This window comes from Neoarius graeffei, chromosome 26 (genome assembly GCF_027579695.1).
Source record: "Neoarius graeffei isolate fNeoGra1 chromosome 26, fNeoGra1.pri, whole genome shotgun sequence".
Lineage (NCBI taxonomy): Eukaryota > Metazoa > Chordata > Actinopteri > Siluriformes > Ariidae > Neoarius > Neoarius graeffei.
Window position 1 is genome coordinate 20,538,388 of NC_083594.1, and position 144,179 is coordinate 20,682,566.

General features: G+C 43.1%; 2 protein-coding genes across 3 annotated transcripts in view; one reads left to right on the plus strand and one right to left on the minus strand.

The window, feature by feature from the left end:
* Nucleotides 1-23,979: 23,979 nt before the first annotated feature.
* si:ch1073-456m8.1 (uncharacterized) lies at nucleotides 23,980-73,422 on the minus strand. Its single transcript, XM_060909900.1, has 6 exons — nucleotides 73,226-73,422; nucleotides 64,657-64,737; nucleotides 51,707-51,742; nucleotides 42,435-42,596; nucleotides 32,359-32,442; nucleotides 23,980-27,794 (listed from the first exon to the last, which is right to left on the minus strand). The coding sequence occupies exons 1-6, from the start codon at nucleotides 73,319-73,321 to the stop codon at nucleotides 27,288-27,290; spliced, it is 966 nt and encodes a 321-aa protein (XP_060765883.1). The 5' UTR covers nucleotides 73,322-73,422; the 3' UTR covers nucleotides 23,980-27,287.
* Nucleotides 73,423-115,499: 42,077 nt separating this feature from the next.
* Nucleotides 115,500-144,179, plus strand: part of iars1 (isoleucyl-tRNA synthetase 1) — a 307,104-nt gene continuing 278,424 nt past the window's right edge. The window contains exons 1-7 of one of the 2 annotated variants that reach the window (XM_060910911.1): nucleotides 115,500-115,560; nucleotides 118,390-118,513; nucleotides 120,260-120,416; nucleotides 131,046-131,165; nucleotides 135,129-135,211; nucleotides 136,642-136,759; nucleotides 139,133-139,280. In XM_060910911.1, coding sequence (XP_060766894.1) covers nucleotides 118,395-118,513; nucleotides 120,260-120,416; nucleotides 131,046-131,165; nucleotides 135,129-135,211; nucleotides 136,642-136,759; nucleotides 139,133-139,280 — 745 coding nt within the window. In that variant the 5' untranslated portion in view covers nucleotides 115,500-115,560; nucleotides 118,390-118,394. Of the gene's footprint in view, nucleotides 115,561-115,619; nucleotides 115,751-118,389; nucleotides 118,514-120,259; nucleotides 120,417-131,045; nucleotides 131,166-135,128; nucleotides 135,212-136,641; nucleotides 136,760-139,132; nucleotides 139,281-144,179 lie in introns of those variants that run through there. The other variant, XM_060910910.1, reaches the window with a different exon arrangement.

Here is a 144,179-nt window from a genome sequence, read left to right on the forward strand (position 1 = left end):
TGTTGTACTGGATCAGTTGTAGTGTTGTAGATCAGTTGTTGTTGTACTGGATCAGTTGTAGTGTTGTAGATCAGTTGTTGTTGTTGTACTGGATCAGTTGTAGTGTTGTAGATCAGTTGTTGTTGTTGTACTGGATCAGTTGTAGTGTACTGGATCAGTTGTAGTGTTGTAGATCAGTTGTTGTTGTACTGGATCAGTTGCAGTGTTGTAGATCAGTTGTTGTTGTACTGGATCAGTTGTTGTTGTACTGGATCAGTTGTAGTGTACTGGATCAGTTGTAGTGTTGTAGATCAGTTGTTGTTGTGCTGGATCAGTTGTAGTGTTGTGGGTCAGTTGTAGTGTTGTGGATCAGTTGTTGTACTGGATGATTTATAGTGTCGTGGATCAGTTGTTGTTGTACTGGATCAGTTGTAGTGTTGTGGATCAGTTATTGTTGTACTGGATCAGTTGTAATGTTGTGGATCAGTTGTTGTACTGGATCAGTTGTTGTTGTACTGGATCAGTTGTTGTTGTGCTGGATCAGTTGTAGTGTACTGGATCAGTTGTAGTGTTGTGGGTCAGTTGTTGTACTGGATGATTTATAGTGTCGTTGATCAGTTGTTGTTGTACTGGATCAGTTGTAGTGTTGTGGATCAGTTATTGTTGTACTGGATCAGTTGTAATGTTGTGGATCAGTTGTTGTACTGGATCAGTTGTTGTTGTACTGGATCAGTTGTTGTTGTGCTGGATCAGTTGTAGTGTACTGGATCAGTTGTAGTGTTGTGGATCAGTTGTTGTTGTGCTGGATCAGTTGTAGTGTTGTGGATCTGTTGTTGTTGTACTGGATCAGTTGTAGTGTTGTGGATCTGTTGTTGTTGTTGTTGTTGTTGTACTGGATCAGTTGTAGTGTTGTAGATCAGTTGTTGTTGTACTGGATCAGTTGTAGTGTTGTAGATCAGTTGTTGTTGTTGTACTGGATCAGTTGTAGTGTTGTAGATCAGTTGTTGTTGTTGTACTGGATCAGTTGTAGTGTTGTAGATCAGTTGTTGTTGTTGTTGTTGTACTGGATCAGTTGTAGTGTACTGGATCAGTTGTAGTGTTGTAGATCAGTTGTTGTTGTACTGGATCAGTTGCAGTGTTGTAGATCAGTTGTTGTTGTTGTACTGGATCAGTTGTAGTGTTGTAGATCAGTTGTTGTTGTTGTTGTACTGGATCAGTTGCAGTGTTGTAGATCAGTTGTTGTTGTTGTACTGGATCAGTTGTAGTGTTGTAGATCAGTTGTTGTTGTTGTACTGCATCAGTTGTAGTGTTGTAGATCAGTTGTTGTTGTACTGGATCAGTTGCAGTGTTGTAGATCAGTTGTTGTTGTTGTACTGGATCAGTTGTAGTGTTGTAGATCAGTTGTTGTTGTTGTTGTACTGGATCAGTTGTAGTGTACTGGATCAGTTGTAGTGTTGTGGATCAGTTATTGTTGTTGTACTGGATCAGTTGTAGTGTTGTGGATCAGTTGTAGTGATGTGGATCAGTTGTAGTGTTGTGGATCAGTTGTAGTGATGTGAATTAGTTGTGTTGTGTACTGGATCAGTTGTAGTGTTGTGGATCTGTTGTTGTTGTTGTTGTTGTTGTACTGGATCAGTTGTTGTACTGGATCAGTTGTAGTGTTGTGGATCAGTTGTGTAGTGTACTGGATCAGTTGTAGTGTTGTGTATCAGTTGTTGTACTGGATCAGTTGTAGTGTTGTGGATCAATTGTTGTACTGGATCAGTTGTGTAGTGTACTGGATTAGTTGTGTTGTGGGTCAGTTGTTGTTATTGTACTGGATCAGTTGTAGTGCACTTCATTAGCTATAGTTGTACTGGGTTATTTTTAGTAATCCTGGATCAGTTGTACTGGATAATTCTAATTCTGTATTCTCTCTCTCTCTCTCTCTCTCTCTCTCTCTCTCTCTCACACACACACACACACACACACACACACACACACACACACACACACACATACACACACACTAATTGATCTGGTCCACTACAATTGTTTCACTACAACTACAACTCAGGAAAACTACAACTAATGCAGTACAATAGAATACTGATCCAGTCCATTGCAGCTAATCCAAACAACTATAACTGATTCAGTGAACTACAGGTAACGTAGTACAATCTCAAATGACAAACAAGAAGTTAATCAGTTAATAAATTGATATTACATTTATATTACTGGATTCTAAATATAGATCAATAAGTAATAATTCTCTCTACAGGATCAGCTGTAGTGTGCTGGATTAGTTGAAGTTGGACTGGATTATTTGTCGCTGTACTAGAGCAGTTGTAGTTATGTTAGATCAGTTGTTATTGTACTGGACCAGTTGTAGTGTAGTGGATCAGTTGTAGTGTAGTGGATCAGTTGTAGTGTACTGGATCAGTTGTAGTGTACTGGATCAGTTGTAGTGTAGTGGATCAGTTCTAGTGTACTGGATCAGTTGTAGTGTTGTGGATCAGTTGTAGTGTACTGGATCAGTTCTAGTGTACTGGATCAGTTGTCGTGTTGTGGATCAGTTGTAGTGTTGTGGATCAGTTGTAGTGTACTGGATCAGTTGTAGTGTAGTGGATCAGTTCTAGTGTACTGGATCATTTGTAGTGTTGTGGATCAGTTGTAGTGTACTGGATCAGTTCTAGTGTACTGGATCAGTTCTAGTGTACTGGATCATTTGTAGTGTTGTGGATCAGTTGTAGTGTAGTGGATCAGTTGTAGTGTACTGGATCAGTTCTAGTGTACTGGGTCATTTGTAGTGTTGTGGATCAGTTGTAGTTGTACTGGATCACTTGTAGTTGTGCCGAGTCGGTTAAAGTTGTACTAGATCAGTGTTTTAATTTATCAGGCTAGTTATAGTTTACTGAATGAGTAATGTAGTGTAGTAGAGTATTACGGATCAATTGTATTTGTACAGGATAAGTTGGTTCAGCTGTAGTTATACTTCATCAGTTGTAGTTTTACTGGATGTGTTGGAGTTATCCTGGATCAGTTGCAGTTGTACTGGATCAGATGTATTGTTGTGGATCAATTCTATTTGTAATGGACCAGTTGGATCAGCTGTAGTTATACTGGACAAATTGGAGTCGCATTGGCTCACTAGTAGTTTTATTGGATTGGTTATAGTTGTGCTAGTTCAGTTGTACTGTACTACATTAGGGGTGTGTATGTGTACTTGCTATAGATCAAGGATTGGAATTTTATTTTATTTTATTTTTTACCAACAGTATTAGGACATTTTGAGAAGCGAGGTCCTCAGTTCTTTAAAGGGTTGTTTGAGGGTTAAGACATAATTTTAGGGTTTAGATGAGAATTACATTTAGATGAGGGTTAGGGTAAGGGTTGGGGTTAGGCATTTAGTTGTGATGGTTAAGGTTAGGATAAGGGGCTAGGGAATGTATTATATCAGTGACTGTCCCCACAAAGATAGAAGTATGAGAGAGGGAGAGAGTAATACAACTTATTGATCTCATAGATACCTCTGGAGTCACAGGAGTGCCGTAAAAAAATCTGCAAAATAAAATTAATGCTGAAAATAATAAGATAATGAATAAAAATAAAAGAATAAGAAAATGTTTTTCTTGATTACCTCACCACCAGGAGTCCACCAGGGGGCGAGATATTGTTTTCGGTCGGGTTTCTTTGTTTGTTTGTTTGTTTGTTTCTTTTTTTTGTTGTTAACGATATTACGGGAAAACAGCTGGATCAATCTTCATGATACTTTCAGGATAGATGGGCATTGGTCTCAAATAGAACCTCCAACATTTTGAGGGTCATCCAGTCAAGGTCACCAAAAAGGTCAAAATCGTTTTTGTTGTGGCCACTACGTCATCGTTCTGTAAGAATGTAAGAGTGTAACAATCACACATTGCGCATGCGCATACACGTGTTCCGATTAAAATGGCCGGTGAGTGTATACAATTTGGTTCAACATTTGAGATAAATGGACTAGACTAAAGAAATCGCTTTCAGACATGTATATGCTTATTACAGAGGGAAAGTGCGTTCCACTGAGCTCTAGCGCCGGGCCATTTCCGGGAAATAAGAGTTTGGGTCATGGGGACAGCGTGTGTGTGTCAGCCTCGGTTCGGAGGTTTCAGTTTCGAAAACTGTAAGGGTAGAATAATATAAAGTACAGATACTTGGTATATTTTACTTCTGTGATTTTTAAATTGTTAATTTTTGGATTACGCTTCATTTTTGTGGCTACTGCCTCATAGAGGAAATATATATGCTGTATTTACTGTAAGCAAATAGAAAACTATTTTATTTATAAGCAGTAGCCACATGGACCCATAGGGTACCTTTTTTTTTTTTGCAATATCTTCCTTCATATTCATCATAAGTGCTACTGGGCGAGGTTTGTTTTGCCTGGAAACACTTGTTGCTTTTGCTATTGCCTATTGCTTTTTTGTTTGCTTGAGTGGCCAAGCTTTCAGTCAGCTGGCTGTGGGCGGGCCTTCCTGCCCAGGTTGAACAGTCAATTCCTGCACACGTGTCCTGCTTTGCGCAGTGTGAATATGGTAGCAGTTTGAATCGGGGAGCGAAGAAGAGGATCTGCTTCCTCTGTGTGTTCGCTGGCTGTTACTTGGGCTTATTCTTTTACAGTTTTAGTTTTTTATGGCATTCCTATAACAGTGTTCCCCATGTTATTTTTTTTAATGACTTGAAAATTACTCATTATTTACTTCCAAGTAAATGCCTGGGAGTGTGGTGGTTCATGACACTATCGTGTCATTTATCCTGTTCTACAGGGTCGCAGGCAAGCTGGAGCCTATCCCAGCTGACTATGGGCGAGAGGCGGGGTACACCCTGGACAAGTCACCAGGTCATCGCAGGGCTGACACAGAGACAAACAACCATTCACACTCACATTCACACCTACGGTCAATTTAGAGTCACCAGTTAACCTAACCTGCATGTCTTTGAACTGTGGGGGAAACCGGAGCACCCGGAGGAAACCCATACACACACGGGGAGAACATGCAAACTCCGCACAGAAAGGCCCTTGTCGGCTGCTGGGCTTGAACCCAGAACCTTCTTGCTGTGATCTGTATAAATAATGATCTGTGGGTGGCACAATGGTGCAGTGGTTAGCAGTTCACAGCAAGCAGGTTCTGGGTTCGACTATGGGCCTTTCTATGTGGAGATTGGGTCAACTAGCTACTCTAAATTGCCATAGGTATGAGTGGCTGTCTGTCTCTCTGTTTTAGTCCCATAGATTGGTGACCTGTCCAGGGTGTACCCTGCCTCTTCCCCAATGTCCGCTAGGATTGGTTCCAGGTCACCTGTGGATCACTGCAGTGGATAAGCGACATAGAAAGTGAATGACTGAATTATGATCTGTTGTAGCTGTATTCAGTCAGCTGTAATGCACTGTATTAGAACAATTATAGATGGATTGAATTAAGTGTACTTGTACTGGATTGGTTGTCGTGGAGAGGATCAAGTGTAGGTTGTGTAGTGTACTGGATCAGTTGTAATTCTACTAGGTCTATTATGGTTATACTGGATCATTTGTAATGTATTGGATCAGTTGTATTTTATTGGATCAGGTGTGTAGTGTCCTCGATCAGTTGTAGCTCTAACAGTTGTAAGTTCTGTAGTTTACTAGATCAGTTGTCCTTGTACTTGATCAGATGTAGTTGTAGTCGATCAGCTGTGGTTGTACTGGATCAGGCATAATTGTACAACCCCAAATCAGAAAAAGCTGGGACGGTCTGCTGAAATTTAAATTAAAACTGAAAACATTGATTTGTAAATAATCTTTGACCTATATTGCACTCAAAACAATACAACAGCGCATTATTTGATGTTTTACCTCGTGAAATTTATTGTTTTTCAGAACAAATACATTTCAATTTTGATTCTTGCAACACATTTAAAAAAGAATTTGGGACGCTAAAATAGCTACCACTTTATAATGTTGCCATTCCTTCTCACAACACTTAAAAGATGTTTCGGGACTGGAGACACCAAGTGATGAAGTGTTTCAGATGTTTTTTTTTTCATTCTTCCTGCAAATGGGTCTTAAGGTGTGCAACACGTTCTCTTTTGGTGACAGAGGGGACAGGCACACCCTCTTCTTCCACAGCCATGCCTTTGTAATGTTTGCAGAATGTGGTTTTGCATTGTCTTGTTGAAATATCCCTGGAAAAGATTTCATCTTGAAGGCAGCATATGTTGCTTCAAAATCTCAATGTACTTTTCTGCATTAGTGCTTCCATCACAGAAGTGTAAGTTACTTTTGCCAAGGGCACTGACACAACCCCATACCATGACAGACCCTGGCTTTTGGGCTTACTGCTGGTGACTGTCTGGATGGTCCTTTTTGGCTTTCATCTGGAGCACACGGTATCCATTCCTTACAAAAAAGACCTGGAATACTGATTCATCTGACCACAATGCATGTTTCCATTGTGTGATGGTCCATCCCAGATGCCTCCAAGCCCAGAGAAGTCGACGGCACTTCTAGACACAGTTAACATAAGGCTTCCTTTTTACACAGTAAAGTTTTAACTGGCATTTGTGAATGTAACTCTGTATCATAGTGCTTGACAAAGGTTTGCCAAAGTAATCCCGAGCCCATGTGGTTATATCAGCTATAAATGAATGACGGTTCTTGATGTAGTGCCATCTGAGGGATCAGAGATCATGGGTGTTCAGCTTTGGCTTGCGCCCTTGCCCTTTACACTCTGAAATTCCTCCAGATTCCTTGACTCGTTTAATGATATTATACACTGTAGAGAGTCAAATATCCAAACCACTTTGTATATTTCTTTGAGCAACGTTGTTTTTAAACATTTCAATAATGTTCTCATGCATTTGTTGACAAAATGGTGATCCTCTGCCCATCTTTAGTCCTCAAAAGCTTACATTCTGGCTCTCCCCTTTTAGTTATGCTGTCATAGTTAGTTTTGCCGGAGTCCCTGCTTGCACTCAGTGCAAAATGTATACTGTTTTTACTCATTAGGTGACATTAGGCATACCTAACACCCCCCCACCCCACCCCACCCCCCCTTCCTTCTGTCTGTCCTCTGTTGAGTTACAGTACATGTCGATCCTGAGACACCAGTGGTGCTGACCTCTTCTGCTCCTCAGATCTGCCTGATCCATCCTGATGCCCTGCACCTGGCTAGAGTCTCATCACATTGCTCCTGTGGAGGACGGCTCCATATAGACCAGGGGCGATTTCTCAGAGGCAACAAGGGAAGCCGAGCTTCCCCTAAAATTCTCTCCCCAAACTGCGGCGTCTACGACGTTGAATTCTCATTAAAACAATAACTTGCATAACATAATATATGCCCAAGATTGTATTTATGTTCATAACTATCCTGTAACTTATTTGAGTGATGTCTGACGAACTTGCAGTTCGCTACGAGAATCACCTTTACTGCCAGGCTGTAACCTTTCTTATTTCAATGGGCTCTATGGACTGGCAGCAGTGTTGCCAGATTGGGCGGTTTTAAGTGCATTTTGGCGGGTTTTGAACATATTTTGGAATGGAAAACGTCAGCAGTATCTGGCAACACTGACTGGCAGCCGGGTATCCATTGCAGTCTACGAGACGGCTCTGAACAGCCAATTTCGGCTAGTTGTTATTGGTTAAAATCAACAAAATCATCACTTCCAGGGAAGCCGGGCTTCTCTGGGACTAAACGAGACAGTGGGCAGGCCAAGAAGCTGGGCTGATAAAGGATTATTGGAGGTAGTGTTTGAAAGACATGAGGAGGGCGGTACTTCGGCGAGGAACACGGAAGCATGATCAGTCAGTCCCTAGCGGATGTCGAGAAAGTGTAGTCGTGTGCCAAAGTGCTGTCCGAATTTCTTTTCATATAAACGTTTCTTCTCATTGATGTCTCTGTACATTACTCTGTAAATAAATGTAAATATTACTCGTTGTGCTCCGTTAACTTTCATCCATTCTATCAGTTTGATCATTCGTGAATTCACTCATTTATTTCATTTGTAGTTCAATCTGGTTGTAGGCTAGCTTGAGCCTTATTGGGATCTGCAGTGCTAGCTGCTAACAGAAATTGGTGAGGTCTTTGGAAAGCACAACCAGCTGGTATGACAGGGTCACAGACCATTTTCTGGAAAAGGAGCGGAGGGCAGAATTTGTGTATAAATAGTGTTCATGTTCATGAATCTGAAGTATATACACACTTCAGTGATGTTAAGAGAATGGTGGGCTCTGTGTTATAGGTTATACCTGGGTATAATATTCAAGGTTCTGTGTGTTGCATAGCCTACCTGGTTATGAATTTCCAGACTGTGTTGCAGAAGATGTTCAAGGATGTGTTGCACAGCTGGGTGTTGTGTTAAAGACTCTGTGTTGCATATCAGGGTATGATCTTCAAGGCTCTTCGTTGAATAGCCAGTGATTTTTGGATGTTTGATATTTTTGATTAAGGATATGAGGCACTAGCCTGGCAAGCCAGACTATAACATGAAATGTACAAGCAAAAATACTTTCTGCCACTAGGTAGGGTTGTCTAGTTCACTATGCTAATGGGGCACACCTTTCTATGCTTTGATATCCGGCCTACAGGTTTTACGATGAATGCGTAAAATGGGCTTCCCCTGTTTTAAAAACCAGCAGCCGCCACTGATATAGACAGTCAAAAGTCGCACTTGGAGGATGGCTCTGGACACTTATAGTAATGTGTCTATGTCTGAGGACTACAGGTGGCTTGTTAACTTTAGGACTGCAGTAGTCATGAACAGTTTTGCACTCAAGTTTCCATCAATGAACAGTTCATAACTTCAACCAAACAGACTTCATGTTAAAACTAGAATAAATTTCCTGGTTACACAGTTGCGCTTTGTGACTCTATAGAACACTGTTATAGAAGCAAATGATTTATAATCACACTATCTGTTATCACCCAAATGAGGATGGGTTCCCTTTTGAGTCTGGTTCCTTTCAAGGTTTTTTCCTCGGGTCATCTGAGGGAGTTTTTCCTTGCCACTGTTGCCACAGGCTTGCTCATTGGAGATAAATTAGGGATAAAGTTAGCTCATGTTTAAAGTCTTTAATTTTCTGTAAAGTTGCTTTACGACAATGTCTATTGTTAAAAGTACTAAACAAATAAACTTGACTTGAGCTGTGTCATTGCACCTTGACAGAATTTCTACAAGTCTCTGGAACAGTAATGGAGAGATGAACACAATTCTTCCAAAGGATATCCCTCAATTGGTGTTTTGATGATGGTGAGCCCTTTTTTTTTTTAATTAAATAAGCTGTCCAAAACCTCCCCAAGTGTTCGCTTGGGTTGAAATATGGTGACTGTGAAAGCCATAGCATAGCATAGACATTATATTTTCATACATCAAACCATTAAGTGAGCCCTCATGTCCTGTAGATGGGGTAGAGTTATTCTCAAAGAGACTATTCCCATCAGGACAGAAATGTTTCATCATAGGATAAAAGTGTGCAGTTAGAAGAACATTTGATATGCAGTGACTCTTCCCTCTAAGTAGACCCAAACCATGCAATAATACCCTCCACAGTATAACAGAGCCAGTAAACTTCCTCACTCTCGGGGTCAGTCATTCAAGCCCATACGGTTCTCTTGGTGCACTCGGTCACTTGTTGAAAAATATGAATGCATTTAAATTTTTGCAGCCATGGGCTCTGCGTCATTAGTCTGAAGGGCTTGCAACTGGATACTACTGGATACTACTCCATGGCATAGTAGGGAATTCCCACATGCTTTAAACAGTCCATTATCCTTCCTGTCCCAAAAAAAAACCCCAGCCCACCTGCCACAATGACTATCTCCCAGTATCCCTGACCTCACTTGTGATGAAGTGCTTTGAAAGGCTGGTCAGAGATTTCAACACCTTTTCATTACCTGATACCCTGAACCCATTTCAGTTCACATACCATCACAATCGATCTACTGATGATGCCATTACACACTTCCTACAGACAGCGCAAAGCCATCTGAACACCAGGAAGGGAAATTATGCTAAAATGTTGTTTGTTGACTACAACTCAGCATTTAATACAGTTGTGTTCAGACGTTTACATACAGTGCCATGAATGTCATCTTGGATATGAATGTCGGCAATATTCAGGCTTTCAGTAATTTCTTTGAATTGTTCTTTTTCTGTGGCAGAATGATTGTACAGAATACATCTTTAATTTAAAAAAAACACTAGAATTTGGTGCACAAGTTTTAATTTTCTTTGAGCTTTCTGAAATCAACATAGGGTCAAAATTATACATACAGGGTCAAAAATTTGCATACTCTCACTTAGATTATTAATTCAGAGGTGCTGAGACTTCCAGAATGTCTCTTACCTTGCCACTGCCTCTTAACTTTCTGTTAGTGATCATGATTGACTACAGCTGGTAGCTTCTCTGTGCCTTCATAAAAAGGGTTTGTTTACAGCACTCATGGGATTGACCAACACACAATACAATGGGAAAGTCCGAGGAGCTCAGTGCAGATCTGAGAAAGAGGATCACAGATGTACACAAAACCGGAATGTCTCTTGGAGCCATTTCTAAACAACTGCAAATTCCAAGATCAATTCAAACAACTGTATCCAAGTTACTGTGAGATGTAGTCACTTTGCCAAGCCACTTTGCTTCAAGAAAACCCAAACTGTCACCCTCAGCTGAAAGGGAATTGTTTTGGATGGTCAGGAACAACCTGGGAACCTCCATGGCACAGCCAAGCCATGAACTGGAAGCTGATGGATCACTGTCTACAGTTCAGTGATTTTTACATCACCATGGACTAAGAGGCTGCTATCCAAGAAATAACCCCCTGCTCCAAAATTGACACCTTCAGGATTAACTAAAGTTTGAAGCTGACCACATGGATGAAGAAAAAAGCCTTCTGGAGAATAGCTGTATGGTCAGATGAGACAAATTAGTAAGTACAAATTGTACAAATTAGTGTGTAATTAGTATTAATTATGCTAATTAGGTAAAAACATTAAATTGGTACACTCTTCTTCAAAGTTTCACCAAATGGCTTTATTTGTGCAATATAAAGCTGATCTTAACTCTCATTTATACATCACAAAGAAGGAGAAATCAATGTTCATTATAAAATATGCATAAATAAGCACTGAATGTCATTCACATCTACCGTTTATCAAAATAAAGTAATAAAAGATCATTTCTAATACCCTCTTTGTGCTCTGTAGGCCTTTGTATTTCTAAGTAGGGCCTACTAGTGTTTATATGAAAGAATATAAATGATTTCAATTAATATTCACAGCTTTCAAGACTAACCAAGTGGGCAAGCTGGAGCCTATCCCAGCTGACTATGGGTGAGAGGCGGGGTACACCCTGGACAAGTCACCAGGTCATCGCAGGGCTGACACACAGAGACATACAACCATTCACATTCACACCTACGGTCAATTTAGAGCCACCAATTAGCCTAGCCTGCATGTCTTTGGACTGTGGGGGAAACCAGAGCACCCAGAGGAAACCCACGCAGACACGGGGACAACATGCAAACTCCACACAGAAAGGCCCCCAGAACCTTCTTGCTGTGAGGTGACCGTGCTAACCACTACACCACCGTGCCACCCTGACCAATAATATTTGAATTTGAAATACTGAGTTCTATAGCAAATAAGCTGCAGCGAATAACTACACAAAGTTAAATATTATTGCTTCTGAAACCATGGCCTAAATGGTTAGAGGAGCAGATTTAGAACCAAAAAGTCACCGGTTTGATTCTTTGGATCAGCAGGAATGGCTGAAGTGCCCTTGAGCAAGATACCTAACCCCCAGCTACTCCCCAGGTTGCTCTGGGTATGTTGAATGTTGTTCTGGATAAGAGCATCTGCTAAATCCCTGCAATGTAATTGACTTGGGTTTTTTTTGTTTTTGTTCTTGAATTTAGTTTTTGTAGCTGTGGCCAAACAAACTTTACATACTAAACACTGAATAAAATAAAAATATAAAAATCATGTTTAAATAATCGTGTAGTATGGTTGGTGGTACAGTGGTTGGCACTGTCTCCTCATGGGAAGCAGGTTCTGAGTTCAAACCTATCAGTCAACTAGGGCCTTTGTGTCTGGAGCTTGCATGTTCTCCTTATGCCTGTATGGGTTTCCTCCAGGTGCTCCAGTTTCCTCCGCCAGTCCAAAGACATATGGATTAGGTCAACTGGCGACTCTAAATTGCCAATAAGTGTGAATACCAATGTAAATGACTGACTGTCTCTCTAAGTTAGCCTTGCAATAGATGGGCAACCTGTCCAGGGTGTACCTGGCTTCTCACCCAGTGTCAAGTGGGACTGGATCCATCTCACCTGAGACCCACAATTGATGATCCATTCCATTATCTGTAACCACTTATCCTGTGCAGGGTTGCAGGCAAGCTGGAGCCTGTCCTAGCTGACTATGGGTGAGAGGTGGGGTACACCCGGGACAAGTCACCAGATCATCACAGGGCTGACACATAGAGACAAACAACCATTCACACTCACATTCATACCTACGGTCAATTTAGAGCCACCAATTAGCCTAACCTGCATGTCTTGGACTGTGGGGGAAACCGGAGCACCCGGAGGAAACCCACGCAGACATGGGGAGAGCATGCAAACTCCACACAGGAAGGCCCCCGTCGGCCGCTGGGCTCAAACCCCAGGACCTTCTTGCTGTGAGGCAACAGTGCTAACCATTACACCACCATGCTGCCCCCACAATGGATAAGTGGTATAGACAAAGAATGAAAGAATAAATGTTTTAATAATACTGATATCCAGAATTTATACCTGTATACTGCAGATATAAAGTTGAAGGCAGAAGTTTACATACACAGACATGAATGTCATGGCAATAATTGGGCTTTCAATGATTTCTTTGAAATGTCCTTCACTGTGGCAGAATGATTATATAATGCATATTTAATAGGAAAAAACAAGAATTTGGGGCACAAAATTTAATTTATTTTGGGTTTTCTGAAGTCAACACATTGTTAATTATATTATACATACAGGCTCAAAAATTTACATATGCCCAATTTGATTATTAATTCAGTAATACTGAAAGTTCCAAAAGGTCTGAACTTGCCAAGGCCTCTTAACTTCCTGTTAGTGCTCGATTACCCACAGCTGGTAGCTTCTCTGTGCCAACATAAAAAGGGTTCATTTTACAGCACTGATTGGATTGATCAACACACAGTACAATGCGAAAGTCCAAGTAACTCAGTGCAGATCTCAGAAAGAGGATCATAGATTTACCCAACTCAGGAATATCTTATGAAAGAGTAGGTATGTTCAAACTTTTGAGTCAAAGCCAATCAAAAGTTTGGATGCTTGTGCAAGCTACAGCTACAAGTTCACGGTGTGTACACAGGTGGAGGGCAGAGTGAAATCCATGATCATTAGAAACAGTTATTTTTATACATTCTCTGACCTTCCACTGCCTTGGAGGGATACCTGATTCTCCCTATTAGTCAGACAGAACTGAAGAAGCCTTTCGGATGAGAGGTGAAACGTCTTCAAGAATCTTCAAGCAAGTCCAGTTGCTCTCTTTTACCACCCACAGTTTACTATGACCTGGATGACTGAGAATCTTCACAGACATGCCTTGGAGATGTCGTGGAACATGACACTTCCTGGTCAGCTCACAATCTGCTCAATATTCCATCACTGTTCCTTTCACAGTACACAATTTCTAGTCATATATGTTAAACTTTTGATATTTCTGGTTCTAAATTGGGGAGGCTCTGATCCCGTCAGTGACCTTAAGATAATTCCTGTAAACCCCTCATACTACAGGATTATTTGGGCAAATAATCTCTTCAATCCAGCCTCGAATTGGGAAAATCCCCCATGATTATTGGACCCAAAATGAGCCTGATTAACCTGTAGTGCAGGGCCAGCCTGATCCTTCATTATGATTCTCTGCAAACAAAATAAATGAAAGCTTCTAATATGTTCATTCATTTTCTCAGCGCTACATAATTTCATCTCCTCTTTCTTACAGCCAGACTGGAAATATTTAGACATCAAGTTTCAACTGCAAAATTACAGTCACAAACTCCTGAAGGATTTTGATAAGACCTGAGATCAGTAATGATCCAGCAGTGTGATGAACCATGTGCTAAACCCTGATATAGTGTGTTGTGGCTCCATCTAGTGTTAACAGTTTCTGCTAGTTTGACCAATGATCAGCACTAAATCTGCATGTCATGTTAAAAGGGATTAATAAAGTTGTAGTATTTTAAGCTGTTCAACACATCTAGATGTAAATATCAGGAAATGAAAGCTGAAATTGTGATCTATTGTCTCATCTTCATCTTTTGGTCTCAAACCCTTCCCAAAATCTTCATAGTGTATTATAGCAAAACCAAAATAATTGGCCTTGCCTGTACTTTTGGAGGGGGCTATACACTCATCCCCAAATCAGAAAAAGTTGGGATGGTATGGAAGATGCACATTTAAAAAAAAAAGAAGTGATATCTAAATGAACTTTGACTTGTATTTCATTGCAGACAGTATGAACCCAAAATATTTCATGTTTTGTCTGGTCAACTTCATTTCATTTGTTAATCTACATCCATTCCTGCATTTCAGACCTGCAACACATTCAAAGAAAGTTGGGACGAGGGCAATTTAAGGCTAGTAATGAGGTAAAACAATTGAATGATGATGTGATTTGAAACCAGTGATGTCAACACGGGATTATAATCATGATTTGATACAAAATCAGTATCCTAGATTTTGAGAAGCAAAGATGCCAGTTAAAAATTTAGTGTGCATAAAGGAAGCCTTATGTTAACTGTGTCTTGAAGTGCTGTTGACTTCTCTGGGCTCGGAGGTATCTGGAATGGACCATCACACAGTGGAAACATGTATTGTGTTCAGACAAATCAGTATTCCAGGTCTTTTTGGTAAGAAATAGACGCCGTGTGCTCCAGACCAAAGACAAAAAGGACCAACCAGACTCACCAAGAACAAGTCCAAAACCCAGGGTCCGTCGTGGTATGGAGTTGTGTCGGTGCCCTTGACAAAGGTAACTTACTAGTACATGGCATGTTACAAAAAAATAAAGAAAAAAAATCAGAGTCCTCTTCTCTGATTTACAAGTCCGAATGCAGTTAATGCACGAGTCTCACTTTCGACATTTGATATGTTGTCTATGTTCTATTGTGAATATCAGTTTTTGAGATTTGTAAATTATTGCATTCCGTTTTTATTTACAATTTGTACTTTGTCCCAACTTTTTTGGAATCGGGGTTGTATATAAATTGGTCTTGTGAAGTGTTCCTTGTATGCAGTCCTTAGTACTAACCACAATTGGTCCAAGGAAGGATGATGAAATCAGCGGACAGGGTCATGGGTGCTCAAGGTGCATTGATGCACATGGGGAATGAAGGCTACCCCTTGTATTCTGATCCCACAGAAGAGCTACTATAGTGCAAATTACTGAAAAATTTAATGTTGGCTATGAAATGTGTCAGAACACACAGTGCATTGCAGCTTGCTCTATATGGGGCTGTGCAGCTGAAGAGTGGTCAGAGTGCCCATGCTGGCCCCTGTCCACCACCAAAAGCTCCTACAGGGGCACATGAGCATCAGAACTGGACCATGGAACAATGGAAGAAGGTGGCCTGGTCTGAGGAATCACATTTTATTTTACATCATGCAGATGGCTTGGTGTGTGTGCATTGCTTATCTGGGGAAGACAGTGCACCAAGATGCATTACAGGAAAAACGCAAGCCAGCAGAGGCACTGTGATGCTCTGGGCAATGTTCTGTTGGGAAACCTTGGCTAACACCTACCTAGATATTATTGCAGGCCAAAATAACCTGGTAAGACAAGGTCCCAGACACAGAGGTCCTCTCTAGAGCCAAGCATCCAGACCCTCCTGAAGACAGCCCAACTCAGGTGGGCAGGCCATCTTGTCTAAATGCCTGACACATACCTCCCCAAGAGACTGCTGTATGGCGAACTGGCGGACGGCAAGCGTTTACAAGGTGGGCAGAACAAGCGCTTCAAGGACATGCTCAAAGCCTCCCTGAAGAGCTTTGGCATCAACCCGAACACCTGGGAAACACAGGCGCAAGATCGCCCAGCCTGGCGTACTTGCATCACCAAAGGAGCCACCTCTTACGAGCAAAACAGGATCGCAGAGGTGCAAAGGACTCATGAGCTGCACAAGTCCAGAGCCAATTCTCTGCCTTCAATCCCTGCAGACTACCTGTGCCTGACCTGTGGCAGAGCCTTCCGAGCTTGCATCGGACTGATCAGCCACAGTCGGACACACCGCATCCCGTCTTCTACCATGTGATGTCCTTGGTCATCGTTGACAACGACAGACAAACAACAACAAGATATTATTGCAGGCCAAGTACACCTCTTCATGGCAATGGTATTCCCTAATGGCAGTGGCCTTTGTCAGTAGGATAACGCACCCTGCCACACTGCAAAAATTGTTCAGGAATGGTTTGAGGAACATGACTGATTTCAAGGTGTTGACTTGACCTCCAAATTCCCCAGATCTCAACCCAATCAAACATCTGTGGGATGTGCTAGGCAAGCTGCTAACATCAATTACCACAGATACCACAGCACACCTTTAAAGGTCTTGTGGAGTCCTTTTTTTTTTCAGGTCAGAGCAGCTTTGGTGGCACAAGGGGGGGACCTACACAGTAATAGACAGGTGTTTTTTTTAATGGCTAAAATTTCTGCCCCTTACCCAGATTATAGCTATACCACACCTCCACTCAGAGCTGCAAAAATAATTTTGTGAACTTGAAATAATACATAAAAAAACAGTATAAAAAAGACATTGAAGGTGTCTATTGCACTTCAGTTTGGATCAAGAGAAACTAATTCTGATTTTACAGACATTCCTTTACTGATTCAAATGCAGTATTACTGTTCATATCACGTAAAATTCACATTATATAAAATGTCTCACTGTTTTTTGTTTAAATCTCTCACACCCTTCAGAAATTATCACAGGAAAAACTATAAAATTGAGAACACAGATTAGTTACTATTTCAAACTAGCTGGCTGCTATCGTCGGCCCGTCCCTTAATAATAAAGCTGCTGGAATTTAACAAACATTACACACGTCAGAGTGACTCAACTGTGAAAGTACACAAACACACATTGCTAAGCAGTGTGAAAACAGCTCAAGAACTCCAAATCCACAGAGGAAATAGATCACATGTTGACACAGAGAGAGCGCACACACACACACACACACACACACTTGTTTCACGATCCCTGTGAGGACCTTCCATTGACAATTATTTTTGCAGTTAATTAAGTCTGCACCTCAACCTAACCCTAACCTCAGTAATGAAAAGCAAACTTTTTGGCTTTTTTTTTTGTTTAAAACACACACACACACACACACACACACACACACACACAAAATTTCCTTATGGGGACCATCCAAAATGTCCCCACAAGGTTGAAATAGTCAGATTTTACTATCCTTCAGAGCATTTTTTGACATAGTTACTGGGAGACCAAATGGTCTCCCAGTGGCCAGATTTGGTCTCCTAGTCAATGCCAAACCAGCTTCACTGGGAGACCAAATTTTAAACCAAGTTATGTCTTATCATTTGGTTCAATCAGTTGCAATTAATTAACCAAGTACCATGTAAGTATACATTTAACAAGGAAAACTTGGCACTGCATTAACTATGTTGATATTATGCTGGCTGAAACGAGGATTCGTAATGCGGCAATTTACATCACAGAATATGCTGCAGCGGTGCAGCCGCATGGACCCTGGGGCCTGTGATTGCATTGCCCAGACCAGTTGGTCTCCTAGTGGAAAATCCTTAAAAAATGCTCTGTTGTGGGGACATCTGGTCCCCAGTAGTATATAAAAACACATATGCGTGCACACACACACACACACACACACACACACACACACACACTCACTCTCCCTCTCTCTCTAAAGTAACCCTTAATTTTAAAGGGAACATTTCTTAGATTCTCCGGCACAACTTACTATACTGGACGATATCATGTTGTAAAAACAAACTCATGAAATATTCTCCAGCCCAAAAAAGCCCTGATATGTAATTCCCAGTAATTTGTCAAATCATGCTCAGGAATAGTTGCACATTTTTGTCTGGATAGATCACCAGAACTTAAAATGTAGCCAATAGGACCTTCCAGGCCATATATCTAACTTGTCAGCTGCTCGCTGGACTAACTGCTCGCTGAGAACCTACTGAGCCATTGTTATGCTTATCATGCAAGTTTGCCAAATGTTATTTTCAAAATAATATTGCAAGATCATCGCTGTAGCCTCACACCCACCCTTAGCAAAAAGAAGTTTATTCAAGTGTACTATGAGTATACTTATTTTTTTTTTTTTTACTAAAACTGAGGAAGTATACTTGAAGTTGACTTTTTATAAACTATATTTTATATACTTAAGAATAGTACAGTGAAGTATACTTAGCTTATACTGAAAAGTATAAACAAAAGTCAAAGACTAAGTACATTAATACTAAGACTTACACTTATACTTTAATACTAAAACTTATACTTTAGTATACTTTTTACGTTTTTCTGCCACAAAGTACTAATACTTAGTATATCCTGCTCCAAGTGCATGATAAGGTCAAGTCATTGACTCATGCTTAACATTTAATTTATATATTAATATAATATAATGCTGGAGTTTAAAACTTTACAGTATATAGTATGTGCGCTCAATTGCATTATCTTTATGTACCTTAAAATCATACACAAAAACTTTTGACTTGACTTTATTGATCAAGAGACCATTATGTTGACATTTTTACATGCAAATGTGCACTTTTTCCTTTCATTTTCTCCAGTCAGGAAGGACTTGATTTCATAGGTCTTTGTTTTTAAAATGTTTGAAAATATATCAGACTTGTTTTCAACATTGTCTTGTGATTTTGTAAATGCATCACACTCATGTGTACATACAGTATGAGTAAACTTTAAGAATACTTTAAGGAGTATATTTCCAGTATATAAATAGTAAGCTACAAGTAATATGCCAAGCAAACTTAAAGTATAACAAGTAAACTAGTGAAATAACCAATGTTTATAACAGTGTACTTAAAGTATCCAATAATAAACTAAAAATAGGGACTCGAAGTATATAACTAGTACAATGGCAGTATATCGATAAGTGTACTTGTGGTATACTTTAAGCATACACTACCATTCAAAAGTTTGGGGTCACTTTGAAATTTCCTTATTTTTGAAAGAAAAGCACTGTTCTTTTCAATGAAGATCACTTTAAACTAATCAGAAATCCACTCTATACATTGCTAATGTGGTAAATGACTATTCTAGCTGCAAATGTCTGGTTTTTGGTGCAACATCTCCATAGGTGTATAGAGGCCCATTTCCAGCAACTATCACTCCAGTGTTCTAATGGTACAATGTGTTTGCTCATTGCTTCAGAAGGCTAATGGATGATTAGAAAACCCTTGTACAATCATGTTAGCACAGCTGAAAACAGTTGAGCTCTTTAGAGAAGCTATAAAACTGACCTTCCTTTGAGCAGATTGAGTTTCTGGAGCATCACATTTGTGGGGTCGATTAAATGCTCAAAATGGCCAGAAAAATGTCTTGACTATATTTTCTATTCATTTTACAACTTATGGTGGTAAATAAAAGTGTGACTTTTCATGGAAAACACAAAATTGTCTGGGTGACTCCAAACTTTTGAACGGTAGTGTACGAGAGGGATATACCAAGTACATTGATAGTATATAGATGAGTGTACTTGTTGTATACTTTAAAGTGTACTTTTGCAAACTTAAAATGAACTTTAAAGTATACTTTTATAAACTTGAAATGTTCCAATTTAGTCTGAAAAAGTATTAAATTTGTACACTTTCTAGTACACTAAAAGTACATGGTCTGTAGTATACTTGCTATACTTATACTGAAGCATACTACTTTTTGCTAAAGTGATCAATCATAACTGAATATTGCCCCCAGGTGTGAATGTTAATGGTGCCCTACGCTGGACTAACTCACACCCAGTGTTCCTTGCTTAGGCTCCAGATTTGGTGCAGCCCTGATCAAGATAATAGTCACTGAATATGTCCAGCATGTAATACATCCTAGATCTGACAAGCAATGTGTGCAATGTTCTTATAAGCATTAGTTAGGTTGCTCTTCAGTATCCTGTTTGGATCCAAGCTGAGAAGCTTATAAGCAATTGCAAGTACACTGTCAGAAAATAAAGTTCATTATTGCAGTGTTTCTCAACCACTGGGCCATAAATTTTTTTCAAGCTTGAAGCCAAATACTAAATAGTTCAGGATGTTGTAGTGTCCCAAATCCGGTAGCTGGTTTGCTGTACACTTTAAGTGAAGAAGAAGAAACCTTTGTCACATGCACACTTCAAGCACAGTGAGATTCATCCTTTGCATTTAACCCATCTGAAGCAGTGAACACATGTGTACACACACAGCAGTGGGCAGCCATACTACAGCGCCCAGGGAGCAGTCAAGGGCACTTCAGCCCAAGGCTGCCCCATGTTAACCTAACTGCATGTCTTTGGACTGTGGGGGGAAACCGGAGCACCCGGAGTAAACCCACGCAGACATGGGGAGAACATGCAAACTCCACACAGAAAGGCCCTCGCTGGCCGCTGGGCTCGAACCCAGAACCTTCTTGCTGTGAGGTGACAGTGCTAACCATTACACCACCGTGCCGGCAAATAAACACATTTGTGAGTAAATTAAGAACAAGCCTTTATTTTGTCACATTCCTCCTCTACATTTAACCTGCGTGCGTGCACACAGAGAGGGAGCTATAAACAAATATGTTTGTGGGTAAATTATATGGATCTATCATGCCTGCTGGAAGAGCAGGGAGAATTGAGAATCGAGCGACTGTGGTTTGTTTACATCCGATACGAGAACTTGTAGCATCCTAGCAACCATTGCAAAGACACGGACAAAAAACCCAGAAATTCCTCCTTACCTGGGCAGAAATGATACAGGATTTATCTTGTAGTGTCCTGGGGCCTCATGTACAAAGCTTGCATACGCACAAAAAAAGCTACGTACGTCACTTTCTGCGCAAACATTCGTATGTACAAAGATTGACTTGGCATGGAAAAGTGCGGTACTCTACGCAAACCTCATGGCTGGCGTACGCACATTTCTGGTGCATCTTGGTACTTGGTGACACTTAGAGGCAGAGCAACGCAACTACATTTAGGCCTACTCGGTCAAGAGTCATGACATGGCGATAAGAGGCATCCAAAAATGCATCAGAACATCAGGATGCGTGAATTGAAATGTATGTCAGTCATACAACATTGTCGAGACACATAATGCGAGACTGTTGGGTAAATGCCAACAGATCCATCAACCATCCCTTCCATATTGTAATTACGGGAAATGAGAAACCCCAGCAATATCATTTCGATATTATTCCCATTGACTATTGGTTAATTAATTAAATTAAAGAATGCACATGCAGGACCATGCATTGCAGCTAGCTTAATAGATCTTCCTCACGCATTTGCCGCGAGGTGTCAGACTGAAATATTATTAGTTGATGTTGCGTGGGGTAGCCTTATCACATAATTACCAAGATCAATATATGAAACGATTTCCAAGTGCGTACAAATCAGACACAACCGCGGTGTGTGGCATGTTACACAATGTGGCACAGCTGCACGGTGTGCCAATAATGGAGCGAGACCTGCCGGAGGACCCAGACCCTGGGCCTCACAACAAGGTGCCACAGCGACATGGCATACAAACCCGGCAGCGCTTAATAGCCACAATGTGAAAAGGTAAGGACAGACGGGACACCATTCATTTTTTAAGATATTCTTTTAATGTGTTACTCAGTTCCTTCAATTCCTCGCGGATTCCCTCGAGGTTGTTGTTAATCGCCTCTATCCCCTTTAAAATTTCCCCCTGCGACTCAAGGACCACGCGCGTCAGCACCCGGCCTGTGGACCCGGCGACAGGGGCAGGCGGTGGAGAAGGGGGGCAGGTGACAGTGACGCTGGATCCGCTCGGGTGGGATGGACTGGGGGCCTCCTGTTGTTCCCTGGCACCCTGCTAGAATACATTTGTCATTAAAATCCTATTGTGGAAAATACGTGCACGTTTTATTTCTGGTTACATGTGGCTAGGAATATTGGGCCTACTAAGAGAGGAAGACATTTCCTCAGATACAGGGTGTCCCCGAAAAAATGTACACATTAGAGCACTAAAGGTGTTTTTTGTTTTCAAAACCCATGTAACTCAAATAGACACTTATTGTGGCACAGGCACTGCGGACGATGCGAATCATACCATTATCTTGGTATAGGCTACATTCACATTCAGTGGCATACAATCAGTGACCGTTGCATGTCTCATAGCATACACTTTGAACATCACTTTAATTGGAGGTGACAGAACAACTAAGTGATGTGAATTCTATTACACTGTGCTAAAGGCAAGGATTAACGCGAATAAATGTTAATGTTAAAAATAAATGTTAAATGTTAATTTGATTAACACAAGATTTCTAACATTTAATTAACATTAACGCGTTAGTAAAAGTTGCCATATCTTTTACCTAACGCGGGCCTTACTGCAGGTCTATTTATACTAATTAACATATTCAGTGTGGAATAATTGAGGGAGGAGACGGGGCGGGGAACAGGGCTCGTGCATGTGCACCGAATTCCACGTTGATTGGGATGTACAACAGGAGAGTGCGTGGAAACCTTCGTATGCACTGATACATCCGGATTTTTTTGGTCGTACGCAAATTTCCCGATTTTGACATGCGCACATATTTAGTGGGAAATCCACGCAGGTCTTTGTACATGAGGCCCCTGATCCCCAGATCTTTAACCCAGCTACATATAAAAAAAAAAGCTGTATACCTCCATGCTCTTCCAGGTTTTCATCTGTTTGTCCATGTAGAACAATGTCTGCAGCACCAGGTAGTTTGAGATGTCAGGGAACTCAACAGATGGATAAATTTTCCAGCTCATTATGAATGAATGAATGAATGAATGAATAAATAACTTAAATATGATAAGCTAATCAGCAGAGCTGGTGGGGTCGTGCATGTATGCATACAAATAATTAAATATACAAAACATTAAAAACATACACAATCTTTATATTAAAAAAAAAAGTGCTTAAATCTGTTATCTCCAGATTATAGTATGCATGACTATTGTCTTTGTATTTAGTTATAGCGACAATAGGATAAAAATTTATTCGACCAATGTCAAATTTTGCGAGTAAATTTCTCTTTCATAGGAAAAAAAAAAAAAAAAACTTTTGTTAACGTGTAAGGATCTAATCCAATTGAGTGGTTTCTATGTCCACTTCTTTCGAGTGTACTTCTTGGTTTTAATAACTTGCTTGTATTCTGTACACAAACATAAGTTCTTGTGTTAATGGACCAGACTCCACTTTTGGATCATTAAACCCTTTTGACTGAGAATGACCTACATGCATGGTTTTATGTTGGCTTCTGGCACATCCAGACAGTTAAATACAAACACCTACAATTAAAAATGGTATGTTATTATTGCATTTATTTAATTGTAACAGGGAGTGATGTTACATTCCATTAATACATTTTACAGTAGATTATTAGATTCTAATAGAATAGAGGAGCTAAAATAATGGGGATTTTTTTTTTTTAATGGGTCCCAACTCGTTACAAGTATGAGCAGGTAGGCCACAAAGTAGAAAAGGCTGAGAACCCCTGCATTATTGTACCTTTAGGGGTACAGCGGCTCGTCACTGAGGCAGTACCCTCTAAGGTATGCATTTGTACTCTATGCACTGCTTGGGAACATACATGTACCTTTTTGGCATATATATATATATAAAAAAGTTACCTTGAGGTCCAATAATGAGCCCTTTAGGGTACATTAGTGTAGATTGTACCTTGGGGGGACAGAAATAGACTCCTTCTGTACCCCCATTTCTGACAGTGTAAAACAGGTTTATGCTTAAAATGCTTACCAATAAGAAAGGTTTCATGCTGGTTGTAGCATTTTTATTTAAAGGTGATATGATAAAAGGATAAACAATTGATTGCATTTGTACAATTTAATATCAGAACAGCCGCCTTCTTGATGAATAATGACCAGCATAGAACAATACAAGCATGTAAAAGACAGTAGGCGCAGGATACAAAATTCATAATATAACAAAATCACTCATTTAACAATATAATATTATTGGAAGGCCAGTGGCAAATATGCTTACGAGTTCATTCACAAGTTTAATTCCGTATATGGTTCCGACTAACATGTTTGTACATGAGAAATAAGTGCTGTGGAAGCTCAGCGGTTGTAGCTTTATGCTAATGTCCACAAGGTCGCAAGTTTAAGTACACTTCCATTCCATCCAAACAGGATTCTCATGCCTTCCGAGCATAATTTTAGAAACGTTGCTTTTATATTCTGTGCCGAGTTTCCCAGAAGCATCGTAGCACAAAGATCATCATTTAATGGTAGAGCGAGCAGCCCAATGAACACTTTCTCTCCTAGTTAAGATGCTCTTAGTGTCAAGAGGCTTTTGGGAAACCCACCACTGGTTAGTGTTCTGATGGCACGTCTCGTACACCCGCTTTTCAAAACACACTTATCAAAAGAAAATGTTGGTCATGGCTAATTGTGCACACTCACATAAAATACTATGGTTGAATTCCCCCCCCCCATGACAAAAATCTGCTAAAGGAATAAATGGAAAATTAACAATTCAAAAGTAGTAGTTAAGACCTTGACACGGGAATAAATTCCACATAGCATTTACAGCGCGATATGATTTTATTTTTTTTTTGGGGGGGGGGGGGGGGGGGGTATTTGCAGCTTTCTGACAACATACAGAAAACTTTACATCATGATGTAGGCCTGTGTGTTTACTGGATGGATCTTCCTGATTCTGACACAGGAAAAATGTGAACATATGAAATTTTTTCTCCCGTTTTATTCTCACCATTCATTTAATTGTGATGTCCGTAGCGATTTGCAGAATCACTGCATTTCTTTTTCCTTCCTCATGAGATCTTTCCTACACCATGCATCCATCTTTCTTCATTAACAAGCTCGGACGTAAAGTAGGAAATAACAGGCTGCATGTCGTGAAGCAAATTGAAAGCAGTGGTCACTAGTGATTCAGTGGGCTTACAAAAATACCTAAACTAAAAAGACGCTATAATCCAAGATGATCGTTTAAGATAATGATTGATTCAAATTCCACTGAGATAAATTGATGCAAGCCAATGAAAGCATGCAAGCTATGTATTTCACATGACCCATCAGGGAATCGATTTGGTCTGGCTACATTACGATAACAGCTTTCTGGACATCCATCCTGAGAAAATACAAAACGCTTCTGGAATTGCATTAAGTATAGTAAGACAGTCGTGAAGGGCAGCATCAAGGAAGGAAAGTAAACCAAGTAGATCACTCAAGTTCATACTCTTACTTTCTATAATATAAAATTAAATGAAGTCATTGTACAGTTTAGCCAGCAGTTAATAACTGACGTGTGAAAAATCAGTTATATTGTAATATTCAATATTAGATTAGATAGAACTTTATTGATTCCTTTGGGAGGGTTCCCTCAGGGAAATTAAAAATTACTACCATGAACTCAAAATATAGTCATATATAATTCAAAAAAAAAAAAAAATGGAGCAGGCTCTCGGTTTAGGCAGGATTTGCAGGTAGAATGTTTCAGTAGTATCTAGCTCCAGCCACTTCAGTGATAATTATGAAATCCCTGCTTGGGCAGATGTTGAGTCTTTCAAAAATAAATGTACGGCCATAAAACGTGAGCAGAGTCCCAGAGAGAGAGTTACCCAACATTAAGTAATTTGAAATATTATTCTAACTTTGCATGGGGGAAGCCATGGCCTAATGGTTAGAGAAGCAGCTTTGGGCCTAAAAGGTCACAGGTTTGATTCCCTGGACCAGCAGGAATGGCTGAAGTGCCTTTGAGTAAGGTACCCAACCCCTAACTGCTCCCCAGGCTGCTCTGGGTACGTTGTACATCACTCTGGATAAGAGTGTCTGCTAAACGCCTGTAATGTAATGCACTCCACTCCATGCATGTGTGATTTTCTTCTGGGTTCTCAGGTTTATTTCCCACTTCCCATAAACATGATGCTAAGTGGATTGGCTAGACCAAATTGAATGATCGTGTGCCCTGAAATAGACTGGTGCCCCATCTAGAACACATTCTTACTTCACGCCCAGTGCTCCTGGAATAAGCTCTGGATCCACGACAACCCTGACCAGGATAAACTTTTTACTGAAGATGAAGGACGTAAAACAAAGCCATTAGATTAGGTTCAGCGTTCCTGCTTTTTCATTCAAGTAATTTGTCATGACAGACCATTGTGACTTAGCATGCAAAATATATATATTTAATCCATCAGATTATGTATATCACTCACCACAAGTTGGTGCTAGCTTGCTAGTCAAGTCATCATCCTTGTCCTTTCCCTTTGTTTATTCAAAACAGTTTTCCTGCGATTGCTCACGCCAGTCTGTACGGCTTTATCTCAAGGTCGCTCACATTTCAATGCAGCATTTACACTCCTTAGACAAAGTTCGTCCGATTAAGAAGGCAGTGTAAAGACAGCTGTCTTGAGGTTCTTAAATCTTGGACAAATTTGAAGGCATCAGATTCTTCCTTCTTGTAGAAGACTATATGATAAGTGTTCACCAAATGAGAGCGTTCCATGAACAATTAAAAAAGACAAAAATGCTGCCCTCATATTATATGGTGATAATATTGAAAACCGTGATAACATCTTAAGTCATGACTGTGATGTGCCAATATGAAATCTTCGTATCTAATTCATAACGATGAACATAACCTTAAAAAGGTGCAAATCTTTAAGAATTTGTACAACTTGTATAAACAGGTACAAAAGGTGAAGGTTGAATTGGGGGGTGGGGGGTGGGGTGGCAGTTGTAGCTTTTGTGACATTTCTCCTAACTTCAGTAATATAAAATACAGCCAAGTCACTCTTCGTTCGAATTCTTGAGAATTTCTGGTATCCAGCCCAAAAAGCTCTGATCCCCACCCCACCCCATACACTCCAGTGATGTGTCAAGTTGTGATAAAAAGCAGCCAGCCTTAAATAGCAACATATGCCAGTAAAAAAAAAAAAAAAAAAAGATAGGCACAGAGTAAATGAATATTAATGAGGGGGCTTCACTAAAGGATAGTTTCAGAAGTCATGGCTAACTACAAAATGCCCTTTCTGAAAAACGGCAGGAATTCAGACTAAAGTCAGTCTCCGACAGATTCCACACTTCTGCACTTTAAGACAGAAGACAGGCATCTGGATCTTTTCCATTTCTGGCCTCGTCGATGGTCTTCGGTTCGCTCTCCCCACCTTCCTGCAATACTGCATCTGAAGGCTCATCAGGAGTTGAAGAACCAGGTGAAAAATCTGATTGTGCGTCTTCATAGCCACTGTTCTCATCATTATCTTCAGCATCATGAGCTTTCTGGCTGCTTCCCTCCGGTACAGCCTGTTCAGAATCAACCATGTGTGCTTTAGCTTCTTGGTCCACCGGAGTTCCTTCCAAAGAAGACTGTTTGGATAAATCTGGTACAAGTTTTCTGTTCTTGAAAAGCAGATACGTTGCAGCAGCAAAAGTAGCAAAACTGCTTGGAGAGCCTGCAGGCGGTGATACTGTGTCTACTGATTTATCAAGTGTCTCTTCAGGTCCACATTCATCCACTTCAACAGCAGCATGAGCGGTCATGTCAACAGCTTCTTTCTGGTCTTGTATTATACTTTCAGCTGGAACTGAAATTTTCTCCTGGTGACAGTAAAGAAAAGAAGTTATTATTAAAAAGAAATCTAACATACAGTGACTGATGATACACGGGGCAACTTTTCGGACAATGCTGCCAGGCAATGTTGACGGCAACAGACAATTGGTAACAACCAATCAGATAAGAGCAAATCTGTTGCCAGGGAGACAGACGCTGCAAAGACGGAGACAAACATTTGCAGCCGTGACTTTTAGTTCAGAAGTTAGACAGACAGACAGACAGACAGACAGAGTCTCTATTACAACTCTCAAAAGTCATCCATGAGCTGCCCGTGATTTAACTTGACATGAGAGCTAATGTCACCTCTACATACCTAGCGAGAATTTTCAACTAACTATGTTAGCAAAAAACCACCACTAGTTAGCTAAATCCCATTCAATCTCTATGGACTGGTGGTTTGCTAATGGCAGCTTATACTTAGCTTGGGGTGGGGTGGGGGTGTCTTAATTACAACCTGAGCACATAAAAATAGATGTCTGTTGGTTGTCTAAGCATTTGATGAGGTTTATAAAAAGTCGTCAACACTGGGTTTACACATAACTTTCCAGCATAAAAAGACACAAGTTGTCTCTTCACTCCACTGCTGGAAACGTCACCATCCTTGTTGAAAATTTCAGAAGCCCTCAGGTGGTCATGTGATTCGCTGCTAGTACTCTAATTGGATGATCTTAAGCTGCCCAAAACAATCAAAATCCTTCAGATTGGGCAACAATTTCTATCTCAATGGGAAAGTGTCGAAGCGCAACTGCCCAGCAACACTGCCCAAAAAGTTGCCCCGTGTATCATCACCTTAATTGTACAATTAATCTTATGCTAATATTCTAGGCAGACTGAAAATCTTAATGTGTTCCAGGATTTAAACATTTTAGATAAAGTAGTATTTCTATACTGGACATGATTTAAAAAAAAAAAAAAAAAAAATCAAACCAGCATGTTCGATTAAACGTTCAAAGATTAAAAAACAAAAAAACCTCCCCCAAGAACTGACATACTGAGAACCTCAAACACTTCTCCAATTCTGAAAATGCAAATTCTTCATATGCAAAAGATTGCAGTAAAACCAGCCAATTCCAAAATCCTTGAGAGTTTCATAACAGTTGAGACTCATTAAAATGCTCACTCTGGACAACAGGACAAATTCCTACTCCGGCACCACAACCTTTTGAAAAATACTAGAAATACAAACCCCATTTCCAGAAAAGTTGGGATATTTTCCTAAATACAAAAAAAACGCACTTTGTAAATTCATGTGAACCTTTATTTAACTGAAAAGCACAAAGAAAAAAAATTCAATAGTTTTACTGACCAGTTTAATTATATTTTGTAAATGTAAGTGAAGTTAGAATTTGATGCCTGCAACGCACAAAAGTGGGGACAGAAGCATTCTTACCATTGTATTACACCATCTTTCCTTTTAATAAAGACTTTTTAATAATATGGGAACTGAGGAAACTAATTGTTGCAGTTTTGCAATTTGTCCCCATTCTTGCTTGATACAAGACTTCAACTGCTCAACAGTCCGTGGTTGCCGTTGTCAGAGTCGCCTCTTCATGATGAGCCATAGGAGACAGATCTGGACTAGCAGCAGGCCAGTCAAGTACACACCGTCTACAAAGCCACGTTGTTGTAGCCTGTGCAGAATGAGGCCTGGCATTGTCCTGCTGAAATCAGCATGGACTTCCTGGGAAGAGAAGTCACCTTGATGGCAACATGAGTCTCTCTAAAATCCCAATATATGCTTCCGTATCAATGGTACCTTCACACACCTGCAACTCAACCCATGTCGTGAGCACTGATGCACCCCCATACCATCACAGAAGTTAGCTTTTGTACCTTTCTCTGATAAACTGGATGGTCGTGTTCACCTACAGCAGAGAAACTCAACGTCCAGTTTTGAGTCACCCAACCACCATGTTCAGTGCCAGTGTGGTTCCACTTCCACAGACAGCCCAACTGCTGAGGGAATAAATTTTGTATCCCATGAATACAATAATATGAAAGTCTTTATCAAGCAAAATACCACTAAACTCCCACAGTATCAACCCTACGATTCTACCATGGACCTTCTACCAGGAGTCACTGTTCCACATTCCTTCTTTGTTCTTAGACTGTTGTCAACTGCTGCTATGGAGGGTCCAGGAGGCCCTTTGGCAGATGTTCATTCAGCTTTCCATGTCACCAACATCCATTGGCTTCTTCATCGTAGTGGTGGGGTGATGATGAAGGATTGTGGCTGTATATTGATATTTAGAAGACCTTTCATTACCACCTGACTTGCATGGGGCCAGAGTTTTCAATAAACTCACACTGATGTGTGCTTACAACCGTGTGCATATTTGGGAAGGGGACAATTGGAAGACTGCCTTCTCCCTGTCCTTTGGGCACAACGAGTACCTGGTAATGCCCTATGGCCTGGCCAACACCCCAGCTGTGTTCCACAGGCATGTAGTGGTTTTTGCTGAAGACATCCTGGGTATATTCCTGCAGCATGGAATAATATGTACGTCATGTGAAATTTGTGTTGGCATGATTGGAGCATGGCCAAGAAGTGCCAGTTTAACCATCAAAAGTACGTGTTGTCAGCCAAAGGAGCATGTACATGTATAAGAAAAGAAGGTACATGCAATGGTCATGATTCAAGACCACCTGTGAACTACAGAGGTTTGTTGGCTTTGTGAACTACACATGCTTCATCTGAAAGCACCATGGAGTCAACTCTTTCCTCAAAGGAGTTTCAGGCTGACTCACCCGTAACCTGCTGCAAAAGAGGCATTCAACCCACTCAACCACCGTTTCACCACAGTACCTGCTCACCAACAACCAGATCCTATATGGTGGAAGTAAAAACATCAGTTTGGGAAAATTGACATGCTGTCACAGAGGCAAGGAGCCCCCAAACTTCAACCCATTGCTCTTTTACAAGAAGCAGTCATTGACAGAGAAATTATGGTGTGTGTAACCAGGAGATTCTATCAACTGAACCAGCCCTTGAGGAGTGACCTCAATGTTTGGAAGAGGCCCTGCCATCAATTTGTCATCGACATCAGGAAGGTTTAACGCCTCAAATTTTCCACATTCTCCTACTTTATTAACTTCTAATAAAAGACCCAGATCCAAGAATGGTTAAGCGGAGGCTGCGTCCCAAGGTAACAACCCAGCACCAGTAGACCGTATGATATGAAAAACCCATCATCGAACCCACCTACTTGGCTGCTCCCATCATGAACTTGGGAGATCAACCAGATCTCTGAAAAAGCAGCAAGTAACCCTGGACTGAGGGACAAACTAGCCAACAAAGTATACAGTCAAAGTGGACAGGGATAAGGTCATCCAGAGGTAATCAGAACACACTAACAACTGTAAAATTGTTTTTGGTAGCCTGGCTTCCATTTAGATCTCCAGAAATGTATATCTTCTTGTTCAGTGTTTGTGCAATCCAAGAGCCCTTGACAGTTGGCAGAAGGAAAACTGGAACCACCTATTCCTGAATTGTATCACAGAGGTCTCAGAGTCAAGAGGCAACACTACCGTACTAGTAGTGATAGGATTACTCTCAAGGATGTTGTTTGATCCCTGTGGTTCCATCCATGAAATGAGTATTTAAAAAAAAAAAAAAAAAAAAAGGTTTACTGCAAAATACCTGGACCCATTAAAAGTTTTAACAAACTTTACTGTTTGTTCTTTATATGCATTTTCTCTTTGTTTTTGACTGTTACAAGGCATTGTTTTAACACTGAAAGTGCTACATTAAAAGTACTAATGATTGTTATTAGGGATTTGAAAGTCTCTTGAAATTTAAAAAAAAATAAAAAATGCTTCGAGTCATAGTGAAATTGTGCTTTTTCAGATCTATATTTAACATAACAGGAACTTGTACAATACTGTACATGATCATTTGATCATAACTCCCAGAGTGGGCTGTAGAGCCTGAATACAGCCCTGACTGCTTTTTTTTTTTTTTAACACTTTCATTTCAGCTTGCTTTCCAACTAAGGGCATCTGAATGTTGGCTAAATTCCACCACGCGTCATGAAAATGACGTCACAGAAAATTTATTTAATCTAGTGTTCTGGTGGTCCGACAGAACGTGAGATTAATTTAAACTCGCAGCTTATTTCAGGTCATTCATCTTAAAGCATATTATTCTGTAAATTAAAATTTAACAAAAAACAGGTAATTATAGTGAAACTAAAAAGGTAAGGTGAGAAAAGAATGCAAGTCTGGACCAACTGATGGATCAATAAAAGTTTGATTGTGCTAGTTATTTCTTTTCTTAATTTATTTCTTTCCATAAGAAAATTCATTATATATTATTTGTATATACTATAATATGAAACATACAAGGACGCTTCCAAAAAAAACCCTGATTGTATTCAGTGTCGGTCATTACAATAACTTCTTCAAAAAGCCACTAGATAAATATTAGATCAATTGTACTGTACATCAGTGCAGATCTTCTTTTGCTAAACGTAAATGCTAATTTCGTTTGCCTGAAGTGTTAAGCAAGCAGACTGAGGTTTCTCATTTTAAATTATAGCCTTCTCTCACCTCCTTTAACCGCTCCAACTCCTGTGTCAGCAATGCAACAGTGTCCTCCAATTTCCTTCTCTGTGCCCTTTCTCGCTCCAGCTCCTGCAATCAAGAGGGAAAACAAAGGATGAGAAAAAACTAGAGACAGACAGTGATGGAGGGAGGGAGAGAGTATAGAGATAGGGAATGACCTACAATAAACAGAATCTGCTGTACTACTTTTTACATTCTACTGGAAAATTAATTAAAATTTAGTTTCACATTTTAAGGGTAATATTAGCAAGCTAAAACTTTTTTTGTTTGCTAAATACAGTTCATAAATCTCATAAGCTCTTTTTACGCCATTATATTAGCTCATATTTCCCACCGTGACTGTATACTGAAAAAATCAGCTACAATAATACAGAGGTCAAAACGGATTCACGTTTTCAAGAATTTATGACATTACCTCCTAATTGATACAGACCATCAGCGCAGGGTCACCTCACTAGCACGGTCACCTCAGAGCAAGAAGGTTCCAAGACTACCTGACGGGGCCTTTGTGTGGAGTCTCTGCACGTTCTCCTCGAGTCTGCACGTTCTCCTCGAGTCTGCACGAGTTTCCTCCAGTTTTCCCCACCATCCAAAGACACACTGTTAGGTTAACTGGCTACTCTAAATTGCCCATCGGTGTGAACATGTGAGAATGGTTGAGAAAAGAAAATCTATATAATCCAGTAGAAGGCAACAGGAAACCACTACTATAATTCTTTCCTCGAAACCGATGGCTGGAGCTGCCAGAGCAGCTATGGTCACTGCAGTGATATGCCAAATTGATAGGTCACAAGACCCCTCATTTTCTCTCCTTCCTGCTACTTTGTTTCCACAAGTACCATAGTCTAGTCCCCCACTGGCCAAGGTAATGTCCATCACCAAGTAAGCCTGCCTCCATTTAGGCAAGGAACCCTTTCTCTTCTTGACTGTCCACAGTCAGGTCAGAGTAGTACTGGACATCTACCAGACCCAACAAGGAAAACTCTTCAGGCTTGCTACAGCAGGCAACAAGGGGCTGAATTATTTTGATGAGTCATTTAGATGGTTGCGTTTGTTTTTTAAGAAAATCAGCCTAAACCTGTTTCTATTGGCCAGGTATTTGCAGTAATTCATGTTGGTGGTGTGCAACATGTTGCGAATGCCAGCTGGTGAATCTACTGGCCACCTGATAAAGATATCCATTTGGTGCTATGACGAGCTGCAACTGCTTCCATACATACACCTTTAGTGTAGATAAGAACTTGTTGCTGTCTGGCAGACCCTGAAGAAGTTAAGACTTTAAGATTCAGGTAATGCACTTGATCCAGGGTCACTGAAGACGACTGCTTCCACCTAATGTCCATGTACTAGGGTCTCTTGCATTCAGGAGCATTTCCTGGATGACTAGGTCACAAATCAGTTCCAAGGATCTAAATCCAGGTGCAGGGGTGCCAAATCTCACCATTCTTTTGGGACAGGAGATCTGCTCAGGGAAGTTACCAGCGTGTTCAAGCCAGTAGTGAAAACATCTTGCCTGTAAATGTCAAGGCCATGAGCAAGACTCCATACCCTGGTTGCTAGGTTTGGATTGAACATTGGAAGCATCAGTGGTAAAGGAGGAAAAGCATAGGTGTATTAAATTAGCAATGTATCAACTTGACCTTGTCTACATGTGCCTTGCCAAAGCTTTCCCAGATAAGACCATTTCTGTGTGCCACCCTTGCAAGAGCTTGATGCAGAGGCCACCCCGGACCCATTTCACTCCTGGTGGGAATACACTGCTGTTCACTTGACAGTATAACTACTTATCAGTTCTAGCTCAGGATGTGACAGTTGACAGCTTGTTCACACTCTGCCTATTGAGGAACAGGAAGGGTGACTAGTCAGTAGACTATAAGGAGGGTTCTGGTGGAGGATTAGTCTTCGAGTCGCAGTCTTGTCTCCTGAATTATCAATTTCAGCTGAGCCATGTCATTAATTCACTTTGAGACTCGGATAGTTTTCTGGGTTTTTTTGTTTTGTTGTTGCAGGAAGTAGGCATTTGTAGTGAGATACTCAAGTTTCCATGTTTGGGTCCAGATTGAACCCTGAATCAGAGTCTAAACCTGACCATATCTAAGCATGCTGTGTTGGCATCAGCATAGCCACACACTCAGGACAGGTGATGTTCAAGTCACATAGTGCATTTTTAATATGGGCAATGCCGAGGCAGCGAGCTGGTAGCTGGGGCTGTCTTCCAAGGGATTCAGACACCAGCTGCACAAACACTAAATTTTGCTTCATGACTCAGTTAACCACTCAATGCATCATGAAAGACCATTGAGTTATGTATAAGGAAAACCAACTCCAGCCCCGATGTTAAGACAATGGAGCAAAGAAAAATGTCTCAAGCAAATAAGCGTTTAAACCAGTGTTTAGTCATAGGCCTGCTGGTTGGTAGGCAGCAGGGGATGTGTAATACCAAGGAAAAACTCGACCTGGCTGGGAGAAAGGGATGTACAGTGGTGCTTGAAAAAGTTTGTGAACCCTTTAGAATTTTCTACATTTCTGCACAAATGATCTAAAACATCAGATTTTCACACAAGTCCTAAAAGTAGATAAAAGAGAACCCAGTTAAACAAATGAGAAAATTATTATACTTGGTCATTTATTTATTGAGGAAAATTATCCAATATTACATATCTGAGTGGCAAAAGTATGTGAACCTCTAGGATTAGCAGTTAATTTGAAAGTGAAATTAGAGTCAGGTGTTTTCAATCAATGGGATGACAAAACAGGGTGCCCACCTCACACCCAATTATTTAAAGAACAGGGATCCATCAAAGCCTGATCTCAACACGTTTGTGGAAGTGTATCATGGCACGAGCAAAGGAGATTTCTGAGGACCTCAAAAAAAAAAAAAAAAAAAAAAAAAAAAGCATTGTTGATGCTCATCAGGCTGGAAAAGAAAACCATCTCTAAAGAGTTTGGACTCCACCAATCCACAGTCAGACAGATTGTGTACAAATGAAGGAAATTCAAGACCATTGTTACCCTCCCCAGGAGTGGTCGACCAACAAAGATCACTCCAAGAGCAAGGCGTGTAATAGTCGGCGAGGTCACAAAGGACCCCAGGGTAACTTCTAAGCAACTGAAGGCCTCTCTCACATTGGCTAATGTTAATGCTCATGAGTCTACCATATCAGGAGAACACTGAACAACAATGGTGTGCATGGCAGGGTTGCAAGGAGAAAGCCACTGCTCTCCAAAAAGAATACTGCTGCTCGTCTGCAGTTTGCTAAAGATCACATGGACAAGCCACAAGGCTATTGGAAAAATGTTTTGTGGACGGATGAGACCAAAATAAAACTTTTTGGTTTAAATGAGAAGAGTTATGTTTGGAGAAAGGAAAACACTGCATTCCAGCATAAGAACCTTATCCCATCTGTGAAACATGGTGGTGGTAGTATCATGGTTTGGGCCTGTTTTGCTGCATCTGGGCCAGGACGGCTTGCCATCACTGATGGAACAATGAATTCTGAAATTATACCAGCAAATTCTAAAGGAAAATGTCAGGACATCTGTCCATGAACTGAATCTCAAGAGAAGGTGGGTCATGCAGCAAGACAATGACCCCAAGCACACAAGTCATTCTGCCAAAGAATGGTTAAAGAAGAATAAAAGTTATTGTTTTGGAATGGCCAAGTCAAAGTCCTGACCTTAATCCAATCGAAATAATGTGGAAGGACCTGAAGTGAGCAGTTCATGTGAGGAAACCCACCAACATCCCAGAGTTGAAGCTGTTCTGTACGGAGGAATGAGCTAAAATTCCTCCAAGCCGGTGTGCAGGACTGATCAAACGTGTAGTTACAGTTATTGCTGCACAAGCGGGTCACACCAGATACTGAAAGCAAAAGGTTCACATACTTTTGCCACTCACAGATATGCAATATTGGATCATTTTCCTCAATAAATAAATTACCAAGTATAATATTTTTGTCTCACTTGTTTAACCGGGTTCTCTTTATCTACTTTTAAGACTTGGGTGAAAATCTGATGTTTTAGGTCATATTTATGCAGAAATATAGAAAATTCTAAAGGGTTCACAAACTTTCAAGCACCACTGTAAATGGAAGGAAGCCCAACTCTAGCATTGACTATTGTAAGCTAGCTGAATCCAAGTTCAGTAGTGAATGGCACATGAGGGGAAAACCACTCAAGCACACTCGCATCATAGTCACAGATGCATTGGTTGGAGAGACGGCAGCCCTGCTAAAAATTCTGGCTTGGTCCAACTAGCTACCAGCCAAAACAGGACAAGCTGGTCATGCTGCTGGCAAGTTAATAACTGGTAAATTATTTTCCAACTTCCTTAGTACTACAGATCAATATACCCTCCCCAGCCACTTTATTAGGAACACCCATACACCCACTGACTTATCTAAAAATCAGCCAATCCCTTGACAGCAGCATAATGCATAACAAATTATGCAGATACAAAATAAAGAGCTTCAGTTAATGTTCACATCAAACATCAGAATGGGAAAAATGGGATCTCTGGGACTTGCATTGTGGCATGCGTGGGTTTTTGCCAGACTGGCTGGTTTGGGTATTTCACACACTGCTGATCCCCTGGTATTTTCTCACACACCAGTTTGGGGGGGTGGCGGCACCTACCCAACACACACCATCCTATATGCGGAGCACGGGCGATTGCTCGAAGACAACGAGGGAGGCTCAGCCTCCTCTAAAAATGACGAACATCGTGTAGGATTAATTGCGCTAGGCTTATGTTATAGCCGACCTTATAACATTGCTATTTCAGATCCAGAATCATAGAAATGTGTGCTCAACCCAACTACAGTGCGAAATCATTCCGTTATAACTTTCCCCAGTTCGCTTAATGTGTGCGTGAGTTTTTCCCCCTCGTGACAGCGCGATGCAGCCCAGCCTCAGTGGACTTCAATGGCATTTGGGAGCTATGCGCTTGTCAATCTCAAAATGCAAGATGGTTATTGGACAAATACTGCGAAAATGCCCACCCATGGACTCCGAACCTCACAGTGCGAGGAACATGGCAGTTTCCGCGAGGAGACTGGTGATTGGTGAAAGCGGCCGGATATTTTCTTTGATTGACAGCTCGTTTCAAATATAGACAGGCAGCGGTGAATTTCAGTTCAGTCCCATGCGGATTCGCAAGTGCTGTGGTGTATTGTAAGAGATCAGCTTCCATTTCCATTTCATTCATTACATACGGTTTCTACCAGCTTTTTTAGTTTGTATATATTTTCATTGTAAATAAAGTGTAAATATAGTGTTGTCAAGTTTGCTATCTTAGTTCCAGAAATTTCGTTTGAGTGACTGAACTTGAACTTGAGGGGGCTAGTCAGCTAGCAAGAAAGCTGCGCACGGATGCCAAGCACTGTTGATTTAATTTTGGCGAAGCCATTTGCCAGTCTTCCTTTCGAGGAAAAAATTAAAAAGCAGGGTAGACCAATGCCTCAAATTGACTTGGTGAAAAAGGTAGGGAATAATACTCGTTCCTTTCAGCTCTCCTGGTACGAGAAAGTGAATTGGCTAACAGCAAGTGACCCACATCAACAACAGTAAATAGGCTATTTTAGTAATATGTCATGGATGGACCAAAAATATAGAATCTATTTAAAATGTTTATGCTGAGTATATTATATTGGAATATATATTTTTCTGGATATGAATTAAACACAGCTACAATTTGGAAAACATTTTTAAACAAAAACACAGCCGAGAACATTTCACACTACAGACCTGGATTAAAAGTGAAGGGTTATCAAAATTGTCAATAAAACATTTGTCAAAATAAGTAAAATATAGGGAAAGTGTCATTGAATGAAATGTGTGGCACCCAGCTCTATGTTTGGCTCCCCAAGGTCAGTGCTTGTGCCTATTCCAGAACACTCTGCTGTTACTGCTGAGGTTCCTGACAAAGAGCTGCTTTCAATAATGATCAATTTTTAAACATGCCACAATTTTAAAATATAAAATATTAAAATATACCCCTCCCCCCCAACACCACCATCATGTATATTGGACAGTAGGCTAATGGGCCAAAAGAACCTGTTATTTCACAGTTTGTAACCCTGCCAACAATCAGCCAGATCAGAGGCAAGAGTATGGGCAAAATTGATGGGTTTTTTTCTTTTAAAATCTGGAAATATCATAACCAACCAGCCTCCCGTTTGAAAGACTACCAGCCGCCACTGATGCGGAGGGTCTACAAGCTAGAACACCTTGTTAATATGAGAGAGAGAGAGAGAGAGAGAGAGAGAGAGAGAGAGGGGAAAAAAATGACCAGACTGGTCTGAACTGACAAGACGACTATAGTAACTCAAATAAGCACCCTTTACAACCGTAGTGAGCAGAAAAGCATCTCAGAAGACAAACCTTGAGGTGGATGGACTACAACAGCAGACCACCACATCAGGTTCCACTCCCGTCAGCCAAGAACAAGAAGCTGAGGCTCTCATGGGCACGGACTGACCCAAATTTACTATACCCTCCCTGGATATAGCTCAAACCAATCTAGCAATGTTCCTCTGACCCTCTCTTATCAGCAAAGCGTTTGTTTCCACTCACAGAACTGTTGCTCAATGTGTTTTGTTTTCACACCATTCTGTGTAAACTCTAGAGACTGTTGTGTGCGAAAACCCCAGGAAATCAGCAATTTCGGAAATACTCAAACCAGCCCATCTGGCTCAAACCAACACCCACAGTGCCACAGAGAAAGTCACACTTCGAGATCACAATTCTTCCCCATTTTGATGTTTAATGTGAACATTAGCTGAAGCGCTTGACCTGTAGCTGCGTGATTGTTTTGCACTGCGCTGCTGTCACATGATTGGCTCATTAAGTAACTGCATGAATGAACAGATGCACAGGTGTTCCTAATAAAGTGGACAATGCTTGATATTTCTAATAATCTGGATATAATCAAGTGGTCACTAGAAATAGCACATACTGAACCAGTGCGTGAAAGCACAAATTAATGCTGCATGGAAGAGCAGCAGCTGGTGTCAAGTGAAATGCATGATCGAGGAGTTATGATCTGAGATAATCTGTAAAGCCCCACTGTAGTTTAATAACTTGAATGGAGCTGTATTAAAAATGACTGGAAAATGTTCTATTTGCTTTCCGCCGAGCTTCAGATCTAAATACCTGCTCTATCCACAGGATTAAAAACCGCCTTTTAGTCTTGATGAACGCCATGACAGTGCCGTTCTCTGCAAGACATGGATTGCGTTTATTATATATTTTGTGTACCACCTGACTTCATATGATTGTAGGCTATAACGAATACCTGAATAGTGATTTCAGTATACACACGCTCACCGGCTACTTTAACAGGAACTTGCTCTTGATTCTAAGATTCCTGTTCTTGGCTGCAGGACTGGAACCCAATGTGGTCTTCTAGTGTGTTGTTGCATGCCGAGATGCTTTTCTGCTCACCACGGTTGTAAAGAGTTGCTATGAGTTACTATATCCTTCCTGGCAGCTCGAACCAATCTGGCCATTTTCCTCTGCCCTCTCTTATCAACAAGGCATTTGTTTCCATCTACAGAACTGTCGCTCACTCACTGTTTTTTGTTTTATGCACCATTCTGTGTCAACTCTGTTGGATAATCCCAGGAGATTAACAGTTTCTGAAATACTCAAAACCAGCCCATCTGGCTCAAACACCCACCCACAGTGATCACAATTTTTCTTCATTCTAATGTTTGATGCGAACATTACCTGAAGGCTTTGACCTACAGTGGTGTGAAAAAGTGTTTGCCCCTTCCTGATTTTTTTTTTGCATGTTTGTCACACTTAAATGTTTCAGATCAAACAAATTTTAATATTAGACAAAGTAAACACAATGCAGTTTTTAAATGAAGGTTTTTATTATTAAGGGGGAAAAAAAAAATTCCCAAACCTACATGACCCTGTGTGAAAAAGTGATCGCCCCCCTTAAAGCATAAATTAACTGTGGTTTATCACATCTTTAGAAAGCAGAGTTCAATTTCTCTAGCCACACCCAGGCCTGATTACTGCCTCCCCTGTTCTCAAATCAAGAAATCACTTAAATAGGACCTGCCTGACAAAGTGAAGTAGACCAAAAGATCCTCAAAAGCTAGACATCATGCTGCGATCCAGAGAAATTCAGGAACAGATGAGAAACAAAGTAACTGAGATCTAATATCAGTCTGGAAAAAGTTATAAAGCCATTTCTAAAGCTTTGGCACTCCAGCAAACCACAGTGAGAGCCATTATCCACAAATGGCGACAACATGGAACAGTGGTGAACCTTCCCAGGGAGTGGCCGGCCGACCAAAATTACCCCAAAAGCGCAGCGACGACTCCAAGAGGTCACTAAAGATGCAACAACATCCAAAGAACTGCAGGCCTCACTTAGTGTTCATGACTCCACCATAAGAAAGAGACTGGGCAAAAATGGCCTGCATGGCAGAGTTCCAAGACGAAAACCACTGCTGAGCAAAAAGAACATAAAGGCTCGTCTCAGTTTTGCCAGAAAACATCTTGATGATCCCCAAGACTTTTGGGAAAATACTTTGTGGACTGACGAGACAAAAAGTTGAACTTTTTGGAAGGTGCATGTCCCATTACATCTGGCGTAAAAGTAACACAGCATTTCAGAAAAAGAATATCATACCAACAGTAAAATATGGTGGTGCTAGTGTGATGGTCTGGGGCTGTTTTGCTGCTTCAGGACCTGGAAGACTTGCTGTAGTAAATGGAACCATGAATTCCGCTGTCTACCAAAAAAAAAAAATCCTGAAGGAGAATGTCCAGCCATCTGTTCATGACCTCAAGCTGAAGCACGCTTGGGTTCTGCAGCAGGACAATGATCCAAAACACACCAGCAAGTCCACCTCTGAATGGCTTAAGAAAAACAAAATGAAGACTTGAGTGGCCTCGTCAAAGTCCTGACCTGAATCCGATTGAGATGCTGTGGCATGACCTTAAAAAGGCGGTTCATGCTCGAAAACCCTCCAATGTGGCTGAATTACAACAATTCTGCAAAGATGAGCGGGCCAAAATTCCTCCACAGTGCTGCAAGACTCATTGCCAGTTATCGCAAACGCTTGATTGCAGTTATTGCTGCTAAGGGTGGCCCAACCAGTTATTAGGTTTAGGAGGCAAATCACTTAAGTGTGACAAACATGCCAAAAAAAAAAGGGGGCAAACACTTTCACACCACTGTATACCTGCATGGCGTTCCTTTCACCTGATTGCCTAAGTCTCATCTCATTATCTGTAGCCGCTTTATCCTTCTACAGGCTCGCAGGCAAGCTGGAGCCTATCCCAGCTGACTACAGGCGAAAGGCGGGGTACACCCTGGACAAGTCGCCAGGTCATCACAGGGCTGACACATAGACACAGACAACCATTCACACTCACATTCACACCTACGGTCAATTTAGAGTCACCAGTTAACCTAACCTGCATGTCTTTGGACTGTGGGGGAAATTGGAGCACCCGGAGGAAACCCACGCGGGCACGGGGAGAACATGCAAACTCCACACAGAAAGGCCCTCGCCAGCCACGGGGCTCGAACCCGGACCTTCTTGCTGTGAGGTGACAGCGCTAACCACTACACCACCGCGCCGCCTGTGTAATTTCTTTCAAGAAAAATCTGTCTCGGATGTTGTCCATGAGTGAGAACCCAACTTGGTGAGAATGAGAAGCAAGTGCCACTTTTGGAGCTACAAACAACATTACATAGGTACCCTGCTATCGGCATTGACTCGAGTTTTAGTTGCGTTGATACAAGTAGTGAAAAGAACCAGCTGTGAAATAAATTGTAAAGTGCATCAATGTGTCTCTCTAGGACAAAAGGTCAATCTGCCTAATACAAAGCCTCCATGTTCAAAAAGTTGGTTACCACCACCAATGCGTTATTTATTGTGAAGCCAAATACATCGCTTTGTGACTCGCTTGGAAAGACCTGGCATGTGTGGCGCACATGCACAAGAAGATACCCAGGTGATTCATGCAGTCCCTTGGGTGAAACAGAACCAGTCCTTAGATTTGTTCAGCTAGAAAAACAAGGTTAGTGTACGTACCATGCTGAACTGATCCGCCTCCCTCTTGGTCTCAGTGAGCATCTCCTCAGCTCCCTCAAGAGCATCCTGGAGACACTCTACCTGGAAAAGCAACACTTCCTGCCGCAGCTCGACGCTGTGTAGTTCTGCTAAGCACATCTCGTAGTTCTGCTGTAGTTCCATCTGCAGAAAATAAATTCGCGCTCATTTGTTGTGAAGTCCAATTTGAGGTCATGTTCTGATTTCCTAACTTGATATATTTAACACAGTTATTCCATGAAATTGAGTCGTACATGAGCTGATAGCTGACGAGGCGCATAGCACCGAGTCTGCTAGAAGCCGTGTATGACGAGATTGACTGGAATAACCGTTTTATTCCATCCACATTCACTGGATCTTGAGAAAACTAAGCATTATTTTTTGCAAAATTTGATAAAAACTTTATCCAAAATGTCCGACAAAATTTCCGCTTAGAAAGTAAACAAACCGGCAAAACGACAGTAGCAATTTGTGAAAATGCTATAATTCTTGAAAAATACTTATCAAATTCCATTGCTTTTTTTTGTATTTTCTGGTGTTGTGTCATCAAGTAGAGTTTTTATTTCATCCTCGGTTGGTTCAGCAACACGCTCCGCCATTTTGTTTTTCTCTACTCACAGTATATGAGCCGATAGCCTAGTAGCCAATCAGAGCACGCAATTACTCAATCCACAGTCACTGGATATCCGCTCGTACTGCGAGTAGAGAAAAACCAAACTGGCGGCACACGTTGCTGAACCAACCGAGGATGAAATAAAAACTCTACTTGAAAACAAAATTCCAAAAAGATGCAACAAAATACGGAATAAAAAGTCTCTTATTTTTCAGAAAATTATCGCATTTTTCACAGATTGCTAAAGTCATTTCACCGGTTTGTTTAAATTCTAAGCAGAAATGATTTTGTTGGACGTTTTGGATAATCAAATTTTGCAAAAAATAAAAATGCTCCGTTTCTCAAAATCCAGTGAATGTGGATAGAAAACAGTTATTCCACTCAACCTTGTTGTACATGGCTTATAGCCAACTCGGTGCTACGCGCCTCATCGGCCATCAGCTTACGTACGACTCGATTTCGTGGAATAACTTATCAGGTGTTTATCAGGCATAAGGGCCAAATACCTCCAAAAAGACCATATGCCTCATGAAATGTTAATTAATACAAGTAATTTTCTGAGAAGAAAAAAAAAAAATAGCAATAATAAATCGTCGAAAAACTTGCCACTGTTCAATATTCCACTTTTTGCCCAAGACTGCTGTAGAGGTCTCGGAAAGGTGGCGTTTCCAAAACAAGAGATGTATTATTTGCAATACTTTGGGTTTATTGTAGCTCAGGCATTCTCTGCTCATCATTTCAGAAAGCTTTGCTAATTAACCAACCTATCCAAAAAGCATTTTAAAATAGTTTTAGGTGGGACTGGAAGGATTTCCCCCCCATAAATTCTACTCTTACTTTAGGAACATCATGCAACAGAATTGCAGAAAATATTCCAGTTAATGGTAGCATGTCTGAACTTTATTCAATTCACAGCACTTGCTGTCTTGCAAACACTATAGAAGAAATGAATATTAATATGCATATCGTAACACCCCTAGTCTCAATTACTGGATGTAATTCTCATCAAAACAGCTACCAAAAACATATACATTACACAGACACGAGTGTTTTACTGGGAAATAAGCCACTTGTATTTTTCATACGAGCTACATCCGGGACACGGAGAACGACAAATGTGACGCATTTTTAAATATCTTCACTTGTGAGGAAATCGAGTAATTGTTTTGATAAATTTGCATACGGTGTTTGTGAATGTGTCGATATAATAAAGAAAAGTAAATGCTGGCTTGAAAATATGAAGTTTATCTTTTCGTGTTGAAAAACTTTGATTTTTCTGAGTAACACAAATAATATCAGCTGGCATTGAGTGGTCTATCAGATATATTCCATTCAGCTAGCATCATAGTGAACAAGTCCAAGACGAGGTAGCTGAATGGAATACATCTGATAGACCACGAAAAAAAAGCCAGCCAATATTATACATGCACATTCCTTTCGGGTGTTCAACACATCTTTCTCTTTCAAAATTCTCTCAAAATCTTCCATATTTAACGACGCAAACATGGCAGCCACGTTCGTTTACAAATGGTCACAGTCGCTTGCTAGCACGGAAGTTTTACGTCTCTGGCGTGTGACATGTCTTGACAACCATGCAACACTGTAAACCATATTCAACGCTCATTCTCCATTGGGTAGAGTGACATAATACACGTAGGATAAGCGATATGCGAACAATATTGCATGCCATCAAGCTAAATGAATGAAACCCGCTAGAAGGGAACAGAACACGTTTTTATTCCATGGAAGCTACCGTTCAAAAGTTTGGGGTCACTTTGAAATTTCCTTATTTTTGAAAGAAAAGCACTGTTCGTTTCAATGAAGATCACTTTAAACTACCGTATTTATCCTTATAGACGCGCCCTCCCTATTTGACGCGCCTCCACGATTTTCAGAGCTAGAATAGTATTTACCAACCATTTTCTTCATTTAACAAACTTTAAATCCAACAAACCACAACAGAGACGTTCAATTTCACCGCTGATTTTTTTTTTTTTTTAACCGGAAATCGCGTTAGTAAACATGGACAGTATAAAATACGGACATTCACTCTGCTGCGGATATCAATACGGGTGCGAGCGTGTTGAAAATTATTTCGTAACAAAGAGAATACGATTGTTTTTGATAGGAGTTGTTAAGAAACATAAAATCTTACCGTATGTATGGATTATCGTATAACATCTCAATATTGCGAGTGACAATGTAAAACGATAATTATATAAGAATCTATAGCTTTACTACAACGATGTGTCGTTATAGTACTATCGTTTTAACACAATGTATTTTGTTTTCCATTTTCAGAGACATAAAACCACATGTGATCTAGTTAATTTCAGGATGGAGAGTATCCAGTGAGTCCAGTTACAGGAATGATTGCACGTGATTGCACTTGTAGAGTCATTTTACTACCCTCGACATTTTTCTGCGTGTTTTCTTAATTTAAAAGCAGTGGAATAGATGCTTGTACCTTTCTGTTATTGTCTTCTTGCTAGAATAATCAACCAAATTATCCCACAAAAGTTTTTTTGTTGAGTGTTTGATGTGTTAGACTGTTTAAACGTTTTTTCCATTGGGGTATTATATTTATTATTTTTTTTTTTCTTTACCAAATTCTAACAGAAAACGAGAGCGCCCGAAAGGGAAAGCTGAGCCGAGCCGCCTCACGGCTGTAATGCAAATTGCTTTCCTCCTCAGTATACAAGTGCGCTTCCATGTCAGGGAAAAAGAAACTACCACTGCTGCCTATGTAGTGCCCTATTTATACAAATAGGAGTCATTCAGGATTCAGCCATGTTTTTGCTCCGTGTCATGGCTGAATCCTGAATGACTCCTATTTGTATAAATAGGGCACTACATAGGCAGCAGTGGTAGTTTCTTTTTCCCTGACATGGAACCGCACTTGTATACTGAGGAGGAAAGCAATTTGCATTACAGCCGTGAGGCGGCTCGGCTCAGCTTTCCCTTTCGGGCGCTCTCGTTTTCTGTTAGAATTTGAATTGTGACGTCACTACAAATAGTTTACTTACCAATGTTATCCTTATAAGCCAGCTGGACATTGTTTAATTGACTTTTTGGACATAACTGTATTTTCATGTGTTTTCAAAATAAATGTTTTAAATTCCGATGATTTTGTCATGTTCGATTTTTGTCATTTAAGGGTCGAAATTGACGCTCCCCCTTCATGTTTTGCATCGCGCCCGGGCGCGTTTATTAGGATAAATACGGTAATCAGAAATCCACTCTATACATTGCTAATGTGGTAAATGACTATTCTAGCTGCAAATGTCTGGTTTTTGGTGCAATATCTCCATAGGTGTATAGAGGCCCATTTCCAGCAACTCTCACTCCAGTGTTCTAATGGTACAATGTGTTTGCTCATTGCCTCAGAAGGCTAATGGATGATTAGAAAACCTTTGTACAATCATGTTAGCACAGCTGAAAACAGTTGAGCTCTTTAGAGAAGCTATAAAACTGACCTTCCTTTGAGCAGATTGAGTTTCTGGAGCATCACATTTGTGGGGTCGATTAAATGCTCAAAATGGCCAGAAAAATGTCTTGACTATATTTTCTATTCATTTTACAACTTATGGTGGGAAATAAAAAAGTGTGACTTTTCATGGAAAACACAAAATTGTCTGGGTGACCCCAAACTTTTGAACGGTAGTGCATGTATAATATTTTCCGATATTTCACTCTGATGAAGTCACTCCTAGTATTTTCCTGCTGACTGGACACGTGTTGTCAAACTGGCGAACCGGTTCAAAATTAAAACTCTTGATTAATTTGCGTATTTTTTGTGGAGGTGTCCATATAATAAAGAACATTAACCGGTGGCAAAGATATGAAGTTCATCTTCATGTTGGAAAAATACTTCGCGGAATGAAGTAGTGAAATATACATTCACCACTCGAAGATAAAGTTCATGTCTTCGTGTGACCATGACTACGTTCAGACTGCACCCTGAAACGACCCATATCCGATTTTTTTGCCCATATGTGACCTGTATCCGATTTGTTATTGACAATCTGAACAACAGAGATCCGATTTTTTCACATGCGACCCAGGCCGCTTGGATATGTGGTCCTAATTCCGATGCATATCCGATATTTTCACATGCGACTGCAGTCTGACCGGACAGGTCGCATTCATGCGACCTACACGTCATCAACAAGAGACAAACGTCACTATTCTGCGTTGGCTAATCCCGCCTCTTTGGTGGAAAACATTTGTACAGTTTTCAGAATTTAAATAGACTTTTATAGAATTGATCAAGCTAATGGTGGATTTGGTAGGGACCTGGATGTTGATCTGTTAGCCTGATTAAATAAAACAGTTTCTATAACTGATTTATAAACTTAAACCATCCTGTATTACAAGATAAGATTGTTCTGGAAATTTCCAGTAATTTGACACCTTCGGTCTCATTAGTCTGCTGCCCACATTAATCAGATTATTGTGCGAGTTCCGCCGCCGCCACAAAAACCACATCGCCAGGTCTCGCCTCATCTCCATGCTTTACTTGCAAACTTGAAGAGTGCGCTTTTTTTGGTTTACGTATTACGTAGATGTGCTTATTACGTGTCAATTTGCGCATGCGGGACACTTTTGGGTCGTTTTCCGTTCATATTGGAGATCGCATACAAGTCTCATAATTGGTAATGTGAACGGCCTAACAAAAAAAAAAAAAATCGGATATGGGTCGTTTCAGGTTGCAGTCTGAACATAGTGCATATAATATCCTCTCTGTATATAATGGTTCTGGCTGTTAATCAGATTTTAAAGTGATTATTTTTTAAGCATATTTAATGCATGAGTAAATAAATTGTCATTGGAAAGGACAATAGTGTATCTAACTTTCTAGTAAACTAGGTTCTCATGACAATTTAATAGATCCCACTTGTGAGGTAATGTTAATGTTAGCATTGACCATTAGTAACCTGACTGTGTTTTACTGCCACTCTGTTGCATATCTGTCCAAGTAATGTTACTCAACTATATAGGGCAAGAGTTGAAATCAATACCCTGGGTGTTCAGGACAAGCAGATTTAGACCTAGTTGCCCAGTAGACAAATGTTTGGTCAGTATAGTTAATGTTTAGATGATAGCTCGAAAGTAGGATTTTGAGAAAGCTGTAAGCAGCCTCTTTGGTTTTGTCTACAAACCAGAACCACTGCTTCACCTGAAAAGTTTCAATTTTTGGTGTCTCCTACAGTGTCTTACAAAAATATCCCCCTTGTTTTTGTCCCGTTTTGTCGCATTACAAGCTGGAATTAAAATGGATTTTTGGAGCATTAGCACCATTTAATTTACACAACATGCCTACAACTTTAAAGGTGAAAATTGGTTTACTGTGACACAAACAATAATTAAGATGGAGAAGAAAAAAAAAAAGTCTGGAGTGTGCATAGGTTCCCCCCCCCCCAAAGTCAATACTTTGTAGAGCCACCTTTTGCTCAAGTCTCTTGGGGTACGTTTCTATTAGCTTCGCGCATCTAGCCACTGGGATTTTTGCCCATTCCTCAAAGCAAAACTGCTCCAACTCCTTCAAAGTTAGATGGGCTGTGTTGGTGTTCAGCAATTTTCAAGTTATGCCACAGATTCTCAGTTGGATTGAAGTCTGGGCTTTGACTAGGCCATTCCAAGACATTTAAATGTTTCCCTTTAAACCATTCCAGTGTAGCTTCAGCAGTATGTTCAGGGTTATTGTCCTGCTGGAACGTGAACCTCCATCCCAGTCTCAAACCTCTGGCTGACTCAAACAGGTTTTCCTCCAGAACTGCCCTGTATTTAGTGCCATCCAACTTTCCTTCAGTCCTGACCAGCTTTCCTGTCCCTGCAGATGAAAAACATCCCCACAGCATGATGCTGCCACCACCATGCTTCACTGTAGGGACGGTGTTCTCAGGACATTGGCTTTGCGCCACACGTAGCATTTCCCATGATGGCAAAAAAAGTTTTAGTCTCATCTGACCAGAGAATCTTCTGTTTGGGGAGTCTGCCACATGCTGTTGGGCAAACTCCAAATAGGGCTGTGCGATATATCGAATATACTCGATATATCGCCGAAAATTCTGTGTGCAATACATAAAATTATTATATCGTAACTATCTAGTATTTTATGGTCATCTTCCGACTTGCGTTCGTGTTGTGTTTGTTTAAAACATTTTCCGGTGGTTTTCTCCCTGTCCCTCAGGCAGTAACGTGAGAGGCTGCCTAAGGGTAAAGAAAACAATAAAGTCACGCACTCGGCAACCAATCTCAGGCGACATCTCGGTGCTGAAAGGAACTTCCGGGAAGATTTTCTAGTTTCGGTTGTGTTGCCAGATTAGGCGGTTTTAAGTGCGTTTTGAACATATTTTGGGCTGGAAAACATCAGCAGCATCTGGCAACACTGCCAGCGGAAAGATTTCCTAGTTATTCCAGTTTACAGCGCTGACTCAGTTTGTGCAAATAGCTGATTTTGCATAGGCTACCGTGTAAACTCTGTCAATTTCAGCGACAAATTAAAAATGGAAACGGATGAATTGGTTCCTAAAAGAACTAGTAAGGGGTCAGTCATCCGGCATTTTTTTGGATATCGCGAGGAGGACGTGGAACAGCAAATGCCAGTTTGTAAAGTGTGCAAAAAAACCTATCACGAAAGGCAGCAGCCGGAATTATACACATCCGAGAGGCAGAGCCAGAAAACATTCAGTTCAAAAGTGTGCAAAGAGAAAAATTATACGTTTTGCAGATCTCTCTCTTCTCTCCCTCAATCTCTCTCTCTATTGTGAATGTTCCAGTGGTTCTCAGTAGTCAGGTTAATAGCTTGGAGATCTATTTTTTTTAAATAATTTAATCAATGAGCACTTTTCTTATTTAGGCTCAATGTCTTTCTCAGTGTTGAGCTTGCACTTTATTGGTTTGAGCTCTGAGCAGCTCTGTATTGTGTTGCCCCTTTGTTGCAATTTTCAAGATTGTTTTTGCAGTTTGTGCCACATCTTTGTTGAATAAAAATAGTCTTATTTCAATTCAATTGTGATTAATCACGAACATGAAAATTTAAAATGTGTTGTTGAAAACCACCTGTAAAGTTAACCAAGAATGTTATTTAATCTGCAGGGATTGGAGTGAAAACAGTAAAAAGAGTAAAATTTAGATTTCATGGGGTCCTTTACAGGAGATTTAAATATATCGAGACATATATCGTATATCGTGAAATGGAGAAAATGTATCGGGATATTCATTTTTTTCCCATATCAGACAGCCCTAACTCCAAACATGTTTTCTTAAGCAATGCCTTTTTTCTGCCCACTCTTCCATAAAGCCCCGCTCTGTGGAGTGTACGGCTTAAAGTGGTCCTACGGACAGATACTCCCATCTCCGCTGTGGATCTTTGCAGCTCCTTCAGTGTCATCTTTGGTGTCTTTGTTGCATCTCTGATTAATGCCCTCCTTGCCCTGTGAGTTCTGGTGGGTGGCCTTCTCTTGTCAGGTTTGTAGTGGTGCCGTATTCTTCCCATTTTGCTATAATGGATTTAATGGTGCTCTATGGGATATTCAAAGTTTGGGATATTTTTTTTTATAACCCAACCCTGATCTATACTTCTCCACAACTTTGTCTCTGACCTGTTTGGAGGCTCCTTGGTTTTCACATTGCTTGCTTAGTAGTGCTGCAGAGTCAGGGTCCTTCCAGAACAGGTTGATTTATACAAACATCATGTGACACTGATTGTACACAGGTGGATCTTAATCAACTAATTATGTGACTTATGAAGTGAATTGGTTGGACCAGCTCTTATTTAGGGGTTTCATACGAAAGGGGGTGAATACTTATGCACACTCCAGATTTCTGGGTCCCCCCCCCTTTATCTTAAATCATTGTCTCACAATAAAACAAACCATTTGAACTTTTAAAGTGGTAGGCATGTTGTGTAAATCAAATGGTGCTAACCGTCCAAAAATCCATTTTAATTCCAGCTTGTAATGCAACAAAACAGGACACCAAGGGGGATGAATACTTTTGCAAGACACTAAGCTTCCAGGCAACAAAAACATAAGACTGGGCAATCATACTGGAGCTTTTGCTTGCTGAATGGACTCGCTAATGAATTTATGATTGCTCCGTCTTCGTATGGTGTTATTAAAATCAATATTTTATACTAATCAGTGGGTCAGTCTGCGAATGGTGAGGTCATACGAGCATGTTTTTTGACCGCGTGGTCAAATTTAACTGAAGCTTCCCCTTTTGTTGTCTCGGGGAAATTCCTGACATGCATTGTAAAGTGCACTGCCACATGCTTGTGCTTTTTTTAAAAACAAACCACCTCGTGAGTGCATATCGATCAAGCATTTAAAAAAAAGTTTAATTTTCATAAGGAAGAGAAATACGAGCAAGCGCACAAACCCGGTGCTAGTTGAAAGTGCAGACTTTAAACTGTTTTTTCCCCACCTCTAATAGTTTGTTTGCCTTTCCAAAAGTCATTTGATAGATGTTTACTTTCCATATCATGTTTCTCTCATACTGAATACGTGCTACAGTCTATTATAAAAAGCACTGTAACCTAGACGTCACACAGACACTTTTCCATCATCGTAGCATTTAAGGCTGTTTTTCATACTTAATGAATTATTCAAGTTAAAAAGAAGTGCAGTATAAATACCATGGATGATGTGTTCTCTACAGGCTCATCTTCACTCTGGAAAAAAAAGGGGGAAAAAAAGGAAATATTTTATTCATTCAAGAATTAATAAAACCTTATGGATACAACACAAGACAAATTACTACATGTATACAATTAAAAAAAAAAAAAAAAAAAAAGTATACAACTATAAGGTCGGACCACAGTTACTTTCGTTATATTGTGTGTGTTTTTCTTTATTTATTGCTCAATTATGTAATTATCGATCTAAAAAGTTGTAACAGACCCCCCCCCCGAATTATCACTTAATTAAATACATGGATGCAACATATTTAAATTCATCTCATTATCTCTAGCCGCTTTATCCTGTTCTACAGGGTCGCAGACAAGCTGGAGCCTATCCCAGCTGACTACGGGCGAAAGGCGGGGTACACCCTGGACAAGTCGCCAGGTCATCACAGGGCTGACACTTATGCCGCTTTTCCACTACAAACGCGGCTGAGTCGGGCTGAGCCGTGCCGTGCTGAGTCGGGCTGAGCGGGGCTGTTGGAGTTGCATTTCGACTACAACCGCGCTGAACCGTGCTGGCTGGAAGTGGGTGGACACATTGGGTGGAGTTAGCGAAAGTGGGTGGACGTCAGGTGATGTCGTTAAGCAGCGCAAACAGTGACATCAGTGAGCTTTTAAGCGGTAGTCTCACGACCCGAATAGTAAACAATAAACATGGAGGACATGGAGTCGTTAGTGTTGCTGGTCTTGGTGCTGTGGCTTGTTGTCACCGACAACGCCAACAGATACTGGCAAGAGCGTATAGATGAGGCGAGGCGCATAAGGCTTCAGAAATTCTCGCAATTCGTAATTCTTCTCCTTCCGGGTTTGCGGTGTTTACAGATCCCAGCGTGCTCGCGGGGCGTGTGTGGGCATGTGAGGACACTCCTCCTCACCAATCAGTGCACAGGGGAGTGTCTGCTCACGCCCCCAGCCTCACTCGGCTCGCTTTGGCTCGCTTCAGCCCCACTCCAAAACGGTGCGAGTTTTAGGGGCTAAGCAGGGCTGAAACAAGCTGAGTCGTGCTGGTTTTTGGTAGTCGAAACGCGAGCCGTGTCGGGCTGAAGTGAGCTGAAAAAGGGTAGTGGAAAAGGGCCAATAGACACAGACAACCATTCACACTCACATTCACACCTACGGTCAATTTAGAGCAGGGGTGGGCAATTATTTTTTCCATGGGGCCACATGAGAAACAGAATTTTGTGGAGGGCCGGACCAAAAGGCTGAACTAAATTCTGCATAATATTAATTGTATTTCTTTATATAAAGCAATAAATAACATTGTTTTTACAAGCTGCTAAGACTGGTAAGAGTATGGAAGAAACGAGGTTGCCTTATAAAAAAAAATGTCATTAATTTCAATCAAATTTCCCAAAACAATGGTTAACAAAATGTGAACGTTTGTACCATTTTTTTCCAGTCACATTCACCCCAAAACACAATAAAGACATCACAATATTGTCTTTCTACTCCAAATATCAAGCAAGATACATCATATTATAATAATGATGCCATGTCAATTCGGTGTAGGTATCAGATCTACAGATCGGCTCGGGCTCCGGCGCCTGCTGGTGACGTCGCACTATGTGATTGGCTGGACCGTTTGAAGGATGACGTACAAGTTTGTGGTTGGTCTGGACAAATTACAGGAGTAGTCATCACGGGATTAGGTTTCGTGGGATTTCATGTCGTGTTCATGTCGGGCGCATTGTGTTTTTGTTGAACACAACTTCAAAATAAAAGCAATGCACATTCAGTCCATGCATGAGGTAAAATTAGAAAATACGTTTATTTTGTAATTTCTAATTAACCTTACGCAGGCCGGTCAGAATGAACCAAAGGGCCGGATGCAGCCTGCGGGCCGTAAAATGCCCAAGTCTGATTTAGAGTCACCAGTTAACCTAACCTGCATGTCTTTGGACTGTGGGGGAAACCGGAGCACCCGGAGGAAACCCACGCGGACACGGGGAGAACATGCAAACTCCGCACAGAAAGGCCCTTGTCGGCCACGGGGCTCGAACCCGGAACTTCTTGCTGTGAGGCGACAGCGCTAACCACTACACCACCGTGCCGCCTGCACTAATTGATTTAAAACAAAATTCAAAGTTTCAGCAACTTGGGGAAACAAAAAATAATAATAATTGGCTTGGTCACTTAATTTTTCTCCACATTGAGGTTAAGGTTTTGAGTCCCCTACCCAACCCACTTCACACACAAATTCAGACAATGTGTTTGAGGACGTTTAGGCTGAACAAATACAGTACAATTTAGACTTTGAGCATCATTTCATTTACAAATAAACTCCTCACAACGAATTTGGGCGTATTTTCAATTGCGATATGATCAACACTGGACTTGTATACGGAGTTTGTTACACTTGCTAATTGAATTGATGGAACGTTGTACCGCTACACATAGCTAAGGCTAGTCATATTTGTCAGTCTAATTTGGCCGTTCTGCCCTTTAGTTTTAGCATAGCAGTGGATAAGAATGAAGTTTCATTTGACAAATCTGCTCAGCTCGAGAGGGCTTTTCATTTGCGTCATGAAGAGGAAAAGAAAAGCATGATTAAGTTTTTGCTTATTCATGCAACCGTCAACTACATTATATAATCTAACTGCTTTCCAGCACGTTACTTGGCTTGGGCTGCTATCTCCATGGAGACTCAGGCTTTGAAGGAGTGACAGATGTGTTCCAAAATCTCTTGAACTGGCTTTTTGTCTTCTACACCATGCCAGCATTTAATCCTCAAAAGAGGTGTACTGATGAACGAGCAAGCATTCGGTGTTAAAATGTTTCCTCCGGTTTCAAATACGGATTGTCTGATCACTAGCGTTATGGTCAAGACAACCTAAACCAAGTGATGACCAAGACCAGAGTGTACTGAGACCGAGTCAAGGCCAAGACCAGATCAGTAGGTGGGGAGGGGTGACATCCATGAACAGTCATGAAAATTTCAAAATGGAGCAACTGATTTTTAACAGCGGTCAACTTACAAACTTGGATTCATAATTATGGTAATTAAGAACATGCTTCCTTTTAAAGGGGTACCAAATATAATCTATACAGTTGCTGATGTGACAAAGTAACGTATTCTTAAGTATTCTATCAAATTTATATACTAGAAAACAACGAAATATCTTGGTAATTGTAAATATAATAGTCGGTACGCTAAACGGCACAAGAGTCGCCATTTTTAAAAGACCGTGACGTCAGCGCTACCTACTGCATTAGGAGAGAAGCGTGTAATCATGGCGTCAGGCGCATCAAGTGAAAGCGACAGCTCTGTCGAATCATACGAAGAGATCCTGCAAGACACACTGCAAGCAGGCTATGGCTTAGAAGGGTACCAGTTTGAACCAGTTTGTGTAGCTGATTACTTACAATTCATCCTACTTTCCGATTCACACGTGCTATTCCCAACCTCAATGAGCCAACACAACTGGGCACATACATACGTCATGAGTGTTACGCAGAGAAAATGAACGTGCATTCTGATTGGATAAAATTAATATCATGGCAGGCTGTTCAAACTGCGGAAATAGTTTGCTTGAGCTACTTTCAAAACACTAACTTTCCAACCTTAGAACAAAAAACTTTTGTAAGTCTTGAATAAGGTTCGTTAATGTGTGTTTTATTGTTATATTTACTCTATATATTGCCCTCTGTTCCCCTTTAAATAAATGTGGAAAAACTTTATTTTTCAGTAATCAACTTGATGATGCTTTTCATTAGAAGTTGTCATAACTCAAAAAGACAAATGGAAACTGTTGCGTTGATTTTTTTTTTTTTTTGGGGGGGGCCCAAACATCAGTCTGTTATGTCACTATGCCCTGGGCAACCATTCTGTAGTGATTTCAAAATCCCTGGAGTAGGAACAAAGTGAGCACTCCTAGTAGGTTTTTGGCGTGGTTCCTCATTGAAATGTTGAAAAAGCATTATTTCAAATATCCTGTTTACAACTTAATAGCGGCACTCCATACTTGAGCGAATACGGTAAGGGTTGTTTTACAAAATCAGGGTACGCAAGCTAAAAATCACATTTAACACTTATCATCTTCAATATCAAAAGGCTTGACTAAATAAACTTGGTTGTTTATTGTAGCCCTGTGATAGCTCTATTTACCATGCAAAAAATAATTTGGTGATAACGTTATTTTTGGTGAATGTATGGCAATGTGTCATATTTAGCAAAATTACTCGTGTCATTTAGAAAAAGTGCTTTTTTGACCACAGGTAGCTCCAAAAGGGATGCACTTAAATCATTCTTTATACCATAAAACAAATATTTGGTTCCATATCATTGGAAACATAGTTAAGTTTTAATGTTGAATGCCAGTAAGTTTTCAGACTATTTTGATCAAATTAGTATGTAATCGTGTCCAAAAAAAAAAGTCCTCTCCGAGACAGCTAATTTTTCAGTATAAAATAACATATCTAAAATTATTATTTTCATCCTAAAATGTGGTCAAGATATTGGGACATAAATATTAGAGACAACTAACACAAAGCTTACAGCCTTATATTTAAAAGCACTATGGAAGTAGTGGATTCTGAATGGTCAAAAAAAAAAAAAAAAAAAGTCCTCTCCGAGAATCACTTCATTTTTGACAAGGAGTCTTTGATAACATTTTTGCTACTTTTCTTTATCTTATAGCAGATTACACAAAACTACCATACGCACATATCAAAAAATTACCTGAAATCTGTTCTTTAACTTGTCCTTCACTTAAAAACTGGTACAAGAACCAGTTTGAATCAATTTGAATTTTGGACCCCTGTGACGCAAACTTTGTACCCTGATTGTAAAACAACCCGTAATGCATCGACCTGATTTTTGATGGTTTGACTGTATTACATCTGTACGTACGTTCTAACGACGCATGTGTACCACCACAGGGAACCCGACCGCAAGTGCAAGGCACTTGACCACCGGACAACAAAACATGCAGCTTTATTTACAAAAAGATAGATGAATTTTTAAATCCGGCCCTCATTCTTAATTTGCTTTTTAAAAAACATGGAATCATTAACAGTGCATTTTACAGAAAACATTCATGACAGTTTCATATAAAACTAGTTAAGTTTTATTAGTCCACTAGGTTGCTGGACAGTTTGTCATGTAACGGTGATCGAAGGTGGTCAGTGCAGGAAGAGAGTTTTAGTGAAAACTCGCTAGCAAACAGATTCAAAACCGAGACAAAGGCAGAGTTGAAAAACAGGTAGTGGTCGAGTGAGGCACAGACAGGATATCAGACGTAATACAATTCTTACAGTCCAAAAACACAAACAGGGTCAAAACCAGAAAATACAAGGCTTTTACAAAGTGTGTGTGTTACTCAGAGTCCTTATACATGTCTGCGCTGTGATTGCGCTCTAATCAGGAACAGGTGCATGGTAACTAGTCCTAATGGTGTGCACACGCTTTGTAGTCTGTGGATGCACGCTCTGAGCTCCAACACGCATGGACATGAAAGATGTCAAACAGTTGTCTGGTTACATATCAAGTTGAATACTGGATGCTAACTATAGTAATGACGTAAAGTGAAGGCGCTGGTTCACGGCTGTCCACCAGAGTCGCACCATAATAAACGTCGTGGTGGTGTTCCTGTCACATGGCATGCGGTGCCAAAGAAAGAAGTAAATATGTATTCAGAACTGCGATACGCATCCCATTATTGGCATCACGGTCACAAGACAATGCAGCAATTTGACGACGTGAAATGCACGACACTACACAATTCGATGGTTCATATGCTGTATTATTCTATTCAGGTTGATTTTGTGCCCTTGTAAATATTTTGCTCATACACGCATAGGGAGCTCTGCTTTTAGGCAGTGCCGAAATACCTAGATTAGGCCAACTAATGGACACTTTGCTCCCAAAATTCAGTGTGGTGAATTGGGTTTTAATATAGGTTAGGTTTAACAATGAATTTAGTTAATCCATCCAGCTGTTTTCGGTTTCATATTGTCCAATTTTAATGTAGATTTTAGTCAACCATCAGAGAATCTAATTACCAAACGCAAACAAAATTAGAAGCAAAATGTTCATACACGGGATTATATTAACTTTATTTTGTAAACTTAACATGCACAGCAAGCACGGGCTTCATTTTTTTTTTTAATTTTAGCTTGACCTGTGATTTTATGCTTTGCACTGCTGCCATATGATTGCATGAACGCACACACGTTCAGGTGTTCCTATTAAAAAGTGGCTGAATAATAATAATAATAATAATAATAATAATAATAATAGGGGCGGCACGGTGGTGTAGTGGTTAGCGCTGTCGCCTCACAGCAAGAAGGTCCGGGTTCGAACCTCATGGCCGGCAAGGGCCTTTCTGTGCAGAGTTTGCGTGTTCTCCCCGTGTCCGCGTGGGTTTCCTCCGGGTGCTCCGGTTTCCCCCACAGTCCAAAGACATGCAGGTTAGGTTAACTGGTGACTCTAAATTGACCATAGGTGTGAATGGTTGTCTGCATCCATGTGTCAGCCCTGTGATGACCTGGCGACTTGTCCAGGGTGTACCCTGCCTTTCGCCCGTAGTCAGCTGGGATAGGCTCCAGCTTGCCTGCGACCCTGTAGAATAGGATAAAGCAGCTAGAGATAATGAGATGAGATAATAATAATAATAATAATAATAATAATAATAAGCGGCACGGTGGTGTAGTGGTTAGCGCTGTCGCCTCACAGCAAGAAGGTCCGGGTTCGAGCCTCATGGCCGGTGAGGGCCTTTCTGTGCAGAGTTTGCGTGTTCTCCCCGTGTCTGCGTGGGTTTCCTCCGGGTGCTCCGGTTTCCCCCACAGTCCAAAGACATGCAGGTTAGGTTAACTGGTGACTCTAAATTGACTGTAGGTGTGAATGTGAGTGTGAATGGTTGTCTATGTGTCAGCCCTGTGATGACCTGGCGACTTGTCCAGGGTGTACCCCGCCTTTCGCCCGTAGTCAGCTGGGATGGGCTCCAGCTTGCCTGCGACCCTGTAGAACAGGATAAAGCGGCTACAGATAATGAGATGAGGAGATAATAATAATAATAATAATAATAATAATGTCCATTTGGCTTACAAAACATTGATATAATGAACTTCATTCATGCAAAATTTTCAAACACCCCCCCCCCCCCCCCCCAAAGTCCAAATTCACAGGTTTCTGAACCCTTCCATCAGCAACTGTGTGTGGCATCTTGAAGTACACACCCAGTGGCTGTTACTTTCAATCCCTTCAGCGAGCTGAAAGAGCAGGGCATGGACACGATCACTTCTGAATGGACCATACCATGAATTTCCTCTCGTTCACACAAACCAACCTTGTTTAAGTTTTTGCTTTATATTAAAAAAAAATAAATAAATTAAAAAACCCTACAATTGATACTCTTAACACAACAACCATCTTGACCGCGAGTTGGCTGAGTGGTTAGTGTGTCTGCCTCACGACCAGGAGATCGCAAGTTCTACTCACAGTAGGATCATACCAACAACCATCATAAAAATGGTACCTTCTGGCAAGGCACACTACGATACAGATGTGAGTGTGGAGTCAAACTCTTGCAGTTACCAGAGGACTAAACCCTCCACCATAACCCGAGCTACATAATAAGAGAGGCTGAGGGCTATCAAAACTGAGATCGGCACCGCGCCTCGCCTCAAGAGCTGGGTAGTACTGGGACTGCCTGGGAAGACCAGATCCTGGTGTGGGAGGGACTTTGACTTGACTCAATAGCCATCTTTGGCCTACATTGCAATGTTGTTAAAAAGGCAAGAGCCAAGTGAGAGAAACAGACCAGTTTCCAATGTGCACCAACTTGGCTCGAGTTTAGAACACTGGACTGGAGCCACAACACAGCCCTAAATTAGAAAAGAAGAATGTGGTGTACACAGAAATACACAGAGCCCATTCGGAGTGCGGTCTCTAAGCTGTTTTGAAAAAGAGATTCAAATCCAACCAGCTTATATCAGGCATTAAAGGAGACCTGAAGGCAAATTTATCATTAAAATTCTATATCATTTTATTAAAAACATAGGAAAGCATTTATTTTTGATCACCATTTTGCCACTGCTGTAGCAAGTTATGAGTGTCTGAAATATGCTCTGTAATATATCAGTCCATATGTCAAAGCAATGGCCGTAAACAAGATTCGCCAAGACCTGTGCGAGACATCGTAGGACGGAAGTAAAACGTACAGTGGAAACCAAAGTAACCAACATCTGCTAACATTGTCAAAAGACGTGCGCGCCCTCTTTCAAATGCTGACGTAATCAAGCCGGAAGTTTTCCGTGTCCGAAATCGCCCCCTACTCACTATATAGTGAGGACGCCATTTTGTAGTGCTGTCCGAAACCTCTGAGGATTTACACCCTATATAGTGCACTCAAAGTATCCCACAATGCATCATGAAAAGTAGTGTACAACCGATGGTCACTAACCAAAGCAATATATCCCACCATGCATTGCAGTCATGCTGAAAGAAATCAAATTAAAAGTCTCAAAATGTGATTTAATAAAAGGCAGCGGCAAAGAAGAAAAAGTATTCAGCCTCGATTTAAAAGAACTGAAAGATGCAGGCACTTTGTATTGATTAATGTCGGAAATATGCTCAGGATATGGATTTATCACAAATACATACATGTTATTTACCAGCTGGTAGGTCCGTATCGTGAAATACCGTGACCGAGATCTTGAAAGTACTGACCGAGGCCCTCTGGGCAGAGGTCAGCATTCAAGGCTGAGGTCACGGTATTTCACGATACAGACCAACCTTAAGCTGGTAAATATTTTTTTCCTTTACCAAATTCTAGCAGAAAACGAGAGCGCCCAAAGGGGAAAACCAAGCCAAGGCGAGCCGCCATTTTGAATCCTCATTCACAGCTATAATGCAAATGGCTTCCTCCTCGGTATACAAGTGCACTTCCATGGCAGGGGGAAAAAAAAAAAAACCACACCTTTTTGCCACCTATGTAGTCCCCTATTTATACAAAATTAAGGAGTCATTCAGGATTCAGCTATGTTTTTGCTCGGCGTTAGCAAGTTAGAGGTTTTTAGCTTTCTCCTGAAATGTTTTCTTGCATTTCTTCTTCCTCAGGGTAGTAAACTCACTTTCACTGTGAACACTGTCGTTATCGCCATCCATGCTGTAAAATTAATGCTATTCTCCTGAGAAATGCTGGCAAAAATGTATAAGATTTTAGATCATCTTATAAATAAATCTTATAATAATAATTAAAAAAAAATGTTGACAAAAAATTCTACTGTGTTTGTCATTGTTGTGAACGAGCGAGTCGCCAGAGGTCCATAACCAGGGTCCATATCGCAGGATACGGACCCGCTCACCAGCCAATCAGAGTGCAGGATTTGATGGAAACCGCACCGTGAAAACAAACAAAAAAAAAACGTGTTTATTATTTTGAAAACTCACCAGCCGACTGATTGGACATGTTTTAATCATGCGATAGTAATGACGTAAATAATGGCGCAACGGACTAGTGTCCCAAAGCGTTTTTTCTTCTTCATTTAACCAAAGGTTCCAAGTCGTATGGAATAATCTCCATCACTGATGAAGCTGGCAAATCTCGGAATTAATCTAAATTGGAATGATATGGCGATCTGGCCGCTGTATAAACAGTTTTCAAAATGGCAGCGCTGACACTTCATGTTTGAAGTCTCACACAGGTCTCATGACGATCGCGCGGATAAGCAACATCTCCGTGGACCAAAGAAACTACATTCAACCGAAAAGGCCGATAAGTGTAATATAATATGCCAATACGAGTCACGATATAAGGTTACTACAACCCCGATTCCAAAAAAGTTGGGACAAAGTACAAATTGTAAATAAAAACGGAATGCAATAATTTACAAATCTCACAAACTGATGGAACATAGACAACATATCAAATGTCGAAAGTGAGACATTTTGAAATTTCATGCCAAATATTGGCTCATTTGAAATTTCATGACAGCAACACATCTCAAAAAAGTTGGGCAATAAGAGGCTGGAAAAGTTAAAGGTACAAAAAAGGAACAGCTGGAGGACCAAATTGCAACTCATTAGGTCAATTGGCAATAGGTCATTAACATGACTGGGTATAAAAAGAGCATCTTGGAGTGGCAGCGGCTCTCAGAAGTAAAGATGGGAAGAGGCTCACCAATCCCCCTAATTCTGCGCCGACAAATAGTGGAGCAATATCAGAAAGGAGTTTGACAGTGTAAAATTGCAAAGAGTTTGAACATATCATCATCTACAGTGCATAATATCAAAAGATTCAGAGAATCTGGAAGAATCTCTGTGCGTAAGGGTCAAGGCCGGAAAACCATACTGGGTGCCCGTGATCTTCGGGCCCTTAGACGGCACTGCATCACATACAGGCATGCTTCTGTATTGGAAATCACAAAATGGGCTCAGGAATATTTCCAGAGAACATTATCTGTGAACACAATTCACCGTGCCATCCGCCGTTGCCAGCTAAAACTATAGTTCAAAGACGACGCCGTATCTAAACATGATCCAGAAGCGCAGACATCTTCTCTGGGCCAAGGCTCATTTAAAATGGACTGTGGCAAAGTGGAAAACTGTTCTGTGGTCAGACGAATCAAAATTTGAAGTTCTTTATGGAAATCAGGGACGCCGTGTCATTCGGACTAAAGAGGAGAAGGACGACCCAAGTTGTTATCAGCGCTCAGTTCAGAAGCCTGCATCTCTGATGGTATGGGGTTGCATTAGTGCGTGTGGCATGGGCAGCTTACACATCTGGAAAGACACCATCAATGCTGAAAGGTATATCCAGGTTCTAGAGCAACATATGCTCCCATCCAGACGACGTCTCTTTCAGGGAAGACCTTGCATTTTCCAACATGACAATGCCAAACCACATACTGCATCAATTACAGCATCACAGCTGCGTAGAAGAAGGGTCCGGGTACTGAACTGGCCAGCCTGCAGTCCAGATCTTTCACCCATAGAAAACATTTGGCGCATCATAAAACGGAAGATACGACAAAAAAGACCTAAGACAGTTGAGCAACTAGAATCCTACATTAGACAAGAATGGGTTAACATTCCTATCCCTAAACTTGAGCAACTTGTCTCCTCAGTCCCCAGACGTTTACAGACTGTTGTAAAGAGAAAAGGGGATGTCTCACAGTGGTAAACATGGCCTTGTCCCAACTTTGAGATGTGTTGTTGTCGTCATGAAATTTAAAAATCACCTAATTTTTCTCTTTAAATGATACATTTTCAGTTTAAACATTTGATATGTCATCTATGTTCTATTCTGAATAAAATATGGAATTTTCTAACTTCCACATCATTGCACTCCGGTTTTATTTACAGTTTGTACTTTGTCCCAACTTTTTCGGAATCGGGGTTGTAAAACTGAAAACGTAATTGAATAACACGTTAAGAAATAAAGCAAGTTTAAAAATGTCTTCAGCTCCCCTTTAAGAACAGTTTGTATGTTAATGGTGGATGATGAATGTTGGCATATTTAGTGTTACAAAACAAGGCTGGATAGAATCACTGTCTAGAAAAACCTGTCTGATGTTGGCTGAAAATTACAAAAAAAAGATACGATTCTGGCCAAAAACGCAGGGTTTTTCCAAGTTCTCTCCTTTATAAACCGAGCCTTATGCAAAGATCATGTGGGGTCAGGAGTCAGTTTAGCAACAGCTGTGACAAAAACGAACAGTCAGTCTGCCTAAAGATGTCAAAACTGTTGCTACCTTGAATCAGTGTTTTTATAAAAAGTCAGAATCAGTCAAAAGTTTGTACACCCCTACTCATTCATAGGCTTTTTCTGTATTCTGACTATTTGACACTGTAGAACAATAATGAAGACATCACAACTATGAAACCTTGATGGTGCTTTGCACACTATTGGCATCATCTTACCCAGCTTCATGAGGTAGTCACCTGGAAGGCTTTTCAATTAACAGGTGCCTTGTCAAACGTTAATTAGTGCATTAATTTCTTACCTTCTTAATGCATTTAAGATCAAACAGTAAATAATAAATGAGTAAAATAAAACAGCCCTAGTCAACAACTGTAGTAATCCATATTATGTCAAGAACCGCTCAACTAAGTAAAGAGAAACGACATCCTTCATTACTTTAAGACATTAAGAAGTGTCTTAATTAATAAAAGATAATGGGGGAAAAAAATAAATAAATAAATAAATAAATAAATAACACCTTGAATTAAATGGCCTGTCCAAACTTTTGACTGGTACAGACTCCGTGTCTGTAATGCACTTGTTCCATTACGTCGCCAAAACAGGAACGAGTGCTTCCATACAGCTTTTCAATGACATCAGATACAAGTGTTAAACGACTGCATAAAAATACGTGAAGCCAACAGAAAGAAACTGACAAATCATTTCAGCACTAAACAGAAAAAGGTCCAAATTTGAATACGTGAAAGGTTTCCCCAAGCTGCAACACAGTTTTTTGTTGAAGGGCAAAGGAGGATAAAGCAGCAGCAGCAGCCTTGGGCCCAAAGGGTCACTAGGTTGATTCCCTGAACCAGCAGGAAAATTCATGGCTGAAGTGCTTTTGAGCAAGGCACTTAACCCACAACTGCTCCCCAGACACTGGGTGTGTGCGCACTAGTTGTACATTGCTCTGGATAAGAGCATCTGCTAAATGGCTGTAATGTAGTTTAACGATTATGTTGGATCATAAGTATTAAACTGAGCTCTGTAAGCCAAATCTGGTACATTTCCATCCATAACATGACCTAGTATCCATTCTCATGACAAATACTGCAGAAATACGGACAAGCCCATTATTGCACAACAGCAGCAGTCAAACGATCACCACCCTTCATGACTCACACTGAACAAGTCACAGGAATTCAACCTGATATAAAACGAACATAAAATGTGGCCATTAAAAGCCATAATTCGACAGCAATACTTGGATTTCTTTATTACCTGACTTCCTCTTGTGTCTCCCCTCCTGAGAGATCCATATCTGCTGTCTCGGCGAGTTAAGCGCTTGGGTGACTCTTCAGCCTAACACACAGAGAAAAATACACATGAGTCATTGTAGTAACAGTAACAACAAATGTCAGGAGATTCAGGCTACATTCACACGACAACAAGATTTTTTTTAGCGGGTAAAAAATACACACACACACACACACACAGTCAAAAATGTCACGTTAACTTGACTCAATTTTAACAGCGATAATTTTATCGCAAGATTAACGCTCTGTGACATGTAGGTTTTTCGTAAGCTTTTGAAACTGCCAGGAACTTGGAACAGAGACTTTGCTTAGAAAACCGATAGCAGCTAGACTGTAATGCCCCACACAGCCAGAGTCCTCTGCCCCCCCCAAGAACCAGCGCGGGCAGGGCGCGCTAGTAGACATGGGATTTATGGCTCTTTGATGGGATCCGCATCTTTGTGATCCATTCTTTGAAAAGAGCCGTTCAAAAGACTGGCTAATTTGGCTCTTTTTAAATATTTATTCAGTTTTAAGAAGACAGCGTCTAAAGAAGCCAGATCCCTCTGAACTGTAAACTCAATGCTATCCCAGAAATCCTTCCTGTAATATGCAAATTTGGCTGCCTCTGATTGGACAGTGCGACGCATCAACAGGCAGAAAGTGTAAAAGTACAAAATGTGTTAAGTGAGCTGAAACAGTAAAGATCAGATTCAATGCAATATTTATCAACGAACAACTTAATATAATAGTGTACTTTATATTATAATCAAGCATGTCAAGCCTACCGTCACTGTGTAACCTATCTCTCTGATTAGAGTTGTAGACTAACTCAAACAGTAGATCATTTCACTCATGGTTCTCTTGCTAGCCCCACGCCGGTGCTCGGCTTAGGTTTCACTTTGCAGTGGCTGTGTCAAGACGTGTTATGCTTTGCAATTAAAAAAAAAAAAAAAAAAAAAAAAAAAAAAACATTGGTACAAAGCAAGCCCATTCACTTTTTTATGCTGATAAGAGAATTACAAATGGTTTATGTGACAAAAATGTGCAATTAAATCGCGAGTTAACTATAACTGTCGCGACATTAATCGCGATTAAATATTTTAATCGCTTGACAGCACATACATACACACATATACATACACACATTATATATATATATATATATATATATATATATATATATATATATATATATATATATAAAAAATCCACATGGGCAACAGATCAGTAAAATATCAGGTCCATATGGCAACGCTTGCTGAAAACGATGCAATACACATGCCACACCTCTGCGTGCGCTGTAAGACGGTCCCATCGGAGACACCAGAACAATAGAAGTAGTAGTAGGACGCATGCGCATGTAACGGGTTTATTTTTTTCCACTTGCCATTGTGTGTAGTGGTGGGGAAATTCTGTGCTGGCCCTTTAAGAGCACAGGTAGTTATGGGAACGAGGCGCTGGCCTCTTTCAGTTCGTTTTGGAAATGTAAGCGCCAATGCCACTGGACGTTTGCAGCCCGTCCTCAGCAGTGCATTTGTGTCTCATTTCTTCAGAATAAAAAGACTGGTGAACAACACAACACAACATCTGTTACACGCATAAACCCCTTCTTCTACCCGGCGTGAAGCACTCACAGGAACAAACACACAACAACAAGAAGATGGCTGCGACTACGCGAGGAAATTGTGCCTTCTGTGTGTACAAATTAGTTTTATTAGTGTGCATAGTTTTATATAACTTTTCTTATTGTGTGAACATTTTGAAAAGCAGTTTTATCCAATAAAAAAAAAATTCAAGAAATGGTTCAGTTACTTGTTTATTTAAAAGAAAAGTTGTATACAAACGTCAATGCAATGCAGTGGTTCATACAAAACAGTCTGTTGAAGGGTCTTCTGACCCTTTTCCCCTCTGCCTCCATTATAGTCAGGTAACTGTTGCTTTGTGTGGAAGGCTGTACTTTCTGTTCATCAAAGCAGGTGTAAATTGTCTGTCTGGCAGGTCAGTCAGGTTAATGTGTAAACAATTTCAATTTCTGTTGTTACGAATGATGCGCGCGAGAGTGCTGCTTGTTCTAGTCATGTGGTTGTGACGTCATCGTAAACAAATCCGTTCTACTCATCCAGACGACTTCGCAACGGCTCCGTTGCCAGATTTTTTCACTCTGGAACCCGTTCTCAAAAAATATCGTTTTGGGGCACCCAAAACGCCGGTGCCATGTGGACGCCAGGCCGAAACGATAAAAAATGTTATCAGATTCACCTGAATCTGTTGCCGTGTGGACAGGGCCTCAGATCACAGACACCCAAAACTTCAAGGAGTCAATGACCAGACCTTAACCCAATTGAGCATACATTTCACCTCCTGAAGAGGAGACTGAAGGTAGAAACCCCCCAAAACAAACAACTGAAAGGATCTGCATTACAAGCATCACCAAAACCCTGCTTAAAACTATTGCGAACAAGGATACGCAACCAAATATTTAAATAATAGCAGCTGGTGTTGAGTGGTATATCAGATGTATTCCATTCAGCTAGCATGATACTGAACGAATCAAAAGACAAGTTCAAGATCATGCCAGCTGAATGGAATATATCTGATATACCATGGAAAAAAAGCCATTATTATTCATACACATTCTCAAAGGCCAACACTAGCTTACCCGTGACTCAGCGCCATCAATGCAGCAGTGAAGTCACCTTCCAGCCGGTGTAGCGTTCAACAGTAGTGTTAGCAAATGCTAATAAAGCGGTTAAGCCAGTGCTATCGAGAGCAAGTAGCACAGGCTAACGACCGAGAAACTAGCCTGGTGTCCGAAATCGCTCACGATTCCCTACTTACTATATAGAGGGCTATATAGTGAGCTCATTGGTAAAATGAAAAAACGCTTTCGGGCACTAATCCGTCGCGCAATTAAAACATGCCAGATCAGTCAGCTGGTGGGTTTTCAAAATAAATCCATATTATACGGCGCGCATTTCCCACATTAAATCAAAGTACCTGCATCTTTCAGTTCTTTTAAATCAAGGCTCAATACTTTCTTCTTTGCCGCTACCTTTTACTAAATCACATTTGAGACTTAATTTGATTTCTTTCAGCAATGCATGATGGGATATATTGCTTTGGTTAGTGACCACCAGTTGTACACTACTTTTCATGATGCATTGTGGGATACTTTGAGTGCACTATATAGGGTGTAAATAATCCTCACTAAAGGTTTCAACACTACAAAATGGCGTCCCCACGATACAATGCCCTAAATAGTGAGTAGGGAGCGATTTCAGACACGGTAAGATTTCTGCCTCCAGACTCTTCTTCCACGCAAGAAGAGTCTGGAGACAGAGCAAAAACAAAAGAATTGACCTTGCCATTCCAATACAGGTAGTCGTCGACTTACGACCTATGCAACTTACGACCGATTGACTTTACAACCGTCTGGTTATGACTGGCAAGTGTTTCCCAGCTGAGCGTATGACAGTTTCCGCCCCAGCTCCTGGTTTATGAAACGAGCAAATCCTCCCTCCAGCCTGAGCGGTACAACAGCTGATGATGACGTAGACGACCCACAGCCAAGCACCAGTGATGCCAGCGGTCACCAAGTTTTGTATTTTGGTATGTTTCAAACTAAAATGTTTTCTATTTTTCACACCTGTATTTCATATTTTTTGTTTTGCACATATTAAACGAATTGTACTGTATGCAGTGTAGTATGCAGTGTTTGACTTAAACCAAATAATGAGCCAAGGTAATGAAATAAGAAAATGTTGATAAAATAAGACTTTAAGATGATTACAATATCATTACACATCACAATATACTTACGTTCATTTAACATAGGCCGACTTACGACCAGATCGGTTTACGACCGGTCAGTCGTAACCAAACACAGTCGTAAGTCGACGCATACCTGTACTTTGCAGTGACCGTCGTATTATAGGTGCATTATATAGTATATAGCACTTACAGTGCCTTGCAAAAGTATTCATGCTCCTTGAACTTTTTCACATTTTTCCACCTTACAACCACAAACAAAAGTTTTTTATTGAGATTTTGTGCTAGACCAACACAGAGTAGCACATAATTGTGAAGTGAAGCGAAAATGATAAATGGTCTTCAAAATTTTAAACAAAAATCTGAAAAATGTGGTGTGCATTAGTATTCAGCCCCCTGTACTCTGATACCTCTAAATACAATCCAGTGCAATCAATTGCCTTCAGAAGTCATCTAATTAGTTAATAGAGTCCTAGTGTGTGTAATTTACTCTCAGCATAAATACACTTGTTCTGTGAAGGCCTCAGTGGTTTGTTAGAGAACACTGAAGAACAAACAGCATCATGAAGACCAAAGAACTCACCAGACAGGTCAGGGATAAAGTTCTGGAGAAGTTTAAAGCAGGGTTAGGTTATAAAAAAAATATATGCCAAGCTCTGAACATCAAGAAGCACAGTTCAATCCATCATTCAAAAATGGAAAAAGTATGGCACAACTGCAAACCTACCAAGACATGGCCATCCACCTAAACTGACAGATCGAGCAAGGAGAGCACTGGTCAGAGAAGCAGCCAAGAGGCCCATGATCACTCTGGAGGAGCTGCAGAAATCCACAGCTCAGGTGGGAGAATCTGTGCACAGGACAACTACAAGTCGTACACTCCACAAATCTGGCCTTTTTGGAAGAGTGGCAAGAAGAAAGCCATTGTTGAAAGACAGGAATAAGAAGTCCCGTTTGCAGTTTGCCAGAAGCCATGTAGGGGACACAGCAAACATGTGGAAGAAGGTGCTTTGGTCAGATGAGACCAAAGTTGAACTTTTTGGCCTAAATGCAAAGCACTATGTGTGGCGGAAAACTACGGTAACACTGCTCATCACCCTGCACACACCATCCCCACTGTGAAACATGGTGGTGGCAGCATCATGCTATGGGGATGCTTTTCTTCAGCAGGGACAGGGAAGCTGGTCAGAGTTGATGGGAAGATGGATGGAGCTAAATACAGGGCAATCCTGGAAGAAAACCTGTTGGAGGCTGCAAAAGACTTGAGACTGGGAAGGAGATTCACCTTCCAGCAAGACAATGACCCTAAACATACAGCCAGAGCTGCAATGGAATGGTTTAGATCAAAGAATATTCATGTGTTAGAATGGCCCAGTCAAAATCCAGACCTAAATCCCATTGAGCATCGGTGGCAAGACTTGAAAATTGCTGTTCACAGACGCTCTCCATCCAATCTGGCTGAGCTTGAGCTATTTTGCAAAGAATGGGCAAAAATTTCAGTGTCTAGATGTGCAAAGCTGGTAGACATACCATAAAAGACTTGCAGCTGTAATTGCAGCAAAAGGTGGCTCTACAAAGTATTGACGCAGGGGGCTGAATACTAATGCACACCACATTTTTCAGGTTTTTATTTGTTTAAAATTTTGAAGACCATTTATCATTTTCATTTCACTTCACAATTATGTGCTGCTACTCTGTGTTGGTCTATCACAAAATCTCAATAAAAAAAAAACTTAAGTTCGTGGTTGTAAGGTGGAAAAATGTGAAAGAGTTCAAGGGGTATGAATACTTTTGCAAGGCACTGTACACAGCTGTTTCCTCAACAACCTCTTTCTTCTCTCTCGTTAACAACGCACTGCATGGGGGCGTCGTGGCTCAGGTGGATAAGGCGCCATACCATAAATCCGGGGACCCGGGTTCGATTCCGACCCGAGGTCATTTCCCGATCCCTGCCCGTCTCTCTCCCGCTCATTTCCTGTCTCTACACTGTCCTATCTAATAAAGGTGGAAAAAGCCCAAAAAATAATCTTTAAAAAAAAAAAACACGCACTGCAGCATGTAGAGACCAGACCATAAGACACAAAAACACTTGCTGAACATCCCATTCCAGATTTAGTCCTCCAATTTGCTGATACAACAACCTCCACTCTTCAGAGAAGGATTTCCACTAGATTTTGGAGTGTGGCTCTGGGGATTTATGCTCATTCAGCCACAAGAGCATTAGTGAGGCCAGGTGTTGATATTGGATGAGGAGAACTGGGGAGCAGTCAGTGTTCCAGTTCGTCCCAAAGCTGTTCAGTGGGGTTGAGGTCAGGGCTCTGTGCAGACCACTCCAACCTTGGTGAACCATGTCTTCATGGAGCTTGCTTTGTGCACAGGTGCATTGTCATGCTGGAACATGTTTGGGCTAGGTTTAAGGGAAGGGATGTTGTAATGTGACAGCACATGAAGACATCCTATACAATTGTGTGCTTCAAACTTTGTTGGAACAGTATGAGGAAGACACACGTTACGGGTCAAGTATACAGAGACTTTTGGTTATATAAAATGTACTGTTTCGCAATGTGTTTACTGCTTTACTTCCAGATTTTCAACACTTTAGCACTGTGCCTGCATTGTCTTTATTACTTTGCACTGGAAAAGCTTTTTGTTATGCTGTACTCTAAGGTGTACTTGGGCAGTGGTGGCTCAATGATCAAAGCTCTGCTTTACTGCACTTTTACATGCACCTCTACAAGGGTTTCGCAGATAGCTTTTCGCAGACAGTTGTAATTTATCGTTGAGCGGGGAGTAATAGGCGTGCGCGATGTTATTCACCGCCACAACGCAAGGGGGCGCGAAGTCACGAAATCGCTAGGAGTAGTTGGTGGGTGTGGTTAGTGGAGTGTTTATCCTCCGGTTACTTATAATGACTAGAACTGGAGTCGTATAGATGTACGTACTTCCTCACTTCCTCGATCAACCGCTCTTCGTGCTGCTCCATCTTCGCTTGTGTTTTTAAAAATGGCGGTCGTGAAAACAAAAACCAGGGAAGTACGTAGGGAAGCGGAAGTGCGTGTACAGCGGATGTAGAGTGGACCAATCAGAGGCCTCTTGTCTGCGAGGCTTCTGTGGTGGTCACAATTTTTGGGAGGTGCGCGCAGAGCATCTGCGAAGGTGGGAGGGCTACGCAGACGCCGTCTGCGAGGACTGTGTTGTCAGCATAAATTGGCATGCCTTTGGACTGTCAGAGAAACCAGAGCACACCCATACGGAGAACATGCAAACTCCATACAGAAAGGCCTCCATCAGCCGCTGGGCTCGAACCCAGGACCTTCTTGGCATTGAGACTGGCTAAATAAATACAGCATTAAAGTGAGATGTTTAGTATGATAGGACTCACTATTTGATGTAGCCTCATTCTCATTCTCTCTAGCCGCTTTATCCTTCTACAGGGTCGCAGGCAAGCTGGAGCCTATCCCAGCTGACTACGGGTGAAAGGCGGGGTACACCCTGGACAAGTCGCCAGGTCATCACAGGGCTGACACATAGACACAGACAACCATTCACACTCACATTCACACCTACGCTCAATTTAGAGTCACCAGTTAACCTAACCTGCATGTCTTTGGACTGTGGGGGAAACCGGAGCACCCGGAGGAAACCCACGCGGACACGGGGAGAACATGCAAACTCCGCACAGAAAGGCCCTCGCCGGCCACGGGGCTCGAACCCGGACCTTCTTGCTGTGAGGCGACAGTGCTGTGAGGCGACAGTCCATGGTATATCAGATATATTCCATTCAGCTGGCATGATCTTGAACTTGTCTTTTGATTCGTTCAGTATCATGCTAGCTGAATGGAATACATCTGATATACCACTCAACACCAGCTGCTATTATTTAAATATTTGGTTGCGTATCCTTGTTCGCAATAGTTTTAAGCAGGGTTTTGGTGATGCTTGTAATGCAGATCCTTTCAGTTGTTTGTTTTGGGGGGTTTCTACTTTCAGTCTCCTCTTCAGGAGGTGAAATGTATGCTCAATTGGGTTAAGGTCTGGTCATTGACTCTTGAAGTTTTGGGTGTCTGTGATCTGAGGCCGGGGCTCGAACCCAGGACCTTCTTGCTGTGAGGCGACAGCGCTAACCACTACACCATCGTGCCGCCTTGATGTAGCCTCTGTGTAAAAAAAATGTAAATGAGTCAAACCCTTGTTCACGCCTCAGTTGATTTCATGAAAGCCTATAGGTCGGCTGTCGTTTGATATGCTAATGACTTGCTTACGTCATGACGCAATCGAGCGTCACGTCGAAACAGACCGGAGCAACGCAACGCAACGAACTTTTCATCTCTCTGGAAAATACTGACAAATTAAAATATCATGCGGAGTTTATTTTACTGACTAGGAATGCGTGTCATTCCTGTTTGTGTAGGAATTAAAGCAGAACACAGAGCGCGCTGCGGCAGGAACCCTGTGAAGCCCAGCGCTGAGGCCGGGCGGCTGCTGCTGGAGTGTTTGGGGAGGAGAAGGCAGGAGTGTCGCGGATTTCAGCATCCGTTAGTTACACGCCTTTGAATACAACTGTAGTTTTATTTAACGCTATTTTAGCTTTGTCTTTAACAGGAAACAGTTCTGATTGGTGGAAAATCAATCACATCAGCAGACTTAAAAAAAAAAAATCATATTCATAACCAACCAAACTCGCTTTTTTTTCCCACCCCACCCTTTTTGACAAAGAGGAGGAAAAAAAAAACCCTTTTAGGGTTAGTTTAGTCTCAGGTCAACCAAAGAAGCCGCTCGCTCACCTCGATTACGTGTCGAAGAGACTCTTCTTCACTCATCCCGCGCGAAACGATCCGTTTCCTTGGCGACGCGGATTTGTCCACTGTGTCCGAGTGCATCCTGAAAACAAACCCAGCGCGCTTTAATCAGACCTGCTGCAGGTACGAACAGCCGAAACTGTTCCCCGACACTTTCCGTGGGTGTTTAACAGCAGGGAGGCGGCCAGAGACTCAGCTCCAGTTATAGGAGGAGCTCGAGCGAACATAGTGAGGGACGCGTCTCAATTCAGTTTCAAAGTCCATCCCTGCACCCTTCCCTCCTCACTGGAGCTAGTGCATCAAGTCAAGTCAAGTCAACTTTATTGTCAAATATGCTATACATGCTCGACATACAGCACAGATGAAATATCAGTCCTCTCTGAACCACGGTGCAAACAGGCAATGCAATAAATAAAAAATAAAATAATTGAAAAAAACAAACAATATAAACACTCGAGATAGGCACTAGACATAGACTAAACACTCAAACAATATCTCATCTCATTATTTCTAGCCGGCGGCACGGTGGTGTAGTGGTTAGCGCTGTCGCCTCACAGCAAGAAGGTCCTGGGTTCGAGCCCCGGGGCCGGCGAGGGCCTTTCTGTGCGGACTTTGCATGTTCTCCCCGTGTCCGCATGGGTTTCCTCCGGGTGCTCCGGTTTCCCCCACAGTCCAAAGACATGCAGGTTAGGTTAACTGGTGACTCTAAATTGACCGTGAGTGTGAATGGTTGTCTGTGTCTATGTGTCAGCCCTGTGATGACCTGGCGACTTGTCCAGGGTGTACCCCGCCTTTCGCCCGTAGTCAGCTGGGATAGGCTCCAGTTTGCCTGCGACCCTGTAGAAGGATAAAGCGGCTAGAAATAATGAGATGAGATGAGATTATTTCTAGCCGCTTTATCCTGTTCTACAGGGTCGCCGGCAAGCTGGAGCCTATCCCAGCTGACTACGGGCGAAAGGCGGGGTACACCCTGGACAAGTCGCCAGGTCATCACAGGGCTGACACATATGGCCCTTTTCCACTACCCTTTTTCAGCTCACTTCAGCCCGACACGGCTCGCGTTTCGACTACCTCAGAACAGCACGACTCAGCTCGCTTCAGCCCTGCTCAGCCCCCAAAACTCGCACGGTTTTGGAGTAGGGCTGAAGCGAGCCAAACCGAGCTGAGTGAGGCTAGGGGCGTGAGGAGACACTCCCCTGTGCACTGATTGGTGAGGAGGAGTGTCCTCACATGCCCACACACGCCCCGCGAGCACGCTGGGATCTGTCAACACCGTAAACCCGGAAGAAGAAGAATTACGAATTACGAGAATTTCTGAAGCCTTATGCGCCTCGCCTCATCTATACGCTCTTGCCAGTATCTGTTGGCATTGTCGGTGACAACAAGCCACAGCACCAAGACCAGCAACACTAACGACTCCATGTTTATTGTTTACTATCCGGGTCGTGAGACTACCACTTAAAAGGTCACTGATGTCACTGTTTGCGCCGCCTAACGACGTCACGTGACGTCCACCCACTTTCGCTAACTCCACCCAATGTGTCCACCCACTTCCAGCCAGCACGGTTGTAGTCAAAATGCAACTCCAACAGCCCCACCTAACTCAGCTGCGTTGGTAGTGGAAAAGCGGCATTAGACACAGACAACCATTCACACCTACGGTCAATTTAGAGCCACCAGTTAACCTAACCTGCATGTCTTTGGATTGTGGGGGAAACCAGAGCACCTGGAGGAAACCCACGCGGACAACATGCAAACTCCGCACAGAAAGGCCCTCGCCGGCCACGGGGCTCAAACCCGGACCTTCTTGCTGTGAGGCGACAGCGCTAACCACTACACTACCATGCCGCCCTGGAGTTAGTGCATGTTAGAAGAAACCTTTATTTGTCACATGCACACTTCAAGCACAGTGAAATTCATCCTTTGCATTTAACCCATCTGAAGCAGTGAACACACACACACCCAGAGCAGTGGGCAGCCACACACGGCGCCCGGGGAGCAGTCAGGGGTTAGGTACCTTGCTCAAGGGCACTTCAGCCCAAGGCCACCCCACGTTAACCTAACTGCATGTCTTTGGACTGTGGAGGAAACCAGAGCACCTGGAGAAAACCCACGCAGACACGGGGAGAACATGCAAACTCCACACAGAAAGGCCCTCGCTGGCTGCTGGGTTCGAACCCAGAACTTTGCAATAATTGGTTCAACTCTGTGGTGGTGTAGTGGTTTGCAGTCATCTCACGCCAGGAAGGTTCTGGGTTTGAGCCTAGTAGTCGACGGGGGCCTTTCTGTTACCCCTTTTCCACCAAATCAGTTCCAGGGCTGGTTCGGGGCCAGTGCTTAGTTTGGAACCAGGTTTTCTGTTTCCACTGACAAAGAACTGGCTCTGGGCCAGAAAAACCGGTTTCAGGGTAGCACCAGCTCTTTGCTGGGCTAGAGGAAAGAACTGCTTACGTCAGCGGGGGTGGAGTTGTTAAGACCAACAACAATAGCAAGACCGCGAGAGGGTGCCATTTTTAAATAAGCGATGAGATATCATGGATGCAGTAAAGCAGCAGTCATCCATTATTGTTGTTGTTGTTGCTGCTGCTTCTTCTTCTTCTTCTCCGTGTTGTTGTTGCTTCGATGTTCGCGCCAAGGTTTATGCAAACGCAGCGACGTAACTGATGCATACAGTGATGTAATGACGTGGCTCCCCTTAGCACCCCAAGCTATGGAAAAGCAAACTGGTTCTCAGCTGGTTTGCAAGTTGAACGAGTTGTGAACCAGCACCAGCACTGGTCCCAAACCAGCCCTGGAACTGATTTGGTGGAAAAGGGGTATGTGTGGAGAACATCAACTTTGGACAACCTTGTGGGCGGCACGGTGGTGTAAGTGGTTAGCATGGTTGCCTCACAGCAAGAAGGTTCTGGGTTTGAGCCCAACGCCCGGCAGGGGCCTTTCTGTGCGGAGTTTGCATGTTCTCCCCGTGTCTACATGGGTTCCCTCTGGGTGCTCCAGTTTCCCAAAGACATGCAGGTTAGGTTAATATGGGATGGCCTTGGGCTGAGGTGCCCTTGAGCGTGGCACCTAACTCCCAACTGCTCCCCAGGCACCGTTAGTATGGCTGCCCACTGCTCTGGGTATGTGTGTGCGTGCTCATTGCTCACGTGTGTGTTCACTACTTCAGATGGGTTAAATGCAGAGAGGAATTTCACACGTGTGTGATGAATAACGTTATGCTTTCTTTCTTTGTGTGGGTTCCCCCACACAGTCCAAAGACATGAAGTTTGGGCTTATTGGTGGCTCTAAATTGACTGTGGGTGTGAATGGTTATTTGTCTCTATCTGTCAACTCTGTGAGGATCTGGCAACTTGTCCAGGGTGCACCCCGCCTCTTGCCCATAGTCACCTAGGATAGGACCCTCTGCAGGATTATGAATGGACGAAGCTTCAACAGACTTTTAAGATGATTTGATAGAGATCTCCACTCACCAGCCTTTTAATTCTAAGATTCCTGTTTTTGGCTGGCAGGAATGGAACCTAGTGTGGTCTTCTACTCTACTGTTACATGCTGAGATGCTTTTCTGCTCACCACGGCTGTAAAGAGTTGCTATGAGTTACTATATCCTTCCTGCATGATCTGGCAACTTGTCCAAGGTGTACCCTGCCTCTCGCCCATAGTCAGCTGGGATAGGCTCTAGTTTGCCTGCCTATGACCCTGTACAGGATTATGGATGGATGAAGCTTCAACAGACTTTTAAGATGATTTGATAGAGATCTCCACTCACCAGCCTTTTGATTCTAAGATTCCTGTTCTTGGCTGGCAGGAATGGAACCTAGTGTGGTCTTCTACTCTACTGTTACATGCTGAGATGCTTTTCTGCTCACCACGGCTGTAAAGAGTTGCTATGAGTTACTATATCCTTCCTGCATGATCTGGCAACTTGTCCAAGGTGTACCCTGCCTCTCACCCATAGTCAGCTGGGATAGGCTCCAGCTTGCCTGCGACCCTGCACAGGATAAGTGGTTATGGATGGATGAAGCTTCAACAGACTTTTAAGATGATTTGATAGAGATCTCCACTCACCAGCCACTTGTTCTTGAGTCTAAGATTCCTGTTCTTGGCTGGCAGGAGTGGAACCCAGTGTGGTCTTCTACTCTACTGTTGCATGCTGAGATGCTTTTCTGCTCACCATGGCTGTAAAGAGTTGCTATGAGTTACTGTATCCTTCCTGGTAGCTCGGACCAATCTGGCCATTTTCCTCTGACCTCTCTTATCAACAAGGCGTTTGTTTCCACCCATAAAACTGTCCCTCACTCAGTGTTTTTTGTTTTTCGCACCATTCTGTGTAAACTCTAGAGACTGTTGTGTGTGAAAACCCCAAGAGATCAGCAGTTTCTGAAATACTCAAATCATGAAAAAAAACTTGCTAAAATATATCCCAATCACAGTGATGCTTGGAACCACTGTAAGCAGTCTCCAGCTGACCATTCACACATGTTCTACATGTGCCCAAGGCTGACCAACTTTTGGTCTGATATAGTCCAAACTCTCAAACAGGCTCTCAATACCAATTTAGAACCGAACTCATTGACTGCTCTTTTTGGTCTCCCTCCGACCAAAAAAATTTGCCCAATTTACACAGCATGTCATTGCCTTCACTACCCTGCTGGCTAGGCATACCATTCTTCTCAAATGGAAACATGTTTCTCCCCCGACTCACAACAGCTGGATACGTGAAATCTTACAATGTCTGCAGTTAGAGAAGTTAAGGTTCTCACAGAAGGGACCTCTGACATCGTATGATAAAGCCCGGGGCCCCCTGCTAGCCTATATTAGCAGCAATCTTACTATTGTTCCTGATGATGCTGAGGACACTTCTTAAAAGAATTAGCTGCTGGAGAGAGAGACCCCCCCTTTTTCCCTCCCCCCCCCCCAGTATCCATTTACTTTATTTTATCTTATTTTACTTTATTTATTTACTTTTATGTTATGTAACTAATTAGTTGCTTAATGTGGCCACTACTGACATGGGATATGGGGTGGGATAGTGGGATTTATGCTGGGGTTTTCTTTCCCTCTAATGCAGATGTTCTGATGTAATGTACAGTTGATATACTATTTTGTACTGTCTGCAAAAACTGAATTTAAAAAATTGGGGGAAAAAATGTGGATATATACTCATGTTTGTCTTTTGGTAAATTGAGGAACATCTCTGAACAGTTTTGTCTGCATCAGTGACTGTTGCTTCCTGATCGAGCCATGAGGCGGGATCTCCTGGGTGGCAGAGGACTTGTATTTCTAGATCATAATTATCAATTCAGGCGGCACGGTGGTGTAGTGGTTAGCACTGTCGCCTCACAGCAAGAAGGTCCGGGTTCGAGCCCTGTGGCCGGCGAGGGCCTTTCTGTGTGGAGTTTGCATGTTCTCTCCGTGTCCGCGTGGGTTTCCTCCGGGTGCTCCGGTTTCCCCCACAGTCCAAAGACATGCAGGTTAGGTTAACTGGTGACTCTAAATTGACCGTAGGTGTGAATGTGAGTGGGAATGGTTGTCTGTGTCTATGTGTCAGCCCTGTGATGACCTGGCGACTTGTCCAGGGTGTACCCCGTTTTCGCCCGTAGTCAGCTGGGATAGGCTCCAGCTTGCCTGCGACCCTGTAGAACAGGATAAAGCGGTTAGAGATGATGAGATGAGATGAATTATCAATTCAACTTTCTTTGTGACAGACAAATCTAAACCTATCATTACTTATCTGTCACACTTTATGAGATGATCCCAATAAAACATTGCCTGAATTCAATAATAAACTATGTGATGAAGATTTTCAACAATAGACCTGTGATTAAAACCTGTTTGTTCAGAGGGCGAAACGGTAATTTCCTAGGGTTAAGGTTAGGGTTATGCCAGTGTTCTGAAATTTTTTCCTGCCTAAAACATTTTCCTGCCTGTAGTGTAAATTTATACCCATACACGTTATTTTGTCCTACCTTCATAGAAAATCCTACCAGTGTAAATATGTGCTTTCCTCAGGGTTTAAGGTGGTAGTACATTATTATAGATACTCAAACCTAAATCAACATGTCATGACAGGTTCATAGCTACGATGTACAGGCTACACATCTTGCATATAGACAAATAAAGCATAATTAACAATTGCACAAATATGACAAAATACTAGAAAACTAACCTTGTTTCTTCATCTAAAGGCAGCAAACCAATGATCGTTCAATTCTTCTGATGGCAGCATATATTTATTGGCATGTAAAAAATAGCGAACGATCCATTGTGCACTTGCACAGTCAACTCGGGTAGGGCATTTTCATAGATAGGAAGAGATTTTAAAACACTGGGATCAGACGACATGAATTCTGTCTGAGTTTGACATAATTTTGTCATGGTCAACAAATTGCCAGCGTCTGGCCTAAATATGAACACTAGGAATGACGAACTGGCATTCTAGTGTGAGATAATCAAAGAACAGCAATGTGGCATCTGGGATGCCCCATAACACCCTGAGAAAAAAAATCTAGCATGTCTGAATTTTTTGCATTTTCTCGCCTAGTTTGATGCTTCCTAGAACATGTTCCTTGATAGCCAATTTCTTGATTCTCCTTCCTGGCGACACTCAAGGACGTGACCAATGATCAGTCATTGTTCACACACAAAGAAGGTTCTGGGTTCGAACCTTGCAGCCTACTGAGGCTTTTCTGTGTGGGGTTTGCATGTTCTCCTTGTGTCTGCGTGGGTTTCCTCAAGATGCTCTACTTTCCTCCCACAGTCCAAAGACATGTCGATTCAGTCAACTGGCTACTCTAAATTGCCCATATGTGTGAATGTGAGTGTACATGGTTGTTTGTCTCTGTTTTAGCTCAGGGTGTACCCCACCTCTCACCCAATGTCAGTTGGGATTGGTTCCAACTTCCTGACCCTGATGGATAAGCAGTATAAATAATGGATGGATATATTTTCCATGACATACCATTTACAACCTTATTACAGGTGTGGCAAAACAAACCTCACCCAGTAGCACTTATGATGAATATGAAGGAAGATATTGCAAAAAAAATAGGTACCCTATGGATACATGTGGCTACCGCTTATAAATAAAATTGGATTGAAAATATAGGGGGGTGGGTGTCAATCGGATGACCTTGAAACAAATTTGCATAAATTTACATATGTCATTTGCATAAAATACTCTCAAATAGTAATCATTTTGTCAAGGACCAGACAGGAGAGGAAATCAAATGCACTCAAACCACAGTTTAATAATAACAGGGGAAAAGGGAGTTGGGAAAATGTGTGTGTGTGAAGTTCAGTGGCAGAAGGACTGAGAGGCAGATGGGAGCATGGTGGTGACATCTGAGGTCTCCCATCCAAGTACTAACCAGGCCCAACCCTACTTAGCAGCTGAGATCAGACAGAATCAGGCATTGTCAGAGAGGTGTGGCTGTAGGCTGACAGCACTTGGGTTTCAGACAGTCTCCCAGCAGTAGTCCCTCAGCAAGCTGGAGATCAGGCGAAGGTACACGAGAGGCAGGCAAGAGGCAGAGTCGACAGGACAGAAGGCAGATCAGGTTACCGGGGCTGGAGAGCAGACAGAGTCAAATGGAACAGAATATCGTTAGGAGTCAGAGTAGTAGGAACACAGAGCAGGTTATCACGCTGGAAGTTGCAGACGATCTGACACTGAGGCTTGGGAGAACTGCAGCTTAAATACACACAGGGGGGAAGCAGGTGATCGGCAACAGCCAATGACAGTCACTGAAAGTTAATAAGAGGAAGTGAGAGCGGGCGTGGCCGGTAATGCTGAGTGGAGATGTTACCTGAAGAGAGAAGCCCACAGGTAGGACCATGACACAACCCCCCCCCCCCCCCCCCAAGGGACGGCTCCAGAAGTCCCTAGCCACAGATCCACCAAGATGGGCGGGAGGAGGGGGAATACCGGTGGAGGGTCAGAACTCCTCTGACCGGTCAGTGTCCAAGGCCTCAGGATCTGCTTCAGAATCGGACTCGGGGACAGTAGCAGTTGGCGCATCGTCATTCCGACAAGGACCCCTTGGTTGACCCCTCCAGTTGGCTGGCTGGTCCGGATGCAGGCGATGAAAGGTGCTGATGAGGGTACGGTCTAAAATTCTCCCAGCAGGAACCCACATCCTCTCCTCAGGACCATAGCCCTCCCAATCCACCAGGTATTGGAGGCCCCTGCGCCGTGACTTCAGCAGTCGCCAGACGGAGTAGACCGGGCCACCATCGATGAGACGAGGAGGAGGAGGAGGAGGAGAAGGTGCAGCTGGGACCAGCGGGCTCTCGTGCACTGGGACCAGCGGGCTCTCGTGCACTGGCTTAATCTTTGAGACGTGGAAGGTGGGGTGCACTCTCATAGACTTGGGCAGTTGGAGCCGGACAGCAGACTGGCTGATTATCCTCTGGATCGGAAATGGTCTGACGAACCGAGGTGCCAGCTTACGAGACTCCACCTGGAGGGGCAGGTCCTTGGCTGACAACCACACCTTCTGGCCCACCCGGTAGGTGGGCTCAGGCATCCTCTGCCGGTTGGCTCCAATGGAGTAGCTGGTGACTGACTTGAGGAGTGCAGCGCGGGCTTGAGACCAGGTGCGGCGGCATCGGCGTGCATAGGTGAGGGCAGACGGGCAGGTGACCTCTCCCTCCTGGCTGGGGAACGGGGGGGGTTGGTAGCCATACACGCAGTGGAATGGGGACAGTCCAGTGGCTGAGCTGGTGAGGGAGTTGTGAGAGTATTCCACCCACAGCAGGTGCTCACACCAGGCCCTAGGGTTGCGTGACGCCATGCACCGAAGTGCCTTCTCCAACTCCTGGTTAGTCCACTCAGACTGGCCGTTGAACTGGGGTCGGAATCCGGAGGTGAGGCTGGTGGTGGCCCCGAGCAGGTGACAGAATTCCTTCCAGAAAGAGGAGGTGAATTGCGGCCCCCAGTCCGAAACGATGTCCCTGGGCAGCCCATGGATGCGGAAGACCTGCTGCAGGACGATCTAGGCGGTCTCTTTGGCTGACGGTAGTTTTGGGAGGGGAACAAAGTGTGCCATCTTGCTAAAACGGTCCACGATGGTGAGTATGACAGTCATCCCATTAGAAGGGGGCAGACCCGTAACAAAATCCAGGGAAATGTGGGACCAGGGTCGCATAGGCACGGGTAGAGGCTGGAGCAAACCGGCAGGAGGCCGGCTGGAGGATTTATTCTGATTACAGGTAGGGCAAGCTCGGACGAAGTCTCGCACATCCTTGCTCATAGACGGCCACCAGAACCGTTGGGCGAGCAGGTGGTAGGTGCGAGTGGAACCAGGGTGGCAGGCTAGACGGGAGTCGTGTCCCCATTGTATAACCTGGGATCGCAGGTCTTCAGGAACAAAGAGGCGACTTGCAGGGCATGCACTGGGGCTGGGTTGGTCACGGAGGGCTTCCCGCACTCGTTCTTTGATGTCCCAAGTCAGAGCAGCAACGATACAGGGGTCAGGTAGGATGGGAGCTGGATCCTTGGAGGAGGCATCATACTTCTGGAACTGGCGGGAGAGTGCGTCAGGCTTGGTGTTGCGAGATCCGGGCTGGTATGAAAGGGTGAAATTGAATCTGGTGAAAAAGAGAGCCCAGCGGGCCTGTCTGGGGTTGAGTCGTTTGTTACGTCCTCCTACCACTAGGGGCCCCCAGTACTTTTTTGTATGGTTGCTGCACTTAATTGTTTTACAGGTGGTTGGTGTGGAGCCAATGATGTCTCCTCTATAAATGCTAGGGTGGGAGCCTAAAGACTCGCTCTCTCCTCGGGGGTTGGTTCCACACCCATTTGATGCCTGCTTGTTTCTCTTTTGTGGTTGGTTTCCCCTTTTGTATGTAGTTTAATTCTTTGTTGGTTTTTCCTTGGTTTGTTTTGTTATTATTTTACAATAAAATACCTCTAGACTTAAATGAGCCCTGTGACTTTTGTCATAGATGTTACACTGCTACATCTGTTTGTAACATTTGGGGCCTTGTCCGTTTTTTTTACTCGTTGGACCTTGTTTTTGATAATTTTTTGTAATGAGAGAAATGGGTTGTAAGTTTGCGACTTTTGGTGAGCACTTTGTTTGGCTGTGAGTCGTTTCTGCTGTACTGTGAGTAGGAAGCCGCCGGGTGGACACAGAGTCCACCACTTTTTTATTTTAGTTATTTGTTTTTGGTGGTAGCCCTTAGTCGGCCTGCTTCAGGGGTGTGGCATCATTCACCCCTTGAGTTTGCGGTTAAACTACGCCTTTTAGGGGAACCACTGAAGACTAGTGGTAAGGTTTAGTTTAGGTTAGTTTTTTTTTTCAGGTAAGTGTTTAGGTTGCAGTACAGTGTAAATTATTCCGGTCGTGTGCTCTGTCGCTTTGGTGTTTTGCCTGGGTTTTTCCCATGCTACTGGTGATTAGGGGTTTTGGTTAGACTTTGGTGCTGCTTTAGTGGGTGTTTTGCCCTTTTGGTCTGTCTAGCCTTGTGTCCTCCTATTGGTTGGGTGTTGGACCACCCTTTTGTGTGTGGGGAGAGAGCTTTTGTGGGGGAATTTTAGTGACTACTTTGTAGTTTTTTTTTGTCGCACGTTGCAGCAGGTGCGATTTTGTGTGTCTTTTGGAATGGACACCATGACGTCTGCGGCACAAGGTTTTGCCGATAATCCGACGTTAGAGGCTTTTCATAGTCTCACGAAAGATCAATTGATTGAACTGGCTGGGTTATTTGACATTAAACTCAGCGCTTCTGAGAAGCGGTTGAAGACCTCAATTAAGAGTGTAGTCCATCCCTTTTTGATTGAGAAAGGAATCTTGCCTAATGTTGATCTAACGGAGACAATTCGGTTGAAAGAGCTGTCCATTAGAGAGAAGGAATTAGATAATCGGCGGGAGGAGTTAAAATTAAGACAAACTGAAAATCAGTTGCAGCTAAAAGCACTAGAAAACGAGGCTGCTCAGGGAGATGTTGATTTGGCGTCAGCGTCGTTTGATGTCACGAGACACATCAAATTGGTACCTCCCTTTGCAGAAAAGGACGTGGATAATTTTTTTCCGCACTTTGAGAAGGTTGCTCACACCTTGAATTGGCCGAGGGAAGTGTGGCCTCTGTTAGTTCAATCTGTATTGACAGGACATGCCCAACAGATATTCGTTTCGTTGTCTCACCTGGAAAGTGCAGATTATGATGTGGTTAAAGCCGCAATTCTGCGGGGTTATCAGTTAGTACCTGAAGCTTATAGGCAGCGCTTTCGGTGCTTAAAAAAGGTAGACAGTCAGACCTATATGGAATTCGCTAGTGAGAAAGAGCTACTGTTTGATCGTTGGTGCACAGCTAGTGAGGTGCACAGTAAAGCGCAATTGCGTGAACTGGTGCTGATAGAGGAGTTTAAGAATTGCCTCCCTCCTTCTGTTGCCACCTTTCTTCATGAGCGTCAGGTAAATATATTACATCAAGCCGCGGTTCTGGCTGACGAGTATGCGCTGACACATCGTGTGACTTTTAAAAACAAACATCGGTCTGACTCACTTAAAACTTTGCCTGGTGGGGAACAAGCCTGTCATTATTGTAAGAGGCCCGGTCATTTGGTGGCTGACTGTGCAGTGTTAAAGAAGAAGCATGGAAAGTTGAACACCAAGAGTGTGGGGGTAATTAAAGCTTGTCCTTCCTCCTCTGTTTTACAAGCTGTGTCTGAGTTGAAAACTGGCTATGAACCCTTTCTAAGTGATGGCTATGTGTGTTTGGCTGGCGATCAAAATCGTGTGCCAGTGCGTATCTTGCGTGATACTGGAGCTGCACTGTCGTTTATCTTAGGGGGAATCTTGCCTTTGTCTGAAAATACGAAGACGGGGACTAGTGTCCTCGTGCGTGGCTTTGAAATGGGGTCGGTGTCCGTTCCACTTCACCAAATTGAGTTACAATCTGATTTGGTCAATGGTACTGTTGCTGTGGGGGTTCGTGGCTCACTGCCTATTCCAGGAGTAACTTTTATTCTTGGGAATGATATCGCATTTGGTAATGTGTGGGCCAAATCAAATTCAAATGTGCTGCCCAAGGTTTTTGTCCCTGATCCATCTGTTGTTCATGAGTGTGTGCGAGAGCATCCTGAAGTGTTCCCCGCCTGTGCCGTCACTCGTGCTATGATGAAGCGCGCAGCTTCTGAGGAGCGTAAGCGCTCACTGTCCTCCTCCGCTGTTGATGCGCCCGATTTGTCTGATTCGTTCTTTGCTAATTGTGGCAGCGGGGGCGTGGTCGAGCACCGGTCTGTGACAGGAGGGCGGAGTCAGGGAAGGTCAGTGGCAGATTCACTTCACCTGAGGGCAATTAACCTGTGTTTGTGTGTCTTCCCAGGGACCGCGCCCTATTTAGGGAGGGAGAGCGAGAGCAGAGGAGATCTCTCCCGAACCAGACACCTGATGTGTGTGTGTGCGTGTGTCTGCGTGAAAGCTATTGTGTTCCCTGAAAAGTGGGACAATAAAACTGTTTGTTGAACCTGATCTCTGTCCTGCCGTCCTCTGTGCTCCACCCACACCTAGGGAAAGCCACAGTGGTGCCGAAACCCGGGAAATGGAGCACCAACCCAGCCGCCCCATGGAATCCTCCCCGTTCACCGACCTGGTCCACGCCCTCGCCACGGCTCAGCAAAGCCAGCACCAGGCGCTCGTCACACTCCGAAAGGAACAAGAGCGGCGCTTCGATGCCCTGGTGCTGGCCCAGCAAGAAGATCGCAAGGCGTTCCGGCGTCTCCTCGCGTCGGCGGGGCCCACCAGCGCTCCGCCCGCGGGCCCGTCTCCCCTCACCTTAACTAAGATGGGCCCGCAGGATGACCCCGAGGCTTTCTTCACGTTATTCGAGCAGGTCGCTGAAGCCTCGGGGTGGCCGATGGAGCAGCGCGCGGCGCGCCTCCTCCCCCTCCTGACGGGAGAGGCGCAGCTGGCTGCACTACAGCTCCCCGCCGATCGCCGGCTGGCCTACGCCGACCTTCGCCGGGCTGTCCTTCAGCGCGTGGGGCGCACGCCGGAGCAGCAGCGCCAGCGCTTCCGCGCGCTGCGGATGGAGGAAGTCGGCAGCCCGTTCGCGTTCGGCCAGCAGCTCCGGGACGCCTGCTGGCGGTGGCTGAGGGCCGAAGATCGCGACGCCGAGGGAATCGTCGATCAGGTGGTACTGGAACAGTTCATCGCCCGCTTACCAGCAGGAGCCGCGGAGTGGGTCCAGTGCCACCGCCCGGCGTCGCTGGATCAGGCAGTCGAGCTGGCGGAGGATCATCTGGCGGCTGTCTCGGCGGCAGGACAGCGGATGTCGACATCTCTTCTCTCCTCTTCTCTTTCTCTCTCTCTCTCCCCTCCTTCTGTGTCCCGTCCTCGCCCCATTCCCCCACCGCGGAGGCGGGGGCCGGCACCACCCCTGCCGGCCCGCCGCACCCGCGGTGCCCTCCCGTGTCTCCCTTCTGTGTCTGTCTCTCCCCCACCTCAGGTGAGTGAGCCCCAGAGCACCGGTGCAGAGGGGAAGCCCGGGCCGGTTTGCTGGCGCTGCGGGGAACCGGACCACCTTCAACAGCAGTGCACAGCAATGGAAGTGGGCGCGGTGGTTCGGATCCCCGACGCGCCAGAGGCCGCCCTCGATCGGGCCGGAGCGTATCGCATACCGGTGAGTATCCAAGGGGCTACATATCAGGCATTGGTGGATTCTGGTTGTAATCAGACCTCAATTCGCCAAAGCCTGGTTCAAAACGAGGCATTGGGGGGAGCACAAGGGGTGAAGGTTTTGTGTGTGCACGGGGATATTCACAGCTACCCTTTGGTGTCGGTCCATATTATTTTCAGAGGGGAAAAATTTATAGTGAAGGCGGCGGTTAATCCTCGCCTTACCCACTCGTTAATTTTGGGGACTGATTGGCCGGGATTTCGGGGTTTAATGACGCGCCTAGTAGAGAGTGGGTCCTGCCAGTTGACAGGGGGAGGTCCCGGTGTCGTTTTGGCGGGAGCAGCTGTCGCGGAGCCGTCTACGTCATCTCCGCGTCAGGGTGAGGAGCCACCGGCTCCTCCTCTCTCTATTGGGGAATCCTTCGCGGATTTCCCATTAGAGCAGTCGCGAGACGAGACTCTGCGGCATGCGTTTGACCAAGTGAGAGTAATCGATGGTCAAACGCTCCCGCCGAACGCCACCCCGTCCTTCCCCTACTTCGCGATTATGAAGGATAGGTTATACCGAGTGACGCAGGACACTCAAACTAAAGAGCGAGTCACGCAGCTTTTGATTCCAAAGAGCCGCCGGGAATTGGTATTCCAGGCGGCTCACTTTAATCCCATGGCTGGACACTTAGGGCAGGATAAAACACTAGCCCGAATAATGGCCCGATTCTATTGGCCGGGGATTCGCGGCGATGTCCGTAGGTGGTGTACGGCATGCCGCGAATGCCAGTTAGTAAATCCAGCGGCCATTCCAAAAGCGCCATTGCGCCCTCTACCGTTAATCGAGACCCCGTTTGAAAGAATTGGGATGGATCTCGTCGGGCCATTAGATCGGTCAGCACGAGGGTACCGCTTTATATTAGTTCTAGTGGACTATGCAACGCGATACCCGGAAGCAGTGCCTCTGCGCAATATCTCAGCACGCAGTATTGCAGAGGCACTCTTCCGCGTCATCTCCCGAGTTGGAATCCCGAAAGAGATTCTGACTGATCAAGGCACTACGTTTATGTCACGAACACTACGCGAACTGTATGGGTTATTGGGGATTAAGCCGATCCGCACCAGTGTATATCACCCACAAACGGACGGTTTAGTAGAACGGTTCAACCGCACCCTCAAAAATATCATTAAAAAATTCGTAAGTGAGGACGCACGTAATTGGGATAAGTGGCTCGAACCCTTGCTGTTCTCAGTGCGAGAGGTCCCTCAAGCCTCCACGGGGTTCTCCCCGTTCGAATTATTATATGGGCGTAAGCCGCGCGGCATCCTGGACGTGCTGCGGGAAAATTGGGAGGAGGGACCTTCACAAAGTAAGAATGAAATTCAGTACGTTATGGACCTGCGCGCAAAACTCCACACGCTCACCCACCTAACTCAGGAGAATTTGCGGCAGGCCCAGGAACGGCAAGTCCGCCTGTACAACAAGGGTACGCGCCTTAGAGAGTTCACACCGGGAGATAAAGTACTTGTACTCTTGCCCACGTCGAGCTCCAAATTAATCGCCAAGTGGCAAGGACCCTTTGAGGTCACACGGCGAGTCGGGGATGTCGACTATGAGGTGAGGCGAACAGACAGGGGTGGGGCGCTACAGATTTACCACCTCAATCTGCTCAAACTCTGGAACGAGGAGGTCCCCGTGGCGTTGGTGTCGGTAGTTCCGGAGAAGGCGGAGCTGGGGCCGGAGGTTCAAAAAGGGAATTTGGCATCACGTACCTCTCCGGTCCCCTGTGGAGACCACCTCTCCCCGACCCAACTCACGGAGGTCGCCCAGTTGCAGGCCGAGTTTTCGGATGTGTTCTCGCCCCTGCCCGGTCGCACTAACCTCATAGAACACCACATAGAGACACCCCCGGGGGTGGTAGTGCGTAGCCGCCCTTATAGACTACCTGAACACAAAAAAAAGGTGGTTCGGGAAGAACTTCAGACCATGCTCGAAATGGGCATCGTCGAGGAGTCCCACAGCGACTGGAGCAGCCCGGTGGTCTTGGTTCCCAAGGCCGACGGCTCGGTCCGGTTCTGTGTGGACTATAGAAAAGTCAACGCGGTGTCTAAATTCAACGCGTACCCAATGCCTCGTATTGATGAGCTGCTCGATCGACTAGGCACGGCTCGCTTTTACTCGACACTGGATTTAACGAAGGGATATTGGCAGATCCCCTTGACTCCATTATCCCGGGAGAAAACGGCCTTTTCCACACCGTTCGGCTTACACCAGTTCGTCACACTTCCGTTTGGGCTGTTTGGGGCGCCCGCTACGTTTCAGCGGCTGATGGACCGGGTCCTCCGGCCCCACGCCACCTATGCGGCCGCCTACCTGGACGACATTATCGTTTATAGTAACGACTGGCAGCGGCACCTGCAACACCTGAGGGCCGTCCTTAGGTCGCTGAGACGGGCGGGACTCACGGCCAACCCAAAGAAGTGTGCGATTGGGCGGGTGGAAGTACGGTATCTGGGCTTCCACTTGGGCAACGGGCAGGTGCGTCCCCAAATTAATAAGACAGCAGCGATTGCGGCCTGCCCGAGGCCCAAGACCAAAAAGGGGGTGAGACAGTTCCTGGGGCTGGCTGGCTACTATCGTAGGTTTATACCTAATTATTCGGACGTCACCAGCCCGCTGACTGACCTCACTAAAAAGGGGGCGCCAGATCCGGTCCAGTGGACGGAGCAGTGCCAGCGGGCTTTTTCTGAGGTAAAGGCTGCACTGTGTGGGGGGCCACTTTTACACTCCCCTGACTTCTCTCTCCCTTTTATGTTACAGACGGATGCGTCGGACAGAGGGCTGGGGGCCGTTTTGTCCCAGCAGGTGGAGGGGGAGGATCGCCCGGTCCTATACATCAGCCGGAAGCTGTCAGTGCGTGAGGGGCGCTACAGCACGATTGAGAAGGAGTGCCTGACGATCAAATGGGCGGTCCTCGCCCTCCGGTACTACCTGCTGGGGCGCTCTTTCACCCTCTGTTCGGACCACGCGCCCCTCCAGTGGCTCCACCGCATGAAAGATGCCAACGCGCGGATCACCCGTTGGTATCTGGCGCTCCAACCCTTTAATTTCAAGGTGGTCCACAGGCCGGGGGCGCAGATGGTCGTGGCGGACTTCCTCTCCCGTCAAGGGGGGGGGGGGGGGGGGGGAGTCGGCTGCGGGCCGGACGGCTGCCCGGCCTGAGTCGGGCGGTGGGGGTATGTGGCAGCGGGGGCGTGGTCGAGCACCGGTCTGTGACAGGAGGGCGGAGTCAGGGAAGGTAAGTGGCAGATTCACTTCACCTGAGGGCAATTAACCTGTGTTTGTGTGTCTTCCCAGGGACCGCGCCCTATTTAGGGAGGGAGAGCGAGAGCAGAGGAGATCTCTCCCGAACCAGACACCTGATGTGTGTGTGTGCGTGTGTCTGCGTGAAAGCTATTGTGTTCCCTGAAAAGTGGGACAATAAAACTGTTTGTTGAACCTGATCTCTGTCCTGCCGTCCTCTGTGCTCCACCCACACCTAGGGAAAGCTACACTAATCTTGATGATTTAGGTAGTATTGTTCCTTCATCCACTACTTCTGTGCCGTTGGCGAAAGTTGAACGCACACTGAATTTGTCTCGTGAAAGGTTGATTTCTGCTCAGAAATCTGACTCAACACTTGCTCCATTGTTGCAGCTTGTGTCAGATGTTGATATAGAAAAAGAACCGCAGTGTTTATTTTTCAGAGACGGAGTGTTGATGAGGAAGTGGAGACCTCCTCATGCTCCAAACCTGGGGAAGGAGTGCTTCCAAATTGTGTTGCCTGAGATATATAGAGGTAGGGTTTTAAGTATAGCTCATGATTGTTTGGCTGGACACTTGGGGATAGCAAAGACATTGAATCGTATTACTCAACATTTTTTCTGGCCTAGTGTTAGATGTTGTTCGTTTTTGCAAGACGTGCCATGTTTGCCAGTTAGCTGGCAAACCAAATCAAACCATTCCACCTGCACCGTTGTATCCTATCCCTGTGTTAGGCCAGCCATTCGATACAGTCATCATTGATATTGTTGGTCCACTTGACCGTGCAAAAGGTGGGTACCAGTATCTGTTGACAATGATGTGCGCAGCGACTCGCTTCCCAGAGGCGATCCCTCTGCGTACTATCACCACCAAGGCTGTACTTAAGGAGCTGTTAAAATTTTTTTCGCTGTTCGGTCTACCCAAGGTTGTGCAGACCGACCGTGGGTCTAATTTTACCTCTTGTCTTTTTGCTCGCGTGTTACAACAGTTGCGCATCCAGCACAACATTTCCAGTGCTTTTCACCCTGAGAGTCAGGGGGCACTGGAACGTTTCCACCAGACTTTGAAGAGTATGTTACGGAAGTATTGTTTAGAGACTGGTGGGGATTGGGCTGATGCTATTCCCTGGTTGTTGTTTGCATGTAGGGAGGTTGTCCAGGAGTCTTTGGGATTTAGTCCGGCTGATCTCGTTTTTGCGCACTCACCACGAGGTCCGTTGGCTGTCCTGAAACACCAGTGTTTTAGTGATGACTCCACTAAGAACATACTTTCTCATGTATCTGACTTTCGCGATCGTTTACATCGGGCATGTGAGTTTGCTCGTGAACATCTAAAACAAACTCAATGTAAAATGAAGCAGTGGTATGATCGTAAGGCTGTCGATCGTCACTTTGTAGTGGGTGACAAAGTGCTGATGTTGCTACCTGTTCCTGGGTCTGCTTTGCAGGCTCGATTTAGCGGTCCATATGAAGTTTTGGAACGAGTGTCTGATCGGGACTATGTGATTGTGACTCCAGACCGTAGGCGTCAGAAGCGCTTATGTCACGTGAATATGTTGAAGCCGTTTCATGAGCGTAACTCCTCTGTTCTTCCTCTTGTGCCACCTGACCCGCAACCGACTGCTGAACCGGTGCTGTCTAGTGGTGCGGTGCTGATCTCGGCGGTGGAAGAGGGGGACGATGACGTTGGGAGTAGCCCGTGTCGTGCAGTGGTAGTGGGGCGTTTGAACAATTCTGCTATGATTTCTGTGCTTGCCTCTCACCTTCCTCATCTATCTCCGTCACAGAGGGCTGACATAGTGGAAATAGTCAGTCAGTTCCCTGAGCTCTTTGGCGATGTACCAAAACAAACGCGAGTTCTCGAGCATGATATTGATGTTGGTGCTGCAGTTCCCATCAAGCAGCATCCATACCGCGTAAATCCTGCAAAGAGGGTGATTTTGAGGAGGGAAGTGGAGTACATGTTGGCGAATGGCATTGCTGAGCCTAGTTCGAGTCCTTGGAGTTCTCCTTGTCTTCTTGTAGCTAAACCTGATCACACGTTCCATTTTTGTACTGATTACCGCCGTGTCAATGCAGTCACGGTACCTGACTGTTATCCTCTTCCGAGGCTAGATGACTGCATTGACAGGGTGGGGTCAGCTGTGTTTGTGAGCAAGTTTGATCTGCTCAAGGGTTACTGGCAAATTCCGTTGACAGCCAGAGCCAGGGAAATTTCTGCCTTTGTAACACCGGACGATTTTTTGTCTTATCGCGTAATGGCGTTCGGCATGCGTAATGCTCCCGCGAGTTTTCAGAGACTGATCAATACAGTATTGTCGGGTATGTCTAATTGTGAGGCCTATCTTGACGATGTTGTGTTGCACAGTCCTGATTGGTCCAGTCACCTTGTCCAAATTCGAGAACTGTTTCAGCGTCTCTCGTTTGCAAATTTGACCATCAATTTGGCAAAATGTGAATTTGGAAAGGCTACTGTTGTGTATCTTGGCCGCTTGGTGGGAGGGGGTAAGGTGCGTCCGTTGGATGCAAAAATTTCTGCCATTTGCAATTTTCCTGCCCCTGCTGATCGCCGCGAGCTTCGCAGATTTCTTGGCATGGTGGGCTACTATCATGCGTTTTGTGAGAACTTTTCTGCAGTAGTAGCCCCATTAACTGATTTGTTAAGTCCGAAGGTTCCATATGCCTGGTCGGAACATTGCAGTAGGGCTTTTGAAAATTTGAAATCGCTTTTGGTTGCGGCTCCAGTTTTGAGTGCGCCTGACTTTTCAAAGCCCTTCTCCCTTGCTGTCGATGCATGTGACTATGGTGCTGGAGCTGTCCTCCTCCAGCTTGGTGCTGATGACATTGAACATCCTGTTTCTTATTTTTCTAAGAAATTTAGCCTTCCGCAGCGGTCGTATTCGACCATAGAGAAGGAGGCACTAGCCCTGGTCCTTGCTGTACAACATTTTGAGGTTTATTTGGGTGCCTCAAAGAACATCGTTGTCTATACCGACCATGACCCGTTGAAGTTTATCTGGCGCATGCGTAATTCAAACCAACGGCTCATGCGGTGGTGTTTGATATTGCAACCTTTTAACTTGCAGGTTAAACACATTCGGGGTACGGACAACGTTATAGCGGACGCCTTGTCCAGAGTGCCTTAGTGGTGTCTTCTACGGTATACCCGTATGATTTTTTTTTTCCTTACAATAATTAAATATTGTTTTTTTAATAATGTTTAAAATAATGAAAAGTTGAATGGATATATATCCGTATGATTTTTTTTTTGGTGTTTGGTAATGTGTGGTGTGTATATATGTATGCGTATGTATATATGAACCATTACGTGTTTTGTTTGTTTTATTGTGCTTATGATTGTGCCACACACCTCTTCTCGTTGTGGACGTGGTGCATGTGCACGTTTTTTTTTGCACTTAATTATGTTTGTGTGTCTTGCACCCGACCTGTTTGTGAACGTGGTGTATGACGTTTTTTTGTGTTAGTAATTTGGGGACTATGTCACCAACTTAGTGGGGAGGTGTTACGTCCTCCTACCACTAGGGGCCCCCAGTACTTTTTTTATGGTTGCTGCACTTAATTGTTTTACAGGTGGTTGGTGTGGAGCCAATGATGTCTCCTCTATAAATGCTAGGGTGGGAGCCTAAAGACTCGCTCTCTCCTCGGGGGTTGGTTCCACACCCATTTGATGCCTGCTTGTTTCTCTTTTGTGGTTGGTTTCCCCTTTTGTATGTAGTTTAATTCTTTGTTGGTTTTTCCTTGGTTTGTTCTGTTATTATATTACAATAAAATATCCCTAGACTTAAATGAGCCCTGTGACTTTTGTCATAGATGTTACACTGCTACATCTGTTTGTAACAGCGGTGCAGATGTATTCCAGATTCTTATGGTCTGTCCAGACCAGGAATGGGACTACGCACCCCTCTAGCCAGTGACGCCATTCCTCCAGGGCGAGCTTGACCGCCAGCAGTTCCCGGTTGCCTATGTCGTAATTGCGTTCGGCCGGCGATAGCCGGCGGGAGAAGAACGCACAGGGGTGGAGTTTGTTGTCATCCGCTGACCTCTGTGAGAGCACTGCCCCAACTCCCACATCCGAGGCGTCCACCTCAACAATGAATTGCCGCTCCGCATCTGGCATCTGGAGGACGGGAGCAGTGGTGAACCGAGCCTTGAGGGTGGCAAAGGCTTCATTGGCAGCCGGAGTCCAGGTGAAGGGCTGTTTGGTGCTGGTCAAGGTGGTGAGGGGTGACGCAATGGTGCTGTAATTACGAATGAATTTCCTGTAGAAATTAGCAAAGCCCAGGAACTGCTGAAGCTTCTTCCTGCTCTCTGGTACTGGCCATGAAGTCACTGCTGAGACTTTGGCAGGGTCCAGCTGGATGCTCCCCTCTGCCACGATGTACCCCAGGAACACCACAGACTTGGCGTGAAACTCACACTTCTCTGCCTTGACAAAGAGGGAGTTTTCAAGGAGACAACGGAGCACTTGCTGGACATGCTGGGTGTGTTCAGACAGGGTTTTTGAGAAGATCAGGATGTCGTCAAGGAAAACGAACACGAACTTGTTCAACATATCTCGCAGGACATCATTCACCAGAGCCTGGAATACCGCTGGTGCGTTGGTAAGGCCAAACGGCATCACTTGGTATTCATAGTGACTGGTGGGGATGTTGAACGCGGTCTTCCACTCGTCTCCCTCCCTTATCCGAAACAGGTGGTAGGCATTCCGGAGATCGAGTTTGGTGAAGATCGTGGCTCCCTGGAGCAGCTCGAAGGTGGAGGTAAGCAGCGGGAGAGGGTATCGGTTCTTGACGGTGATGTCATTGAGACCCCTGTAATCGATGCAGGGGCGCAGGGATCCATCCTTCTTTTCCACAAAGAAGAACCCAGCGCCGGCGGGAGAAGAGGATGGACGGATGAGGCCGGCAGCCAGAGAGTCATTGATGTAGGCCTCCATCGCCTTCCTTTCCGGGGTGGACAGAGAGTAGAGACGGCCCTTGGGTGGTGCAGTGCCTGGGAGGAGATCAATGGCACAGTCGTAGGGCCGGTGAGGAGGCAAGGAAGTGGCCTTGGCTTTGCTGAATACCTCCCGAAGGCTGTGATAACACACTGGGACATTAGTGAGGTCGGGGGCAGAGCTGGCAGGTGGAGTATGAGGGGTTAGAGTGGAGGCTCGTAAGCAGGTCCGGTGGCAGTCCTTGCCCCATTCTCTTATCACTCCAGTGGCCCAGTCGAGGTGAGGACTGTGCTGGCGGAGCCATGGATAGCCCAGGATGAGAGGTTGGCCAGGGGAACGGAGCAGGTGAAACTGGATGGTTTCGTGGTGGTTGCCTGACAGAGTCATCAGGACAGGGGTAGTGAGGCGGGTGACGGTGCCAAGGAGATGGCCATCCAGTGCCCTGGCTGGAACGGGAGAGGATAAGCGATGGCTTTGCAGACCCAACTGGCGCGCAAGCTCGGTGTCCATGATGTTAGCCTCGGCGCCAGAGTCAACCAGGGCAGCCAGGGTGTGGGTGGAATCCGACAGACGAAGGCAAACTTGGAGCATAGGTTTCTGGCTGGTGGAGGATTGGATGATCATTGAGCTCAGCCGGGCCCCTCCTATGTCCGGTGAGCTCGGGCTTCTCCGTGCGCTGATGACTGACTGAGTCTGGCGGGCCCTCTCTCGTCGACGGGTCTGGACCCGGCGGTCAATGCGGACGGCCAGGGCGATGGCCTCATTGAGTGTCGACGGTTGTTCATACGAGACCAATTCATCCTTCATGTAGTCAGCCAGGCTGTGCAGAAAGGCGTCCACCAGCGCCTGCATGTTCCACTTGCTGCGCTGGGCCAAGGTCCGGAAATCGATCGAGTAGTCAGCCACTGTTCGTCTGCCTTGGCGAATACTCATCAGTCCTCCGGATGCCTCTACCGCCGACGAGCCCAGGTCGAAGACCTTAAAGGAACAGTCCACCGTATTTCCATAATGAAATATGCTCTTATCTGAATTGAGACGAGCTGCTCCGTACCTATCCGAGCTTTGCGCGACCTCCCAGTCAGTCAGACGCAGTCAGACGCGCTGTCACTCCTGTTAGCAATGTAGCTAGGCTCAGTATGGCCAACGGTATTTTTTGGGGCTGTAGTTAGATGCGACCAAACTCTTCCGCGCTTTTCCTGTTTACATAGGTTTATATGACCAGTGATATGAAAAAAGTTCAGTTACACAAATTGAAACGTAGCGATTTTCTATGCTATGGAAAGTCCGCACTATAATGACAGGCATACTAACACCTTCTGCGCGCTTCGGCAGCACATTGATATCTGAACTCCGTATCAATGCGCTGCCGAAGCACGCAGAAGGTGTTAGTACGCCTGTCATTATAGTGCGGACTTTCCATAGCATAGAAAATCACTACGTTTCAATTTGTGTAACTGAACTTTTTTCATATCACTGGTCATATAAACCTATGTAAACAGGAAAAACGCGGAAGAGTTTGGTCGCATCTAACTACAGCCCCAAAAAATACCGTTGGCCATACTGAGCCTAGCTACATTGCTAACAGGAGTGACAGCGCCTCTGACTGCTTCTGACTGACTGGGAGGTCGCGCAAAGCTCGGAGAGGTACAGAGCAGCTCATCTCAATTCAGATAAGAGCATATTTCATTATGGAAATACGGTGGACTGTTCCTTTAATCATCTCCGCTGCAAACAGGGAGAAGGAGGCACACGCCGGTGTCCGGCGTTCATACTCAGCAGTCCCCCACAGGCGGGCACAGCCAGTCAGACGAGTGATGACGAAGGCCACCTTCGCTGCAGATCGAACAGCAACCGGCAGCTGGTCAGGAAAGCACAGACTTGGGAGGGGTCACTGTCAAAACACTCCGGACTGCCGACCTTGGGTTCCGGGGCATCGAGTGCAGCAGGAGCACCTCCCGGAGCTGGCCAGTCAGCGGTGGGTATGACAGGGGCTGATGCAACGAGGGGCGGCGATGGTTGACTCGGAGGAGCAGGGGGTGCTAGGGCGGTGAGCAGCTGGAGTGCTTGGTCCAGTCGTTGTTGCTGATGACCAAGCTGGATCAGGGCTGCAACGTCGGCAGACATCCGACTGACATCTCCTTCAGTGCGCTGCAGCCGGTCTAGGGCAGAGGGTTCGGGCGCTGACTCCATGTCTTGGTCAGATAGTTCTGTCAAGGACCAGACAGGAGAGGAGATCAAATGCACTCAAGCCACAGTTTAATAATAACAGGGGAAAAGGGAGTTGGGAGAATGTGTGAAGTTCAGTGGCAGGAGAGGCAGGGATGGCTGGCAGGAGCGTGGTGGTGACATCTGAGGTCTCCCATCCAAGTACTGACCAGACCTGACCCTGCTTAGCTTCTGAGATCAGACAGAATCAGGCATTGTCAGAGAGGTGTGGCTATAGGCTGATAGCACTTGGGTTTCAGGCAGTCTCCCAGCAGTAGTCCCTCAGCAAGCTGGAGATCAGGCGAAGGTACAGGAGAGGCAGGCAAGAGGCAGAGTCGACAGGACAGAAGGCAGATCAGGTTACTGGGGCTGGAGAGCAGACAGAGTCAAATGGAACAGAATATCGTCAGGAGTCAGAGTAATAGGAACACAGAGCAGGTTATCACGCTGGAAGTTGCAGACGATCTGACACTGAGGCTTGGGAGAACTGCAGCTTAAATACACACAGTGGGGAAGCAGGTGATCGGCAACAGCCAATGACAGTCACTGAAAGTTAATAAGAGGAAGTGAGAGCGGGCGTGGCCGGTAATGCTGAGTGGAGATGTTACCTGAAGAGAGAAGCCCACAGGTAGGACCATGACACATTTAGAATAGAGGAATCAATTGGACTGGTACAAAACACATCATACATTACACACTTACACATCATATTCAGACACATTGTTTGAAATGGAACTGGAAAAAATATTTTTTTATTTAGCAAACTACAAAAAAAGAACAGAAAAGTACAGAAAAGTTTTTGTATTAACTATATTCACACTGCTCCACAAAAGCTGATATTGTTTGAAATGGAAATGTAATTGCAGGCACCACTGGAAAAAAAATGATTTTTTTAGAGAGTAAAGTACAGTGAAAAGATGTTTTAACTATATTTACACTGCTCCATGGCTATATTTACACTGCTCCATCCATGTTCACCAGTTAACAGTCTAAGAAGATAAAAAAGAAAAATGACATTGTAATTTAAACTCACCAACTTTGAACTTTTTGTTTTTATCCTTTATTTCTCTGCTGACAATAACGATCAGTTATTTCGAACTTGGTGTCGATTCACACGTTATTATAAAGGCGTGTTATCTCCCAGTGCAAGAACAATGTGTCAAAAACGGCGAAGTGTGAAACGCTTTTCTTAGACTATAATCATCAGACTGACTAAACTAATTGCTGGTAAATGAGTTTCACACTCGGGTGTTGTCGCGTTGTTGGTACTCCAACAGAGAAAGGCTATCTGTCACAAAGAAAACAAAGGGACGTCTCTTCCTTTTGTAAAGGGGCGGCAGAAATTAAACGGGGGCGGGAATCACAGAAAAGGGGGCGGCTCGCACCTCTAAAACCCCTCGTGGAGAACCCTGATATATATATATATATATATATATATATATATATATATATATATATATATATATACTCTATGAGGCATCATAATCCAAAAATGAACAATTTAAAAATCACAGAAGTAAAATATACCAAGTGTCTGTACGTTATATTATTCTACTCTTACCTCTTACAGTTTTTGAAACTGAAACTGCCAAACCGAGGCTGACACACACACGCTGTCACCATGACCCAAACTCTTATTTCCCGGAAATGGCCTGGCGCTAGAGCTCAGTGGAATGCACTTTCCCACTGTAATAAGCATAAACATGTCTGAAAGCGATTTCTTTAGTCTTGTTCATTTATTTCGAATGGTGAACCGAATTGTATACACTCACCGGCCATTTTAATCGGAACACGTCTATGCGCATGCATGGTGCGTGATTGTTACATTCTTACAGCATGATGATGTAGTGGCTAGCACCTCTATATGAGGCAGCAGCCACAACAAAAATGATTTTGACCTTTTTGGTGACCTTGAACAGACAACCCTCAAAATGTTGGAGGTTCTATTTGAGACCAATGCCCATCTATCCTGAAAGTTTCATGAAGATTGATCCAGCCGTTTACCTGTAATATCATGAACAAAAAAACAAAGAAACTCAACCGCAAACAATACCTCGCCCCCGAGGGACTCTGCCCCGGGCGAGGTAATAATAACATTGTAACCTTAAAATAACTGCAAAGGCAAGGCAAGGCAAGTTTATTTATATAACACCTTTCATACACAGTGGCAGTTCAATGTGCTTTACAGAAGTAAAAGCAAAACAGTAAACAATAGAGAATAAAATTACATAAAATAAATGGGAAGAAATCAGTGGCGGCTGGTAGTCTTTCAAACAGGGGAGGCTGGTCGGTTACGATATTTCCAGATTTTAAAAGAAAAAACATATCAATTTTGCCCATACTCTTGCCTCTGATCTGGCTGATTGTTGGCAGGGTCACAAACTGTGAAATAACAGGTTCTTTTGGCCCATTAGCCTACTGTCCAATATACATGATGGTGGTGTTGGGGGGGGTTATATTTTAACATTTTATATTTTAAAATTGTGGCATGTTGTTTAAAAATTGACCTCAGCTGTGTTTTTGTTTAAAAATGTTTTCCAAATTGTAGCTGTGTTTAATTCATATCCAGAAAAACATATATTCCAATATAATATACTCAGCATAAACATTTTAAATAGATTCTATATTTTTGGTCCATCCATGACATATTACTAAAGTAGCCTATTTACTGTTGTTGATGTGGGTCACTTGCTGTTAGCCAATTCACTTTCTCGTACCAGGAGAGCTGAAAGGAATGAGTAGGAATTCCCTACCTTTTTCACCAAGTCAATTTGAGGCGTTGGTCTACCCTCCTCTTTAATTTTAATTTTTTCCTCGAAAGGAAGACTGGCAAATGGCTTCGCCAAAATTAAATCAGCAATGCTTGGCATCCGTGCGCAGCTTTCTTGCTAGCTGACTAGCCCCCTCAATTTCAAGTTCAGTCACTCAAATAAACGAAATTTCTGGAACTAAGATAGCAAACTTGACAACACTATATTTACACTTTATTTACAATGAAAATATATACAAACTAAAAAAGCTGGTAGAAACCGTATGTAATGAATGAAACGAAATGTAAGCCGATCTCTTACAATACACCACAGCACTTGCGAATCCGCATGGGACTGAACTGATGTTGCCAGATGCTGCTGACATTATCCAGCCCAAAATATGTTCAAAACCCGCCAAAATGCACTTAAAACCGCCCAATCTGGCAACACTGTACCGCTGCCTGTCTATAGTTGAAACGAGCTGTCAATCAAAGAAAATATCCGGCCGCTTTCACCAATCACCAGTCTCCTCGCGGAAACTGCCATGTCCCTCCCATGTGAGGCTCGGAGTTCGTGGGCGGGCATTTTCACAGTATTTGTCCAATAACCGTCTTGCATTTTGAGATTGAAAAGCACATCGCTCCCAAATGCCGTTGAAGTCCACTGAGGCTGGGAGTCCGTGAGACTCCGTGGGCGGGCATTTTCGCAGTATTTGTCCAATAATGGTCTTGCATTTTGAGATTGACAAGCACATAGCTCCCAATCCACTGAGGCTGGGCTGCATCGCGCTGTCACGAGGGGGAAAAACTCACGCACACGTTAGGTGAAATGGGGAAAGTTATAACGGAATGATTTCGCACTGTAGTTGGGTTGAGCACATATTTCTATGATTCTGGATCTGAAATAGCAATGTTATAAGGTCGGCTATAACATAAGCCTAGCGCAATTCATCCTACACGATGTTTGTCATTTTTAGAGGAGGCTGAGCCTCCCTCGTTGTCTTAGAGCAATCACCCGTGGAAGAAATATAATAAGAATTAAACAATAGTAGAAATAAAATAATAAAATGAAGTAGAAGTTCAAATAGGGGAAAAAAAACAGTAGAATAAAATGGAATAAAAGTTAAGTAAAATTTGAAACATGCAGAGACTGTAAAAGTAAAGATTATAAAACATGTAAAGAAGACAATATTAATTATTTAACAGAAAGCATCTGAAAACAGTTTGGTCTTTAATCTAGTTTTGAAGCTGCCAACAGCAGGAGCATTTTTAATGTCCTCTGGCAGTTGGTTCCATAGCTGCACTGCATAGTAGCTAAAAGCTGCTTCACCACACTTTGTTTTAACAACAGGTTTTAATAGTAAATTTATGAAATGTGCTTACTGATGCTTTGTGAACATCTTTTCCATACTGGAATGTCTGCAAGGAAAGTCAACAATATCACAGGCATCAGAAAGTGATAAGTACATCAGGAATGGTTTGGTAATAATCAGATTTACACAACGTTAAACATAATTGATGCATTTCTGCTGCCTGACACAATGCCGGTGCCTGATCCTTACAAATATCTAATGGTTTGGCTCTTCTCACTGTCCACACCTGATTCTCCTGATGCTGTAATTCTGCACTTGTGACACTGTGAGTTACTCGTTAGAGATAAAGTTGAAATGCACTGTGTACCTCACCCAAAATGTTTCTGTAAATTGTCCCTGCTATAATACAAAACTTTTGAATTCAAAATTATATGAATAATTCACTGCAGCATGTCACCAGGCTTGTACTCGAGTCCAACTTGTGCCCTAATTTTAAGGACTTGTGACTCGACTTGGACTTGAGCACTGATGACTCAGACTCATGCATTAACTGCATTTGGACTCGTAAATTGGAGACGAGGACTCTGATTTTTTTTCTTTATTTTTTGTAACATGCCAAAATAATTTGCCAATTGCACTAATTTCTTGCAAGAGTGTCACACCTGCATGCCTTGGAGCGTGCATCAGACAGACTCTTGGGCGCGCTCCGGACAGCACGCGCATCAAGTGGACTTGCCATAAACGACTCACACCTGCACAGGATTAAAGCGCAATCAGCACACCTACATAAAAACTGTGAAAACGCACTTACTTTGCGAAGTATTGAGTTGCGTTGCTGACACATTACCGAGCCTTATTTCCTTGTTTGGTTTCCTGATCCCTGATTTCCTGTTTTTTGTCTTTGATTCTGCCGAGTCTATGATAGTCTGTTTGTGCCTCACTCGACCTACTGCCTGTTTCACCGTTTTACGATTTTACCTGCCATTCTGGATTGTTTACCATCTTCACTTGTATTAATAAACACACGTTCTGCACTTACATCCGTCTCCCAACCATCTCTGACAGAATACTTCGCACTCCCTGATAAAGAGAACGCACATTCATCTGTTCATACGTCATGTTCAGGAACAAACTAATGTTAATGGTGCTAAAACAGCCACTCTCAAATGGTGCGGTTGGAGTCTTGTTCTCGGACTCGGCTTGACATTTTTTTTTAATGACTTGGACTTGACTCGGTTTTGAACACTGGGGACTTGAGACTGGACTCGGACTCGAGGTTTAGTGACTTGACTACAACACTGCATATCACTGAAGTCATACATCACACCCATAAACGTGAAGTATTTTATTCAGTACACTTAAAATGAGTACACTATGTAATTTAGTGCTTATTAATTATGTAGCTTCTTCTCTGTTACTGTAATGTGGCATGTGCAAGGTATATTGAGATGCAGTATTCAAATAGAATGTTTTTGCCTTCAGCCATCAAGATATTAGGTGTTGTATCCTCACTTCCCTTTGACATAGAGATTTCTCAGTTTAAATGAAGTAAACAAAATAGAGCTTCAACAAAGTGAAATATTCACATTCTTGAGTAATCAACTAGTTTTTAGCGTTGGCTTTCCTTTTGATTCTGTACAGAAATAAGAACTATAGGCTGTTTTGGGTTGCCTGAGCTCAGTTTCCCATGCAAATTTTAATCAGTGAGAGTTTTGTATATATGTAATCACTGTTTTGCAAGCCAAATAGTAATAGGAGCTGGAATCATAGTTCTGTCATTTCAAACAGGATTTGAGAGGGTCAGATTTTGGGCTGGTTTTGTCAGGTCGACCTGATAGCCTTGCCAGCTGTCACTATAACTGGTGATTGTGACTATGTGCTCATTAATATGCTATGTGATCAAAAGAATGGGCATGGTAGTGTAGTGGTTAGTGCTGTCACCTCACAGCAAGAAGGTTCTGGATTCAAACCTCACGGCCAACAGGGGCCTTTCTGTGTGGAGTTTGCACGTTCTCCCTGTCTCTGCGTGGGTTTCCTCCAGGTGCTCCAGTTTCCCCCACAGTCCAAAGACAAGCAGTTTAGGTAAAATACCCAGCCTCTGGGGGTTGCACAACCCAGTGCATACTTAGTGCCGGTCCCAAGCCTGGATAGATTGGGGAGGGTTGCATCAGGAAGGGCATCCGGTGTAAAAAAACAAAAACCTATGCCAAATCAAATATGTGGAACAGATCCGTTGTGGTGACTCCTAGAAGAAGATGGTCAAAATAATGTGGACACCTGACCAAAAAACTCAGAAATTGTTGAACATCCCGTTCAAGATTTAGTCCCCCCCTCCCCCCTTTTCTGATATAATAACCTCCACTCTTCTGAGAAGGATTGCCCCTAGATGTTGGAGTGTGGCTGTGAGGATCTGTGTTCATTCAGCGACAAGAATATTAATGAAATCAGGCACTGATGTTGGGTGAGGAGGTCTGGGGTGCAGTCAGTGTTCCAGTTCATCCCAAAAGTGTTCAATGAGGTTGAGGTCAGGGGTCTGTGCAGGACACTCAAGTTCTTCAACTCCAATCTTGGTGAGCCAGGTCTTCATGGAGTTTGCTTTGTGCACAGCAGCATTGTCATGCTGGAACATGTTTGGACTGCTTAGTTTATCCATCCATCCATCTATCCATTATCTGTAGCCACTTATCCTGTTCTACAGGGTCGCAGGCAAGCTGGAGCCTATCCCAGCTGACTATGGGCGAGAGGCAGGGTACACCCTGGACAAGTCGCCAGGTCATCACAGGGCTGACACATAGAGACAAACGACCATTCACACTCACATTCACACCTATGGTCAATTTAGACCCACCAGTTAACCTAACCTGCATGTCTTTGGACTGTGAGGGAAACCGGAGCACCTGGAGGAAACCCATGCAGACACAGGGAGAACATGCAAACTCCACACAGAAAGGCCCTCGCTGGCCGCTGGGCTCGAACCCAGGACCTTCTTGCTGTGAGGTGACAGTGCTAACTACTACACCACCGTGCCACCCGCTTAGTTCAAGTGAAGGGAAATTGTAATGCTACAGCATAAAAAGACATCCTATACAGTTGTGTATGTTTGCCATTGTAGGTACAGCGCTACAGCCTGTCTAAGAACTACAGATCCCATCAACCAACTTCTGCGATGACCTACGTCATGCCTGGGCGGGATCACCTATGTCACTTCCTCCATGACTCTATAAGTGACCTGGAAACTTCCAACTCGGTCTCTTTTGGCGCTGCGTGAACCCATCACACAGACACAAGGAGACATCTGCTCATCAGAACACCCAAGATAAAGACGTCTTTCTTGCAAGAAGAGAGATTTAGCGCGCTTTCGTTTACCACTGGCCACGGTAAAACTACTTGAGTTGCACTCTCTCTCTTGGTTGAGTTATAACCGGTTTTATTTGTATTATAAGTAACGTTACGACTGCCACCCAAAGCAGTTAATTAAAGGTTAGAAGCGACCGGATTCCTTCTGACTTAATCGCTGTGCACATTGTTTGATCAGAGAATCTTCCTCACGAACGACGAAGCATCGGACCAAGAATTCTCTGCGCTTTTCACAGAAAACGACCCACATTATCTGTGAACTCCAACCTCTTCAGGACATCCCAGCATCCTACACAGAGGCAAAATACTGGAAAGTAAGACTGGCATTTTGGGCAAAACTAGTCTTAGGAATTAGCTTTATGAAGTAGTGTGAATTTAAACTCAGGAATTGTTTAATTGTGCACACTGATCTTGTCTTCTACATTGCTCTCTCAGTTGTTTTTAATAGATAGGCTGTTGCATGCTTTCTCTATCCTTCCTAACACTTTTAATTTCATTATTACACATATTTGGATCTCATCAAGGTTTCAGTGGATTTAGTAATGTTATAAGCTAGTGGGTTAGCTGCCACGGCTAATTCTTTTGTCTCGAGGCAAGCCATGAGGTAGTCTCACCTCCCCCCAACACATAGATAAAATTCCAATCCCTGAAACACACACACACCCCTTTCTCTCCCTCACACACACACCCACACAGACACACACACGCTCATCAAGTATATGACCATATTGTATATAATGTATTCAACTGCTATTATTCATTTAGTATCTGTGTTATAATAAATTCAATTAATTGTTAAACTGTGTCTGTGTTGCTTCTATATATTTTTGAAGTCATCCAATCTCAAAAGACCTCCGAATTGCCTTCAGTGTGCCATTGGCTGTAGCATTTATGTAATTCGGTAAGTGATACATTATTGCTGCATTGGAAGTGATCATAATAATTTGGGATATACCATAATTTAGCTGTTTGGTAATTTATTATTAAGCACCAAAATTAATGGTATTATTAATGAGACTGATTTAATGAGACTGATTTAATGATTTAATGAGACTGATTTAATGATTTAATGAGATTGATCACTTAAGACCAATAGCACCCTACACCATATAGTATATTTCATTGTCAAATGGAAAATAATTTCCCTTCTTCTCCATGCTCTCACAGAACGCGGTCGCATTTCTCTGCCTCTCCTTCCCTTATCTTCCTTGCTTCTGCTTCTCTGTCTCGTGTCTGTCTATTGTCTATACTTCTGAGAGACTCTCTCCACACTGCTCTCCAAACTAAAACATCATGGAATTGATAAACTGGTCTCTTCACGCAATTGACGCAATTTTCTCAACGAGAAGCCTGGGTTCGGGGGAACCGGCCTGTCCTGCCAGAATGTTCACAGCTGGCTACACGATGGACCCTTTGCTGAGGAGAGGTGGCGGGTCGTGTGCCTGGCGGTTCTTTCTGTGGAGGACATTGAAGACATCTACCTATTCGGAACCATGATTACAAGACTTTTGCTGATTGGATTAGGCATTGCCCTGGTTTATCGAGGAAATCAGAAAACGGTGACAGCTGTCCAAAGCCCCATAAAGCTGCCCGACATGATTGAAGCAGTGGGCAGAGCTGTTGGCACTCAGACTGTGGCTATTCAGAACTCGAACTGCAACATGGATAACATCATGGAGAAGCTTTTGGCTTTGCAAAGGAAATTGATCTATTTGGAGACCAGAATGGACAAACAGAGTAGTCATGTAAAAGTATGCGTCTACTCGCCCCAAGACAAAACAATCCCAATCTTATCTGCTTTCGGCTCCCTCAGACAGCACTGGCTTTGGCCAAGGCCATTGCTGGGACAACAACTCCTCCTGAAGATCTCTGCAGTGAGACGCTCTTGTATTCCTTCCCCCACTTCCCACGGTCACCGCTTTTACCCCCAGTGTGACAAGTGGGTAAGCACCGTCATCGGCTGCAGGACCGGACTGCTTGTTTGCGCTGGGTTACCTATACCTCTGCCCCTCCCCCCTCCCATGATCGCCCCCTCCCTCACCCCCTTCCCCCTCGAGTCCTGAGTTTTCATGTTGTAAAGTGTACTGTGTTATTTTGTGCTTATTTGCTGAGGTGTTTTTTTAATGTTCCCACACTGTACTCCCCACAGGAGCATAGTGTGGGGGTTGCTTTTTTCTCCTCCCCTCCCCTCATGTTACTCTGTATTTTTCATCCTTGTCTTCCTGTCCTGTCTACTCCCCGTGTCAATTGTATGTATGTGTATATATACGGATGGGTTGATGGCCAATTTCGCTGGTACTTGTGACTAAGTGACAATAAAAGGTTCATTCATTCATTTTCATTCTGCTTATCTACCTAAGCTCCCTCTATCCACTCTTTAATAGATCCTTTGAAGCAGAATCCATAAAAACTGAATGCCAGTTATTCATTTCAGTCGTGTTCACCACCGGCAGCTTTACTGGCAGCAGTTATATGGGGAAGCCATGGTCTAATGGTTAGAGAAGCAGCTTTGGGCCCAAAAGGTTGCTGGTTCAATTCCCTGGATCAGTAGAAATGGCTGAAGTAAGATTAGCAAGGCACCTAACCCCTAACTGCTCCCCAGGCTGCTCTGGGTATGTTGTAAGTCTCTCTGGATAAGAGTGTCTGTTCAGTACATGTAATGTATGTTTCTGTTTGCTTGTCTGTTCCCAATGTAACTCAAAAAGTAGTGAATGGATTTTGATGAAAGGTGAGCCATGGGTAAAGAAACAATTGATTATATTTTGAAATTGATTTGATTTTGGCAGCACGGTGGTTAGCACTGTTGCCTCACAGCAAGAAAGTTCTGGGTTCAAGTCCAGTGGCCGATGGGGCCTTTCTGGGTGGAGTTTGCACATTCTATGTGTCAGCCCTGCGATGACCTGGCAACTTGTCCAGGGTGTACCCTGCCTCTCGCCCGTAGTCAGCTGGGATAGGCTCCAGCTTGCCTGCGACCCTGTAGAAGGATAAAGCGGCTAGAGATAATGAGATGAGGTGAGATGATTTGATTTTGGCAGCACGGTGGTTAGCACTGTTGCCTCACAGCAAGAAAGTTCTGGGTTCAAGTCCAGTGGCCGATGGGGCCTTTCTGGGTGGAGTTTGCACATTCTATGTGTCAGCCCTGCGATGACCTGGCAACTTGTCCAGGGTGTACCCTGCCTCTCGCCCATAGTCAGTTGGGATAGGCTCAAGCTTGCCTGCGATCCTGCACAAGATAAGCAGTTACAGATAATGGATGGATGATTTGATTTTTCAAATCCAGATATGTATGTGGATCCAGGATTTTTTGTCCCAATGTAACTCAAAAAGTAGTGAATGGATTTTGATGAAATTTGGTGTACTGCTTTAGTATTATTCTAGGTTCAAGTGATTTGAGTTTGATGTTGAGAATATGTGACTTGGTGGAGGTATGGACGCTACTGAGTGCCCTTCTAGTTTTATTTGTATTGCACTTTTAAGAATAAAGTGAGCTGGCCTAGTGGTTAGTGTGTCTGTCTCTCGAGTAGGAGAAAGTGAGTTCTACTTGTGGTTGGGTCATACCAAAGACCATCATAAAAATGGTACCTTCTGGCAAGGCATGCTGCAATACAGATGTGAGTAGGGAGTCAAACCCTTGCGTTTACCAGAGGACCAGGCCCCCACTGTAACCCTAGCTATACAACAGGTGAGAGGCCGAGGGCTATAGAAACAGAAATCGGTGCCATACCCATACACCTTAAAGAGCTGTGTAGTACTGGGGCAGGAAGACCAGGTCCTGGCATGGGAGGGACTTTGATTTTTAACAATGGACATTGTCACAAAGCAGCTTTATAGAAATGTCTAACTTCCAGATATAAAATTTAAATTAATAAATGTATCCCTGTCTGTTTTACCACCTGTGTGACTCTAAACACGGTTTGCAAACCTTCCAAAAGAACATCAGACCTAGCAGGTGATATTAGTTCAATATTATAATACAGGGTGTTTCCAGAAAATTGATATCATTTCACAATCTAATAACTTTGCCAGTTCTCGTTCAACTGACCTCAAATTTTAACAGCATGTGTGGAAACAGGTCAAAATTTTATGTTTAATGTTTTTTGTTTTTATCTTTTTAGGTATAGAAATGTCATTCACTGGAAAACAAAAGGCGTTTTGTGTGTGAGAGTATGCTTGAACAAAGGCAAAGCTCTCAATTTACTGGTCCATCTATGTTTCCACTCTCACCTATGGTCATGAGCTGTGGGTAGTGACCGAAAGAATGAGATCACGGATACAAGCAGTAGAAATGAGTTTTCTCTGCAGGGTAGCTGGGCTGTCCCTTAGAGACAGGGTGAGAAGCTTGGTCATTCGGGAGAGACTCAGAGTAGAACCGCTGCTCCTCTACATTGAAAGGAGTCAGCTGAGGTGGTTCGGGCACCTTGTTAGGATGCCCCCTGGATGCCTCCTAAGGGAGGTTCTCTGGGCATGCCCCACTGGGAGGAGACCCCGGGGCAGACCCAGGACACGCTGGAGAGATTACATCTCTCGGCTGGCCTGGGAACGCCTCAGAAGAGCTGGTGGAGGTGACCGGGGAGAGGGACGTCTGGGCTGCTTTGCTTAGGCTGCTTCCTCCGTGACCCAGATCCAGATAAGTGGTAGAAAATGGATGGATGGATGGATGGATGGATGGATGGAGTATGCTTGAACACAGTCAAACAAGACTGTGCTGCAGCGTGCATTTATGAGAGAATTCTCTAAATGGATATTTTTAACTTTAACACGCAACCAGGAGCCAGTTTTCTCGCTTATTAGAGAGAGGAGCTGCTGGACCTGAAAACAATGGGACGAGCTAGAATATGACACCCCATCCCGGTGGAGCTGAGGAGGAAACCCAGGGGCTGCAAAGCCGGAGCTAAGCTAAAGGCTAGGCTAGCGGACAACCGGCAGCACTACAAACCATCCATTCCCTCCATTATCATGGGGAATGTGAACTCGCTGCTGAATAAGGTCGACGAGCTATCCACACTGAACAACCAGCGGATTTACCGTGAGAGCAGCTTGTTTATCTTTACGGAGATATTGCTAACACACCTTGTACCGGATGTTAACGTGGACCTGCAGGGATTCACTGCTGTGAGAGCCGACAGAGACACTAAAGCATGTGGGAAAGTCAAAGGTGGGGGACTCATCATTTACGTGAACAACCACTGGTGTAACCTGGGACATATTTCCGTAAAGACAGTTTTATGTTGCCTGGACTTGGAGCTGCTAGCCGTTAGCCTGTGGCCATATTATCTGCCGAGGGAGTTCAGTCACGTGATCACCATCTATGTTCACATCCCTCCGAGGGCAACCGCAGCCGCTGCATGTGAGAGGATTCACTCTGTCACAGCAAGGCTGCAGACACAGCACCCTGAGGCATTTATGATCATTTCTGGGAACTTTAATCATGCTACTTTGGACTCTACTTTGGATGCTTTTTACCAGGTTGTGGACTGTCCAACAAGGAACAACAGGACAATTGACTTGCTGTATGCTAATGTGAGGGATGCATACAGAGTCACACCCCTCCCCCCACTAGGGAAGTCCGACCATAACCTGGTTTGTCTACAGCCGAAGTATACCCCCCAGTTCAAAGGCAGCCTGCAACAACTAGCTCCATCAGGAGGTGGTCTCTTGAAATGGAAGATGCCCTCAGAGACTGCTATGACATCACGGACTGGGTGCTGCTTAGCCCACACTGTGAGGACATAGAGGGGCTGACACACTGTCTGACAGATTACCTCAACTTCTGTGCAGACGTGGTCTCCCTCGCTAAGACTGTACGGTGTTATCCTAATAACAAGCCATGGGTAACACAGGAAGTCAAAGCTGTCCTCAACAGGAAGAAGGCCACCTTCAGGAGCAGGGACATGGAGGCGATGAAAGCAGAAGAGCAGGAGGTGAAACGCTGTGTGGGGGAAGCTAAGGACAACTACAGGAGAAAGGTGGAGCAGAAACTGAAGGAGAACAGCATGAGGGAGGTCTGGGAAGGTGTGAAAACCATCACAGGCCACAATACAAAGACCAGAGTCATCAAGGGGACAGTGGAGAGGGCAAACGAGTTGAATGACTTCTTCAACCAGCTCATGTCCCCCCACCCTCCCCCTCACTGCAGCCATCTCTCCTTCTTCCCTCAACACACCTCCCCCCAGTCATCGCAGCAGCCCCCTCCTCCCCCACCTCAACACAGACTCCTCCATGCATTACTGCAGACCAGGTCAGAGGACAACTGAGGAAGCTTCACCCCAGGAAAGCAGCAGGCCCGGACAAGGTGTGTCCCCGACTACTGAAGACCTGTGCTGCTGAACTGGATGAACCACTCCAACGCATCTTCAACCTCAGCCTGCAGCTGGGGAGAGTGCCAACCCTCTGGAAGACATCATGCATCATTCCAGTTCCCAAAAAGAATCAGCCCAGCAAGCTGAACGACTTCTGACCAGTGGCACTCACTTCACATCTGATGAAGATGTTGGAGCGGCTCTTCCTCAGCCTCCTCAGACCCCAGGTACAACATGCCCAGGACTGTCTGCAGTTTGCATACCGGGCAGGTGTTGGTGTGGAAGACGCCATCCTCTACCTGCTACACCGAACCCACTCGCATCTGGATAAGGGAAATGGCACAGTGAGGATCCTCTTCTTGGACTTCTCGAGTGCCTTCAACACCATCCAGCCCCTAATGCTTCAGGACAAACTGAATAGGATGCGAGTGGACCCCTGCCTGGTCACTTGGATCTCCAGCTACCTCACCGACAGGCCACAGTACGTCAGGCTGAAGGACATCACATCTGACACTGTGATTAGCAGCACTGGAGCACCCCAGGGCACGGTGCTGGCCCCTCTTCTCTTCACCCTGTACACCATGGACTTCTGCTACAACTCGGAGCTGTGTCACATTCAGAAGTTCGCCAATGACACAGCCATCGTTGGGTGTATCAGTGACGACAGAGAGGAGGAGTATAGGAGCCTGGTGAGGGACTTTGCTGTGTGGTGCAACAGGAACCATCTGCAGCTCAACACCTCGAAGACCAAGGAGCTGGTCATTGACTTTGGGAGGTCCAGACCAAGGTCACAACCAGTTCTGATTGAGGGAGTCGAGGTGGAGGCTGTGGATTCCTACAGGTACCTTGGGCTGTGGCTGGACAGCAAGCTGGACTGGACTTGCAACACCAATCACTTATACAGGAAGGGACAGAGCAGGCTATACTTCTTTAGGAGGCTGCGGTCCTTTAACATCTGCAGGAAACTCCTGTGGATGTTCTATCTGTCTGTGGTCGCCAGTGTCCTGTTTTACACCGTGGTGTGCTGGGGGGGCAGCACATCCAAGAAGGACACATCCAGGCTGGACAAACTGATCAGGCGGGCCAGCTCTGTGGTTGGCATGAAGCTGGACTCTCTGGTGATGGTGGCAGAGAAGAGGACTATGGACAAACTATTGAACATCATGGACGATGCCAGTCACCCTCTGCACACCGTCATCAGCAACCAGAGGAGCCTGTTCAGTGACAGAATGCTCCTTCCCAAGTGCAGGACGAACAGACTCAAAAACTCCTTTGTCCCTCACGCCATCAGACTGTACAACTCCTCTCTGGGGGGGGGGGGGGGGTAACTGGAGGACAGAGGACGGGAAGGAGCAGTAGCCTAGCCTAACAATAAGCAATACTGGACAATGTGCAATATAATGTGCAATATAAAGTGCGATATCTTTCCTGCTTCCCCCCAACACACACACACTTACCCTAACCCCACTTCTCCCCCTCCTCCCTCCCCCTTCCTCTCTTCCCCATATCTTATTCTTTTATATTTGTATATATAAATACTTAATTTAATTTATCGAGAAGTTTTTTCTCTATTTTCTATTCTCTGTTTATCCTGTAATGATACTGCTGGAATCTTAATTTCCCTGAGGGAACCCTCCCAAAGGGATCAATAAAGTTCTGTCTAATCTAATCTAATCTAATCTAATCTAATCTAATCTAATCTAATCTAATCTAATCTAATCTAATCTAATCTAATCTAATCTAATCTAACTGCAATGCAGATTTGGACACAGCACAAAAAGTTCAAAGAGGAAGGCTGGGTTCAGAGGTGGAAAAACTGGATTGACAAAGTAAAAGTCCTGCTTAGGTTTTCCTTCTGCCTGTGCTCTCAACACAGGTGATTTCACCAATTAGCTCATCAACCTGGCTTAGGGGATGTGGTAATTAGGATCAGCTGGTTCATTGAATTGGCTGGAGCAAAAATGTGGCAGGGTTTTTACTTTCTGCACCCGGGTTTTTCCACCTCTGGCTGGGTTAGGCGTGCATATTGAAAATTTGTGAAATTGTTCATTCATTACAGGAAATGTTACATACCATCATAATACAGATCCCCTAATATGACCTAATATACCGTTCTCCAGCCATACCTTCCAATAAGAAGAGAAGAGACCTTTACTTGTCACATGCACACTTCAAGCATAGTGAAATTCATCCTCTGCATTTAACCCATCTGAAGCAGTGAACACACACGCAGAGCAGTGGGCAGCCACACTAGAGCACCCAGGGAGCAGTCAGGGGTTAAGTACCTTGCTCAAGGGCACTTCAGCCCAAGGCCACCCCACGTTAACCTAACTACATGTCTTTGGGGGAAACCCATGCAGACACGGGGAGAACATGCACACTCTACACAGAAAGGCCCTCGCTGGTCGCGAACCCGGAATCTTCTTGTTGTGAGGCAACCGTGCTAACCACTACACCACCATGCTGCCCAGTGAGGGTTGGGATAGAATTTGTAAAAATGTTAAAGTAGTATCAAGGGAAGGCAGCACAGTGGTGTAGTGGTTAGCGCTGTCGCCTCACAGCAAGAAGGTCCGGGCGAGGGCCTTTCTGTGCGGAGTTTGCATGTTCTCCCCGTGTCCGCGTGGGTTTCCTCTGGGTGCTCCGGTTTCCCCCACAGTCCAAGGACATGCAGGTTAGGTTAACTGGTGACTCTAAATTGACCATAGGTGTGAATGGTTGTCTGTGTCTATTGGCCCTTTTCCACTACCCTTTTTCAGCTCGCTTCAGCTCACTTCAGCCTGACACGGCTTGCGTTTCGACTACCAAAAAAGAGCACGACTCAGCTCGCTTCGGCCCTGCTTAGCCCCTAAAACTTGCACCGTTTTGGAGTGGGGCTGAAGCGAGCCAAACCGAGCCGAGTGAGGCTGGGGGCGTGAGCAGACACTCCCCTGTGCACTGATTGGTGAGGAGGAGTGTCCTCACATGCCCACACACGCCCCGCGAGCATGCTGGGATCTGTAAACACCGCAAACCCGGAAGGAGAAGAATTACGAATTACGAGAATTTCTGAAGCCTTATGCGCCTCGCCTCATCTATACGCTCTTGCCAGTATCTGTTCGCGTTGTCGGTGACAACAAGCCACAGCACCAAGACCAGCAACACTAACGACTCCATGTCCTCCATGTTTATTGTTTACTATTCGGGTCGTGAGACTACCGCTTAAAAGATCACTGATGTCACTGTTTGCGCTGCTTAACGACATCACCTGGCGTCCACCCACTTTCGCTAACTCCACCCAATGTGTCCACCCACTTCCAGCCAGCACGGTTCAGCGCGGTTGTAGTCGAAATGCAACTCCAACAGCCCCGCTCAGCTCGGCTCAGCCCAACTCAGCACGGCACGGCTCAGTCGCGTTTGTAGTGGAAAAGCGGCATATGTGTCAGCCCTGCGATGACCTGGCGACTTGTCCAGGGTGTACCCCGCCTTTCGCCCGTAGTCAGCTGGGATAGGCTCCAGCTTGCCTGCGACCCTGTAGAACAGGATAAAGCGGCTACAGATAATGAGATGAGATTATATATCTCTTTCTGGGTTTCTTCTACACATTGTAATGGCATTAAGACTGTAAACAGTTCCACTGTCTACACTGATAAGATGTCTGCCATTCTCCTTGAAATCCAAAATGTTTCATGATTATTGCAGAGGGATAACTTGGCAGGGTTCTAATTTTGTAACTCCGGGCACTTTAAACAAAGCATATTCAAAATTTATTAAATGGCCTATTTTGTCTAAAGTTAAAGAAACGCATTTCAAAATCATCAATAAGATTTATCCTGTGGCAGAGCTTCTAAAACAAAGATTTAATTTTGAGGCGGATCAGTGTTCCTTCTGCAATAATGATGATGAAACACTGGAGCATTTGTTTTATTTATGTCCTGTTTCTCATTGTTTTTGATCAGATATAAAAAAACTGGGTATCACTTAAAATTAATGATGTTCCATCCTTTGAATTATATCATATTATTTAATACATGGATAATTAGCCCTTTTCTGCTTCGGACATTATTAACATAATTTTATGAAGGGGTAAATATCATTCACTGTGCAAAATGGAGAAGCCCTCCTTCCCTGGATTTATTAATGACTTTAAAATGTTTTTATTGCCTCTCAAAAAAATAGACTGTAGAATTGCACGGAAAACAAGTATAGAGATTGCTCGTTATTTGTTATTGTGATTTATGAATCCTTTTCCTTTTGTCTCTGCTCCGTTATGTGTTCATTTAATTGCCGAATTTAAAATGTAATTTACATGCACATTTTTTTCTCTTACATGTATCCCCTAATCTTTAATTTTAATCCATATCCTCCCTGAGAGTTTGTATATTTTCCTTTATCTAATTAAAAAAAAACTTTACAGATTGAATCGCAGCTCATGTTATGAATTTGTATTTCCGTTTCCGGCCATGCTTTCTCTTCTGTTGCATCATTTCCGCGTTGTGATTCCGCCTCCTGCTTCTTCTTCTCCGGCATCCCGGCTGAGAGCCGCCGCGTGTAAGTAACAGCGTTTCAAAGCCTGGAGTTTGTGTTGCGGTTGTGAGACCTGGGTTTGTTATTTTGTTCATCGTAAAGACAGAAAGTGCAGAAAGCGGTGAAATGAAAGCGATCTGAAGGTGGACTCGGAGCGGACAGCCCAACTTTCAGTGGAAGTCTAATAGCAAGCTAATGCTAAAGCTAAAGCTGAGTTAGTGTCTGATGCAACTGATGTCACTGAAAGCTCAATCAAACAAACAAACAAACAAACATAAATGACTGTTTTTATAATATTTTATAATTAAATAATAACCCTTAATAAAAGGAACAGCTGTTAATAACTATGTAATATTTAATTCCAGTTCTAAGTGCTTTTTTAAAATTATTATTATTATTATTATTATTATTATTATTAATTTAATGTATCTATAATGAGATACTTTCACTTTAAAGTGTACATTACAGATTTTTCCATCGATACAAATCACAATGTTTAGCTGTTTTATCAGACAGACAGTCTTGCATTTGAAAAAGTCTGGGGGAAATAAAAGTGCAGTTATTATTATTATTATTATTATTATTATTATTATTAACTGTACTTTTATTTCCCCCAGACTTTTTCAAATGCAAGACTGTCTGATAAAACAGCTAAACATTGTGATTTGTATCGATGGAAAAATCTGTAATGTACACTTTAAAGTGAAAGTATCTCATTATAGATACATTAAATTTTTTTAATTATTATTACTTTAGGGGCGGCATGGTGGTGTAGTGGTTAGCGCTGTCGCCCCACAGCAAGAAGGTCCTGGGTTCGAGCCCCGGGGCCGGCGAGGGCCTTTCTGTGTGGAGTTTGCATGTTCTCCCCGTGTCTGCGTGGGTTTCCTCCGGGTGCTCCGGTTTCCCCCACAGTCCAAAGACATGCAGGTTAGGTTAACTGGTGACTCAAAATTGACCGTAGGTGTGAATGTGAGTGTGAATGGTTGTCTGTGTCTATGTGTCAGCCCTGTGATGACCTGGCGACTTGTCCAGGGTGTACCCCGCCTTTCGCCCGTAGTCAGCTGGGATAGGCTCCAGCTCGCCTGCGACCCTGTAGAACAGGATAAAGCGGCTAGAGATAATGAGATGAGAATGAAATTTATTATTTTACTGAATGAGATGAAATACAGCAGGTAGTGTCAGTGCTGAGTTTCAGAATCATGCCATTACCTCCGCCAAGGAGGTTATGTTTTCGGTAGCGTTGGTTTGTTTGTTGGTTTGTCTGTTAGCAACATTACGGAAAAAGTTATGAACAGATTGCTCTGAAATTTTTTCCAGAGGTGTGACTGGGCACAAGTAACAATCCATAAAATTTTGGCGGCGATCCGGATCACCTTCTGGATCCCGGATTTTTTTTTTTTTTAAAGATTTTTTTTTGGCTTTTTTCACCTTTATTGGATAGGACAGTGTAGAGACAGGAAATGAGCAGGAGAGAGAGACGGGGAGGGATCGGGAAATGACCTCGGGTCGGAATCGAACCCGGGTCCGCGGATTTATGGTATGGCACCTTTGCCACCTGAGGCACGACGCCCCCCGGAATTTTTTTTAAATGATTCTTGGTGGAGGTCTGCATTCGCAGAGTGCTTTTCTAGTTCTTTCTGAGAATTATTGTACATTCTGGCACGCACACATACTGTACAGCTTGGTTATCTATCTATCTATCTATCTATCTATCTATCTATCTATCTATCTATCTATCTATCTATTACACACATTCTCTTCCTCTCACACATTCATATCATGCGACCTATTTTTGCACATTCCGGGACATACTGTACAACTTGGACTTTAACCACTTCATGCTCTTTAAATTTGTCCACTTTTCAAATTTGTATATTTCAGATTCTTCTATATTTTTTATTCATTCTATGTATATAGCTACTTTTGTCTTTGCTAAATTCTTTCCATCCATCCATCCATTATCTGTAGCTGCTTTATCCTGTTCTACAGGGTCGCAGGCAAGCTGGAGCCTATCCCAGCTGACTACGGGCGAAAGGCGGGGTACACCCTGGACAAGTCGCCAGGTCATCACAGGGCTGACACATAGACACAGACAACCATTCACACTCACATTCACACCTACGGTCAATTTAGAGTCACCAGTTAACCTAACCTGCATGTCTTTGGACTGTGGGGGAAACCGGAGCACCCGGAGGAAACCCACGCGGACACGGGGAGAACATCTACACAGAAAGGCTCACGTTGGCCACTGGGCTCGAATCCAGAACCTTCTTGCTGTGAGGCGACAGCGCTAACCACTACACCACCGTGCCGCCAAACTGAACTGACTTTTACAAACAATGTTATCTTAAAATCATTTTAATTTCAAGAGAACAGTAAAGTCAGTTGCATTTTTTTTATAGAATTCAAACCGTTGTTTCAATCTTGTGCAAGGGTGATTCGGCATATAAATGGTTTGCTGTTAATCAAATAATAATTGATTGGTTTGTTTTTCAAACACCATTGTTCATCGTTTTCCACTGTGTATGTTAGTTAAAAAAGTCATATGATGAAATGCTTATACCGTAGGCCGGACGGGAAAATACTTGGCTCTTGGTCATTTGTACGGCATGACCTCGAGCTAAATGTTTTCCCGTCTGGTCCGACTGAACTCGGTCAGTAAGTACATATGAATTATGAACACACAGTGATGCATGCAAGACGCACTGAAATTCTACCAAACTAGTAGTGCAGGAAACACTTAGCTTTGGCGTAAATTAAGCATGCGGTAACGCCTTTTCATTCAGCGTGATAACTAACAAGTAGAAATATTTGTGCCCTTTCACACACACATGCATTGTTGCTGTATTGTAGGCATCATGGTGGAACCCGTACCTGAGTCAGTTCACTTTCCCTCAGAAGAGGAACGCGTTCTTCAATTCTGGACTGAAAAGGACTGCTTCCAGGAGTGTCTGAAACAATCCAAAAACAGGACCAAGTGAGAGAAAATACTGGACCGATTGCTTTAACATTTGTACAGTGTCTTGCAAAAGTATTCATCCCCCTTGGTGTTTGTCCTGTTTTGTCACATTACAAGCTGGAATTAAAATGGATTTTTTGAGGGTTAGCACCATTTGATTTACACAACATGCCCACAACTTTAAAGGTGCACATTGTTGTTTTATTGTGACATAAACAATAAGATGAAAAACCAGAAATCTGGAGTGTGCATAGGTATTCACCCCCTTTCATATGAAACCCCTAAATAAGAGCTGGTCCAACCAATTCACTTCATAAGTCACATAATTAGTTGATTAAGATCCACCTGTGTGTAAACAAAGTGTCACATGATGTCGGTATAAATCAACCTGTTCTGGAAGGACCCTGACTCTGCAACACGACTAAGCAAACAACATGAAAACCAAGAAGCCTCCAAACAGGTCAGAGACAAAGTTGTGGAGAAGTATAGATCAGGGTTGGGTTATAAAACAATATCCCACAGAGCACCATTAAATCCATTATAGCAAAATGGAAAGAATATGGCACCACTACAAACCTGACAAGAGAAGGCCGCCCACCAAAACTCACAGATCAGGCAAGGAGAGCATTAATCAGAGATGCAACAAAGACACCAAAGATGACACTGAAGGAGCTGCAAAGATCCACAGCGGAGATGGGTGTAATCGTCCAGAGGACCACTTTAAGCCGTACACTCCACAGAGTGGGGCTTTATGGAAGAGTAGCCAGAAAAAAGTAATTGCTTTAGAAAACATGTTTGGAGTTTGCCCAACAGCATGTGGCAGACTCCCCAAACACATGGAAGAAGATTCTCTGGTCAAATGAGACTAAAATTGATCTTTTTGGCCATCGTGGAAAGCACCATGTGTGGCGCAAACCCAACATCCTGAGAACACCATTCCTGTGTAGCATGGTGGTGGCAGCATCATGCTGTGGGGATGTTTTTCATCTGCAGGGACAGGAAAGCTGGTCAGGACTGAAGGAAAGATGGATGGCACTAAATACAGGGCAATTCTGGAGAAAAACCTGTTTGAGTCAGCCAGAGGTTTGAGACTCGGATGAAGGTTCACGTTCCCGCAGGACAATGACCCTAAACATACTGCTAAAGCTACACTGGAGTGGTTTAAAGGGAAACATTTAAATGTCTTGGAATGGCCTCATCAAAGCCCAGACCTCAATCCAATTGAGACTCTGTGGCATAACTTGAAGATTGCTGGACACCAATGCAACCCATCTAACTTGAAGGAGTTGGAGCAGTTTTGCCTTGAGGAATGGGCAAAAATCCCAGTGGCTAGATGTGCTAAGCTAATAGAGACATACCCCAAGAAACTTGCAGCTGTAATTGCAGCAAAATGTGGCTCTGCAAAGTATTGACTTTGGGGGGTGAATACCTATGCACACTCCAGATTTCTGTTTTTTTTTTTTCATCTTATTGTTTGTGTCACAATAAAACAACAATTTTCACCTTTTAAAGTGGGAGGCATGTTGTGTAAATCAAATGGCGCAAAGCCCCCAAAAATCCATTTTAATTCCAGATTGTAAGGCAACAAAACGGGACAAACACCAAGAGGGATGAATACTTTTGCAAGACACTGTATATCTGTTGTCACTGGGAGTGCCGTGTTAATTTTATCCATATCTATGGCACATATGGCTGATTTGGCTTTTGGTGGATTGTGACTAACTGACGGTTGACCGGTGTGTGTGTGTGTGTTTATGGTTGCAGGTACACTTTCTACGATGGACCGCCCTTTGCTACCGGTCTCCCACATTATGGCCACATTCTAGCTGGCACTATCAAGGATGTTGTCACAAGGTTCGCTCACCAGAGCGGTTTCCATGTGGATAGGAGGTTTGGCTGGGATTGTCACGGCTTGCCTGTGGTAAGAACTCCAAAACTGTTGTGCTGTTATTTTTGATACCTGATGGCATCCGGGGTTTTCATCTCCTGCAAAATGTGCCATTTGGAATGCGCTAATGTGCTTCAGTAATTTACTGCGATTGGTTTGGATTTTAATCATTTCAGACCACGCTCAGGTGGTAGGTGTGGTGTGGATTGTACAATAGATTTGATTTGTAAAGAAGAAAACGTAACCGGATGTGCTGTTACGATTATAATCAATGACGGAGTGTTGTGGTCCTGCATGATGTGAGTCTTGAAAGTGTTACTGGGGCTACCCTGAACTTAACAGTATGTTCTGATGTGTTTTTTTTTTAATATGCCAGTGTTTTGCAAACTAACTTCTTTTTTTTTAAACAATATTTCTGTCTATTTATAATTTTCATTATTGAACATCAACAGAACAAGATAGTTCTTGGTATCACTTGTTATAGCAACTACACTACCGTTCAAAAGTTTGGGGTCACCCAGACAATTTTGTGTTTTCCATGAAAACTCACACTTTTATGGCCCTTTTCCACTACCCTTTTTCAGCTCACTTCAGCCCGACACGGCTTGCGTTTCGACTACCTCAGAGCAGCACGACTCAGCTCGCTTCAGCCTTACTCAGCACCCAAAACTCGCACGGTTTTGGAGTGGGGCTGAAGCGAGCCAAACCGAGCCGAGTGGGGCTAGGGGCGTGAGGAGACACTCCCCTGTGCACTGATTGGTGAGGAGGAGTGTCCTCACATGCCCACACACGCCCCGCGAGCACGCTGGGATCTGTAAACACCGTAAACCCGGAAGAAGAAGAATTACGAGAATTTCTGAAGCCTTATGCACCTCGCCTCATCTATACGCTCTTGCCAGTATCTGTTGGCGTTGTCGGTGACAACAAGCCACAGCACCAAGACCAGCAACACTAACGACTCCATGTCCTCCATGTTTATTGTTTACTCTCCGGGTCGTGAGACTACCGCTTAAAAGGTCACTGATGTCACTGTTTGCGCCGCCTAACGACATCACGTGACGTCCACCCACTTTCGCTAACTCCACCCAATGTGTCCACCCACTTCCAGCCAGCACGGTTCAGCGCGGTTGTAGTCGAAATGCAACTCCAACAGCCCCACTCAGCTCGACTCAGCACGGCACGGCTCAGCCCCACTCAGCCGCGTTTGTAGTGGAAAAGCGGCATTATTTACCACCATAAGTTGTAAAATGAATAGAAAATATAGTCAAGACATTTTTCTGGCCATTTTGAGCATTTAATCGACCCCACAAATGTGATGCTCCAGAAACTCAATCTGCTCAAAGGAAGGTCAGTTTTATAGCTTCTCTAAAGAGCTCAACTGTTTTCAGCTGTGCTAACATGATTGTACAAGGGTTTTCTAATCATCCATTAGCCTTCTGAGGCAATGAGCAAACACATTGTACCATTAGAACACTGGAGTGAGAGTTGCTGGAAATGGGCCTCTGTACACCTATGGAGATATTGCACCAAAAACCAGACATTTGCAGCTAGAATAGTCATTTACCACATTAGCAATGTATAGAGTGTATTTCTGATTAGTTTAAAGTGATCTTCATTGAAAAGAACAGTGCTTTTCTTTCAAAAACAAGGACATTTCAAAGTGACCCCAAACTTTTGAACAGTAGTGTATAAACGGTTGTACCCTCACCAGCCTCAAATTTTTTGCTTAAAAAAAACCCCAAAAAACCCCCGAGGCTTGTCATGTTACCAAGAACCCGCAAAGCCCTCCACCCTGAAGAATTTCCTCCGTCTGAAAACGTACAACTTATAGCTTGGAGGCTCCCAAGTGGTAATACATTGACGAAAATGTCAATCAGGCTTGTAGTACTTGAGTCCAGGACTCGTGCCCTAATTTTAAGGACTCGTGATTTGACTTGGACTTGAGCACTGATGACTCAGACTCATGCATTAACTGCATTTGGACTCGTAAATTGGTGATGAGGACTCGGATTTTTATCCCCCACTGGCTGAAAGGCATGAAGGGGGATCATGTCATGGTGATGTCTGCCCGTCCGTCCCAGGAAGGGTACTCATCTTCTGAAATCAACTTCTCTCACAGTTTTTGGAGGAATTTCATGAAACTTGGTAGGATTCTTTGTTATATATCAGTAATACGTATATTGTAATTTCATTAAATTTGGTCACATTTTCCGTAGCCTAGTTGTAGAGTAGCCAACTGGAGTACACAATTGTTCATATCCAGTGAATGCGGATAGAGGAAGAAAAAAAAAACCCACACACTACGAACGTATTTTCCTTTTTCATGAAACTGTGGATGTAAAATTGTATTAAACCAGAACTGAAGTCATTTTTAAACTTGCTTTATTTCTTAATTAACGTGTTATTCAATTATGTTTTCAGTTTTAGTAACCTTATATCATGACTCGTATTGGCAACTAATTGCAATTAAATATTATACTTATTGGGCTATTCGGTTTTTAGCCATGTTAAATTTAGTTCGTTTGGTCCACGGCAGGCGTCGCTTATCCGCGCAATCTTCACGAGACTTGTGCAAGACTTCGAGACGTCAAGTGTCAGTGCCGCTATTTTGAAAACTGTTTTCCAAACGAAGTATTGCACAAAAACGAGTTTAAATGACGATGTTGCTCACCTTTGATTTCCGCTGTACGCACAGGTCTCAGCGAATCTTGTTTATGATATATGGACTGATATATTACATAGCGTATTTCAAACACTCATAACTTGCTCTAGCAGCGACAAAATAGCGATCAAAAATAAATGCATTCCTATATTTAATAAAATGAGAAATAGAATTTTGACGCTGATAAAATTTGCCTTCAGAGGTGAGTGTGTGCGTGATGATTTGTGCTATACGATTAGAGGACTCGCACAACTCTCTAAGTAACGTTTCGATCAGATGGGTTTTACTGTGGTGATATACACAGATTATAAATGAATATGGGGCAGGTAGCACATCTATCTTAAGTGCGTGTCAGTTCTGTTCGCCTGGGAGAACAGGTTTTGGTAGTCTAAAGGGTGGAGACGTCAAACGTACGGTGAGTTACTTCTCTCTGCCGCTTCCTCCGTGTTCTCCTCCAGGCTATTCGTGGCAAGGTTTCGACATTTTATGTAACACAACGATGCAAATGATCATTGAGGCTTAATAATCCAGAGCTAATATAATTGACTGTAATGGTGGGTGGTACAGTGATGAAAAAATATTCAATCCCATAAAGTGTCAGCAGAATTATAAAGGCAACTTGTGTAGCTGCCATGAAATGTGGAGAATATTGGCACAGCAAAAGTGGGTTTTTCTTAAATGGAGGTGTTTTACGCTTGGGACACGAAGAAACATTTGTGTATCGGATCTAGAAATCTGTCGGCAGGAGTGTTGTTGAAGGTACAGTACCAAATGAAAAGTTTGGACACATCGACTCATTCATAGGGTTTTTCTGTATTTTGACTGTTTTCTACATTGTAGAACGAGACTGAAGACGTCAAAACTACCGGTATATAAAATAACATGGAACATATGGTATGTGGTAAACAAACAAAAAAAATGTTAAAAATCAGCGTTTCATACTTTAAGCCGAGGTCACAACCGGATGTACGATTTTTTGGCCGTGCGATTTTTGGCGTTTCCCAAATCGCTGCGTCTTTTTTGTTCGTGGAGAAAGACGCGCGTTGGCCGTAAGTTTGTCTTGCAACCTGAAAAAAACATAAGCGCCCGTAGAGTTTGTTTGACATGACAAAGAACCTCTGCGGCCAGTCTACAGCTCGAAAATCAGCACGTCACACGCGCGCCCTCCGTGCGTTTCTTGCGTTTTTTGCACGTAGACCGGCCGTAGGAGCACGTACGGCCGGTTGTGACCGAGGCTTTAGATTCTTCAGAATAGCCACCGTTTACCTTGACTGCTTTGCACACTATTGGTATTAACTTAACTGCCAAAAGAGAAACAGTCCATCATTAGCTCATCTGGTCATAAGGCTGTTGCTATGGCGTGGTGTCCGTCGTCCACAATACAGTTAAATCGTATCTCCTCCATCAGTTCTCCATGGATTTCCTTTCCGATTTGCTTTGTTTGAAAGAACTCCTCACTCTGCACAAAACTTGGTCGTTGTTTTGTCAATTTTTTGCTAACGAGTTACTAATCAGGCCAAATTGACGAATTTTCCGCTAGAATTGTATCTCCTCTCTCAGTTCTCATCCGATTTCAGTTCTGATCGATGTTTTGGGTAGATCTTCCGTTGAGGAACAAAACTTGGTCGTGCGTTTGTTGGCAACAATTTGTTTACAACTTTGTTTATTTTCAGTTAAATCGTATCTCCTCCGTCAATTCTCAACAGATTTCCGTTCTGATTGTTTTGTTTGAAAGAATTCGTCCTTCTGCACAGCACCTGGTCATTGCATTATCAGTTTTTGCTAACGAACCGCTAATTAGGTCAACTTAACGAGTTTTCGGACTTCTCATGAGAATCGTATCTCCTCTCGCAGTTCTCACCTGATTTCAGTTCTGATCGATGTTTTCCCTCAGGGAACAAAACTTGATGATTCATTTGTTGATTTTCCTATTTTCAGTTAAATTGTGTCTCCTCCCTCGGTTCTCAATGGATTTCCGTTCTGATTGTTTGTTTTATTTGAAAGAACTCGACCTTCTGCACAAAACGTGGTCACTGTATTGCCAATTTTTTGCGAACAAAGTAGTAATGAGGTCAACTTGATGCATTTCCTTCTGACTAGAATTGTACCTCCTCTCTCACTGATCATGCGAATTCAGTTCTGATCGATGTTTTGGGTCGATCTTCCCTCGAGGAACAAAATTGAGTCCTTTTGTTGATTTTTCCTGTTGTAAACAATTTGTCGTGGAGTTTGGTCCTCTCTCACATCGTCACATTTCAGTTCTGGTTGATGTTTTGGTCATCGTGGTTGTTTTTGATGGCAGGCCAGATGAGCTACTACGTCCTTGACGTTCTGGTTACTTTAAGACATGATGTATCTTTTTAATGATTTAAAATATTCTTTAAATATTGCAGATTATTTTGTATGATGGGGCGGCACGGTGGTGTAGTGGTTAGCGCTGTCGCCTCACAGCAAGAAGGTCCTGGGTTCGAGCCCCGGGGCCGGCGAGGGCCTTTCTGTGTGGAGTTTGCATGTTCTCCCCGTGTCCGCGTGGGTTTCCTCCGGGTGCTCCGGTTTCCCCCACAGTCCAAAGACATGCAGGTTAGGTTAACTGGTGACTCTAAATTGACCGTAGGTGTGAATGTGAGTGTGAATGGTTGTCTGTGTCTATGTGTCAGCCCTGTGATGACCTGGCGACCTGTCCAGGGTGTACCCCGCCTTTCGCCCGTAGTCAGCTGGGATAGGCTCCAGCTTGCCTGCGACCCTGTAGAAGGATAAAGCGGCTAGAGATAATGAGATGAGATTTTGTATGATAGGCCTGCACAACCCAGCTGAACGCACTGATCTGATCTGAGAACAGTCCTAATGGACTTGACCTAATATTCTAATGAGCACACTGGATTGACATCCCTATGTCTGAGACTCCCAGCCTTCTAGACCACTCTGGCACAAGAGGCAAAAATCAGGACTTGACACATACAGTGGTGCTTGAAAGTTTGTGAACCCTTTAGAATTTTCTATATTTCTGCATAAATGTGACCTAAAACATCATCAGATTTTCACACAAGTCCTAAAAGTAGATAAAGAGAACCCAGTTAAGCAAATGAGACAAAAATATTATACTTGGTCATTTATTTATTGAGGAAAATGATCCAATAGTACATATCTGTGAGTGGCAAAAGTACGTGAACCTTTGCTTTCAGTATCTGGCGTGACCTCCTTGTGCAGCAATAACTGCAACTAAACGTTTCCGGTAACTGTTGATCAGTCCTGCACACCGGCTTGGAGGAATTTTAGCTCATTCCTCCGTACAGAACAGCTTCAACTCTGGGATGTTGGTGGGTTTCCTCACATGAACTGCTCGCTTCAGGTCCTTCCACAACATTTCGATTGGATTAAGGTCAGGACTTTGACTTGGCCATTCCAAAACATTAACTTTATTCTTCTTTAACCATTCTTTGGTAGAACGACTTGTGTGCTTAGGGTCGTTGTCTTGCTGCATGACCCACCTTCTCTTGAGATTCAGTTCATGGACAGATTCCTGACATTTTCCTTTAGAATTTGCTGGTATAACTCCGAATTCATTGTTCCATCAATGATGGCAAGCCGTCCTGGCCCAGATGCAGCCAAACAGGCCCAAACTATGATACTACCACCACCATGTTTCACAGATGGGATAAGGTTCTTATGCTGGAATGCAGTGTTTTCCTTTCTCCAAACATAACACTTCTCATTTACACCAAAAATTTCTATTTTGGTCTCATACGTCCACAAAGCATTTTTCCAATAGCCTTCTGGCTTGTCCACGTGATCTTTAGCAAACTGCAGACGAGCAGCAATGTTCTTTTTGGAGAGCAGTGGCTTTCTCTTTGCAACCCTGCCATGCACACCATTGTTGTTCAGTGTGTTGGCGGCACGGTGGTGTAGTAGTTAGCACTGTCGCCTCACAGCAAGAAGGTTCTAGGTTTGAGCCCAATGGCTGGCAAGGGCCTTTCTGTGTGGAGTTTGCATGTTCTCCCCCTGTCTGTGTGGGTTTCCTCCGGGTGCTCTGGTTTCCCCCACAGTCCAAAGACATGCAGTTAGGTTGATGTGGGGCGGCCTTGGGCTGAAGTGCCCTTGAGCAAGGTACCTAACCCCTGACTGCTCCCCGGGCCCTCTAGTGTGGCTGCCCACTGCTCTGGGTGTGCGCGCGCGCGTGTGTTCACTGCTTCAGATGGGTTAAACGCAGAGGATGAATTTCACTGTGCTTGAAGTGTGCATGTGACAAAGGTTTCTTCTTCTTCTGTTCTCCTGATAGTGGACTCATGAACATTAGCCAATGTGAGAGAGGCCTTCAGTTGCTTAGACTTTACCCTGGGGTCCTTTGTGACTTTGCCGACTATTACACGCCTTGCTCTTGGAGTGATTTTTGTTGGTCGAGCACTCCTGGGGAGGGTAATGATGGTCGTGAATTTCCTCCATTTGTACACAGTCTGTCTGACTGTGGATTGGTGGAGTCCAAACTCTTTAGAGATGATTTTGTAACCTTTTCCAGCCTGATGAGCATCAACAACACTTTTTCTGAGGTCCTCCAGAAATCTACTTTGTTCGTGCCATGATACACTTCCACAAAGATGTGTTGTGAAGATCAGACTTTGATAGATCCCTGTTCTTTAAATAAAACAGGGTGCCCACTCACACCTGATTGTCATCCCATTGATTGAAAACACCTGACTCGAATTTCCCCTTCAAATTAACTGCTAATCCTAGAGGTTCACATACTTTTGCCACTCACAGATATGTAATATTGGATCATTTTCCTCAATAAATAAATGACCAAGTATAATATTTTTTGTCTCATTTGTTTAACTGGGTTCTCTTTATCTACATTTAGGACTTGTGTGAAAATCTGATGTTGTTTTAGGTCATATTTATGCAGAAATATAGAACATTCTGAAGGGTTCACAAACTTTCAAGCACCACTGTAACAACCTCCCCAGTTCTAAAGCAGAAGGCAATGCTCACTGGATTACGTCTTTCTCTGGAGGTCACTCAGACATGGAGACTTGTGCTGTGTTCGGATGATCCACTCGCCCACTATATAGTGCACTACAAAACCGTTATGAGACGCACCAAACTGTATTATACAGAAGCTGTACCCGATATCAGTCTACAGTTTTTTTTTTTTTGTTTTTTTTTTTAAACTTGAATTTTTATTCAAATGTTGTGAAGAGATATCAATTATGTGTACTTATCCAAAAATATGTGAGCGAGATAATATTTAACAGTTATTCCACCAAATCGAGTCATACATGAGCTGATAGCTGACGAGGCTCGTAGCACCGAGTCAGCTAGCAGCCATGTAGGACGAGATTGAGTGGAATAACTGTTTTATTCTATCCACATTCACTGGATTTTGAGAAACGGAGCATTTTTTTTATTTTTTTGCAAATTCGAGAAATAAAAACTTTTATACAAAATGTCCGACAAAATCATTTCCGCTTCGAAAACAAACCGGCGAAATGACAGCAGCAATGTGTGAAAAATGCAATAATTCTTGGAAAAAAAAAGTTCTTACCATCATATATTTTTATTCCATATTTTTTGCTGTTTTTTTTTTTTGGTGTTTGTTGGGGTCTTGTTTTCGAGTAGAGTTTTGATTTCGTCCTGAGTTGGTTCAGCAACACGCTCTGCCATTTTGTTTTTCTCTACTCACGGTATAGACCCCTTTCACATGACGTCACCGCGCCGCGAGATTTTGTTAGGCGCCATATTGGAAGACCAAGTACATGCACTCACAATATAAAACAAAGTACGAGCGAGAGTAAAGTGACACGATGGATGATAATTCTGGTTATGTGAGTACATTACCAGCTGCAGAAAGGGCACGGTATGTGGAGAAACTGGCTGTGATTGATGGGTTTGACCCATATGATAAGACTCGGGGCAAGGGAGAATGGAAACATAAGGAGGACCTGACACCAATTCTGCCATCTGTTTGCTACCCAGACATTGTAAACTATTTGTTGTTTACACCCAGTGCCTACACTCAGTGTTCGAACTATGCCGATATTTTCGGGGGGGTCCCTTTTTTCCCCTTGGGGGTGTGTGTGCTTGCGCTTGTCTCGGAGCGCGGCTCTCCAAACACATGAGAAGCCTATCTTGCGCACATATCACGCGGACTCCACACCTCCACACACGCATCGCGTCTGAAGTCATAACTCATCAGGGGAAATCGTGTCCGCATTGGCATGTTCAAAAAACAACCTCGCGTCAACAATGATACCACACGCAAGAAAAAAAAAACAGTCAGGCTACTCAACAACCAACCTGGCAGCAGCGAGCAAGCCCCAAACCATCCTAAATTATTATTATTATTAAATTGTAGAAGTCTGGGAGGCTTGCTCCTCATACAGTTACCAACTTGGGGCCAATTTAGCATGTTTTAAATCTGAATTTCTTGCGTTTGCTTACCTCAAAGTGTCCGCAGATCATGCACAGACTTATCCATTATATCCACAGTTTTTTGCCAAGTCTCACACAGGTTTCTTTCAAGGCCGAATCCCATTTCACCCCTTGGACCAACCCCTTGGCCCTTCCCCTCCATTTTGCGCGTTCACGTGAAGGGGTAGGGGTATCCCAATCCCAGTTAACGCGGAGGGGTAGGGGAAGGGGTAGGGCTTCTGTACCCCTCCAAACGGAGATTTTCCTGGAGCTGACTCCGAACGAAGGGGTTTGAGTGATTTCCCCACAATGCCATGCGGATTTCAGCGAGATTTCATGCGGATTTCAGAAAGATGGCGGTTCCCGCGGCGAAAGATTGTCATAAATGTATTTTCTCCATTATTTACGTGTTTTAAGTTGTTATCCAGAGGAAACACGCCGCTTGATTCGCTTTCGAGCTGAGAATGAGCAGCGATTTCTGAAATCCAAGCTGCTGCTAAAAAGCTTTGGGAGTGAGTATTGTTTTCGGTTGCTTGACTGCGTACGTTTTGTTCTGTTATTCTCGCTTTTATTGTTTACATGAGTGTTCTGACACCTCATTCTGTCGGATGTGGTGCACGAAGCGCCAAAGATATCCCATTCAGTGGTGTTAGTTAACAAATCACACCCTGCCAGCAGAGATTTCTGGCTCTGACTGTAGCGGCTGGTCGCAGCCAATGACGCATTTGGTCGCGTTTTGCTAACGTAAACGCTGACGGAGGTACGCGATGACATATGCGATCGTTGAAGGGCTATCCCAATACGTAAGGGTTGAATTTCAAGCCCTATCCCTTGTAGCTCAGTTTCAAGGGGAAGGGCCAAGGGGAAGGCGGAGGGGGAGGGGGAGGGGTAGAAATTAGAATTGGGATTGGGCCCGAGTCTACTGTTGGGCCAATAAATCATAAATAAAACAGCTCAGATTTGTTTGTTTAAGTCGTTTGCCACTCCACTTTATTCTCGTGGGTTCACATACCGCTGCCGTTATTATCCCCTTATCACGAGTTTGTTGGGCTTCCAAAATGGCGCAGGGTCTGTTTACTTCCGGTTTCGGGTGACGTCAGTGAAAGGGGTCTATATGAGCTGATAGTGTAGTAGTAGAGTAGCCAGTCAGAGCGCACAATTTGCTGATATCCAGTGAATGTGGATAGAATAATTGCGACTATCCAGCACGTAATTATGTAACCGCATAACCTCCACTTAATGCCTGAAATGCATCATTCTTTGATAAATGAAAAATGGTAAGCATCGGCAAATTGCTATGGTATCAGAGGAATACGGAATTCACATTCAAAATTCAAATTTTGCATCACACCACCCTGTCGTTGATTATTCATTTTTTTGAGAATTGTAACAGCACGCCCTGTCGTGTTTTATTCCTTATTTAACTCCTTTGTAATTAGGTTTTTACTACAGCCTGCTGATTGATGTCATATTTTTCACTCCCCACCGAGTAATAGGTTTTGTCATCTTCACTTCATTCTTTAAGGACGCTGCTAGCTTATGTGTGGACAGGTTGCCTGTTGACTCATTTTAAGACTTTTCCTCCCTTTTTTTTTTAGGAATATGAGATTGATAAGACACTGGGAATTAAAGGACCAGAGGATGTCGCTAAGATGGGGATAGCGGAGTACAACAAGCAGTGCAGGAGTATCGTGATGAGATACGCCAATGAGTGGGAGGTGAGTGTGTGTGAGAGAGAGAGAGATATTTGGGTAAATGATCTTCAGTTCAGTTGCTTGGTGAATTAAAGATGTGCACTTGAATACAATTGGATATTATAATAATAATAATAATAATAATAATACTTATTTCACGAAAATTAGCATTTAAATATGATCAAATGTACATTACAGGGATTAATAAATAGCTAAATTCCAAAACATTGTCAAATGTACAAAAAATATATAAAAATTCCTGTATAAAACACAAAATCTCTAAAGCAAAACAAATTTATATTGCTTATTCTCTTAAATAATATCTTTTATTTCTCTTCATGGTAAATATTACAGTTGCAAAATCAATAAACTGTTTCTCTAAAACATCAGGATATGATGGAAATATCTCATAATATACGTACATACAGGCCACTTTTTCCATGGAATAAAAACATTTATTTTTTTCGCGGTGCGGTTTCCATCAAATCCTGCGCTCTAATTGGCTGGCGAGCGGGTCCGTATCCTACGATACAGACCCCAGTTACAGAACTCTGGTGACTCGCTCGTTCACAACAACAAAAAACATAGTAGCATTTTTTGTCAACATATATATATTTTTTTATAATATCAAAAATTTTATAAATTTTTCCCAGCATTTTTCAGGAGAATAGCATTAATTTTACATCATGGATCGTGATAACGACAGTCTTCACAGCGAAAGCGAGTTTTACTACCCTGAGGAAGAAGAAATGAAAGAAAACATTTCAGGAGAAAGCTAAAAACCTCTAACTGTTGCTAACGCCGAGCAAAAACATGGCTGAATCCTGAATGACTCAATTTTGTATAAATAGGGGACTACATAGACGGCAAAATGTTTTTTTTCCTGCCATGGAAGTGCACTTGTATACCGAGGAGGAAGCAATTTGCATTACAGCCGTGAATGAGGATTTAAAATGGCGGCTCGCCTCGGTTTTCCCTTTCATGCGCTCTCATTTTCTGTTAGAATTTGGTAAAGAAAAAATATATTATTTACCAGCTTAAGGTTGGTCTGTATGGTGAAATACCGTGACCTTGGCCTTGAATGCTGACTTCGGCCCAGAGGGCCTCGCTCAGTACTTTCAAGACCTCGGTCACGGTATTTCACGATATGGACCTCCCAGCTGGTAAATAACACACATGTATTCTGTTCCCTTCTAGCGGGTTTATTGATAACATGCAATATTGTTATCATGTAGCTTATCCTCCATGTATTACGCCACTCTCCCCAATGGAGAATGAGCGTGCAATATTGTTAGAATATTGCATGTTGTCAAGACATCACATCATATGTCAGAGCTGATGCAAAGATCCAATGACAACTTTTCTGCTGCGCATGCACACAGTCATTTCTTTGTTGGCCAGGGAAGAGAGAAGACGAGGCTAATCCAGTGCTCGGTTTAAGCACTAAATAAATAAACTGGAAATTGAAACTAAAGACGCGCTGAACATCCGGAAGGCGACCAAAACTTCATTAGATGTTCTTCACACATATTTACAAGAGAAAAACATGCCAACGGACATCGAAAAACTAGAAAAGAGACACGTTGGAGATGTAGAACTTCCACACTAGCGAGTGACTGAGACAGTTTGTAAACAAACATGGCCGCGAGGTTTGCTTCGTTAAAAATGGAAGATTGAGAGAATTTTGGATGCCAGGTCACTCTGTTGTGTGGAGTTGTCGATGTTGGTTGTAAAAGTAATTAAGTGAATTACCCAGGGAAAATAATAATATTAGTCAGCTTGACTGCTTGCGCATTGGCCTGCGCTAACACTACACCAGCTAGGGTGTAGCTCAGTGATTCCCAACCACTGTGCCGCGGCACATTAGTGTGCCATGAGAGATCATCAGGTGTACCGTGGGAAATTATCAAATTTCACTTAATTGTTCCGAAAATTATTTATTTACTGTAAATAATTTGTCTTTATTCATCTATGCCAGCGACCTATAGTAACAGGCAAAACAATCAAATACTCTTCCACTAGATGGCAGCAGGTAGCTAATTAACCTGTGTATCTACCTGTTGCCATTCAAACAATAGAATTAGTAATGCTTTGGGTGTGACAGCGGTGATGGCGATGGATAAATATTGGAAAAGAAAAAGTACACAATCCAAACTGGGGCCTGGAGAAAATTCTGACCCAGATGAAGGCCCAAGTATGAGTAGAGGTCAGAAGAAAGCAAAAAAGGTGATTTTCCACAACCTATCTATGCGAGCTGGGCTTTTCAAGCATGACTGCTATAAAACCTAAAAAAAGGAGAGAGACTCTGAGCTGTTGAGGAAGATCTTTGTGTGTGTCTTTCTTCAATTCCTGCAAGTATATCAGCTTTGTGTTCAACTAAACAGGCCCAGGTTTCACACAGAGTAAGTAAATTGTGAGTAAATTGAGATGAGATGGTCATTTTATTTATATACACACACACACACACACACACACACACACACGCTTTTTTGTGACAATTTGCTTGGTGGTGTGCCGTGGGATTTTTCGAATGTAAAATATGTGCCGTGGCTCAAGAAAGGTTAGGAAACACTGGTGTAGCTAACTGGACTGCCGCGCTAACAACACCAAGTTGCACGTAAACTTGCATTGGCCTTCAAGAATGCTGATATGGAGAGTATGTCTAATAATAATATATGAGTGATTCCACGCTTATGGGTACTGAAATGGGGACATGAACTTATTTTTAAAAATTCACCTAAAACCATTTCTTTTTTTACCATCAGGTCACAAAACATGTAATCTTTAATGAATGATATGTTAAAAGATAACTTTAATTTTCTGAGATGTAATAAAAACATATTTATATGCCAAAGTCAGAACGTAACAGAAGTGTTGTGGACATATATATTCTCAATTTTAACAATGTAGAATTACTTTTTGAAACATAGGAAGGTGATGTTTTAGCAAATATAATTAATAAACATGTGTAGTAGAATAAACATACACATTCTTTCAATAAGATTAACATGGTATATAGCGAGATTGTAATTAATTTGTAACAGACGCGAGATGGACAATCGTAACAGAAGTAATGTAACAGACATCATTTTGGAACTCATAGGCTTGACTTTGGCATATAAATGTTTTTATTACATCTCAGAAAATTAAAGTTATCTTTTAACATATCATTCATTAAAGATTACATGTTTTGTGACCTGATGGTAAAAAAAGAAATGGTTTTAGGTGAATAAGTTCATGTCCCCATTTCAGTACCCATAAGCGTGGAATCACTCGTATAAAGAAAATTAAAACTTGTGCACCAAATTCTAGTGTTTTTTTTTTTTTTATGAAAGATGTATGCTGTACATTCTGCCACAGAAAAAGAACAGTTCAGAGAAATTACTGAAAGCCCAAATATTGCCATGATATTCATAGCCAAGATGGCATTCATGTCATTGTATGTAAACTTCTGACCACAACTGTATATGAGAGGTTTAGTCTTTTAAACATCGTATGTGTTTTTTTTTTTTTTTTTTTTTAAGTGGTACTGTAACTTTTGCTAAGGTGATTTAATCTTGGATTCCCTGAACAACTTGTAATTTCTCACCAACGAAGAGACTTAAAATGCAGCAAGCGAGGATGAAATCGCTTGACTGATCTCATTAAAGAGCCCAGGAGACAGGCGTTTATTCTTTCCATGGATGATGTAGTCAATAATAAGCTGTGCTTCATTACACAGGTGGCTTCTTTGTTTGTTGTGTAAGGTAAGGTGTGGAAATCAGGTTTCGAGACGGTGTAGGTGGTTCCGGATTTCATTTTGATTTTATGCTGGTTATTTTCTGAGAGTAACTCCAGTCCAACAAATATGCATTTGATTATGATTAATAGCAGCCATAACAAAGTGTAGCACTCTTTTTGATTAATGGCCCAAACTGAAATGTGCTTTTGCTCTCGATATTGAAATTGAGCCTGGCTGAAAAACACCGCGGTCTTTGTGTAATTCAGGTTTCAGTAAAGAGAATGGGCCGTTGGATCGACTTCAAGAACGATTACAAGACCCTCTACCCGTGGTTCATGGAAACTGTCTGGTAAGTCGGCAAAACCTTTTAAGATCTTTGTCATCTCATCTCATTATCTCTAGCCGCTTTATCCTGTTCTACAGGGTCGCAGGCAAGCTGGAGCCTATCCCAGCTGACTACGGGCGAAAGGCGGGGTACACCCTGGACAAGTCACCAGGTCATCACAGTGCTGACACATAGACACAGACAACCATTCACACTCTCATTCACACCTACGGTCAATTTAGAGTCACCAGTTAACCTAACCTGCATGTCTTTGGACTGTGGGGGAAACCGGAGCACCCGGAGGAAACCCACGCGGACACGGGGAGAACATGCAAACTCCACACAGAAAGGCCCTCACCGGTCACGGGGCTCGAACCCGGACCTTCTTGCTGTGAGGCGACAGCGCTAACCACTACACCACCGTGCCGCCCTTAAGATCTTTGTATTGTATTAAAGTGTGTTTTCTTTCCATAGCACTTCATATCATGTGCTTTGAGTGTCAGGATGATACAGTATATGCTCAGCCCTCTTCAGGAAGTTTGTGATGTATTCGAGCCATATGCTACAAAAGTGTAAATCCATCCAGCCTACATTTGACAGCTAAATTCTCCTCAGATCGTTTAATTGTTAACTGGAAAATGTTTGTTCGGTTAATACTTTTGCTGAAAGACATGCAAGCCGAAGCTTTTGGAACGGCCCTCGTCATCTCCCGACTTGAACATCACTGAAAATGTATAGAGTGGTGCTTGAAAGTTTGTGATCCCTTTAGAATTTTCTATATTTCTGCATAAATATGACCTAAAACAACATCAGATTTTCACACAAGTCCTAAAAGTAGATAAAGAGAACCCAGTTAAACAAATGAGACAAAAAATATTATACTTGGTCGCTTATTTATTGAGGAAAATAAAATTGGAAGTCTGCGATTCAAATTCAGTACCTAAACAACTAAACAAAAATAACTGAGTGTCGGGGAAAATTCTGTTTATGACCTAGACTTGAAAACTCTGAATGGCACTCTAGCTTTAAGTGATGTCTGATCAGTCAGTTAAGATTTTTTTCTGATCTCATTTCTTCCGTGAAGTTGATGATTCGGCACTATCCTTCCGGGTTTTAATAATGCGCTGGATGTTTTTTCACCCAATTCCTGGAATTCCAGCAATCTCCCTAGTTGTTTTTCTTTGCTTGATGCAGACCAGTGATTTGACCCTTTTGAAACCCATGACCACGGGATACACTGAAGAAATGAGAAGCTACTCACTGCATCAGTCAGAGTTAAACGAATTGCTGCCAACTGAACCGTATTAATCACTGCAGTAATTATCCAATCAGAGGCTCTTTTGTATTTGCTTATTTAAATCCAAATGCTGGTGTTATTTCAGCCAGACAGTGTACATACACCATTTATTGCTGTCCTTTTTATTTATTTTTTATTTATTTATCCCCCCCCCCAGGTGGGTGTTTAAGCAGCTCTATGATAAAGGTCTGGTGTACAGAGGAGTGAAGGTCATGCCATTCTCCACAGCCTGTAACACACCACTCTCCAACTTCGAATCACACCAGAACTACAAGGTACACATCAAACACCTAAGCTTAAAGGAGAACTGAAGTCATTTTTAAACTTGCTTTATTTCTTAATTAACGTGTTATTAAATTACGTTTTCGGTTTTAGTAACCTTATATCATAACTTGTATTGGCAACTAATTCCAATTAAATATTATACTTATCGGCCTATTCGGTTTTTAGCCATGTTGAATTTAGTTCGTTTGGTCCACGGCAGGCGTTGCTTATCCACGCGATCTTCACGAGACTTGTGCGAGACTTCGAAACGCGAAGTGTCAGCCAGGTGTCAGCGCCGCCATTTTGAAAACTGTTTTCCAAACGAAGTATTGCACAAAAACGAGTTTAAATGACGATTACTGCCTACTTTTTTTCAAACTTTCCTGATCGCTATCAACACAAACAAAACTTCCAGCTTGATTACATCAGCATTCGAAAGAGGGCGCGCGCGTCTTTTGACAATGTTGGGAGATGTCGGTCACTTTGATTTCCGCTGTACGTTTTACTTCGGTCCTACGATGTCTCGCACAGGTCTCAACGCATCTTGTTTACGGCCATCACTTTGACATATGGATTGATATATTACAGAGCGTATTTCAAACACTCATAACTTGCTCTAGCAGCGACAAAATAGCGATCAAAAATAAATGCATTCCGATATTTAATAAAACGAGAAATAGAATTTTGATGATGATTAAAAAAAAATTTGCCTTCAGTTCCCCTTTAATTAAAGTTGTAACTTCTCTTACGTCCTGAAATGGAAACCTTTGGTCCGTATACATTTTAATTCCAGTTCCTCTGAAAGACATTAAAAAACATCTAATATTTATTGACTTCATTTATATTTAATGTGTAGTAAATCTGATGGACAAATTAAAAATATGGCCTCAGTTTCTCATGACCTGAGATAAATGTCACTCAGCTCATCTTCGACTGTTCACTCGACTGAGATTTTTTTTTTTCAGCTAGCAATGCCTTGGACATCTTTAGACAGATGTTTTTGGGTTTTTTTTTAAATTAAAAAAAAAAAAAATTTTGTGTTAATTTTTCTGCCAGAAATATAATTTTGATAAATTTCGATCAATACCCAATTTTTCATCATTTTTCCAGCTGTTTTCCAGAATTCAGCTGCAGAGTCACAACTGTCATTTTTATGGATTTTTATCCCCCTGGCATATAATGCAGGGGGATATAGCTATCGCTCTATCTGTCCGTCTGTCAGCATTTTAGTTTCCGGAGCATAACTCAAAAACTATTAGGAATTCTTTTTTTTTTTTTCACGAAACTTGACAGTTATGTTAACTGATTAGAGCGGTTGTGCCTTTTGGAATTTTAGGATTTCTGTGAATTATTATTATTATTATTATTATTATTTTTAATTTGTTCCATATTTCCATGGCAACCAGTTCAACTTAGGATAATTTGGAGCAGGGTTTTATGTAGGGGCCGGGGGGAAACGTCATCTCCTGATGATTCTTGTTAAAAACTTGTAATTGGAGAAAAGCAAATTGTCTACGATTGAAGCAACATACAGTACTGTGCAAAAGTCTTCGGCACCCGATTTTTAAAAAATTTTTTTTAATTAATTTATTTTTTCATACAAACTTTGTTATAGATTTCTATTTTATGACTTCTACATTATCGAGTCAGTACAAAAACATTTTAGAGTCCAAACGTTCGTTAATTTTCCAGCACAAAATTAAATGTTACAGAAAAAAAAGTTTGTATCTGAGCAGCATATTCCATAAGAGAGCACTTTTCAGATGAAAAAAGAAAACATAATGAAGGCTGCTGGGTTTTGGTGGAAAATGAAGAAGCGAGTGAGACAGTCAAAGTGTCCAGAAGAACTGGGGCTGGTTCTGTAAGACGCTCAGTAAAACCTACAGCTCATTCCCTTATAAAACTGCATTCATTGGACCTGAAACTACTATATCCATCCATCCCTCCCTCCCTCCCTCCCTCCCTCCCTCAGGGTCGTCTCACACCAAATATTGACTCTATTTATTATGGCTTACTTTTTTTTTTACATGTTGAAACATTTAATTTCATTATCTTAAAGCCATTTTTGGTCTCCAGCATTTCTTTACACGTGCCTAAGACTTTCGCAAAGTACTGTATGTGTTTTCAAGTTGTTTTATTGGAAAATGGGACAGAGCTGAGTAAATCTATTCCAACTGGGCCAGAGTTAATTTTTTAACTTGTAAAAATATAAATAGACGCTTTAAAAGAATCTGAAAAAAAATGATGTATATGAGTTTCTCAACATTTTGGTACATCTAAAATCAATAAAGCTAAGCTTCACCAAACTATGGGGCCGAGTGTCATCCCATAACTGACTGTGCCATTTATTTATTATTACTGTTATTATTTTTTTTTAATAACAGGACGTTCAGGATCCATCCGTCATTGTGAACTTCCCTTTGCTGGAGGACGAGTGTGTGTGCTTGATTGCATGGACCACCACACCGTGGACTCTGCCCAGTAACCTTGCACTGTGTGTAAACCCTGAGCTCATCTATGTCAAGGTCAAAGGTCAGTATCAGTCACCAGTCATCTGTAACACATTCACAGTGACCTAATACTGAGTCGGAGTTGTGCCTGGATGATCAAACACCTCCATAAATGGTCCTGTGGGTTATATGGGATTAAAGCTGAATGAATGATTAAGCCAAAGAAATTCTGGTGAGGTTTTTAACACCGAAGTATGATGTGTTAGTGTGACCTGCTCTAGTCTCGCTTCTCTGCAGTTGCTTCTATTTACGCAGCTAGTGGCATGTATCTCACCTTTTGAGACACCCAGCGGTTCATTAATTCATGATATAATTAATTTGCGCTAGCAGCGCTGGTGCAGATTGTTACTCTCACTCAGGATCTTTCTTCTTATTCTCCTAACATTTTTAGGACGCTGTTTCTCCCTCAGTTTTCAACCAATCGGCATCAAATTTCACATGCAGAATACCTCTGGGCTGAACGAAGTTGCTATGAGTTTTGGTGGTGATCCGGATCACCAAACCGGAATGATCCATGAAAAACAGGATTTTTTTTTTTTCAAATCACTTATAACTGTTAATTTTCATGATATTTTCAATCAGTTTTTGTTATCCTCCACAGACCGAAAGGGGATTATGTCGTGGCCATGTCCCTCCTGGGAAAAGTGCTCACCTTCTGAAATCAACTTCTCTCACAATATTTGGAGGAATTTCGCAAAACTTGGCAGGATTCTTTGTTGTACGTCGGTAATACGCATATTGCAATTTCGTTCAACTGGGTCACATTTTACCCGAGTTACAGCCCTTGATTACCAAAATTATACTTTTAACAATTTCATGAGTGTGTTTTCCTTCCGAAATCAACTCCTCGCACAATTTTTGGAGGAATTTCATGAAAGTTGGCAAGAGGTATTATTATATGTCAGTACAGTGTTTCCCACAGACCAAGTAGCAATTTGTGGTGCTCCACTGTGCCGATGAGGGAATCGTGCGCGGTGGTGTCGTGGCGGTCGGTGGAGTCGGTCATTGGGGTGTATGCAAAGTGTTTACAGCGGACGGTGTTCAAACACACAGTATTTTTCTTCAGAGTCACCCGCTGGGACTATTTTAAAGCTACAAGAAGCATTTGAGATTATTCAGTTCAATCTAAATTCTTTTAAGTTCTTTAAGAGAAGACAGCTAAAACAATTTTTACCAGAACCCTGCCTGGTTTCATTCCTCGACCCAACTTTACATTACAGGGCAGGCCATTAGTTTGCTGGGCTTGATGTTGGTGGAAAACCTGTCTTTTTTTTAAATTTATGAAAATTACTCACCAAAATTGAAGTTAAAGTTTAGTTTTTACCTTTAGTTTTTTGCATTTTTGGTGGCAATCTTTCAATCATTCTTTAGTTGACATTCAAGGAATAAATTGCAAAAACCAAGCTGGAGGTTATTTTAAATATTGAACTCAACACTTGCCTCAACCAATACTAAAATGAAATAAATAGTATAATGTAACAACAAAATAATAAAATAGATAGCATCAACTAGGCATCCCTGCGAGTATAACAAAATTTTATTTAGGCTAGTGGGAAATCCTTATTTATTGTGAATGTCAAGCCATTATTAATAACTTGCATGAATGCTGAAGCGGGATAAATGGGATAATGCAATAAGGCCGGTTCCTCGCGTCAAGTTGCTACTGTATGCGTCAAAATTGGTTTATAGCCTGACTCAGGGATGTCCGTTTCATGTAAGCCAAGAAGGCTATGATAAAGCTCATCACGAGCACGACGTAGGCTACCTTTTTAAAATAAGGGGTCAGAAGGCAAATCAGGAAGGCTGTGTTATTTTTAATTAGCCTAACGGGCCTACTTGCAGTCCGGGTATATGCGCAACGGCAGGCCTGTGTACACACCTCTCTCTCTCTCTCTGTCTGTGTGTGGGTGTGTGCGTGCGCATGTAAACAAGAAGAAAGAGCACGATGAATGAACGGAACGATACGCAACGGAATTTTTTTTTTTTTCCAAAATCGCGAGTCTGATTGTGTGGTGATAGGAATCCATTGTGTGGCGCAGCGCCACACAATGGTCTATATATGGGAAACCCTGCAGTAGTACGCATATTGTAATTTTGCTCAACTCCATCACGTTTTACCAGAGTCGTGGCCCTTGATTAACAAGCTTGTACTTTCATAATTTCATGAAGGTGTGCTCGCCTTCTGACATCAACTCCTCTCACAATTTTTGGACGAATTTCTCGAAGCTTGGCTAAAGGCCTTGTTATATGACGGTAATACGCATATTGCGATTTAATTTCGTTTGTGAAAATTTTACCAGAGTTTTGACCCTTGATTTAAATAATTTGTACTTTGACAATTTCATGAGGGTGTACGTTCTTCTGAAATCAACTCCTCTTACAATTTGTGGAGGAATTTCACCAAACTTGGCAAAAGGCTTTGTAATATGACAGTTATACGCGTATTGAAACTTCGCTTAATTTGGGCAAATTTTCCCAGAGTTATGGCCTTGATTATTAACAAACTTGTACTTTGGCAACTTCATCAAGGTGTGCTTGCTTTCTGAAATCAACTTCCCTCACAATTTTTATCCCCCGCTGGCTGAAAGGCCCGAACGGAGATTATGTCGTGGCGATGTCCGTCCGTCTGTCCTGGGAAGGGTACTCACCTTCTGAAATCAACTCCTCTCACAACTTTTGGAGGAATTTCACGAAACATGACAGGATTCTTTGTTATATGTCAGTAATACGCATATTGTAATTTCACTCAATTCAGTCGCATTTTCCCAGAGTTATGGCCTAGTTGCCAGCGGGGGATATTGTGCTCTCAGAGCACTCTTGTTTATTTTGTTCAGGGCGGCAGGGTGCAACTTTTCCTCACTAAGCGTCATTCTCTATCTCTTAAGCCAGTATCTCACTGGGCTGCGACTAGTTGGAGACACAACAATTGCGATAACATCATGCGAATTAGCGACAATTTTCACTTGGAATCACACTGAATTGATATTCGCATATTTTACCGCAATTGTTGCGTCTCCAACTAGTCGCAGGCTGTCGCAGCCCGGCTTTCCCTCGGCAGGCAGGGAAGTAGAGGAAGCTTCACGGAAACTGACTTGAGAAGGGTTCGTGACGGCTTTGCGACACCAGCGACGTATTTGAGAGAAATTTTGTCGCACAAATTTTTTGAACATGTTCAAAATTTCAGCGACGAAGGAGCGACACTTTTGCGACTCTTGCAAAGTGGGCGGCACGGTGGTGTAGTGGTTAGCACGGTCGCCTCACAGCAAGAAGGTTCTGGGTTCGAACCCAGCGACCGTCGAGGACCTTTCTGTGTGGAGTTTGCATGTTCTCCCCGTGTCTGCGTGGGTTTCCCCCACAGTTCAAAGACATGCGGTTAGGTTAATATGGGACAGCCTTGGGCTGAGGTGCTCTTGAGCGAGGCACCAAACTCTCAACTGCTCCCCGGGCGCTGTTAGCATGGCTGCCCACTGCTCTGGGTATGTGTGTGCGCGCATGTGTGTGTTCACTGTTTCAGATGGGTTAAATGCAGAGAGGATAATTTCACAAGTGTGTGATGAATAAAGTTGTGCTTTCTTCTTTCGTGCGAGGAAATTGAGAAGCCCCACGAATGTTTCAAGACACTTTTGAAACTGTCTCGCGAATAACGTTTGCAATTTGTCGCAAGCTGTCGCAGCCCCAGTGAGATACTACCCTTACCGTTCCGGATCTATAGGGTACGGTGACCAGACGTCCCTGTTTGTAACAGCTAGTGCAAATTACTGTGACTTTTGTCACAGTCTCTGTCTGGTTTAAAAGTTGTGGGTTTTTCTTTTTTTTTTTTCTTTTTTTTAAATCCCGCAATCCAGAGCAGCACGTTGGTGCTTTAAATAATGCAACTCTCAAGGGTGCAGCAAAGGTGCCAACGTCTACAGTTTTGCTGTAGCATTTCTTTGCTTTGCTACACCTGAAAACTAAGCTTTTCGGCTAAAGCAGCGCTCAGACCAAACACAAATAAAATTCACTCAACAGAAAGGGCAATTCACTGAAGGGTAGAGGACGAAGAACATGAAAGATGTCCTTGTGAGCTGAGCTATTTCTTAAGTAGCACTATTTAACACAACAGTTACCGTATTTTCCGGACGATAAGGCGCACCGGATTATAAGGCGCACTGTGAATTAACGTGTCTATGTTCACACACAAGGCGCATTAAGCAAAACAACACAGTCCGGTAAATCAAACATTATTCCACTCAATTGTAACAAATAATACCGGTACAGAAAAATACACTCACTTATTGATTCATTCCTCTTCCAACCCGCTTGAAACCCGCTTCGTAAACATGCCTCTTAACAGGTGCCATTTTGGGGGTCCTTTTACGTACACACAAATGTACTGTAATATAATGTTGAAGCACAGTACATATTACGTATAAAAAGTGGCGGGGGTAAGCGTACTAAATACTGTTCTCTGATTGGTTTATTGTTGCTAGCGTGTACTCCGGGCCCGGGCTGCCTTACATGAATGCACTTCTAGTTTAGACATTACAGTCAGGCAGTCCTGTAGACTGCTCAGGAGTCCTGTTACAGGGCCGATCAGGTAGTGACACAGTGTACCATAATGCTCCGAATATCCATTGAGCGGAGCAGCTTCGTTGCTTACCAAAGTCATACTTGCACATTTCGACAAATTTTTGAGCACATTGTACCACATAAAATAGGTCAGTAAGCACAACAAATAATCATACATAAGGCGCGCTGGATTATAAGGCGCACTGTCAATTTTTGAGAAAATTTAAGGATTTTAAAGGAACGGTCCACCGTACTTCCATAATGAAATATGCTCTTATCTGAATTGAGACGAGCTGCTCCGTACCTCTCCGAGCTTTGCGCGACCTCCCAGTCAGTCAGACGCAGTCAGACGCGCTGTCACTCCTGTTAGCAA

Coding starts and splice junctions, on each gene's coding strand:
- si:ch1073-456m8.1 (XM_060909900.1), bottom strand. CDS start 73,321: ATGCACTCGGACACAGTGGACAAATCCGCGTCGCCAAGGAAACGGATC. Junction 64,738..73,225: donor CTCTTCGACACGTAATCGAG/GTGAGCGAGCGG, acceptor TCTGTGTGTTAG/GCTGAAGAGTCACCCAAGCG. Junction 51,743..64,656: donor GAGACACAAGAGGAAGTCAG/GTAATAAAGAAA, acceptor TTTTTTTTCCAG/AGTGAAGATGAGCCTGTAGA.